The sequence below is a fragment of the Aquarana catesbeiana genome, linkage group LG04, assembly GCF_042186555.1.
Source record: "Aquarana catesbeiana isolate 2022-GZ linkage group LG04, ASM4218655v1, whole genome shotgun sequence".
Lineage (NCBI taxonomy): Eukaryota > Metazoa > Chordata > Amphibia > Anura > Ranidae > Aquarana > Aquarana catesbeiana.
This window is the reverse complement of record NC_133327.1, coordinates 245,144,305-245,288,483: the sequence shown is the minus strand read 5'-3', so window position 1 is coordinate 245,288,483 and position 144,179 is coordinate 245,144,305. Positions and strand designations below refer to the sequence as shown.

The 144,179-nt window shown below is 42.6% G+C and overlaps 1 protein-coding gene across 1 annotated transcript; it reads right to left on the bottom strand.

Annotated features, from left to right (window-relative positions):
• Window positions 1-48,812: 48,812 nt before the first annotated feature.
• Window positions 48,813-127,846, bottom strand: TMEM44 (transmembrane protein 44). Its single transcript, XM_073626349.1, has 10 exons — window positions 127,402-127,846; window positions 114,016-114,142; window positions 111,567-111,660; window positions 105,070-105,233; window positions 86,121-86,207; window positions 84,854-85,024; window positions 81,581-81,736; window positions 79,643-79,744; window positions 74,172-74,339; window positions 48,813-50,650 (listed from the first exon to the last, which is right to left on the bottom strand). Exons 1-10 carry the CDS (start codon window positions 127,554-127,556, stop codon window positions 50,513-50,515), a joined length of 1,362 nt encoding a protein of 453 aa, XP_073482450.1. The 5' UTR covers window positions 127,557-127,846; the 3' UTR covers window positions 48,813-50,512.
• Between the last annotated feature and the right edge of the window lie 16,333 nt (window positions 127,847-144,179).

Here is a 144,179-nt window from a genome sequence, read left to right as displayed (position 1 = left end):
TACGCTGTGGCTTGGGGAACATGAATGCTAATTTGTCTACTAGTGTTCCTCCCTCTCTCTAGGCTCATGTTCCTGTCATCCTCAACCTCAGAACCAACATTTGAATCCAGTAATGGCTGGGCATCATCAAGGATCAAGTGGCTGACGCTGTGGTCAAATAACTCAGCTGACTCCTCAATGGCTGATGTTGGGGCTATGGCAGCAAAAGATGTTGACAAAGAGACAGGTTTATCCACTCTGGCAACTGCAGGGGACTGCACACTTGTCTCTGCTTGCATGACAGAGGATAAGGAGGATGAAAAAGGTTTAGTAAGCCAGTCCACCACCTCCTCTGCATGCTGTGGCTGGATAGCACGGGCAAACTCACTAAACAGAGGAAATTATGCCCTGCCTGAGGACTGACCACCACGTCCACCTTTGCCTGTGGACACATTTGTTGCTGGCCCCCTTACAGTGCCAAGGGAATGTCTGCCTCTCCTTGTTGTCCTCCCAGACATTATTGGGAGGGAGGGGGCGGTGCTTATAAGCAAGTGTAAAGAAGAAGTTGAAAACTGTATGTAGATGCACTTTTATCAATGTAAAGAGGTGTTTGGTGCACTTTCATTTGGAGCACTCACACTACACAGACACACTCCACGGATACACTATAATATACTGGAACATAATGCGCCAAACGTACAGTGATGCACAGAACTATATGGCGTTAAACTGACAGTAACGCACACAGAACTATATGGCGTTAAACTGGCAGTAATGCACAAAACTATATGGCGTTAAACTGGCATTAACGCACACAGAACTATATGGCGTTAAACTGTCAGTAATGCACACAGAACTATATGGTGTTAAACTGGCAGTAACGCACATAAAACTATATGGCGTTAAACTGGCAGTAACACACACAGAACTATATGGCGTTAAACTGGCAGTAAGGCCCCATGTACATGGGACGCTGCTAAACACACGTTCAGAGGCAGTTGGACGCTTTTTTCTTTTTAAATTTCTTTATTTTAGTTGTCATACATACAGAGAAATAAACAGTTTTATGAATCCGTCAATCATATGAGCTCCAACTAATCCATTCAAAATCCAATTAACAGTATTACTCCTATCTTAAATACATCTACAGAAAAAACAATAACTAGTTATTTGAGATAGGATGCTTTTTTCAACTGCCCCTGAACTCATTCAATGTTATCCTATGTGACCATGTACACAGTCTCATTTATTGCCGTTTTTTTGCAGTTGCGTTTAACAGCGTTTCTTTGGAAGCAAAAAAATGGGTTCAGAAGCTGAAGATTTCCACATTTAAAACGCCAAACGTGGCTAAACATGTTACCGGCATTTAGCCGCATTTTCGTTTATAAGTGTTTTTAAAGGTTCCCTATTTTTTTTACATTAAAAATCTCAAAAATTATGGCAAATGATGAAAAACTATTAAAAAACTATTTTAAAAAATTGTAATTGCTTGCAATGATTCATAGACCTTTTATATACCCTAATGAGCCCTTGATCCAATCCAATACACCACTAGCATTGCTGTTATCAGAAGTATAATTGTAATTTGACCTGTATGTTTTTAGATTTGCACAAGCAACTCATGGCAGGTGACGTGGCAAGTGGACAATCCACAACTTGTGGCAGGTGATGTGGCAAATGACAATCCGCAACTTGTGACAGGTGATGTGGCAAATGACAATCCGCAACTTGTGGCAGGTGACGTGGCAAATGACAATACGCAACTTGTGGCAGGTGACGTGGCAAGTGACGTGGCAAGTGGACAATCCACAACTTGTGGCAGGTGATGTGGCAAGTGGACAATCCACAACCTGTGGGAGGTGACGTGACAAGTGGACAATCCACAACTTGTGGCAGGTGACGTGGCAAGTGGACAATCCACAACTTGTGACAGGTGACGTGGTAAGTGGACAATCCACAATTTGTGGCAGGTGACGTGACAAATGACAATCCGCCACTTAAAGGTACACAATTTTTTTGACCTGAAAAAAACAAAAGATTATGGAAAAACATTAAAAAAAATAGTTAAAAATGTTTTAATCATAGACCATATATAGCCCTTGATGCAATGCAATACGCCACTGGCATTGCTGTATCCAAATTATGCTCATTATTGGATCCATTGCAAAAAAAGCACAGAAATAGAGGCAAATACAAGTAGACAACTGCTCTCTTTGCTGCTGCTACTCACTCTGGTAAAAATGTCTGAAATAGTTAACTAACAATGTTTTTTGAGCTTGGGGAGGGTCTTAAATGAGGTGTTCTTAATAAACGCTTCTAGACACAAATGCGGTTAAAAGCGGCATGCAAACGTGGCTAAACAGGCGTTTTAAATGCCGGTTTCAAGGTGTCAAAAAAATTAGTTCAGAGGACTTTGCCTCAGCATCCCATGTACATGGGGCCTAATACAAAACTATATGGTGTTAAACTGGCAGTAACGCACAAAACTATATGACGTTAAACTGGCAGTAACGCATACAGAACTATATGCCGTTAAACTGGCAGTAACACACACAGAACTCTATCTGTATAACCATAACTATATCTATCTGTACGTAGATGCATTTTAATCAATGTATATATATATATATATATATATATATATATATATATATATATATATATATGTTTGGTGCACTTTAATTTGAGAACTCACACTACACAGACACACTCCATGGATACACTATAATATACTGCAATATAATGCACCAAACATACAGTGATGCACAGAACTATATGGCGTTAAACTGGCAGTAACACACACAAAACTGTATGGCGTTAAACTGGCAGTAACACACACAGAACTATATGGCGTTAAACTGGCAGTAACACACACAAAACTTTATGGAGTTAAACTGGCAGTAACGCACACAAAACTATATGGTGTTAAACTGGCATTAACGCACACAGAAGTAAATGGAGATTAAACTGGCAGTAACGCAATCAAAATAGACTGTGTTCAACCGTCACTACACTGATGCTATCTGAACTGTCCCTACTCTAGCTATACACTAATGTAAAGATTACTGACACGGTCTCACTACACTGAAACTATCTGAGCTGTCCCTACTCTACACTAATGTATGTATGAATGACACGGTCTCACTACACTACAGTGAAACTATCTGAGCTGTCCTTACTCTAGCTGCACACTATGCAAAGCTGAATGATGGTCCTCCTTACTACACTCACACTATCCCTAGACTGACACTAAACAAATATTCTACACTGACAATTGAAGCAAAATAACACAGTATAGCACACTAACTAACTGAACAGAGCCCTGTTCTATCTCTCTCCACGCTGAAATCACACTGAAAATGCCTGCCATTAAAAGAATACTTTTAGACTGTGGGGCGGGAATGAGCCATGATTGGATAAAGTCATGATGACAGTGTCCAATCATGACTCTGACAGTGCTCTGTGCCCTGATTGGCTGAAGCTTTCACTGCTTCAGCCAATCAGGGCTTGCAATGCACTGTTCAGCGCCATAATGCATTGTGGTTGGTTCGGGGGCCCAACAAACGGTTGTTCGGCTGTTCGTTGAACGTCCAAACAGTGAAAGTTCGGCTTATGCTTGGCCCGAACTGTTTGCCCATACCTAGTGGCTTGAGGTGCAGGTTCTGAAAATACTGCCTTGGAGGTCCTTTTCTTCAATATAGTGCCTAAGTCCCTGAAATCATTTTGTAGGATGCTCCATTTTCCTCTAACTTTGTTATGGGTACCAATATGTACCAAGACAGCTGGGTCCTCCCCAGCCCCATGCAACAATCTGTCCATCCAATCTGCAATGTCCTGAACCCGAGCGCCTGGTAAACAACATACTGTTCGGAGTTCACAGTCTTTGTGACAGATTGCCCTCTCTGTCCCTCTAATAATTGAATCCCCTCCTCTTTACCGGAGGAGATGTTCCCATGGTTCCCCTGGCATTTTGGTGGAGTCTCAATGTCTGGTATAGTCCCAATGTGCACATCACACTCTACTGGAGTTTGCATATGAGCATCACACTCTGGAGTCTCAATGTGAGTACCACACTCTGCTGGAGTCTGAATGTGAAGGTCACACTCTTCTGGAGTCTGAACGTGAGGGTCACACTCTTCTGGAATCTAAATGTGAGAGTCACATTCTTCTGGAGTCTGAACGTGAGAGTCACATTTTTCTGGAGTCTGAACGTGGGAGTCACACACTCCTGGAGTCTGTACGTGAGGGTCACACATTTCTGGAGTCTGAATGTCAGGGTCATATTCTTCTGGAGTCTGAACGTGAGGGTTATACTCTTCTGGAGTCTGAACGGCCCTCTCTTCTCGAGCCTGAATGGCCCACCCTGCTGGAGCCTGAACAGCCCACTCTTCTGGAGCCTGAATGGCCCTCTCTTCTGGAGCATGAACAGCCCACTGTTCTGGAGCCTGAATGGCCCACCCTTCTGGAGCCTGGTCAGCCCACTCTGCTGGAGCCTCAACAGCCCACTCTTCTGGAGCCTGAAGGGCCCACTCTACTGGAGTCTGAAGGGCCCATCCTTCTGGAGCCTGAATGGCCCACTCTTCTGGAGCCTGAAGGGCCCACCCTTCTGGAGCCTGATAGGCCCACCCTGCTGCAGCCTGAACAGCCCATACTTCTGGAGCCTGAATGGCCCACCCTACTGGAGCCTGAAGGCCCCATCCTTCTGGAGCCTGAACAGCCCACTCTTCTGGAGCCTGAACGGCCCACCCTTCTGGAGCCTGAATGGCCCACCCTAGTGGAGCCTGAACGGCCAACCCTTCTGGAGCCTGAACGGCAGTATCACACTCTGCTGGAGCCTGAATGGCCCACTCTGCTGGAGCCTGAACGGCCCACTCTGTTGATGCCTGAACGGGAGTGTCGCACTCTGCTGGAGCCTGAACTGGGGCGTCACACTCTTCTGGAGCCTGAACAGGGGCGTCGCACTCTACTGAACCCTGAACGGGGGCGTCACACTCTGCTGGAGCCTGAACAGGGGCGACACATTCTACTGGAGCCTGAACAGGGGCGACACACTCTGCTGGAGCCTGAACAGTAATGACGCACTCTGCTGGAGCATGAACGGGGGTTATGCACTCTGCTGGAGCCTGAAGGGCCCACTCTTCTGGAGCCTGAAGGGCCCACTCTACTGGAGCCTGAAGGGCCCACTCTACTGGAGCCTGAAGGGCCCACCCTTTTGGAGCCTGAACGGCCCACTCTTCTGGAGCCTAAATGGCCCACCCTTCTGGAGCCTGATTGGCCCACCCTGCTGGAGCCTGAACAGCCCGCCCTGCTGGAGGCTGAATGGCCAACCCTTCTGGAGCCTGAGCAGCCAACCCTTCTGGAGCCTGAATGGCAGTGTCACACTCTGCTGGAGCCTGAATGCCCCACTCTTCTGGAGCCTGAACGGGAGTGTCACACTCTGCTGGAGCCTGAACGTCCCACTCTGTTGGAGCCTGAACGGGAGTGTCACACTCTGCTGGAGCCTGAACGGCCCACTCTGCAGGAGCCTTAAAGGCCCACTCTGCAGGATCCTTAATGGCCACGCTGCTGGAGCCTGAACAGGAGTGTCGTACTCTGCTGGAACCTGAACGGAAGTGTCGCACTCTGCTGGAGCCTGAATGGGAGTGTCACACTCTGCTGGAGCCTGAACAGGAGTATCGCACTCTGCTGGAGCCTGAACTGGGATGTCGCACTCTACTGAAGCCTGAACGGCGGCGGCGCACTCAGCTGGAGCCTGAACGGGGGCGTCGCACTCTGCTGGAGCCTGAACGGAGTGACACACTCTACTGGAGCCTGAATGGGTGCGACACACTCTGCTGGAGCCTGAACGGGAATGACGCACTCTGCTGGAGCATGAACCTGGGCGACGCACTCTTCTGGAGCCTGAAGGGCCCACCCTTCTTGAGCCTGAATGGCCCACTCTTCTGGAGCCTTACAGGTTTTTATTAAATTTTTTTTATGGGGGTATACTACCGCTTTAACTGTCAAGAATGTCAGTAAATTGTTTACTCTGATAATCAGTGCCCCAATCATCAGTGCCATCTATCAGTGCTCATCAATGCCACCTATTAGTGTCCATCAATGCCGCCTATCAGTGCTCATCAATGCTGCCTATCAGTGCCCATCAGTTCCGCCTACAAGTGCTACCTATTAGTGCTCATTAATGCCACCTATTAGTGCCCATAAATTCTGCCTATCAGCACCACCTATCAGTGCTCATTAATGCCACCTAACAGCGTCTACCAGTGCCACCTATCAGTACTCTTCAATACTGCCCATCAGTGCCATCTATCAGTGTTCCTCAGTGCCCATCAGTGCAGCCTATGAGTTCTGCCTATCAGTGCTCATCAATGCCCATTAGTGCCACCTATCAGTGCCCATCAATGTCACCTATCAGTGCCTCCTATCAGTGCCCATCAATGCCTCCTATCAGTGCTCATCAGTGCCTCCTATCGGTGCCCATCAATGCCTCCTATCAGAGCTCATCTGTGACTCTTATCAGTGCCCATCAGTGCCTCCTATCAGTGCCTCCTAATATTGCTCATCGGTGCCTCCTATCAGTGCCCATCAGTGCCTTCTATCAGTGCCTTCTATCAGTGGCCAACTGCCCATCAGTGTCGTCTGCCTTCTCAGGACAGCACGGCTCTGAGCGGAGAGCGTGTCCCTCAAGGAACAGCAGCACAGAGCCGGCATTGACAGTTCTATCGCCCCCTCCATCTGTCCTCTCTCTCACAGGATGATAGAGGACACAGCTGATCTGCTCTCCCTTCTCCCCCTCCACTCTCCTGCGTGTGTGAGCTTGTTAGCTTCGTACTTGACTGCCCGTGGAGCACACGCAATAGAGGGGAGAGGGAAGAAGGGAGAGCAGATTAGCTGTGTCCTCTGTCATCCTGTGTGAGACAGGACAGATGGAGGGGGAGATAGAACTGTCAATGCTGGCTCTGTGCTGCTGTTTCATGAGAGACACGCTCTTCGCAAAGTGCTGTGCGAATAGCAGCAGGCAGACGTGTAAAGTCGGCATGTTTTCTTTGGATGGAAATGTTGGACCCTGATGTAAGGGGAGGCTCTCTGGGGACCCTGATGTAACGGGGGGCCTCTGGGGACCCTGATGTAAGGTAGGGCTCTCTGGGGACCCTGATGTAAGGTAGGGCTCTCTGGGGACCCTGATGTAAGGGGGGCTCTCTGGGGACCCTGATGTAAGGGGGAGGCTCTCTGGGGACTCCTGATGAAACGAGGGGGGCTCTGGGAAAACTGATGTAAGGGGGGCTCTATGATGTTTTATATATATATATATATATATATATATATATATATAGTATCGCACAAAAGTGAGTACACCCCTCACATTTTTGTAAATATTTTATTATATCTTTTCATGTGACAATACTGAAGAAATGACACTTTGCTACGATGTAAAGTAGTGAGTGTACAGTTTATAAAACAGTGTAAATTTGCTGTCCCCTCAAAATAACTCAGCACACAGCCATTAATGTCTAAACCGCTGGCAACAAAAGTGAGTGCACCCCTAAGTGAAAATGTCCAAATTGGGCACAATTGGCCATTTTCCCTCCCCGGTGTCATGTGACTCGTTAGTGTTACAAGGTCTCAGGTGTGAATGGGGAGCAGGTGTGTTAAATTTGGTGTCATCGCTCTTACTCTCTCATACTGGTCACTGGAAGTTCAACATGGCACTCTCTGAGGATCTGAAAAAAAGAATTGTTTCTCTACATAAAGTTGGCCTAGGCTATAAGAAGATTGCCAATACCCTGAAACTGAGCTGCAGCACGGTGGCCAGGACGATACAGCGGTTTAACAGAACAGGTTCTACTTAGAACAGGCCTGGCCATGGTTGACCAAAGAAGATGAGTGCACATGCTCAGCGTCAAATCCAGAGGTTGTCTTTAGGAAAAAGACATATGAGTGCTGCCAGCATTGCTGCAGAGGTTAAAGGGGTGGGGGTCAGTCTGTCAGTGCTTGGACCATACGCCGCACACTGCATCAAATTGGTATGCATGGCTGTCGTCCCAGAAGGATGCCACTTCTGGGACGACAAGATGATGCACAAGAAAGCCAGCAAACAGTTTGCTGAAGACAAGCAGACTAAGGACATGGATTACTGGAACCATGTGCTGTGGTCTGATGAGACCAAGATGAACTTATTTGGTTTAGATGTGTCAAGTGTATGTGGCGGCAACCAGGTGAGGAGTACAAAGACACGTGTGCCTTGCCTACTGTCAAGCATGGTGGTGGGAGTGTCATGGTCTGGGGCTGCATGAGTGCTGCCAGCACTGCGGAGCTACAGTTCATTGAGGGAACCATGAATGCCAACATGTACTGTGACATACTGAAGCCGAGCATGATTCCCTCCTTTCAGTGACTGGGCAGCAGGGCAGTATTCCAACATGATAATGACCCCAAACACACCTCAAAGATGACCACTGGCTTGCTAGAGAAGCTGAGGGTAAAGCTGATGGACTGGCCAAGCATGTCTTCAGACCTAAACCCTACTGAGCAATGTGAGCATCTGTAGGGCATCCTCAAATGGAAGGTGGAGGAGTGCAAGGTCTCTAACATCCACCAGCTCTGTGACATCATCCTGGAGGAGTATAAGAGGACTCCAGTGGCAACCTGTGAAGCTCTGGTGAACTCCTTGCCCAAGGGGGTTAAGGCAGTGCTGGAAAATAATGGTGGTCACACAAAATATTCACACTTTGGGCCCCAATTTGGACATTTTCCCTTAGAGGTGTACTCACACACATATATATATATATATATATATATATATATATATATATATATATATATATATATACACACACACACACACGTATAATATATACATGTGTATGCCCACCCAAGCACATTACTTTCTTTACTTCGCTGCTATGGGCTCTAGCCCCAGATCTTTTGTAGACCAAACCGCTCAGCGTCTGCTATACCCCTCTGCCAATCCCTCCATTGCCTGCCACTCAACCAACAAATTAAATTCAAGATACTAACAATAACTTACAAAGCCATCCACAACCTGGCCCCCAGCTGCATCACTAAAGTCTCAAAATACCAACCTAATCGTTCTCTTCGCTCCTCCCAAGACCTCCTGCTCTCTAACTCCCTTGTCACCTCATCCCATGCTCGCCTTCAGGACCTCTCCAGAGCCTCTCCCATCCTTTGAAATTCTCTACCCCAATCTGTCAGACTTTCTTCTACTTTGACCACTTTCAGACGATCCTTGAAAACTCAAAATCAATGTCTGAGAGGGAGAGAGTCCCCAGTCAGCTCCTGCGGGTGATTCCTCCCCCCTCCCTCTGCTTGCTGACACTGCATAATGCGAGCGCTCACACAACCACGGCCACCCAATCTGCTCCTTCCCCTGCATCCTCATTGGCAGGGAGAAGAGCGAGTTGCAGGATAGACTCCACCAGGACTCTCAGTTACTGAAAAAACAGACTGATTTCTCCCATCCTTAGGACAGGAGAACCAGCCTGTAAATTCCAAGAGATGCCAGACAGCGCTGTCAATACCAGGGGCAGGACAGCAAGAGGAGGCTGGGGAACCCCACAGTGGCAGAACACCCTGATAGTTCTCCCACTGCTTTGGATCCTTATATTTTCTTGGTATGCTGGTGACATATATATCTTGTTTTCTGCCATCCTGGGGGACCCCAATACAATAGGAAGGGAGCTCACTGCAAAACATGTGAAAGGGCCGTTGTGGGTCGTAGTAAAGGGCCCCAGTATATATTTATATATCTCTATATATCTATATCTATATATCTATAAATCTATGTATATTATATATATATATTATATATAGATATCTATCTATCTATCTATCTATCTATCTATCTATCTATCTATATATATATATATATATATATATATATATGCATTTTATAGTTGCCCCCCTACTTTTGTCCCTGTCCCCCCATGTGCCCCCCCTAAATATTATGAAAGCTGGAGACGCCACTGACTGTCTACCTTCAAGTTATAAAGCGCTGCGTAAACGGTTGGCGCTATATAAATCCTGTATAATAACAATGAATCAAAATTTAAAAAACAGCAACTTTAGTTTGCGCTTTAGTGGAACTCCACACTCAGAAGTGACATGTTATTGGGTACATGGCTTCAGAGTTGCCAAAAGACAAACAAATGTATGAAATGGTGCTATTCTAGGGTGCAATGTTACATGCACCGGTGTAACATTCAAATAGTTCAAAAATTAAATTAAAGTGTCTTGTGCTTAGTTCAAATTCTGCCAATGTGCAGAAATATAATAAGCTCCTACCTAAAGTGACAAATGCTCTGCAAACTGTTGCCTCAGTGTAGCTCATATAAATCAATATCATGCACAAAGAAATAAAAATATATATACAATCTGCAGTGCATTTACTAAAAATGATAAATAAATAAATCCTTTCATAAAGTGACTAGTGCCTTTCAGATTTGTGCCTGAGTGATACTCCTATGCATCAATCTTAACAAACATATGTTATATATACTGTGCTCATAAATAGTCCAAAGTTCATTTTAAAGAGAAAAAGAAAAAAATCATGAAAAAATATATATGAACAAAAAGTGACAGGTGCTCTTCAAATCTGTGCTCAGTGCTTCTTATAGGTGCTCTATAGGTATTGCACTCATCGGAACAATTCACCCCACACAGGGGTATCTCGCTTTAACAGTATCTGCCACTGTGTAGCAAACAAAAGATTTTTTCCACTGTGTCAGCTGTTTGTTTCCGTCCTTGCAGTATAAGGTATACGATTCTCCTTTAACTCTCCCTCTGCATCTCCCACATGTAGAAAAGAGACATCTTCATAGTGTATTACCGTTTAAAAGTTATATTTATTATGCATAAAAGTGGAAACGTACTCACGTTTGGTTCAAGTAAATAGACCTTTAAAATACAGGAGACCGAGACGATTTGCATTCCACGGCTCAAAACCGGAAGCGATGCAAAGACCCTGGAAGCTCCAGCCTACGCGTTTCATCACTAGGACTTCATCTGCAGAGCCGCTCCAGATGACATCCTAGCCGTGGAATGCAAATTGTCCCGGCTTCCTGTATCTTAAAACGCTATTTACTTGAACCAAATGTGAGTACGTTTCCACTTTTATACATAATAAATATAACTTTTAAACGGTTGAAAACAATGGAGATGTCTCTTTTCTACATGTGGAAGATGTGGAGGGAGAGTTAAAGGAGAATCATATACCTTATACCGCAAGTATGGAAACAGCTGACACAGTGGAAAAAATTTGTGTTTTTTCCACTGTGAGTGAGATACCCATACATGGGGTGAATTGTTCCGGTGAGTGTCACAGCTATATTGTCTGACCAGCTGCTTTAGGGGTAAGCGTGACAGAAATGTTAAACATTGTAATGTTTGATAAATAAGACTATCTTTGTTGGATATTGTGAAAATGAGACTATGCCTTACAAACAGAAATGTATTGTTTTCAAAGGATGTCTTATAAATATACAATGTATAATTGCCATTTTTTCTTAAAGTGGAGTTCCACCCAAAAAAAAAAAAAAAAATCATTAATGTGCATGAAAAAAAAAATAAAAAAACATTTGGAGAAATTTTTTTTTTTTACTCACCTCTTTAACCAGTTGCCGACCGCCTTACGACGATATACGTCGGCAGAATGGCACGGGCAGGCAAAGTAACGTACAGGTACGTTACTTGCCTCCCGCGGGCGGGGGGTCCGATTGGACCCCCCCCCGGTGCCCGAGGCGGTCGGCATTTCTCCCCCGGCAATCGGAGTTGAGGGGGAGGCCATCCATTCGTGGCCACCCCCTCGCGATCGATCCCGGCCAATTAAATCATTCCTCTGCCTCTGTAATGTAAGCAGAGGAAGTGATGTCATATCTCCTCGAGCCGGTCTTTTCGTTCCGGTGCCGAGGAGAGAAGACATCAAGTAAGTGCACCAAACACTACACTTTCAGTAGAACACTCTAGGCACACTTTTCACCCCCCCCCCATCACCCCCCGATCACCCCCCTGTACCCCCTGTCACAGTGACACCAATAGCAGTTTTTTTTTTTTTTTGCTTTGGTGTCAGTTTGTGACAGTTATAAGTGGTAGGGCAGTTAGTATTAGCCTCCTTTAGGTCTAGGATACCCCCCCAACCCCCCTTAATAAAGGTTAACCCCTTGATCACCCCCCCGTCGCCAGTGTCACTAAGGATCGTTTTTCTGATCGCTATATTAGTGTCACTGGTGACGCTAGTTAAGGAGGTAAGTATATAGGTTCACCGTCAGTGTTTTATAGCGACAGGGACCCCCATATACTACCTAATATACTACCTACTTAACCCTTTCACCAGCGATCACCGTATAACTGTTGCGGGTGACGCTAGTTAGTTAGTTTGTTTATTATAGTTTTAGGGCACCCACCGTTTATTACCTAATAAAGGTTTAACCCCCTAATTGCCCAGCGGTGATATAAGTTAAGTTTTTAGGGTCAGATAAGGTCTGCGTCGCCCCAGTCAGCGTCAGGTTAGCGCCAGTACCGCTAACACCCACGCACGCAGCATACACCTCCCTTAGTGCTATAGTATCTGAATATCTGAACGGATCAATATCTGATCCGATCGGATCTATACTAGCATCCCCAGCAGTTTAGGGTTCCCATAAACGCAGTGTTAGCGGGATCAGCATAGATACCTGCTAGCACCTGCGTTTTGCCCCTCGGCCCAGCCCTGCCCAGCCCACCCAAGTACAGTATCGATCAATCACTGTCACTTACAAAACACTAAGCACTCATAACTGCAGCATTCGCAGAGTCAGGCCTGATCCCTGCGATCACTAACAGTTTTCGTTGGTAGCGTTTTGATAAAGTCGCTAACAGTCAGGAGCTTTTTTGCCTGTGAGTCTCACTAGTGTACCCCTAAATTTAGAGCCCAAAATGGCAAATCGAAGGTACACTAGTAAAGAGGCCTACACGTTTCTGAGCATGATAGATAGTGAAGAGGAAGTCACTCATCTGTCAGATTCAGGCTCAGAATACGATCCTGTAGAGGACAGCGGCTCCATGACAGATAGCTCTGACGACGGAGTTGTGGTCCCTGCCAAGGTCAGGCGTACCAGACCCCAAACTTCTTCTTCTGTCCTTGAAGTGCAAGAACCGCAGGGCTCTCGTATGGAGCAGAGCAGTACTAGCGCCACTATTCCTTCTGGTGAACTGGCAAGCACCAGCAGCCTAGTACACCCTGGTCATACATCCAGCACTGCAGTAACATTTGGTGACGTGGCGAGCCCCATAAGTGCAGTTCAAGCTGGCGAGGTGGCAAGCACAAGTAGTGTCCCGCTGCCACCAAGAAGACGTACATAGGTCCGTCGTGCCCATAGTGCCCTTCCTGCTGCTTTCGCCAATCCGAATTGGGAACCCACCACTTCTACAGCACCCGTACTTCCCCCATTCACTGGCAAACCCGGCATTCAGGTGGAAACAGTTGATTTTACGCCACTGGATTTTTATTCGCTGTTTTTCACCGAAGATCTCTATAGATCTATTGTGGACCAAAGCAATTTATACGCTGATCAACACATCGCCACTATTCCCCAGTCCTCCCTTGCCGGAGATTGGAGACCAGTTACGGTCTCCGAATTTAAGCTCTTTCTGGGCCTTTCCCTCAACATGGGCATAACTAAAAAGAGTGAGTTGTGGTCATATTGGTCCACTGACCCAATTCACCATATGCCCTTGTTCTCTCCCTCCATGATCAGGGCACAATATGAGCAGATTTTGCGGTTCATGCACTTCAACAACAATGAACTCTGTCGTCCTCGTGGAGACCCTAAATACGATTGGCTCTACAAAATTCGGCCCCTCGTAAACCACTTCAACCAATGTTTTGCAGACTTGTTTACTCCCCATCAAGTAGTTTGCATTGATGAGTCCCTGATTAAGTTTTCTGGCCACTTGTCATTCAAACAGTACCTTCCCAGCAAGCGTGCCAGATACGGGGTCAAGATGTATAAGCTCTGTGACAGGGCCACAGGCTATATATGTCGATTTATGGTTTATGAGGGCAAAGATAGTCACGTAGAGCCGACAAACTGCCCTGACTACATAGGAAGCGCTGACAAGATTGTGTGGGACTTGGTGTCACCCTTATTCGGAAAGGGGTACCACTTGTACGTGGACAATTATTACATGAGCGTGCCACTTTTTAGTCACCTTTTTGATCAACAGATTGGAGCATGTGGCACCGTGCGACCTAATCGCTGGGACTTTCCCCAGCGGCTTGTAGATTCCCGTCTTAGACTGGGGGAGAGAGCCTGCTTGCAGTGTAATAACTTGCTCGCTATGAAGTGGAGGGATAATAAGAATGTTTTCGTTCTTACCTCCCTTCATGCAGACACGACGGTCCAAATTACTACGGCGACTGGTGTTGTGGAGAAACCCCTCTGTGTCCACGAATATAACCAAAATATGGGAGGGGTGGACCTCAACGACCAGTTGTTGGCACCGTACCTAGTTGCCCGTAAGGCCAGACGCTGGTACATGAAAGTGTCTGTTTATTTATTTCAATTGGCTTTGCTGAACGCTCATGTGCTATACAGAGCTTCAGGAGGGACTGGATCCTTCCTTAAATTCCAGGAAGAGATCGTCAGAGCCCTTCTGTTTCCAGACTGTGCTCCACCTCACCTTCCCCAACCAAATGCAGTATACCCGGCTGCATGAGAGGCATTTTCCTTATGTCCTCCCGAGTACCCCTACCCAACGAGCCCCCCAAAGAAGATGTCGTGTCTGCAGCAAGCGCGGATATAGGCGTGATACTCGTTATTATTGTCCCTCCTGTCCTGACAATCCTGGTCTATGCACTGGTGAATGTTTTGAACGCTACCATTCACTAGTTGAGTATTAGTGTAGGGTACAGCACTGCACAGACTAGGACACACTTTCACAGGGTCTCCCAAGATGCCATCGCATTTTGAGAGACCCAAACCTGGTACCAGTTACAAAAGTTAAAGTTACTAAAAAAAGTGTAAAAAATAAAAAAAATTAAAAAAATAAAAAAACACAAAAAAAAAAATAAAAAAAACAAAAATAGTTGTCGTTTTATTGTTCTCTCTCTCTATTCTATCTCTATTGTCCTGCTCTTTTTTACTGTATTCTATTCTGCAATGTTTTATTGTTATTCTGTTTTACCATGTTTGCTTTTCAGATATGCAATTTTTTATACTTTACTGTTTGCTGTGTTTTATTGGTAACCATTTTTTTGTTTTCAGGTACGCCATTCAGCTGCAGAGCGGATTTATTTATCTTGACAGCAACAGCGTTTGCTCCCACGATACATAAAGCCGTGACTCCAGCGCTGTCGGAGGTGATTTCACCACCACAGTTACATACTTCAGCATATATGCCGAAGCGTGGGGGCAGCAGTGGGTGGAGGAGCTATTTGCTCCTGCCTTTTGCGGGAGGATGCCCCCATGCTTTGGCATATATATATTTTAGGCACAGGTTGCGTTAAATGTTTTATTTTTTACTATGTTTTTTTGTATTTGCTTTGCAGGTATGGTAAGTCTAATGCCGCGTACACACGGTCGGACTTTTCGTCTACAAAAGTCCGACAGCCTGTCCGACATACTTCCGACGTACCTTCGGCGGACTTGCGGCAGACTTTCTTACGAACGGACTTGCCTACACACGACCACACAAAAGTACGACAGCCTAGTACGCGGTGACGTACACCAAGTCCGACGAGACTATAAAACGGAAGTTCAATAGCCCGTACGACACCCTTTGGGCTCCTTCTGCTAATCTCGTGTTTATCTCGTGTTAGTAGAAGTTTGGTGAGAGACGATTCGCGCTTGTGAGACTCGTATTTTTCAGTTCGTTTTAACTGTTGTTCAGTCTGTGCTTGTGAGGTTTGTATCTGCTTTTCAGTGCGTTTGGTCAGTTGGCATTGAGAAATCTTTGTTTTATTGGCCGCTCGTTCCTGATTTTCAGGTCGCTCTTCACAGGCCTTGCTGTTCTTCAGTGCGTTCTGTTTAGTGCGTTCTGACCAGCCGACCGTTTTGAAACCATGTTACCTGTACGTACTCGTCGTCGAGCTCGTGCATTGTATGTGCTTGGTGCTGTAGTTTATTCTTCAGCCCAAGACCAGTCCATGAACAGGGCGAGGAGGAGTTCATGGACCAAGAATTGGTTGCTTCAGCGTGACCAGTTCTGTCACATGCCTTTGCTCCGTGAGATCCGTGAGAATAATCCTGAGGATTTCAGGAACTTTCTCCGGATGACGGACCCCGTTTTTGACCGTTTGTTGGCTTTGCTGACCCCCTATATCAGCAGGCAGGATACCTGCATGAGGCAAGCCATCACTCCGGAGCAGAGGCTGGTCGCTACCTTGCGGTATTTGGCCACAGGGAGAAGCCTGCAGGACCTTAAGTTCTCGACAGGCATCTCCCCCCAGGCTCTGGGGATCATTATCCCAGAGACCTGTTCTGCCATCATCCAGGTCCTGCAGAAGGACTATATTAAGGTAAGATATTTTTCTTTTATTAGCATCACATGTTCTTTTATGTAATCTTTGATAATGTAATGTATTTCTTGCTTCAAACACTACTTACCATCATTGCAATATAGTGTGAATGTCCCCTTTTTATCCTCACACATGCTGGATTTTTTTCCTGTTATTTTTTGTCATGCATGTATATTTTCCTTCAATAACCTCCCCAGCATGAAGTGATGGGAACATATCCACCTAGTCTACTCATTTTGAATGTATTTTGTTTGAGTGTATTTAGTGTGCTTATAATTAGCAATTAGCTAGATTTCCCAACCCCCCCCCCACCTAAACTCACTCCAAATAGTGTGCTGCTAATTAGCAATTATCTAGATTTCACAACTCCCCCCCCACCTAAACTCACTCCAAATAGTGTGCTGCTAATTAGCAATTATCTAGATTTCCCAACCCCCCCCCACCTAAACTCACTCCAAATAGTGTGCTGCTAATTAGCAATTATCTAGATTTCCCAACCCCCCCCCCCACCTAAACTCACTCCAAATAGTGTGCTGCTAATTAGCAATTATCTAGATTTCCCACCCCCCCCCCCACCTAAACTCACTCCAAATAGTGTGCTGCTAATTAGCAATTATCTAGATTTCCCAACCCCCCCCCCCACCTAAACTCACTCCAAATAGTGTGCTGCTAATTAGCAATTATCTAGATTTCCCAACCCCCCCCACCTAAACTCACTCAAAATAGTGTGCTGCTAATTAGCAATTATCTAGATTTCCCACCCCCCCCCCACCTAAACTCACTCCAAATAGTGTGCTGCTAATTAGCAATTATCTAGATTTCCCAACCCCCCCCCCCACCTAAACTCACTCCAAATAGTGTGCTGCTAATTAGCAATTATCTAGATTTCACAACCCCCCCCCCACCTAAACTCACTCCAAATAGTGTGCTGCTAATTAGCAATTATCTAGATTTCCCAACCCCCCCCCCCACCTAAACTCACTCCAAATAGTGTGCTGCTAATTAGCAATTATCTAGATTTCCCAACCCCCCCCCCCACCTAAACTCACTCCAAATAGTGTGCTGCTAATTAGCAATTATCTAGATTTCACAACCCCCCCCCCCCACCTAAACTCACTCCAAATAGTGTGCTGCTAATTAGCAATTATCTAGATTTCCCAACCCCCCCCCCCCCACCTAAACTCACTCCAAATAGTGTGCTGCTAATTAGCAATTATCTAGATTTCCCAACCCCCCCCCCACCTAAACTCACTCCAAATAGTGTGCTGCTAATTAGCAATTATCTAGATTTCACAACCCCCCCACCTAAACTCACTCCAAATAGTGTGCTGCTAATTAGCAATTATCTAGATTTCACAACCCCCCCCCCCCCCACCCTCGTAAAAATTAGCTTGAATGTTCTGTGGTGTTGATTTGTCTAAAGCAAATATATGTTGCACTTTGCAAAATGCATGTGCACTCTACAAGTGCATTTGTTCCAGTGCTTTAGTAAATGAGCAGAAGCTCTGCTGATTTCCATCATCAAATCATATGCAAGCCTCAAAGTGTTTTCATTAATTGCCCTTGCATGTGATTGTGTACTCCTTGCAACATGAATGCCTTTTTACATTACCTCATTTACTGTAAGCTGGTTAGCAACTGCACCTGCAGAGTGCGACAACTGCAGTCTTGTAGCCTTTTTAGTCCCTAAATTCCTGCGTGTCCTAAAAGTAATCTTTTTTAGGGATTTCACAACCCCCTAAAATGTAATCAATGTTCCATCAGAGGGGGTGAGCAATCTGATAAGTGTGCCTTTCCATATTAGTTATTCCAGAAGAATTAAATTATTGAATGTTATACTGATGCTGGGGAATAATGTTTTTAATTGTCTAATTTTCTTGCAATGTTAGCTTCCAAATTAATTGATTTTGGTTTTCTTGTTTGATTCCCCAGTTTCCTTCAACGCCACAGGAATGGCAGACTGTGGCATCCCATTTTGCCAGCCGTTGGGACTTTCCCAATTGTGGAGGGGCTATAGATGGGAAACATGTCCACATTGTGCCACCACCCCATTCGGGGTCATACTATTTCAATTATAAAGGGTTCCACGGTATTGTTTTAATGGCGGTGGTGTCGGCACACTATGATTTTTTATATGTGGACGTGGGGAAGAATGGCCGGATGTCGGATGGAGGAGTATTTGCCCAGACGGAGTTCTGCCAGCGTCTCCAGAGTGGTGGCCTGGGATTGCCACCTGATGCGGATAATGTGGAAGGACTCCCCTTTGTCTTCATTGCCGATGAAGCCTTCGCTCTCAGCAAGCACCTCATGAGGCCATTCCCCCAAAGAACCCTCACCCCGGAGAGGAGGGTTTTTAATTTCCGGCTGGCCAGAGCTAGAAGAGTGGTTGAGAATGCGTTTGGAATTCTGGCCAGCCGGTTCCGCCTGTTTCAAACAGCCATTAATTTGGCGGAATACAAACTTAATTTTATAATTTTATCGTGCTGCATTCTGCACAACTTTTTAAACAAACATTCTCAGAATTATATAGGCACAGTTGGGCCTGAGGCCGGACTTATTATAGATGCCAACCTTACGGGCCTGGATACTGTCCGTACTGGCTTGGCCCCCCAAAGTGCCCGTCAAGTTAGACAGCAATATGTTAATTATTTTATGGGTAGGGGGGCCATTGCAATGGGCCAGGATATTTAATTTTTTACAATAAAAAAAATATTGATGAAATCTTGAATTATATTTATTGCTTGCCTTTCTTTTGGGCTTTCTCCTAGGTTATGGTCGAGCAGTTGTAGTGCCAACTGTATTTTCATTTTAAATGTCTAAATAAGCTCCATTGCCACTGTAAACAACTTTTTGACAATTATAACCAAACTGATACTGAGCATTGAAATAACAAACCACACATTTATTTAATTCCTATAAGGAGATGTTTTTATTAATGGTTGTTATGCATTCAGTTCTGCATTTAGTATAAAATGTTCATAGACAAAAATATAATGATATCTTAATAATGTAGAAAAATATAATTATATTTAAATATTTCTACCTAATCCACAAAAAAATATTTTTGGCTTTTTGATTTTCGCAAACAGGCTTTTTTTTTTATTTTTTTTGTTTTTTTGGTTTTTTAAAATCAAGTTTTTTACTTGTTTTGTTTTTTTGAAAATCAAGTTTTTTTTATTTTTTTTGTTTTTTGAAAATCAAGTTTTGTTTTTTTTTGGTTTTTTAAAATCAAGTTTTATTTTTTTTTTGGTTTTTTAAAATCAAGTTTTATTTTTTTTTTTGGGTTTTTTTAAAATCAAGTTTTGTTTTTTTTTTGGTTTTTTGAAAATCAAGTTTTTTATTTTTTTTGGTTTTTTGGTTTTTTAAAATCAAGTTTTTTACTTGTTTTGTTTTTTTGAAAATCAAGTTTTTTTATTTTTTTTGGTTTTTTGAAAATCAAGTTTTTTATTTTTTTTGGTTTTTTGAAAATCAAGTTTTATTTTTTTTTTTTTGGTTTTTTGAAAATCAAGTTTTGTTTTTTTTTTGGTTTTTTAAAATCAAGTTTTTTTATTTTTTTTGTTTTTTTTAAAATCAAGTTTTGTTTTTTTTTTTGGTTTTTTAAAATCAATTTTTATTTTTTTTTTTGGGTTTTTGAGAAAATCAAGTTTTATTTTTTTGTGGATTTTTTATGTATTTTCGAGAAACAGCCCTCCTTTTTTAAATTAGGTTAAACAGCCATTTATGTTCAGCCAAAAAAATAAAGAGAAGGCCCAGAATGGGGTCAGCAAAACAGGAAATGAAGGACATGATTGATGTTTTGGGGTTTCAAAAAGGGCATTTAGATTCGACCCAAAACATCAATCATGTCCTTCATTTCCTGCTGCATACGATCCAGCCGATTACGCATTTCATCCATGTCCTTATTCCAGGCCATTATTTGACCAATTAGCCGTTGGGCACTTTCTGAGGTGAAATAGTCACTTCTTGTACCTAAAATGGAATGAAACCAAAAAATGTCTTTAGAAATATGCACACATACATAGTTTACCTTACCATAATAAAGCTGTTGTCTCAGACACTGACCTGGTGGGGTGCCCATGTAGCATAATTCCTCCACATCCTCGGGGGTGGCGCTGTTGCTTGAATCAAGCACAACAAGATCCCCTAAAATAGAGTAGAAAAATTACATTAAACAAAAGGCAGCCATGCATAGATTACCGTAAGCTGGTGTGTCAGACACTCACCTGGTGGGGTGCCCATGTCGCCCACCTCTCCTTCCTCCACATCCTCAGTGGGGCTTGGGCTGATTTCCCAATCATGTTTGGCTTGGGGTGGACTGTCTTCTTTTTGGCTGAGTGATTTTTCCCCTATGTGAAACAAAAAATTATTAATCTACTTAGCACACAGATATTTTAGTACATAGTAATTTTCCAACATTTGTAGTGAAGTGGTTTGTGTAGAGTTCCTATTTTACCTCAATATTTAAAATTATAAAGACATATCGGATAGATAGATATCTAGATATCAATATCTCAAAATATAGTTAATAATCTTTTGATCTCTCTCTCTCTCTCTCTCTCTATATCTGGAACAAAATCTATAAATATCTAACTAAATGTAAAGAAAAAAAAAAAGATAACTTAAAATATTCAAAAAGAATGTTTTACATTTCTATATCTATCTATCTACCTATCTCTATATTTCTCTCTCTCTATATATTTCTCTCTCTCTCTCTCTCTCTCTCTCTCTCTCTCTCTCTATATATATCTCTATATATATCTCTCTCTATATATCTCTCTCTATATATATCTCTCTATATATATCTCTATATATCTATATATATATATATATCTATATCTATATCTATATCTATATATATATATATCTTTATCTATATATATCTATATATATCTATATCTATATATATCTATATATCTATATCTATCTATATCTATATATCTATATCTATATAATATATATATATATATATATATATATATATAGATAGATCTATCTATAGATATGTAACGAGGTTTATTAAAAGATCGTTTAAAACGATGAACAAAAAATCGTATAGGAAGGAAAAGCACATGGAGCAGTATACAAGGTAATAAACACAAGAGAAAAACACGACAAGTACTTACTTTTTTTAAGAACTTTCCGGATACGTCTGTATTGATCCGGCTCCCTGAGTTTCAGGTCAGACCATCTTTTTCGAAGTTGATCTCTGGAGCGCTGGACCCCAAAAGATGCCTGCAAAGTGTCCACGACCTTCGCCATTATTTTGGCCTTGCGCAAATTTGGCCGTGCGTACGGCCCATACTTCCCATCATAGTCGTCTTTGTGAAGAATGGCCACCATCTCCACCATCTCTTTAAAACTCATATTAGAGGCCTTAAATCTAGGCTTCACAGATTTTGTTGACGTTCCAGCCTCCGGGCTGTCTCCACTACCTGAGGTCGTCAACATGTCAGGTGTCTCCGCCATTATTTACTCCACTACGCGCCGTAACAAAAAATGGGCGGAGAACATGAGTTAAAATCGAACGTAAGGGGCGGGCGACGCAGGCGGAGTTTCACACATGCGTAGTGTATAAAGAGGGGCCTTGCGCACGTGTCGTACGTACGTTCTGTGCGTCGAATTAGGGGGCGGAGAACATGAGTTAATTTCGAACGTCAGGGGCGGGCGACGCAGGCGGAGTTTCACACATGCGTAGTGTGTAAAGAGGGCCCTTGCGCACGTGTCGTACGTACGTTCTGTGCGTCGAATTAGGGGGCGGAGAACATGAGTTAATTTCGAACGTCAGGGGCGGGCGACGCAGGCGGAGTTTCACACATGCGTAGTGTGTAAAGAGGGCCCTTGCGCACGTGTCGTACGTACGTTCTGTGCGTCGAATTAGGGGGCGGAGAACATGAGTTAATTTCGAACGTCAGGGGCGGGCGACGCAGGCGGAGTTTCACACATGCGTAGTGTGTAAAGAGGGCCCTTGCGCACGTGTCGTACGTACGTTCTGTGCGTAGGTGATAGTGGACCAGGACGTTACAAAACGAAGGTAATTTTAGATATATATTTTTTTGGGTTTTATGGTCATGACTTTGTAGCAAGCGGCCTATATGGCTTGATAGATTGATGAGGCCTACATAGGGAGAAGATGATGAGGGGTTAGCAGAAACCTATAATAAAAGTGTTTTTTGTCTTGTGACTTCATCTTTTCCAGATATAATGAATCCCCTATTTAAGGATCCAGAGTTCCTTACAGCTTTTATTTCTAAATATCGAGAGATGAGGAATTTGTGGGAGGTGAAACACCCTCAGTATTATGCAAAGCATGTGAGGAAGTCAACGCTGGAGAGACTTCTGTCCTTTGTCCAGGCGACCATCCCGGAAGCAACAATGGAGACATTGCTCAAGAAAATTGGGGTCTTGAGGAACATGTATAAGAGGGAGCATAAGAAGATCCAGGAATCAAGGAGATCAGGAGCATCAGCAGATGATGTTTATGTACCCAGGCTGTGGTACTACAATCAACTCCGTTTTCTTGATGACCAGAATGAAGCCAGGCCATCACTTTCAACCCTTCCCTCCACCCTTCCCTCCACCCTTCCCTCCACCCCAGCAGAGGCTGATGAGGAGCAAGCTGGGTCTTCCATCCTGGATGAACCAGATATGACCATCTGGAGTCAGGTAAATTATTTTAACAAATATTTACTGTACTAATATTAATGATGTTAACTGGATGTTATAATTGTCTAAAATAATTTTGCACTCAAAATTGTGTATACATATCAATTGACAGTAGTGGCTAAATATGTTTGGCACCTGCTTGAAATAATTAGGGTGTCTGATTAGACTCTTTTATTAAAGAGATGTATTCACATTGAATTTGCTATTCATGAGAAGCAAACTGTGTGTCATTGATGAACCCAAAAAAATATACTAAAACTATTGTCCTTTTTTTATACACAGGATGAGTCCATCCAGGAGGAATGTGGGGAAAGTGGCAGGCAGGAGGAGACCGGGCCCATGGACAGCCTGGAGGAGGCCGGATTCACCATCATCCTGGAGGAGGCTGGGCCCAGTGTCAGGCAGGAGGTGGCTGCTCCCAGTGAGGTGGCTGCTCCCAGTGAGGTGGCTGGGCCAAGTGAGGTGGCTGGGCCAAGTGAGGTGGCTGGGCCCAGTAGGAGCCTGACCGAATCCCAAGTGCCTCCCCTCCACCTTCCCAAAAAAAGGGCCAGGAAGGGGATGGTCACACAGGACGCATCCCTGCGCCTCATGCAAGAGGCCACCCGTTTTTTAAGGAGCCCCCCCGAAGCGGAAGAATCCTATGGCTGCTACTTAGCCAGCAGGCTTCTTCAGATGGATTGGGAGCAGCGCCTCATTTGTGAGCGCCTATTTGGGGAAACAATCCATAAGGGGCTGCAGGGCACGCTAACACAAAACACCCAACTACATGAGGCAGCCCCCCCTCCTCCTCCTCCTCCTCCTCCTCCTCCTCCTCCTCCTCCTGCCACAACTGAAACACCAGAGCCACAGCCTCAAAAGAAGGCTACAGGGAAGGCTGCAGGGCAGCGTGGAGGAAAGGCTGCAGGGAAGAGAAGAAAGTGATGACCTGGGTTCAGTCTGGTCTGACAGAAGACGCAGGCTGTTGGAGGACCACAGTCTGGGGACATCTAGATCATCTGCTGGTGCTGTTGATCTCTGGGATTCTTGGACCAGATTGTGCTCCCTCTTATATGGACTCCGCAAGATCCCAATTTTCTTGTACACTGACTTTTTCCAGCGTTGACTTCCTCTTTATTTTATTTTGACCATGAATAAATGGATCTTTTTTGAGTTTAGCAAAAGACTTTATGTGTTTTCTTTTAAATCATTGATTTTACACACAATATTAAATTAACAAGGGACAACAATCTCATTGAGTTTGGAAAAAACACACCAAAAATACATTACTAATGTTAATAATGTTCAAGTGGTAAGTCTTGAAAATAAAAAAATTTACATAACCAAAAACGGTGCTTTGGGTTAACTTTATCTAAAAACTAAAAAATAATCACTATAAAAAGAAAATAGAATAATGGGTTCTTTGTGGTAACTTTACAAACCTAAAAAAAAAAAAAAAGGGGAAAAAGTATTATTAGTATGGAAACATTGTTTTTAAAATGCATACTATATCATTCATGAGATCAAAGAGAAAAAGAATCCAGAAATCAGTTTGGGAGAACTCTGATTATGAACAGCAAAACACCTTCGTTCTTTAGAGCATTCGTAAAGAAGAAATAAAATGCGCTGCATTCAACGATCACAGATTTTGCAGCGTGATGAATGTGCTACCTACAATACGAACACTAGTTTTACTAGACCGAGTGCTTCCGTTTAGTTTTTGCTTATGAGCATGCGTCGTTTTTTTGTCCGTCGGACTAGCATACAGATGAGCGGACTTCGGGGTCCGTCGTAGTTACGACGTAAAGATTTGAAGCATGTTTCAAATCTAAAGTCCGTCGGATTTGAGGCTAAAAAAGTACGTTGAAAGTCCGGAGAAGCCCACACACGATCGGATTACCAGCCAGCTTTAGTCCGTCAGCGTCCGTGGGACTTTTGTAGACGAAAAGTCCGACCGTGTGTACGCGGCATTACTGTTATACTGTAATGTTACTTTGTTTTATTGTTAACCATCATTTGCTTAGCAGGTACGCCATTCAGTTGCAGCGCGGATTTATTTATCTTGACAGCAACAGCGTTTTCTTCCACGATATATAAAGCCGTGACTCCAGCGCTGTTGGAGGTGATTTCACCACCACAGTTACATACTTCAGCATATATGTCGAAGCGTGAGGGCAGCAGTGGGTGGAGGAGCGATTTGCTCCTACCTTTTGCGGGAAGATGCCCCCATGCTTCGGCATATATATATTTTAGGCACAGGTTGCGTTAAATGTTTTATTTTTTACTATGTTTTTTTTGTATTTGCTTTGCAGGTATGGTAAGTCTTATGCCCCGTACACACGGTTGGATTTTCCGACGGAAAATCAGAGATCGGAGCGTGTTGTCGGACATTCCGACCGTGTGTGGGCTCCATCGGACATTTTCCATCGGATTTTTCGACACACAAAGTTTGAGAGCAGGCTATAAAATTTTCCGACAACAAAATCCGATCGCGTCAATTCCGACAGTGTGTGACCAGTTCCGATGCACAAAGTGCCACGCATGCTCAGAAGAAATTCCGAGACGGAACAGCTTGGTCTGGTAAAATGAGCGTTCGGAATGGATACTGCTGCAATGTTTTAAATAGTTTAATACAGCGCACTCTGTTCATCTTTATAATGTGAGAAGAATGAAGTAGTTTTGCTGCTCATATTCACACAGACTTCTCACAAACTTCTTTCTTTATTCTATATCAGGATTCCCTCAACATATTTTGATTTGTCACATCTGACCAAATTTTTTTTTGGTTGTTTTCATTTTTTTTTTTAATTTTTTCAAGACTGTTTAATTTTTTTTTTTTTGGGTTTGTATTTTTTTCAAGGCTGGTTTTTTTTTTTTTTTGGTATTTACTCCAGAATATTTTTGTGTGTGTTTTGTGTGTCAAGTTACCACAACACCATTGATATCTTGTATTATTTAATCTCAATGAGATTGTTTGGTGTTGGTGTCCCTTGTTAATTTCGCATTGTATATTCTAAATGTACCTGCCTCCTCAACAACAAACTGTCCTTTTTGAAGGAAAACACACATAGGCGAGTATAATTGAAACTAAATTTTCTTTATTGAGGGCTCAGAACCAAACAAAGAGGGAGGCAATGCTGGAGAAACAGCAGAAATTGGTGAAGCCTTTGGCCCCCAGGGCACACATCAATTCTTTTACAGCAAAATTGGTGGCCTGAGGAGTCCATATCTAAGGGAGTGCAGTCTGGTCCAGAAGTCCCAGAGATCCGGAAAGCAGCAGATGACATCTGTGTCCCCAGGCTGTGGTCATACAAGAGCTTGCATCTTTTGCCAGACCAGACTGAACCCAGGGTCATCACTCTCTGGTCTTCCTTACACGCTTCCGTCCACGCTGTGGCTGTGGTGGTGGAGTTGTGGCAGAAGGAGGAGGAGGAGGGGGATGAGCCAACTCACTCAGGTGTGTATTGGGTGTGATTTCGCCACTCACCCCCTTACTTAGGACTTTATACAGAAGGTCCTCACACAGCTTGCGTTGACCCTCCTGCATGGCCTGCAGTTTGGTGGCAGCCATGCAGGCAAAGGCCTCTTCAGGAGTGGGTGTGGCTCTGAGGGACGCAGAAGTCTCTTGAATGAGCCTGAGCGCAGAATCCTGAACGTGACTCCCCTTCCTCGGTCCTTTGTATGGAAGGCGGAGGGGAGGAACCTGCGATTCGGTCAGGCTACGACTGGGCCCAGGCTTCTCCTGGCTGCCACTTAGCCCCGCCTCCTCCTGGCTGCCACTAACCCCCGCTTCCTCCTGGCTGCCACTAACCCCTGCCTCCTCCTGGCTGCCACATTCCACAGCCTCGTCCTGGCTGAGGTCTTCCTGTGTATGAAAAAGGGACATAGTTTTAGTTTTTTATTCATCAATCACACACAATTTTCAGCTCACGATTGTTGCAAATTGAATGTTAACAAATATAACAGACTATCCTTCTGAGCCCAGCATTTTTCATTCTTGTCCCAATTATTTTTGCCACTACTGTCTATTGATATGTAAAACACTTTCTTAAATCAGCAATTAGTGATCAATAATAACATCTAGTAAACATCATTTATTTATTGTCCAGAAATCTGTAGAAGAATGCTATACCTGACTCCATCTGGACTCCTCCTCTTCTTCCTGGCTGGAAGTCCCAGGTTGGACATCGGAAGCCTCAGCTGGGGTGGAAGGAAGAGTGGAAGGAACGGTTGAGAGGGATTCCCTGACTCCAGTCTGGTCTGACAGAAATCGCAGTCTCTCATAGTACCACAGCCTGGGGACATAAATGTCATCTGCTCCAGCTCCGGATCTCTGGGAATCCGTGACCTTCTTGCGCTCCCTAAGATAAGTGCTCCTCAGGCCACCAATTTTGGTTTTTAAATAGGGGATGGTTGCTGTGGGGACCACCGGCTTCACCAACTCCAGCAGTTTCTCCAGCACTGCCTGCCTCTTTTGTTTATGATTATAATGTGGATGTTTCACCTGCCACAGAGAGGGCAGCTCCCTGTACTTGTCTATGAACAGGGGGAGGAAGTTGTGGTCATTGAAGCCATCCATTTTATCTGCAAGACACGACACAAGACAAACCCTAATGTCAGGCAAAACTCTCCTAATCTTGTTACAATATAGGCCTCAATCTAGAAGCAGTATAGGCCCAAGTTTAGATCTTACCTTCGTTATCACGATCGGTGACTCCGATACTCCTTCCTCCGCTCACAGATCGTACGTACTACGCACGCGTGTTACGCTTTATACACACCACGCATGCGTGTAACTCCGCCCGCCCCTGACGTTCTTTCTAGTCTATTCTCCGCCCCTTTTCGTTCGGCGCAGTGGGAGAAGAGCACATGGCGGAGACACAGCAGGTGCGTGCTAATTACAGCAACGAGGAGGAGGAGGAGGAAAGCCCGGAGCCAGAAACGTCCCGATCCAGAAGGAGAAGATTTAAGGCATCAAATATGTCCTTTGGGGAGATGTTGGAGATGGTGGACATCCTGAAGAGGGCCGACTATGAAGGGAAGTATGAACCTTACCCCAACCCCAATGTCAGAAAGGCCAAGATAATGGCGAAAGTGGTCAAGAGTCTGCACCGGAATTTCGGGGTACGATGATCGAAAGATCAGCTCAGTAAGCGGTGGTCGGACCTCAAATTAAGGGAGCATGAGCAGTACAGAAGGATCCGGAGAGTGCTGCAAAAAAGTAAGTAGTTGTGCTGTGTTCCTATTCTTTATGTTTATTACGTTCGTGCTGCTCCATGTGCTTTTATTAACCGTTATCCAGTTTCCAAAGGCAACTTTCATGTTCATGGGCACATTATACATTCGTTCAGCCTAGAAAACACCATTGTTTTGGCCATATACATTTGCCCAACATTTTTTAGGGCCTACTTGTCTGAAATTAATTTGGTTGTGTAGATGTTTGTTACTAGAATGAAATGCAAACTAGATTCTGTGTAAGGAGAGGACACTCAGCAGCTGTTTACACATCTGGACGCTGGAGCACTAGTGTGGGACACAAAAACACCCTTTTTATTAGGGGTTCCCACACAGGTACTCCAGTGTATACTATAGGGGTGTCTCCATCTGTGAAGCTTGTACAAAACAAGTAAAGTATTGAAGCTTGACAAAGGACACTAAAAATTCTACATCTTGGAACTCTGCCAAAATAGACAATTGTACCCCACTTCCAAGCAAAGTTTCATATTTATAGTTCTGCCATCAAATATCTGTGTGCTAAGTATACCATTTTTTTTGAACATAGGGGAGAAAAGACTCGGAGGACACCCCTCATCCGAGGAGAACAGAGACCCCCCACCTCTGGAAGAAGGGGAAATCCACCCAAGACAAGTAGAGCAGGAGGAGGAAGACGTGGTGGAAATTGGCACCACAACAGGTGAGTGTCTGCGACCACAGGCTCAGGTAAGAGATGGATGCCGGCATATTTATAATACATGTTTTTTTTTGGTTTCTATCTTTTTAGGTGATCGTGATGTTGTGGATCCAGATCCTTTCACCTCGGAAAGTGCACAGATCCTGATCGGGGAGATCATGGACTGTAATAGGGACTTGGAAAACATCCAGAAAAACATCAATGATGTTCTTCAAAAAATGAAGTACATCATTGATGTTTTAGGGAGAGTTTAAAACCCCTCCAAATCCCTTCGGTTTTTGGTGTGCTACAAAATTTTTTAATTTTTTGTCAAATTGGAGAAAAGCCAAATTTTGGAGATGCACACAGTGTGTCAACATGTGCTATCTGCCATCACGGGAGATCAATGGATGCGTTTTGGGGGTGCAACCCCTTCCTCAATTATAAAGTAGCTGTGAGGAAGGGGTTGCACCCCCAAAACACGTCCCTTGATCCCCCGTGATGGCAGGTCGCACATGTTGACATTCGTAAATTTGTGTGCATCTTCAAAATTTGGCTTTTCCTGGGGTGACTTCACCCCATCTGAACGCAATATCAAACACAGTTTGTAAATACTCATGTCTGATATTGCCTTCAAGTTCTACCAAATGTGAACTTTGTAAGTTCGAGATTTGTGTCTTTCTTGTTGGTTTTAAACATGCCTGTTTTATCCTAAATGGACATTTCTACTTTTTCTAATGTGACCCCAAAAATTGTTATACAACAAACATGTAGGTTTGTTTTAAAAACCTTTTCTAAATGCACATCTGATTGTGCTGGTATTAAAAAGATTGTTAATCAAGAATGTGTGGATTATTGTCTCAACACTACAACACTTTTGTGGTGCTCTAATTGGTGTTTTCTGTGACAATGGGGGTTATTTCCTAAGTGCACTACAAGTGCAGTTTCAAGTGCACTTGTAGTGCAAAGTGTCTTTGCCTTTAGTAAATAACACCCAACGGTGCTTTGTAAGGTTACACAATCATGCCATTTTCAGGACTCATCACATTTCTGTCAGGGTCTGCTAAAACAAACACAAGCAGTAAATGTCACCAAAGATTTGCTTATTTTTTTTTTTTAATTTGAAAAAGGTTTTACACATTGTCTGGCATATTGATAGCCCCCCTACCCACAAAGAATTCAAGGTATCTTAGCAGACATCACGGGCACTCAGGGGGGGGCAAGCCAGGACGGCCACTTTCAAGCGCCGTCAGGGTTGGTTCATTTTGAATTCTGGCCTCAGGCCCAACTGAGCCAGCATAGTTGGCAGAATGTTGCCGTAAAAAGTTGTGTAGAACACAGCACGCCTGGATAATGTGATTCAGTTTGTACTCCGCCATATGTATGGGTGTAAGAAATAGGCGGAACCGGACATGATTCCAAACGTGTTCTCCACCACTCTTCTGGCTCTGGCCAGCCGGTAATTAAAAACCCTCTGGTCCGGGGTGAGGGTCCTCATCGGGAATGGCCGCATAAGATGGTCCCCCAGCGCAAATGCTTCATCTGCAATGAAGATGAATGGGAGTCTTTCCACATTGTCTTCTGGAGGTGGTAAGTCCAAGCTGCCATTCTGGAGACGCCTGTAGAACTTCGTGTGGGCGATGACTCCACCATCGGACATCCGGCCATTCTTCCCCACGTCCACATACAGAAATTCATAAGTAGCCGACACTACCGCCAACATCACAATACTATTGAACCCCTTATAATTATAATAGTACGACCCCGAGTTGGGTGGTGGGACGATGTGGACGTGTTTCCCATCAATTGCCCCTCCGCAGTTAGGAAAGTACCACCGCTGGGCAAAGTGGGAGGCCACAGTCTGCCATTCCTGTGGTGTGGAAGGAAACTGTGGAGTAAAATAAAATAAAAAATAGCCTTTTTATACATAAACATGGAAAGCAGATTAGACACAAACATTCTTGGCCAACATCAAGATACCATTTATTTATGGGAATTTTTAAAGACCAAAGTATAAGGTACACCTATCAGTTCCCATGGCCTCCCCCCCCCTCATGGGCCATTTATAACATTATAGGGGGGAACTCTTGGACAGGTAACCCTCTCCACTTCATTGAGAGATGAATGCCTATATAATTTGAACAGACCCTCCTTAGTTACACTATTGACTGCCCACTGGACAGGTAAGAAGTGTCATAATACAAAGATATAAATACACATTGTACACATTTTAGTACATTTGGACATTCTGCTATTACCTATCAAGATAATAATAGGATACAAAAACTTGAAACAGTACCATTTGAAAGTATACAGGCAGGCCCTTGCACTACATGCTTTGGGGAATTCATCCATACATCTGACCACAAAAGAGGTGGGTATAGTGTGTATGGGATTGGCAAAGTCAGCAGATAGATGATTGAGGGTAGATAGAGAATTGGTATCAGCTGACTTAGCAGTTGGGGGGAGGGAGGGTTCAAACTGAATTGGGGACCCCCCCAAAAAAAGCCTCTGGCACTCTGCCTCAATTTGAAGCACCAATCACATTTCAAAACATTTTAGGGGTGTTTGGGGTAAAGCACTACTATGGAGCTGATAAAATACATTGTTAAGTGACTACATGAGGTGAATATAGGGCCAGGAGAGCATGCTGGGGAGGTAAGTGAAGGCAAATATGCATGAAGGAGCAAAAAAAAAAAATTACATAAAAATCCAGCATGCATGAGGACAAAGGGGACATTCACAGCATATTACAATCATGGTAATTAGGGAATGAGGAAAGAAATACAATATATTATCAAACATTATATACAATAAAATATGATATTAAAGGATAAAAATCTTACATTAATATACTCCTTCTGCAGGACCTGGATGATGGCAGAACAGGTCTCTGGGATAATGATCCACAGAGCCTGGGGGGAGATGCCTGTCGAGAACTTCAAGTCCTGCAGGCTTCTCCCTGTCACCAAGAACCGCAGGGTGGCGACGAGCCTCTGCTCCGGAGTGATGGCTTGCCTCATGTAGGTATCCTGCCTGCTAATATAGGGGGTCAGCAAAGCCAACAAACGGTGAAATATGGGGTCTGTCATCCTGAGAAAGTTCCTGAAATCATCAGGATTATTCTCAGGGATCTCACGGAGCAAAGGCATGTGACAGAACTGGTCACGCTGAAGCAACCAATTCTTGGTCCATGAACTCCTCCCCACCCTGTTCATGGACTGGACTTGTGTCAAGGTCAGGACCCCAACACCAAGCCCCCGCACAGCACGAACTCTATGAGGAGTACGTATACACAACATGGCTAGAAAACGGTCGGCTGCTCAGAACGAAGTAACAGAAAGCACTGAAGAACAGCAAGGCCTGTGAAGAGCGACCTGAAAAACAGTAACGAACGAACAAGAGCACAATGACAAAGTCACACGTAGCTTGCTTGCACACACTGAAGAGCAGATACAAACCCACAAGCACAAACTGAACAACAGAAAACGATCTGAAAACCACGAGTCTGAAAAATCGTGAATAGTCTCTCACCAAACTTTTACTAACACGAGATTAGCAAAAGGAGCCCAAAGGGTGCTGCACTTGGTTCTGAAATGGCCTTTTCTAGTCTCGTCGTACGTGGTGTACGTCACCGCGTTCTTAGCGAGCAGAAATTCCGACAACTTTGTGCGACCGTGTGTACGCAAAACAAGTTTGAGCCAACATCCGTCGGAAAAAATCCATGGATTTTGTTGTCGGAATGTCCGATCAATGTTCGGTTGTGTGTACGGGGCATAACTGTTATACTGTAATGTTACTTTGTTTTATTGTTAACCATCATTTGCTTAGCAGGTACGCCATTCAGTTGCAGCACGGATTTATTTATCTTGACAGCAACAGCGTTTGCTCCCACGAAAAATAAATCCGTGACTCCAGCGCTGTCGGAGGTGATTTCACCACCACAGTTACATACTTCAGCATATATGCCGAAGCGTGGAGGCAGCAGAGGGCGGAGGAGCGATTTGCTCCTAACGTTTGCGGGAGGATGCCCCATGCTTCGGCATATATATATATATACGGTGCATGTATGCCCATCATTAGAAGTGGGTGGATGAAGGGAGGTATTCTAATGGTGGGCATACCCACCGATCAATATCTTTTTTTCGTTCAGCCCACAGGCTGCATGAAAAAAAAGTTTACAATACATGCCCAACAAGGACCAGCAACGTACTGGTATGTTGCTGGACTTTGAGTGGTTATACCAGAATGATGCCTGCAGGTTTAGGTATCATCTTGGTATCATTCTTTTCATCCAGCGGTCAGCTTTCATATAAAAGCAATCCTAGCGGCTAATTAGCCTCCAGACTGCTTTTACAAGCAGTGGGAGGGAATGCCCCCCCCACCGTCTTCCATGTTTTTCTCTGGCTCTCCTGTCCCAACAGGGAACCTGAGAATGCTGCCGGCGATTCAGCCAGCTGACCATAGAGCTGATCAGAGACCAGAGTGGCTCCAAACATCTCTATGGCCTAAGAAACCGGAAGCTACGAGCATTTCATGACTTAGATTTCGTCGGATGTAAACAGCGCCATTGGGAAATTGGGATCTTGGTGTGGTCAGATGTTCTGAGGGCAGAGGAGAGATCTAGGGTCTAATAGACCCCAGTGTTTTCAAAAAAGAGTACCTGTCACTACCTATTGCTATTATAGGGGATAATTACATTCCCTGAGATAACAATAAAAATTATTTAAAAAAAAAGGTGAAAGGAACAGTTTAAAAATAAGATAAAGAAGCAAAAAAATAATAAAGAGCAATATATCATTTAGTGACAACTTTGTGCAAAAAAAAAAAAACAAATTTGTCACTTTCCTGCAACTTGTGTCAAAATATAAAATATTCCATGGACTCAACATGCCTCTCAGCAAATAGCTTGGGGTGTCTACTTTCCAAAATGGGGTCATTTGGGGGAGTTTGTGCCATCTTGGCATTTTATGGCCTTCAAAACTGTGATAGGTAGTGAGGAGTGAAATAAAAAATTTACGCCCTTAGAAATCCTGAAGGCGGTGCTTGTTTTTCGGGGCCTCATGTGTGGCTAGGCTCCCAAAAAGTCCCACACATGTGGTATCCCCATGCTCAGGAGAAGCAGCTAAATGTATTTTGGGGTGCGATTCCACATATGCCCATGGCCTGTGTGAGCAATATATCATTTAGTAACAACTTTTTGTAATTTTTTTTTTTCATTATTCAATCACGCAAATTCCTTGGGGTGTCTACTTTCCAAATTGGGGTCATTTGGGGGGGGGGGGGGGGGTTTGTACTGCCCTGCCATTTTAGCACCTCAAGAAATGACATAGGCAGTCATAAACTAAAAGATGTGTAAATTCCAGAAAATGTACCCTAGTTTGTAGACACTATAACTTTTGCGCAAACCAATAAATATACGCTTATTGACATTTTTTTTACCAAAGACATGTGGCCGAATACATTTTGGCCTAAATGTATGATTAAAATTGAGTTTATTGGATTTTTTTATAACAAAAAGTAGAAAATATCATTTTTTTTCAACATTTTCGGTCTTTTTACGTTTATAGCGCAAAAAATAAAAACCCCAGAGGTGATCAAATACCATCAAAAGAAAGCTCTATTTGTGGGAAGAAAAGGACGCGAATTTCATTTGGGTACAGCATTGCATGACCGCGCAATTAGCAGTTAAAGCGACGCAGTTCCAAATTGTAAAAAGTGCTCTGGTCAGGAAGGGGGGTAAATCCTTCCGGGGCTGAAGTGGTTAATGCCTGTTGCTAGGGGGTCCCTCGTAATCTGCCTCCTTTGGTGCCTGCCTGGGCTCCAGACGTCACTTCCCTTGGCGCAGAAAGGGAGATCAGCTCTCCCCCCTCCCTCTAGGCCAGTGATGGCAAACCTTGGCACCTAAGATGTTTTGGAACTACATTTCCCATGATGCTCAACTACACTGCAGAGTGCATGAGCATCATGGGAAATGTAGTTCCAAAACATCTGGGGTGTCAAGGTTCGCCATCACTGCTCTAGGCAATCATCTGGGACAAGTGACAGGTTCCAGATGATTGCGCGGCCAGTCACGGCGCACGGTGCGGCTAACGCATGCGCAGTGGATGCCCGGCTGTGAAGCCACAGCCAGGCGCCCACAGTTACAATGCCAGCCCCGCCGAGCGGAGGGGGAGACGAGCAGGGCTTCATTCCCCTGCATCACTGGACCCTGGGACAGGTAAATGTCTGATTATTAAAAGTCAGCAGCTGCAGTATTTGTAGCTGCTGGCTTTAAATTTTTTTTTTTTTAAGCAGAACTCTGCTTTAAAGTAGTATTAAACCCAAACCCGAAAAATTTAATATATTGCAGCTTACCAATCCTTATATGTGATGGCTGCATTAGTTTTTTTTTTTTTTCAGGCTTTTTCCCTCTGTTTGCACCTGGTGATCTGGCCAGTGATACACTTATTGTATTTCCCCCACTTTGGATGACTGAGCACAGAGGCACATTTGGACAGCAGCATTGTCAATCTGGGGGGATGAGAGTTTTATGCCGCGTACACACGACCTGACTTTCCGGCAGAAAAGGTCAGACGCAATCATTCCGTCTGACATTCCGTTCGTGTGGGGGCTTCATCTGACTTTTTCTTTCTAAAATTCTGACGGACTAGAAATAGAACATGTTTCAAATCTTTCCGACGGAATCAGTTCCTATTGGGAAAATCGCTCGTCTGTATGCTAGTCCGACGGACCAAAAACGACGCAAGGGAAGCTATTGGCTACTGGCTATTGAACTTCCTTTTTCTAGTCCCGTTGTACATCATTGCGTTCTAAACAATCAGACTTTGGTGTGATCATGTGTAGGCAAGTCCGTTTCAGCGGAACTCCATCAGAACTCCATCGGAAAGACCGTCGGACTCTATTCTGACGGAAAGTCCTGTCGTGTGTACGCGGCATTAGATGTACAAGGCAGATTTAGATACACTAACGAATTGAAGCCAAACTCCAGCTAACATTTTATAAGCAGTTAAGCCAGTGGTCATCAATCCTGTCCTCAGGGCCCACTAACAGGCCAGGTTTGCAAGATAACTGAAATACATCACAGGTGATATCATTTGCTGCTCAGTGATTGTAGTATTCTAGTCTGCGTCTCCCCAAGGTAATACATAAAACCTGGCCTGTTAGTGGGCCCTGAGGACAGGGTTGATGACCACTGAGTTAAGCAACAGTTTGTTTTTTATTTTTTGGGATAAAGAGTTTACATAAATAAATAAAACTGATAATTGTAAACACCCCTGACAGTGCTAAATGATTGGTCTCAACTCTGTAAATGATACATCTGCAAGAAAGCTTGTTCTTTTGAACAACAACAGACTTTCTGGCCAGATCACCTGGTAAAAATAGAAGAAAGCCAGAAAAAGAAAATGAATGAAGCCATTGAAAACTAAGAATTGGTAAGCTGCAATATAATAAATGTTTGCCTTTGGATTTAATACCACTTTAAATATAAAACAGGGTTAATGTTACCAACCCTACAAAAATCATCACACTATGCAACATATGATATACAACAGTGTAGAAAGAAGAAACAATGGCAACAGATTACTTTGGAGCTTTAGCTACTAATGGTGAGGGTAGCTTAAAAATTTGAAAACTTTCATAATTTTTGTAATTCCTTTCTACATTTTATAAATAAATAAAAAAATGGAAACTTTCATATTTTTATGTATTTATTTACAATAGGGTTACACTTCAGATTTAATGATTGAGCACTTGTGCACAGACTGTAATTTGTGTGATTTGTGCCAAAGCTGTATTATTTAATTTATGAATTTATTATATAATCATGTATTCTTCATTGGCATTACTTTTGCATTCATTGTTCTTAATATATGAAAAAAAACTTGCAAGTTATGTGTTATTGTGACTTGAATGTCCGAGTGCTGTCTCACAACATGCTCTGAATAGGAAAGACAAATGCAGGACTTTGGCAGCTGAGATAACAGCATTGCGTTTCACCAAGATGCATGTCTGCATTAAGTAGATTGTTTGATGTACACCTAATTTATTGTTGAATAAAAGTGCTTGAAATGGTACCAAAGTGGTGCTGTCATTAAAATAATTACTGTACTGTATGTCAGTAACTTGGGTATTGTATTCTCCTAACATTATTGTGCACCTTCATGAAGCAAACAATAAGGATTGTTCTATGGATTTGAATTATTGTTCTAATGAAAAATAAGCAACTTCACATAAGTAAGCTTTTGCTTTTCAGCCCTACTCAGGAACCTAAAGTTCTCCGATGTGTTTTATATGGTTGTATGCACATTGAGAGGGAAACACAGTTATTTTAAGGGTCAGCAAATCCCTGAAGGAAATATTAGAAAACATTTTGTATCAGTCATTTTTGTTTCTGGAGAAAACTATTACTATTAGATTACACAAACCATCACACTTACTAATGCAGGGTTTTATGGCTTCCTTTGGGCAGTCACCAAGAATGACAGCTCCTAATTTGGAACAGTAAACTTTTACCATGAGTAAAAAGACTCTTTATCTGTATGACCATCCAACCTTTCAATATTTGTTAGGTCATTTCATTGTTTTATACATTTCAAAGGCAACTTACAAAAATGCTGAAACATTTCAAGCTAGTGTCATATTTGTTAAATAGGGTCAGCAGTATATCTCTGGTGAAATAAAGCAGATATGACCCCTGCTTTCCTAGTATTCTGTAATGTTGGAATTCAGATAATATCATATTTTATATGAAGATAAGATGGAATTAACCCAAGCCAAGTAATGGGTGAAATGTGAATACGCAGAAATGATATGAGCAAAATTTAAACATGTTTCTGTTTAGATTATAGTGTACCTAAACAATAAAACAAACATTATTTTTTTTTAACATTTTTTTTTTACTATAGATAACGGCACATTTGCACTTCATAGAAAACAGTACATTTTTTTTACTGTTTATTGGGATGAGCGCTGCACACAGCTTGTGTTTTATAGTATTTCTGAGGTTTGTCCTCCCTTTGTGCTAGCTGCTCTCACCTTGCTAGCGCTCACTGTTTTGCACATATCAATAAAACAAGCATGTAATATATTGCTGCTTACCATTCTTTAAATGTGTTGGCTGAATTAGTGTTCACTGTTTTTCAGGCTAAGAACATTTTCAGCAAATACAAAAAATACCTGTTGATCTTGCTTAAAATGCAGTGTCCTTGTCACTTACTGTATGCTTAAAAGAAAGCAAAATTTATATTTATCTTTATTGTATTGATTGCTATTCCTATCAATCTACTATGTAATGTAGATGAACAAACAAAGACATGTTTGAAGGCTTATTTAGACCTGTGTGACAACAATGGCTGTCCCAATAGATAAAGTGGTGAAAAAAAAAGCATAGACACGAAGATACAGAATGTGTTAAGTAGGCCACAGATGGAGTGATTTTCTTTCCTGCAAGAAAATCGCTTGATTCCCCCCATCAACACTGACTGTATTGATGGGGAAATCCTTCCCGCTGCGCTAGCAATAATCAAACAGAAATTCTAACAGGCTGGTTGTGCCCAAGTTGATCAAGCTATAAACTTGGGTACATTCAGCCTGCCCATACATGTTTGAATATTGGCTGGTCAATGCTGAAACGGCTGAGATTCTAACCGCTTTTGGTCGGCTTTATTTGCAGGATTCCTACTTAAAGAAAGAGGCAAGAAGCCTAAAAAAAGAAGAGTAGTAAAGTCACTACATCCAGTTACTAAAGACTGTAAGCTACGGTTTTGGGGAGTTTATTGCATTTATATATAAGAAAATGAAATGGAGAGGATGAAGATGGACATTCCATGTACAGTACAGTTCTGGGACAAGGTCCACTAGTACTCAAGGTAGGAATGCATGACCGGTAAAATGCCATCTCCCTGCACTTCAGCCAGTCAGCCAAGCCACCTACAATCCTCACAAACAGGATCTAGCCCCTGGTCAAAGCACATAGAGCCCGATAACATGTAATTACCATAGCACTGAGCACTGTGGAACCTCAAAGATTTGTGGTCATATGAAAGACACTACTAAATTATTACAGGGGTCCTGATTGTTAGCAGAAGCCACTGAAAGTTTCCCCATGTGAGTGAATATCCTCCCATTTCAAATTAGGAAAGAAGTCATTGCTCTGCAATAGTACTGAGTTGATACAGTCATATGGGAAACCACAGCAGTTGACTCACTTCTAAATGCAATGTACCTGTTTAGAAAACATAAGTAATGTACTCTGTTGCAAGGACCATGTAAAACAGCATACACCAAATTTGCTCCTCTGGCTTGGGACAGTGAGAAAACAGATCAAAATAGATAATACCAGTGGACTGACACTGATCTGAATCCAAGTAATGCAAATCCTTATTAATCCCCATTTAATCTGCAGTCTTGGAGGGCCTGAAAATAATACTGCTATTGTATATTCATTAAAGAGCATCAAGGCTTATAGTCTAGTTTTAATGCCGTCAAGACGGGGGCAAGAAAAGTATAGATGTAACTTTTTTTTTACAGGTACACCTTGGAAATAATAAAAGTTGGGGGGAAGAGGGGATGGGTCCAGACATTAGAAAGGGACCTTGAATTTTAGTCCAAGGTTCAGTTTAAACAACACAGTAAAGTCTCCTGTCTGCTCCTAGACTGTTATTGGACAGTGAAGGAACAAAAAGGAGAAGACTGATAAGGTCAACTCTCTTCTCCTTCCACCTGTCAGCATGCACCTTGTAGAGTGCTGCTGTACAGGAAATTGCAAGCAAAATTAAGTCTAATTCTGGTAATATTAAATGTAATTTAAAGACATTTTATGATTTGTTTCTAAAAGAACATTACGCTGCACTCATTGGCATTTTTATCTGTCTATATCTGCCTGCAGTTAAGATTTACTGTACCAAAATACTGTATGGGCTTCATTGAATGCTTTTGGAATAGGAACCCCCAAGGACATTACTGTAGACCCTCTTGATTATAATTCCCAATTCTTCACTTCTTTTCTTATTCTTAACATCATGCTGTCCTATTCCAAAGTATTTGTGATTACTAGTACTTCAATATTTTATACCATACAACATCTTTTTGTATACCTGTGATTTTGATAACCATAGACATACGATTGCTATTTTCAGCTGGATTAGACAGTGATCTAATGTCTGTGGCTGTTTGCTGATGCGCTTGACCATATTCGGCAAGTAAATACTCAGGTTAGAAAACTTCACCCAGTCTCTGCATTCCCCTAAAAATAATGTAGCTGAAGAGTGATAGGACAGAGCGTGTACACAGGGCAGCCATCAGAAATTCTCTTATACAGCTTTAGGCCTGGGCCCCCCCAGGCCCGACCACCAACATTCCCCAGTGCCCGCCCATTGGTAATCCCACCGAATCCGCCCACTGGCCATCCCACCGAGTCCTTCAGTGCACCCACCTTTATTTTAATACTCTTACAACTTAATATATGAAAATAAATCCAATCCAGCAAAGAAACAGCCCAGTACATTCAGCAAAGAGACAGCCCAATCCAGCAAAGAGACATCCCATATATTCAGCAAAGAGACAGCCCAATTAAGCACACCCTTATATATTCGGCAAAGAGACATCACCAAATATTCAACCAAGAGACAGCCCCATTTTTTCAGCAAAGATTCATCCTCATATATTCAGCAAAAGAGACATCCCAATGCAGCAAAGAGACACCCCAATCCAGGAAAGAGACAGCCCAATCCAGCAAAGAAACATCCGCATATAGCAAAGAGACAGCCCAATCCAGCAAAAAGACAGTCCAATCCAAAAGGGGACAGTCACAAACAGCCCAATCCAATAAACAGAAAGTCACAACGCAGGCCCACATCCAGCAACATTGTCAAAAAAATTACCATTATGATGTCTAACGACTTGTCTCCAGACCAGTTCACAATGAGCACTGAGAAGTCCTGCAGACTACACATAGCGCAGCTCTTCCACACACCTGAGCTGTGACTGGCGTGACACCCAAACCAGCATCTGATCTGCAGTGAAAGGCGGAAAACAGATGATATCACTCCGCCTTCCCCCTGCACCCAGAACTAAGTGAGCTGCATTGGCTCACTCATCAGCTGCCCTGCTTTAGCAATTGCTAATTACTACAGCAGCAACAACTCGGTCTTTGGAAAGGTTGCTGAGCTACAAGACTCTCTGCAGCTTAGGTAACGATCTGCAGACTCTTGATTGATAGACTATTAAGTAAAATAATCTTGCTGCATATAAAGTAGAATTTTAGATTCTTTCCCAGTTCTATAAATCAAATATACTCTTTTGAATTGGACATAAAATGGAAAACCAAAGCTGATGTAAAATATCTCCTAGGTTTAATTCCTGTAAAGTTCAGTGACTGTGTTTTTTTAACTCCAGGGTGTGCTTCAATAACTTGTAATGTTGTACTATTGTTTTGAGAAGGGCTCAATAGACTATCAATTGTTAGACTCAAGATACTACAAAATATTTATCCTATACATACAAATATTTCAAAAAATGTCATAATTTTGAGTATTTTCGCTTATGAATATCACTTGTGTCTAGTATGGGAACATGTACTGTGTACTTTTATCTTCCTTTAAATTCTATTGTCATTTTACAAATGACCATTGACTTTGAACCTCTGATTGAGGTCCACTTAAGCCCATTAGTCAGGACAGACATTCTCATTGTGGTAGATTACTGTGTGAAAATAAATGAAGTCCCCTCACTATCTTATCTTAATGGGAAAAGGCAATACAGGCAAAGAATTTCCTTCTATTGTGTAGTCAAATCTGTCTATTGTCTAGTTTTCCAGATTTCAAGTTGATGTAGGCAATTCATCTTGTGCTTGTAGAGAATCATTGAAATGTCTGTGAGTGGGGTTTCCTAAACATGAATGTATAGCTGTTTAAAGGAAATACCATTATCTTAATAAACCCTTTTTAGCAACTTAATGCATTAATAAAATAAATTGGGGTCTTTTAATTAAAGGAAACCTGAAGTGAGAAAATTATGGAGACCGCCATTACTGACCTTGGTTTAAGAATACCAGTCACCTAGCTGCCTTTGTCTATATTCATATTGAAAATTCAGAGTGATGTTAAAACTCCTGATATTATAATTGTTGAGGTACTAAGAAAGTACTAAAACATTGGAACAGTATAAAAGCCATGAAACTAGCATTGTCAAGAGATGTCAACAATAGAAGCCTTTAATATTCTCCAAGTAAAAGTTTACATTAAAAGGCAAAAATGTGGTGTGCTCGTGGCAGTCTAGGAAGAGAGACCCCACAATATTTTTTGGAATGATATTTATTATTGTTCATTGAAAGGGAAACTATAATAATTTTAGGTCATATATATATATATATATATATATATATATATATATATATATATATATATTATACATTTTTAAACTGCTGTATTATATATTTATATGCTCTATATACAATCTTTGCTCTGCAAATATTAAAGTGATTGTTACCCCAACATTTCATATTTCTGATATGTCTCTGTTGTACTATGTACATGTGTTAAAAGTTACCCTATTCTCTTTGCATTGCTTCTTTTGTGTAAAATACCCAGTGACACTTCCAGTCCCCCCTGCTATCCTATATCAAACTGATCACGCTAGGCAGGAAGCATATCCATCCCAGCATGGTCAGTTTTCTGAAGGATACCCAGCTAGCAGGGTCGGGCAACTGGCTGGGTGCCCCCTTGCTAGGATCTGGCAACTGGCTAGGTGCCCTGTTGACTGGATCCTCAGAGATTGATGAACCTTGATACCTCAAGTCCCTCAAGGCAGTAGGCATCCCAATGCTGGTGATACTTTGGATCAGTACTGAGGTCATTTGACAGCACTGGAACCCTAACAATAGGGTGTCTCATTTAAAACCAAATAGCCTGGTTTCAAGGACTTGTTCTGCACACCAACTGCCACCTAGATCTTTCCGGGGTACTGGTTACCCAACCAGGGTTCCCTAGTGCACCTGAAGACACAGCAGTGACATCTGGGTCATGAAAAGATACAGGTGCCACTCTCCAGAAGATCACTACTACAAGGGCTGTTATGGCAAATGCGGCTACTGGCTACAGAGGTAATGTCCAGACTGCCAGGTTCTTGTGCAACACAAGCAATACACTGCAAAAGGGACTAATGTAAGGCGGCTGTAGGAATCTCGGACCAGACGGGTGACTTATGCCAGACAGGCAATAAACGATGAGACCCAGTGGTATCAGACCTAACAGCTGGTGAGCACTTAACCCTAGTATCAGTGACTGGCAGAGCAGTGGGCACCAGATCATCAGAGGCAGGCCGGGCAGCAGACTCCGAATCATCAGAGGCAGGCTCGGCAGCAGACATTGGATCATCAGAAGTAGGCTGGGCAGCAGATACCAGATCATCAGAGGCAGACTGGGCAGCTGGCATTGGCTCAGGCTGGGCTGGAACAGCAGGCATCGGCTCAGGCTGGGGTGGAACAGCAGACATTGGATCAGGCTGGGCTGGAACAGCAGGTATCGAAACAGGCTGGATTAGAACAGCAGGCATTGGAATCCTGCAAGTGATTTTAGGGCTCTGAGCAGATTGTTCTGTTGGTGGGGGAGTAGTGACAGTACTGAGAAGTGGAGCCGAAAAGGTGGCAGTAGTAGAGGAAGATATCTGAGAGGTTGCCATGGGTAACTGTGCTGTAGAGTGAGCCCTCAGTGGGTTAAATGCAGGGTAAGTGCAGCTAATTGAACCAGGGTACTGATATACAGGTAGTAAGGAATACTTAGTAGCAGCGGTGGTTGCTAAGGGTAATGAAAACAGGGATTCTTGGTGTTTAGAGGCAAATCTGAGTTGATGTGAATCAACGGAGACTGGGGATAGTATCTCTGAACAATCTTGAAGTAGAAGCTGAACAAAGTTCAGTTTACATTTGCTGCCCTGGCTGATCTTTGCTGCCATCTTTAGTGAATGGCGATGCTAATAAATAGCAGTGTTGGAGCACATTTGCGAAGTGGATAGTGTAGGGACAGTGCACTTAGTGCTAGGGAGGTTCCAGTCAAGAAGGGACAGTACAGGGACACTACACCTGGCTCCACCATCTGGGAACCCAAGAGAGTTGGGACAGAGACCTGCCTACTTGGTTATTAAGGCGCCTACACTGCTGTACTGCATGTCAGCCACCCCCTTCATCAGATGCTGTTCTGGTAATGCATGCATCCTACCAAAGTGTCCTCTCAAGTACAAAGACTGTGTTAAAAAACCGCCAACATTGTTAGGAGCTGCTATACCTGGGTTGCCTGTATTATTGAGGCTCTGTAGCCATAATGTTTGGAACTGTAAGTGAGCTCCTTGCCACTGTCCTCCACATGTTAATTGTTACTTCGGCTTTACCAAATAATAATTGTGCCACCTTCCTTGGTCTCTGGATACCTTTACTCCATCTTGGGTAACAATTAACTGGCCTGCCTACAAAATGGCTACTGGGAGACACCTGCTGGTGGCCACTGAAACTAGACTGCTCTGGAAACCACAGTGCTACCAGCAGGTGATCCAAGTCCTGACATCGGGGTCTGACATGGAGAAACTGCAACCATGGTAACCACACAAGTTCAGTTAAAAACCAAGCTGTCCAACAAAAGTAGCAGGTAAAAGGGTGAGACAAACCATTTAACAATGGCAGGGGCACTTTCAATGGCCAGCATTTAGTCATTTACTGTATATAAAACCTTTATGCCAAAAGAAAAACAATTGCTGCTGAAATTACTTAATAAGTGTTAGCTGGAGTTTAGCTTTAAATTTGTTAGTCACTTATGTAAAGTTTATCTAAATATGCTAGTCCATCTAACCTCTCCATTAATTGACAATAATGCTGTTCAATGGTGGCTACGTTGCTTCTCCATAAATACAGTGGAGGAGGGAATGTTGCCACCCTAAGACAGCAGATGTGTTATTGGCCAATCACCAGATAAAAATAAAGCAATATAATGAAGCCATCACATCCAATAATCGGTAGGCTACAATATATAATTTTTTTGATTAATTACGCTTTAATGCTGTCAATATTTTTGAGACTAGGTTTCTACTGGTAGCAGTTAGGCAGTGAAAAAAATATTTTGAACATTGTTGGTGTTCACTAGAAGGTATCTTCTACAGTATATACAGCTGATCAGAGAATTTGCTTAAAAAAAAAAACAAAAACTATAATAAACTAATAAGACAGTATTAAATGGAAGTGGGTAAATCTTTGGACAATTTTATGAGCACACTTTCTGAAGACTACCTTGGACACAAGCCAGATTGGAAAGGATGTAGTAGATCATTGTCAGAGAGATAATGAGAAAGTTTGCTGTAAACAAGCTGTTAAAGTCTGAAGAGGTAAAACACGTCAGTGTTCAGGGAAAGATTCTTGGCTGCGCTGAATGGAAAGCAAAGCGCTGCATAAAAAGCAAAGCGTGCACATCTTGAGGTAAAGTTCAGTCCATGTTGTAAAGCATTGACTGGTGAAGTAGGTTCAGCTAGCAACATAGTTTTAAAAATACTAAAAGAACAAGCTAGACCACTGTTTGAGGCAATCCAATAACCTTTCTTTATTTTTGTATGCATAAAAGATTATGTTTAACAGAAGATTATAAAATGACACTTAATGCATATTTTTATAACTTGGTTTATGTAAAAAGTTTTAAATGCCAATTTTTTTCCATAACTGACTTTGGATCCTCAGTGTCATTGACCAACCCTAACACATGCTGGCTATATTATTAGGTACCAAATAGATGACTTCCCTTTCATGGAAACATAATATAGCATATAGAATTGCTATACAAGCCAAGTTGTAATTTAATGTGCATCTGATGGAATTTTCTGTAAAATTCAATGCGATATGTCAACCTGGAGGTGTTCTGTACACCAACAGTATACAGAAATGTCATTTTCTGCTTGTGTGATTGGCTCACTGATTTTCCTAGAGGCCTGCACTAAGATACAAGTCAAATTTTAGGTATTAGCCAATAAGAAATTTCAGTTTTGGCGAGATACTCCCTTGCAGTTTTTCACATTAGAACCTTGAAAGTGTACCAGCTAATTATAATGAACCAGTCTCTGGTTTATTATTCCGTTCAGTCTGAAAAAGACCTGGTGAAACAAACAGCTATTTCTTCAGAGAAACAAAATGTAGGAATCTGCTACAAAGTTTGTTAAAATCTCTGCAATGTACACCGATCACCCAGAGGGGATTGTTTTTTTCTCAGCAAAAGTGGAGTTACTCTTTAAGTGTCAGGTTATGTCCAACAGAATTCTCCAGATAGCCCAGTTCTTGCAGACATTCACCAGTCGAGTCATTCATAATGTTGAACAATCAAATCACTGGGGAATTGCAAGGCAAATTGATTTTTTGTATAACCCTGCATGAGAGCGTGATTGCAACCCACTATAGGGAATCTCACCACTGAAGTCTCAGAGATGTGGTATATAAGGCTGTTTTATAAAGTTCATACCATCAGTGCCGGCTTGATACTGAAATATCAATCTTAAAGTGGTTCTAAAGGCATTTTCTGCAAGGTAAAAAACCTTCTGTGATCAGGATTTTTATTAAGAAATCTAAGTTTTCTAGCCCTAGCTACCGTGTAGATCTTTTCTACATTATTTTAAAGCTATTACTGCAATATACGTTTTTAAGTATGCAGAGATTACACCTCTTTCCTCCAGGCACAAAGAGTGCCACCTTGAAATTTACAATGACCTTAAAGTGAACAAACAATAATGGGGTACTTTGACTTAGTAGTGGGCTTAAGCACTATGTGGCCATATAGTGTGACCAAATCCCCATATTTTTTGCTTTTTTGCTGAGTATGTTCAGGTGTTTTAACCACTTGCTTACTGGGCACTTAAACCCCCCCTCCTGTCCAGGCCTATTTTCAGCTTTCAACGCTGATGCACTTTGAATGACAATTGCACGGTCATACAACACTGTACCCAAATGAAATTTTTATAATTTTTTTCCCACAAATAGAGATTTCTTTTGGTGGTATTTGATCACCTCTGCGGTTTTTATTTTTTGTTAAAAAAATGTAAAAAGACCAAATTTAAAAAAAAAAAAAAAATTATATTTTGTTATAAAAAATTTAAAACAGGTAATTTTTCTCCTTCATTGATGTACACTGATGAGGCGGCACTGGTGGGCACCGATAGGTGGCAGTGATGGGTGGCAGTGATGGGCACTTATGGGTGGCAATAATGGGCACTGATCGGTTACACTGATAGGCAGCACTGCTAGGTGGCACTGATTGGCACCACTGGTGGGCATTAATAGGTGGTACTTGTGGGCATTGATAGGTGGCACTCATGGGCATTGATAGGTGGCACTGGTGGGCACTGTCAGGTGGCAATGGCAGGTGACACAGATGAGGCATAATTGCCTCTTCCTCTTCAGGACCGATGTCCCTTGTAGATGAGCCGGTGATCGGCTTTTTTCTGTCAGCATGAGGAGAAAAAGAAAACAATTACCGAGCTTTTGTTTACATCATGTGATCAGCTGTCATTGGCTGCTCGGATTGGTGATCACCCGAGTCTCAGTCTCATAGGGAGCGTGCACAGGGGAGGTCATATGACGGCCTCCTGGAAATTCAGGTCCGCGCTGTGGCCGTTATTCGGCTATAGCGCAGATGTCAAGTGGTTAAATAGCCTTGCAGGATTTTGATGTCATTTTAGTATGTGTGCGCTGTAATCTTTTCCTCTTAAAGTGAACAATTCTGCCCCAAGTGTAAAATAGTGATAGTTTTATCAGAACACGATATTTAAACATCAGAATTATACTGAAAAAGAATATTTTGAAGCACACAGCTAACTTCCTTGCCAGTTATTCCTTAGCTAAAACCTGAATTGTACTTATTTTGTTGAATATGTCTAGCACAGAAAGAGGGAACATACCAAACTTGCACACGTCAGTTTCTCAATGTCTCTACTTACATAGCCCAATGTTATTCATAGCTCTATTGAAGAGCCAGTCCTCTCAAAACTGATATAAGGAGATGCAGCTTTAATTTCTTTTGAATTCCAACAGTAATATCACTGCACCTGAGTGTCCAGCAACTATATCTAACCTTTAGGGTGGTGTCTTATGGCGCGTACACACGACTGGACTTTTTGGCATCAAAGGTCTGATGGAACGAATCCATCGGACAATTCGATCGTGTGTGGGCTTCATCGGACCTTTTCTGTTTAAAAATCCGACGGACCTTAGAAATAGAACAAGTTTCAAATCTTTCTGACGGACTCGATTCCTATTGAAAAATCCATTTGTCTGTATGCTAGTCCGACGGACCAAAAACGACGCAAGGGCAGCTATTGGCTACTCGCTATGAACTTCCTTATTCTAGTCCGGTCGTACGTTATCACGTTCGAAATGAACGGACTTTGGTGGCATCATGTGTAAGCAAGTCCGTTTCGTCAGAACTCCGTTGAAAAGTCCTTCGGAGTTCAGTTCGACGAGAAATCCACTCGTGTGTACACTGCATTACTCTCACTGGTGGATATTTAGTTTATTTTCCATATGTAGGCATGTTAAAGAAGTGTGACTTCATTGCTTGGCTCCATAGGAGCTGAGCTGGGAACTTTGGTGCGGAGCTCTTGACCTCAGGGGCTGTGAGAGATATAAGAGCCTAGTAGATCATTGAATCCATCACTCACAACTTTGGACTTAGCACTTTGTTTGGACACTTAAGATAACTTTCACCTGATCTTGAACATAATTTTTTGTATCCTGTTTACTTTATATAATACAAAATGACTAGACACATGTTAGTAAGAAAATGTTTAATTTGAAGCATTGAGATTTGAGCATTGAGATTTGATGAAATGGGGTGAAAGAAACTGTCTGTAACAAAATGACTGAAAGTCACGTCAAAATACAACTTAAAGTGATTTTAGGGACTCTTTTTTTATATGTAGTACATTCATTCAGCAATATCATCTCCCGATGAAGTGAACTAAGATTCATGAAACACGTTGAGAGAGTTATGGAGTGACTGAGTCATCCTGTTTTCATGTCTTTATTGTACATGACCATAGTGACATATTGTATATATACAGTTGCGCTCAAAAGTTAGTCCAAAAAACTATGTAATAATAAATGGCTTCATGTGATTGCTATCCTTAAATAAAAGACAGTTTTTTAGCATGATCAGTCATATTTTCAATAATAATGCCAAAATTTGACAATTTCTGCCAGGGTATGCAAACCTTTGAGCACAACTGTATATTACTCAATGGCTAAACTACCAGGGTTGCAGCAGTCGCACTTGCAACCGGGCCCTGGAGTTCCGCCATTGTGAGGGTGAACCTCCCGCTGTCCGTTCCGCCACTATAGGGGGCCGATAGCCGCTGATTGGAGGCTGAGCGCTGTCACTGCAGACTGCCCTGCCTAACCTCACCACGCATGACTGCAGAGAGAAGCCATGTAGGGAGGCAGAAACTGAAGGACAGACCAGCTGATGACCAATAGAGTTAAGGGGGAGGAGCTCTGCGAGGAGACCCCACGTCAGCAGAGCCATGACTGGAGGCACATGAAGAGATATACTGAGGGAGGGGGACTAGAGTTATGTCTCTCTACACTGTGTTCATCAATAGAAACAACCAGCCCCATGGCTTAGGATGGCAAAGCACTCCTTTCCTCCTCCCTCTCTCTTCCCCAAGCTAAAAGACTGACTGAGGACTGCACTGTCCACTGTTAACTCTTTCCGGTAAAACTGGAAGTTCAGAGAAGCAGCCCTGAGAGATCAGGACCAAGCAGCTGTATTGAAAGTTGTAAACTCCAAATGCTGGGGTAAGAATTTTAAAAAATAGTTTGCAATAATATGTTAATTGTATTGTGCTCATTGTTAAACTAAAAAAGTTTTGGGTTTAATATTACTTTAATGCTCCTGTATAACAAGTCTAATCAAGTCCCAAATCCAGTTACTATGTTCCGCAAAAGCCTCAAAGTAAATAAAAACTTCCTTTACCTACCCTACCTGATTTGGTCAAATCCTCTTTCATTTATATCAAACAACCCCCCACTCCCAGACACTGCAGCTCACAGTGAGTTTCGGCAACATAGGCAGTGCTGTCAATCCAGAAAGCAGTGGACATGACGAAGTATGGCCAGGTGATGATTCACAAGCTACAGGCTTGTAAAAAAAGAAGTGACTATGCTCACCCCTGCAGAATTTTTTTATCCTGTTGTAGTACAAGCAAATTATTCAGTGAGTGATGATTAATTTATATGTGGCAGAAAATAAAGTATAAACTGTCCTGGGTTTTAAAACCTGTTTGAATGTAGTATAAGCTTTACAGTCTTTACATCAAATCATACTTTTTTAAGCCAAGGACAGTGACACATGTGAATGAAAAAATATAATTAGCCCATTGATAAGGTAAGCCAGTATGCTGTTTTCACTTCTGTCTTTGCCGTGGCTGCAGGTTGCGTTTTCTTTTTGCCATTATTGATGTAAAAGTTTTTTTTATCTTGGCCAGAGTGTGGATGTAAACTGCAATTCAGAATTACAACTTGCAACATTTAGAACAGAGCTGTCACTTGGCTGGATACTGGGAAATTCAGAGTCCTTATTCCAATTTTGATCTAAATCTTCAAAGTCCCACTGCAAAAAGAAGAGTATCAGTTTGTGTATTAGGCGATTTGAAATGCTTGTACAAATTATTGCAGATTATCGTCTTTTCACGAACACACACACTGACAATTACCATTACTGATCCTCATATCATGAAATTCACAATTCCCGTAGAATAAAATATTTATCACACATAACATAATCAAATAAATATATAAACTAAGTAATTTACCAAAAATTACAAAATGTAATACCCCAAAGGCAGATTCTTGCAAAAATATGTGTTTTCTTTCAGACTGTATGCATAGAAAATGTTAAAAAAAAATGAAAAGTACAGTTTTGTTAATAAATTTTCATTATATCAATTTTACAAAAATATATATTTATCAAATATTTTAATAGTACTTTAAACATCTATAACCCCAATTCCAAAAAAGTTGGGATGTTGTGTAAAGTCAACCTAAAAACAGGATGCAATGATTTGCAAATCTCATAAACCCATATTTTATTCACAATAGAAAATATCAAATGTTGAAACTGAGAAAATGCACCATTTTAAGAAAAAAAAAAGGAAATTTTGAAATTGATGGCAGCAACATGTCTCAAATAGGTTGGGACAGGGCAACAAAAAGCTGAAGAAGTAATTCGTACTAACAAGGAAGAGCTGGAAGAACATTTTGCAACTAATTAGGTTTATGATCAACAGGTCAGTAATATGGTACCAAATACAAAAAAACATAGAAGTTCATAACATGTAATTCATAGGTTAAAGCAGCACTTAAAGGTAATAGGAATAAACATGAAATAGTGGTGGGGTGCCCTATAAAGGGCAAGTCCAAAAGAAACTTTGGTATTCCTAAGGAATGTTCACATGGTATCTTGTCAAATAGATTATAGGCCTTCACTGCACCACGTGACACCGCTCCCCTCAAAATAAACACTCACCAGAACGATATGATATAACCGTTTTGGTATTTAGATGGATATTTGGCAAGCAGCAAAACCACTTTAAAATCCTTATCGGTAATCATAAAGGGTTAATGCATCTCTTCCAACAGATATGGTCAGTCAACACAGGATTTCCACTTGCTGGCTCATTGCTGGCTCATTAGCTCGTCACATAAGGAAAAAACAATCCTCATAGCGTGAACCTGTTTAAAAGTTTTATTCCCAGCAAAGGCACCCACCTTTAAGATTTACACTTCCAAAATATTGAATATACGCCTATTGAGAAAGATGTAATGATGAAACGTGTCTAGGCGTGACCAGACGGCTTGTTGTACCTATCAGCTGTTACGATCTCCACCCGGGTATCACCACGGACAAGATTTTGGTTATACCATGAGATGCTATTTTATATTCAATGTTTTGTAAGTGTAAATCTTAAAGGTTGGGGTGTCTTTGCTGGGAATAAAACTTTTAAACAGGTTCACGCTATGAGGATTGCTATTACCTTATGTTACGAGCGAATGAGCCAGCAAGTAGAAATCATGTTTTGACTGACCATATCTGTCGGGAGAGATGCATTAACCCTTCATGATTACCGATAAGGATTTTAAGGAAGTGGTTTCGCTACTTGCCAAAAATCCATCTAAATACCAAAGCAGTTATATCATATCGTTCTGTTGAATGTTTATTTTGGGGGGAGCGGTGTCACGTGGTGCGGTGAAGGCCTATCATTTATTTGACAAGATACCATATGAACACTCCACAGGAATACCAAAGTTTCTTTTGGACTTGCCCTTTACACCACTATTGGTGTTTATTCCTATTACCTTTAAGCGCTGCTATAACCTATGAATTACATATTATGAACTTCTAGGGTTTTTTTACTTGAGGTCAGTAATATGATTGGGTATAAAATGAGAGTCAGAGTGTCTCAGAAGTAAAGATGGGAAGAGGTTCACCAATCTGTGAAAAGCTGCGTCTAAAAATTATTGAACAATTTCAGAATAATGTTCCTCAACGTAAAATTGCAAAGACTTTGAATATATCATCATCTATAGTACATAAAATCATCAAAAGATTCTGAGAAACTGGAGAAATCTCTGTGCCAAAACATAATATTGGATGGCACTGCCTTAAAAACAGGCATGATTCTGTGATGGACATCACTGCACGGACTCAGGAATACTTCCAAAAATCATTGCCTGTGTCTTGAGCTACCCAAGCCATATTTGAACATGACCCAAAAAAAACGCTGCCATCTTCTCTGGGCTAAAGCTCATTTAAAATGGTCTGTTGCAAAGGGGAAAACTGTTCTGTGGTCAGATGGATCGAAATTTGACACGTTTGATTACAACTATACACTATCATTGTATTCTGATGGCTGGGAAACCTCCCGCTGCCAGCATACAACAGCACAGCGGGAGGGATTCCTCCATCAACACTGACTGTGTTGATGGGAGAATCAAGCAATTTTCTTTCCTTTAAACCCTGTTTGAAGGAAAGAAAATTGCATAGCATATGGCCTGCCTAAACAGAACTCTTTTCTGGAACCCTCTGGAACTCTTATCTTTTCTGCTCTGCTACTCTGGTTCCCTATTTTAATTTTTCACCAAATTTATACGAGCCACAGTAACGTTCATGACATGTTTAATCTCCCAATCTTTTTTGGTTCTTTTAAGGCCCACTGAAACACTGTTAACTGATATCTGAGACTTAAGGAACGTCTCAGTAAATAATTGATGGTAATCTATGTTTTGCTTTTTGAAGAGGGTGATTCTGTAACAGTTCTGTATCAATTCTCATTAAAAAGTCTTGAATTTTGTGTTATTGTTCTGTACTGCACTGTCCCAATGTTTAAAGTCTGCAATAAAATATTTTTTTTAGATGAAATGATAACTAAACCAAAGAATAGAAATGTAATATATTACAGCTTACCAGTGCTTAGATGTTGTGGCTGCATTTGTTTTCAGGCTAAGGGATTTTTTAGCAAGTACAGAAAATACCTGTTGATTATGCAAAAAATGCAGCGTCCTTGTCACTTCCTGTCAGGTGAACGTACAGCAAAAACAATGTTATCTTCTTCCTATAAACTACTAACCTCCCAATCCCCATGTCCAGCCAAGGCTCCCTCCATAGACTCAGTAAAGTGAATGAGTTTACCCACCCAAGTACAGGGAGTGTATTATTTTACAGGTCTGGCTTACATGTACTGTATATCTTTAAAAATTGAATAAACTATACTTTGCTTTTAAGCCATCCTTTATGATGCATACTAAAATGTGATATGCAATGTTCCTTTTGCAATGTACTTATGTAGAAAATTATGAACTGAGATGACAATAGTAGTTTTAAACTCAAATAGTAATCCTTTACAAAAGTTCTGTCTACATACATTTAGTTTCGTAACATTTCAGACTAGGTCACTAGTCACAAAAGTTAAGTTAATAAATGGAACATTTCCAAAAAGAGATACACAAGTCGTTGAACAAATCTTCAAACATTTCCCACTTAGTATTTCCCCAGGCGTAAACATATCAGGACCCTCAGCTTCACTTCACTTTCCCAAGAAGATTCTCTCTAGGGCTTTTCAATACGATGAATTCTCTTGAGAGCATGCAAGCCTCTGGACCGTGGAAATTGATGGTTTTAGTAAATCAGCAGCATGAAATAAATTGTGATGGGTGACTGGTCTGTGGCTTGGTTTTCCATTTCACAGATGTATTTATGAAGCAAAGGACAGACTTATAGTGTGGTTCTAGCATTTACTCTACATATGATCTCAAAGAAAGTATCATGGTTCATGTGATGTTACATAAGTTTGTGCAATGATAAAAATAAAGTAATAAGTAGTAGTAGTAGTAATGAAGTCTCCTCTTCTACATTGACTATATGAATTGCACTAAAAAAAAATAAAATATTTCCAAAAGAGATAATACATAATTGGAAATGACTTTCACATAAAAATATAAGGATACACCGCTCAACACCAATTTACATTTACAATTTTAACTCTTCAGAAACAGTTAGTTCATCTGATAGAGAAGGTAGGTAAGATCTTGTGTAAATGCAGTAAAACCAAACTGACTGCAATACAGAGCAAATGTCTATATGATAGGAGAGTAATTGCTACCATTAATTGAAGACTAGTCAAGGACTGGCAATCTGACAGCTGGACTGGCCAAATCATGCCTTTGGGAAGCACTGAATTGATTTTAAAATAGTCAATGTGTATAAAAAATGTAACCTACATTTTTCATGTGCAATCTATTTCATAATATATGACCTCTAAGCGCATCTGTATTATGTGCCTTCATATTAATGCTAGCCATACAGCAAATGATTACATACATACCTTTTTAGAACAAGAAAAATTTGCACACTGGAAATCCTTTGTTGTGTAAGAACATGAGGTAACTAAAAATCCAATTTGCGGGTGGAATAATTGTTCAGAGAAAATTCCTATCTCTACATTGTACTGATTGTTTGGACAAAAGGCACTGCAAGATTCATTATCTGCCTACATATAGGAGTTACAGCTATCTATTTATAGCAATCAAGACTCATTACATGCAGAGGATTTACAATAGCCATAGCAGTCCACATGGCCGTTATGGGGCCTGGGGGTTGAAGGGGGCTCCATTAGGGGAAGTTGAAGCATTTTATACGTGAAAAATCTGTGTCCAACCTGTAAGGAAAAAGGTTGAAACTTGCACAAATAAACGCTGGGAAGTTTCAAACTAAAGTATATGTCTTGCAGCCATAAATCTGCTTGAATATAAAGGCACAACGGTAGTGACCAAAGGATCATCGCCTGTCAGGAGCCTGGGCAGGAGACAATAAGCTTACAGCTTCCCATGACCAATAGTGGAGCTGGATGGTATGAGTGAGCTATACTCGATCTGATGCTTGGAAAAACATGATCCCGTTGATCTATCAGGTACTGTTCATAGAAAATCTGTGTGCATGTGAAGGGAACATTTATTCATCACTGTAATATTATGAATTGCAGAGCTCGCTGTTTACATGGATCCTGTACGCCTGTGACATTTCCAATCAAGAAAAGCTGACATCAGATGTACAGGAGCAGACTTCAGAATTGTTGTCCCCAGTCACAGATCTCCCTGTGCGAGTTGCGTAGGAAGGAAAATGTGTTTAGCTGTTATAGGGTTGATTTAGTCCCCTAAGAGCTTCTGCTCATCCTAGCCAGCACTTTACCCTGAATGCAAGGCCCACCTTGTGTACAACACATTTTTCATTTATGTACATATATATTTATATTTATGTTTGGGGCTTGCTCTGATGTCAGGGAGAGGATCTGTGGCCCTCAGGTCTTTTTCCATTCCTGAACTGGGGGGGGGGGTGTCTCTCTTTGGGAGAACCTTTAACAGGTACTTTAAGGACAAACTTCGGCAGGTCCCTACACAGCAGGGTCCACCTGGTCTTGGCCTAAGAAAGCCGGAGTACTTGCCGGTGGGGAGTTTCAGGGATGCAGGTGCTTCCCCTTCTGAGGTTGGTTCTATTCTGTACTTTTTTGTGTGCTGTGATTTCATGGTTCATTTTTTTGTTCACAGGGATTTGACAAGCAAAGCACTGTGGAGCTTAAATTGAAAAAATGAACTCTGCCTAATGCACTCTTTTTCAGGCTGCAAAAAAATCCACAGGGGGGGTTGATTTACTAAAACTGGAGTGTGCAAAATCTGGTGCAGCTCTGCAAAAAAAAAACAATCAGCTTACAGGTTTTATTGTCCAAGCTGAAGTCAGAAGCTGATTGGTTAATATGCACAGCTGCCCGGGATTTTAGACTGTCCAATTTTAGTAAATTAACCCCACAGTGTCTTCTGAACTAAAAACTGACAGCTGTTTGAAGTTTTGCAAAAGAATCCTACAGTGTATGAAGTTTTTATTAAAGTTATAGAGTAATTATGTGCAGAAGTACTAGCAATTATGTCATATTATATAATACTCTGATGGTCATTTTTATTGCTGCTAATAATACTCTTTTTTGCGGCACAGTGGTGTAGTGGGTAGCACTCTTGCCTAGCAGTAAGAAGGGTCACTGGCTCGTATCCCAATCACGACACTACCTGCCTGGAGTTTGCATGTTCTCCCTGTGCCTGCTTAGGTTTCCTCCGGGTACTCAGGTTTCCTCCCACACTACAAAGACATGCTGGTAGGTTAATTGGCTTCTGTCCAAAATTGGCCCTAGTATATGAATGGGGACCTTGGATTGAGGGTAGGGACTGATGTGAGTGTGCAATGTACAGGGTTAGGGACAATTGTAGACACGCACCCACACTCACTCAGGTTGAACTGGATGGACTGGTGTCTTTATTCAACCTTAATAACTATGTAACTATTTAACTATGTAATTTACAACGAGGTCCTGAGATTTTGGATTGCAGACTATGGCGACAGCTCTCTTGCAACCTGTCCTTGATTTAGATATGATTTATCATAAACTGGTGTTAAAAAATAAAAAGCCCTGACAGGTAGACCCTATTGGTCTCTTCTGTCATAACTGCTTCTCCCTGCTTGTCAGCATTAAATGTACATGGAGCTGCAACTCAGCATGCATATACAGCACCACTCAATGCCACAATGATGTGACTCCCTTGTACACGCACAGGTGTGACATCATCACAGCCCAGCCAATCAGGTGGCCGAAGAGTACAAGCCCAAAAGGAAAACCAGGAGAAGAATGAGATGCCTGTGACAGCCAAGAGTACTGACACCACAGGGTTGGAAGGGATCACTTGGCAGGGAAGTCTGCCATAATGTGCTTTTATGCAGTGGATCAATGAGAGTAGGGAGGTGTAGCTGCAGGCATCATTCAGATATCCCCGCTCAAAGTCCATGACGTCATATGACATACCTTGGGCGGGAAGTGGTTATACAAACCTAAAGAAAACAAAGTCTCTTGTGTCTGTATTTTCCAACGCAGGGGTTTCAGCTTCAAAAAGCATTATAAGCAAATAGGTAATGAAAAATACTAAGCCACCTGTCTCCCTTCAGAAGCACCGCTGCTCTCATCTCCCAGACCAAGAGCTCTTCAGGCTCACTAAGTCTTAGCTACAACACATTGCTGCATGGGCCCACTCCTGGCCTCAAGATAGGGTTCTCCTAGCACCCCAGGCTCTCTCACTCTTCCAAGGTTTACAGACCCCCTCCAGTCCCCTGGACTCACTAGTTGCCTCAACTCTTTCAGTCCTACCGACTTGCTCAGCTGTCCCAACATTCCCAGCCCTGTCGGTGAGGAATCTCTTCCACATGGAGTACTGTGTCCAAAGTGGTTCACCTCTCCTGGCTAGACCATACACCCATCTCCAAACAAGGGCCCTGAGCTATGGCCAGCTTCTGGCTTATAAAATATATGCACACCTCTGCACTCACATGGCCTGCAGGTCTCTAGCAAGCGCGGGACAAAAGATTGAAGGCTTCGTCCCACCCAAGACACTTTGAAGCCTTCACGCTCCAGGTCCCGATCCAGGGGAAAAGCCAAAGAACATAGACAAGCCAGTCTCTCCACTCAGAAACAACACTCTGGAATTTTGCACTCTGCGTTAATATGAATACTGTGCATTTTCTACTTATCCTTACACAGTGGCAGGGCCTAGCACTGTCACAAATTATATATATTGTTCCCATGCATTATTTAAAAAACCCTATCCTTTCCCTGGTAAAAACAACAAAAAAGTAGCATTTTATATGTTGAACAAGTTCATTTTGAGGTTTAAGTTTTAATGCCAGGCCTTCAGTGAATCTATTTTGTGCTCAGAGTTATAAAAAAAAATAATAAAAAAAAAAAAAACACACTAAAATTGTCATACCTCAAACAGTCATTTTACATAAGCAGTATCCAGCAATGGTTCACCTCTTTGTAGTCTAGGAAGTTGTCTTCCCTGTTTATCCCTGAGAACATACCAGATTTCCAGAATTTTCTACAAAAGTCTAACAGACTATAAATACTGGGTCAACAACTCACATCAGTTGTAAATTCAGTTAATAGTCAGCTTTGATTGAATGCAGACACTGATTATCCAGTGAGATTTCTTTCAGTGATTTTGAACTTATTTTTGTGTTTCCCAGAAATTCCAGTTCCGCTTTAACCAGTAACACTGGAAGGTCACCCAATAATTTCAGTTTAGAAGTCTAAAAGCTGTTCTTTTCCATTATGGGGACAAGTATGCCTCTGTACCCTTTGGTCACTCGGTACATCTCAAAGAAAGTTATGAGAATTTAGAAATAGTTCTCATAAAGATAAAATATAATGACCATGACTGGGTGATTTGTGGAGACCTTAAATTATTGAAAAGAGCAGCTCTAGGACCTGAAAACGAATGCATATTTTGTGTAAAAATCCTGTCTCTACCCAAAGAAAATACTTCTGCCACCTCTTCATATAAAAAAAACATTTTATTAAGGCATTACACAAAAGTGGAACATTATTTAAATACCTCTGCAAGAAGTTACCAAAAAAGTATTTTTGCCATGTCAAACATTGGAAGACTGCAGTCAGATGAAAAATTCTAGTCTACAGTGACCGAAATTGAAAAAAAGGCCTGGAGTTCCTTTAAAAGCGTGGTTACTAAGGTCCTTGGGAAAAATAAGGACCAAGAATATGCACTAGTTGAAAACATGCTGGGAAAATCTAAACTTTTGGATGCTCAATGAGAGTTAAAATACATTTCTTGAATTCATACTTTTTTCCCAGAAAATCCAAGTGCAGTAATGTCATTCCTTATTTCTGTTACAAGGGATGTTTACATTCCTTATAATAGTAATAAAAGTGATAAAAAAATAATTAAAGGGACAGTGTAAAAAAATAAAAAATAAATTTAAAGCACCCCCCCATCCCTCCATACTTGTGCACAGAAGCGAACACATATGTAAGTCACACACGCATATGTAAACGGTCTTAGAACCACACATGTGAGGTATTGCTGTGAACATTAGAGTGAGAGCAATAATTCTAGCTCTGGACCTCCTCTGTAACTCTAAACAGGCAACCTGTAAAAAATTTTAAAGAGTCGCCTATGGAGATTTAAGTATCGTAGTTTGTCGCCATTACATGAGCGTGCGCAATTTTAAAGCATGACATGTTAAGTGTCTATTTACTTGGTGTAACATCATCTTTCATAGTTTACAAACAAAAATTGGGGTATACAGTTGAGCTCATAAGTTTACATACCCTGGCAAAATTTATGATTTCTTTCCATTTTTCAGGGAATATGAATGATAACACAAAAACTTTTCTTTCACTCATGGTTAGTGTTTGTCTGAAGCCATTTATTATCAATCAACTGTGTTTACTCTTTTTAAATCATAATGGCAACAGAAACTACCCAAATTATCCTGATAAAAAGTTTACATACCCCAGTTCTTAATACCGTGTATTGCCCCCTTTTACATCAATGACAGCTTGAAGTCTTTTGTGGATGAGGCTCTTTATCTTCTCAGATGGTAAAGCTGCCCATTCCTCTCGGCAAAAAACCTCCAGTCCCTGTAAATTCTTGGGCTGCCTTGTGTGAACTGCATGTTTGAGATCTCCCCAGAGTGGCTCTGTGATATTGAGGTCAGGAGACTGAGATGGCCACTCCAGAACCTTCACTTTATTCTGCTGTAGCCAATGACAGGTCGCTTGGCCTTGTGTTCATTGTCCTGTTGGAATGTCCAAGTACGTCCCATGCGCAGCTTCCTGGCTGATGAATGCAAATGTTTCTCCAGTATTTTTTGATAACATACTGCATTCATCTTGCCAACAATTTTGAACAAATTTCCTGTGCCTTTGTAGCTCACACATCCCGAAAACATCAGCGATCCAGCTACGTACCTTTTATCATAGGCCTTGTTGACTCCTCTCCAAATGTAGCGTTTATGGTTGTGGCCAAAAAGCTCAATTTTGGTCTCATCACTCCAAATGACTTTGTGCCAGAAGGTTTGAGGCTTGTCTCTGTGCTGTTTGGTGCATTGTAAGTGGGATACTTTGTGGCATCTGCATAGTAATGGCTTTCTTCTGGCTACTCAACCATGCAGCCCATCTTTCTTCAAGTGCCTCCTTATTTTGCATCTTGAAACAGCCACACCACATGTTTTCAGAGAGTTCTGTATTTCACTTGAAGTTATTTGTGGGTTTTTCTTTGCATCCCGAACAATTTTTCTGGCAGTTGTGGCTGAAATTTCAGTTGGACTACCTGACCGTGGTTTGGTTTCAACACAACCCCTCATTTTCCACTTCTTAATTAGCATTTGAACACTGCTGATTGGCATTCTAAATTAGTTGGATATCTTTTTATATCCGTTTCCTGTTAATACAGTTCAACTACCTTTTCCCACAAACCTTTTGACAATTCTTTTGCTTTCCTCAATGACTCAGAATCCAGAAACATCAGTGCAGCACTGGATGAAAGATGCAAGGATCTGTCAGGAGTCCAGAAACGCATTGGCCTTTTATACACACACACTAATTACAAGCAAACAGATCACAGGTGAGGATGGTTACCTTTAATAGCCATTCAAACCCCTTTATGTCAACTTGTGTGCATGTTATCAGGTCAAAATCACCAGGGTATGTAAACTTTTGATCAGGGTCATTTGGGTAGTTTCTGTTGCCATTATAATTTAAAAAGAGTAAACACAGTTATAATAAATAATAAATAAATTAGTAATAAATGGCTTCAGCCAAACACTAACCATGAGTGAAAGAAATGTTTTTGTGTTATTCATATTCTCTGAAAAATGGCCAAGAAATCATAAATTCTGCCAGGGTATGTAAACTTATGAGCACAACTGTATATTATGTTTTGTTTTTGTAAAATGAATTAACGTGTATTTAAAAAAAAATAGATAAAAAAAACTCTGAGCAAATACTGTGTGACATAAAATATTGCAACAATATATATATATAGATATATACTGTATATCTAGATATATCTATATATATCATATTTATTGGCGTATAACATGCACTTTTCCCCCCTTAAAATAGGGGGAAAATCGTGTGTGTGTGTGTTATACATCGATATAGGGCTGCCTCGGAGGGGAAGGAGGGAACGAGCGCCGCCGAAATACAGAGCCGCGATCTCCTGTGTACTCGGCTCGCAGTCACGCCCAGTCCCGCCTCCTGGGCGGCTCCTATGGCTGACGTCCGGGAATTGGACCGGTGTTATGTCCATCATAGGGGCTGAGGCAAGTGGCGGGACTGGGCGTGACTAAGAGCTGAGCCGAGTACACAGGAGATCCGGCTCTGTCTATTTCGGCAATGACAAGGCTGCAGATGGGCATGGATTAGCCTGCAATTATGGACAAGTCTGCAGATGGGCATGGATTAGCTTGCAATTATGGACAAGGATGCAGATGGGCACAGATTAGCCTGCAATTATGGACAAGGCTGCAGATGGGCACTGATTAGGCTGTAATGATGGGCAAGGATGCAGATGGGCACTGATTAGGCTGAAATAATGGGCAAGGCTGCAGATGGGCACTGACCAGGCTGCAATGATGGGCAAGGCTGCAGATGTGCACTGATTATGCTGCAATGATGGACAAGGCTACAGATGGGCACTGATCAGGTTGCAATGATGGGCAAGGCTGCAGATGGGCACTGATTAGACTGCAATGATGGGCAGGGCTGCTGATGGGCACTGATCAGGCTGCAATGATGGGCAAGGCTGTAGATGGGCACTGATCAGGCTGCAATGATGGGGAAGGCAAGGCTGCAGATGGGCACTGATTAGGCTGCAATGATGGTTGAGGCTGCAATGATGGGCAATGGCGAGGCTGCCGATGGGCACTGATCAGACTGCAATGATGGGCAATGGCGAGGCTGCAGATAGGCACTGATCAGACTGCAGTGATGGGCAATGGTGAGGCTGAAGATGGGCAATGGCAAGGCTGCAGATGGGCACTGATCAGGCTGCAATGATGGGCAATGGCGAGGCTGTAGATGGGCACTGATAAGGCTGCATTGATGGATACTGATGCTTATTTTGCTCCAAAATTCTTTATTTAAAATCTAATTTTTTTCCCTGAAACTTCCCTCTTAAAATGAAAGGTGTGTGTTATACGCCAATAAATACGGTATGTATATATATATATATATATATATATATATATATATATATACACAGTGCCTTGCAAAAATATTCACCCCCTTGGCTTTTTACCTATTTTGTTACATTACAGCCTTTAGTTCAATGTTTCTTTAATCTGAATTATATGTGATGGATCAGAACACAATAGTCCAAGTTGGTGAAGTAAAATTAGAAAAATATATACACTATTTTTCAGAAATAAAAAAACGATAATTGGCATGTGCGTATGTATTCACCCCCTTTGTTATGAAGCCCATAAAAAGCTCTGGTGCAACCAATTACCTTTAGAAGTGACATAATTAGTGAAATGATGTCCACCTGTGTGCATTCCAAGTGTCACATGATCTGTCATTACATATACACACCTTTTTGAAAGGAACCAGAGGCTGCAACACCTAAGCAAGAGGCACCACTAACCAAACACTGCCATGAAGACCAAGGAACTCTCCAAACAAGTAAGGGACAATGTTGTTGAGAAGTACAAGTCAGGGTTAGGTTATAAAAAAAATATCCAAATCTTTGATGATCAAATCTATCATAACCGTATAGAAAGAACATGGCACAACAGCAAACCTGCCAAGAGACGGCCGCACACCAAAACCCACGGACTGGGCAAGTAGGGCATTAATCAGAGAGGCAGCACAGAGACCTAAGGTAATCCTGGAGGATCTGCAGAGTTCCACAGCAGAGACTGGAGTATCTGTATATAGGACCACAATCACCCAAAGAACACCATCCCCACAGTGAAACATGGTGGTGGCAGCATCATGCTGTGGGGATGTTTTTCAGCAGTCGGGACTGGGAAACTGGTCAGATTTGAGGGAAAGATGGATGGTGCTAAATACAGGGATATTCTTGAGCAAAATCTGTACCATTCTGTGTGTGATTTGAGGCTAGGATGGAGTTTCACGTTCCAGCAGGACAATGACCCCAAACACACTGCTAAAGCAACACTTGTTTAAGGGGAAACATGTAAATGTGTTGGAATGGCCTAGTCAAAGCCCAGACCTCAATCCAATAGAAAATCTGTGGTCAGATTTAAAGATTGCTGTTCACAAGCGCAAACCATCCAACTTGAAGGAGCTGGAGCAGTTTTGCAAAAAGGAATGGGCAAAAATCCCAGAGGTAAGATGTGGCAAGCTCATAGAGACTTATCCAAAGTGACTTGGAGCTGTGATAGCCGCAAAAGGTTGCTCTACAAAGTATTGACTTTAGGGGGGTGAATAGTTATGCACATTGACTTTTTCTGTTATTTTGTCCTATTTGTTGTTTGCTTCACAATAATAAAAAAAACATCTTCAAAGTTGTGGGCATGTTCTGTAAATTAAATGATGCAAATCCTCAAACAATCCATGTTAATTCCAGGTTGCGAGGCAACAAAACACAAAAAATGCCAAGGGGGGTGAATACTTTTGCAAGGCACAGTATATATTCTAAGTAATTTTCTAGCAAAAAATACAGATTTAAACTTGTAAACAACAAATGTCAGAAAAGGCCTGGTCGGGATGTAGATAAGCAACAGTTGCAGCTTCACTTGTGAAGGAAAAAGGGACTTTGGCTAACTTTAAGATGAAAATAACCAAGTTTAATAGCTTTTGTAAATATATTCAAAGTTAGCCAAAAAATAGGTGTTATGTAATAATTTGTCATTAGGACTTTCACTTAGTTACATACTACAACATAAATAAGTCAACACAAGTTGTGAAAAAAACTGTACATGGTGGAGCAAGTCTGAGGTCATTTTTGTATTTAGAACCCCATATTGTATAAAATCAGCATACATTTAAAAAAGGATTTAGGACCCTTAGTTTTGCAGACCTGTGTTATGGATAAGCCTGCATTGGCTGCTAAAATCCTCATTCAGAACACAATTATACTAAAAACAAACATGCCATATATCCATCACAGTATCATACTATTGCTATGTGAGTATGAATCTACATGTCCATGGTCAGCCAAAACACCACCCTTCTATGTCTTATAACCAGTACTGAAAATATAGCAAAACCCTTGAATTGGTTTTCACATCTTAACTGTATAAAGCCTATGCACATGCACACTTATTCAGGAGTTCATCGATCACATGGCTGTAAGTTCTTGCCTAAACGACTATTAAATAGATCAGTTTTTAATGGGTAAAAATTGTCATGTTCTTTTTCTCTATGGTATATGTGTATACACATATCCTCAGACGCAGATTTTTGGAGTTTTGGTTATGGATCAGAACACAGTGCACGTACACACCTGTGTACATGTCTCCATTGAAAACAATGCAGCTGCATTCAGATATGCAAAAAAAAAAGCTGCAACTGGGTTTTTTGTTTATGGCCATGGGAATGATGCCTTATAGTCAGGATCTTGTTGACAGAAAGATCCTGAGTAAAATATTCCGTAAACACGTGTATGTATATACACGCATAACATTCTTCTTCATGGTCACTGGTGCAATATATGCATGTATACGTGTGTAAATGTGTATGTATGTAAATTACTACACTCAAATATAAAAATGCATATTTTTGGTTTACAGCTCTGTACCCATCGCTGTATTACTGATCTTTACCTAGCTGTGTGCATTGTTCCATAGAGAACAATGTATGTATATTCAGATCGGTAAAAAACAGTAAAACACCTCTATGTTAGCCTATGTAGCCATACACACATAGGCGTTTACAGGAGTATTTGAACAGGAGGGTTTAAAGGTGGGAAAAAAAATGAGTGTTCTGAGAGGAGCAGAAAAAATGCACATAAACGCATCTAACATGTATAATCACATGCTCTCAAATGTATTCTACTGCCCAGAATAAATTAATATTAGCCGGTAGAATGCATTTACACTGAAACACCATACGCACATAAGCACCCATAAATTATATTTTAACATTGGGAGGTGTTTTTTCTGCCAAATTCTGACAAAAAATGCCACTTAATTTCATAAGCCTGTGTGCATTAGGCCTAATGAATATGATGTTTTCTTTGTGCGTAAATTTCATTTTGTATGTTTATAAATGATCCATCTAAAGAACATTCCAGATATCCCCCAAGATGTGTAGCTATACAATGCTAAAGTTTCTACAAAGATAATTTTATTTCTGCTGTCGGCCTTATGTTCTTATGAATAGCTGTCATTTGCGTTTGAAGAGATATCACAAGATTTTCCATCAAGATGTCAAAATGTTTTGTAACTTTTCACATAAGAACACAAATAGCTCTTTAGATGCCACATTCCTGAATAAATTCATTAATGTACTGTGATTGCACTCCACGCTTCCATTCTTACCATATATTTACTGTATATCCTCTGGGGAATTATCAATGGTTACTTCTCCATGGTATATTTCTTTGGAAAAAAGGGGGAAATTAAAGTATATCTATAGCCAAATTCTTTCTCTTTTCTTGTGTCGCACCTTCCTAGGTAGGTTGCTAGGATGATAGGCCAATTTAATTCTTTTTTTGATCCTCTGTAATCATTGAAGCAGCTATTGATTTCTAGATCTCACAGGCTGCAGGTTTAATTGCTTCCCCCGGCATTCTGGAGGCTTCCAGAACATACAGGGCTGGGAAAGTCAAATGGGAAGACTGAATATTCATTGTGCTGCAGTGAATCCCTGGGAAAATGTACCCAGTGGTACATAAATAGTCTGGGGTCTGGAGCAGCCCTTTCTTGTCCTGCTGGAGAAGTTTCCAGTTTTAGAGGCTGCTGCCCCTTTCCGGCAGTCCTGCTGAAGTCTGCTCACATTGTCATCAAGGTCCCAGCTACAGCAGGTCTATATTTATTTTTTTTTCCCAGAAGGTAGCAGGCCTATTTTTAATTACTTCTAGAGCTAAGGATTTGGGTCTAGAGAACCCATTGAGGAGTGCCTGGTGGGAGCTGGGAGGTCTTCAGCTGCCATGGGAAATTGTGAGAACTGATCCAAGCTCAAGAATCTAGTGTACTGTTCTACTTTGGTTTAAAGTCTGTTCAAATAATTTGCAAATATTGCAGTGTTTCCTCCTGCTACAAGTCAGCACATACCACCCCACCCCAACCCCTCTCCTGTTAATAAATTTTCAAACAAGCAATAAATCATAAAAATAAAATTCCATACACTGTTTAACCACTTCCCTACCGTAGGACGTCCATGGACATCCTTAGGTTGAAGTGGTTATACCAGCAGCTACAGGCATCATCTCTGCATCTTTTTTTTTCTGCAAGCAATTCCTTTTTTTGTAAAAGCCATTCTGCTAATTAGATGCTGGATGGCCTTTATAAGCAGCAGGAGGGGACATCCCCCCTTCCTCCCTCTGCCCACTGAAGCCTCTCTGGGCTCTCCTGTGTGATCAGAGAGCCCAGGATCTGATTTGGCGCTCCTGTAGGGTTACCACAGATGGCCCCTGGCCATCTCTATGCTCCTGTGAGGCTGGAGGCGACGTCATGACATCACTTCCAGTTTTGGCAGATGTAAACACTGCCGTTTTTTTTCCTCTAGAAAGCTGAGATCAATGTTTTTCATTTTCCTTTTGATCTCATGCTTTCCAGAGTATAAGAGATATTCGGACCCCAGATCTCTCCATAAAGGTGACCCGGCATGCGTTATTTCTATCACAAGGGATGTTTCCATTTTTCCATCCAAGTGATCAAAAAAATAAATAAATTAAAGGGACAGTGGAAAAAAATAAAATAAATAATGATTAAAAAAAAGTAAAGCGCCCCTGTCCCCTCGTGGTCTCACACAGAAACGACCGCATATATGTAGGTCATGCCAGCATATGTAAACAGTGTTCAACCACACATGTGAACTGTCGCCGCAAACATTCTCCTCTAGGGCCTCTGCTTAAAAATATATATAATGTTGGGACTTCTGAGTAATTTTCTAGCAAAAAAAAAAATGCTTTTTACATGTAGAAGAGAAATGCCTGATTTGGCCTGGTAGGGAAGCAGTTAATGGAGCCAGAGTGAATGGACTGTTGCCTGTGTGAATGGAAGCCGCTGCACTGTTTGGGGAAGAACCCATTAAAATCAGCGCTTCCTACAGGGGTAGCGCTACACCTGTATCAGTGATAATTATAAAATATTTGCTTTCTCGTGGTCAACAGGACAAATGGAAATGGTGACCTCTCCTCGGCACTGACATAAAAAAAAAGTTTGGGGCTTTACCTAACACTTAATGTCCAACTTTTGGCTTCCACTGGCTGTAATTTATGGATTTACTGTTTGAATACTCGCTTGTTTTTAAGTCTTTAGGCTGGTCATGTGATGCTACAGGGTCCTCTTCATATCTTCTATGGGCTAAGAAGTCCTGATGCAGAGAATTGTGCTGAGGTGATGATGTCAGTAGTGCTGTCTGCACCAGTACACTGTGAATGAAGAGTGTGCGGTAATGCCCCCTGGGGGGGGGGGGGGCTGCATTGTCCTGCGCTTACAGTATGTGCTCAATCTGCCGGGTTGGGAGACACTGGTCTCAGAGCTCGAAGAATGAGAAAAACTTGTGGCAAAGAAGAGGTACTGTGGAGGACAGCTCTGGATTACGTTTTGTAACACTGGCTGGGGGACCTTTGGGTATTCTACATTACTTACAATGCAGCAGGTGATGTGTAATGCCCCATACACACGGTCAGATTTTCCGACGGAAAATGTGTGATAGGACCTTGTTGTCGGAAATTCCGACCGTGTGTAGGCTCCATCACACATTTTCCATCGGATTTTCTGACACACAAAGTTTGAGAGCAGGCTATAAAATTTTCCGACAACAAAATCCGTTGTCGGAATTTCTGATCGTGTGTACACAAATCCGACGCACAAAGTGCCACGCATGCTCAGAATAAATAAAGAGATGAAAGCTATTGGCTACTGCCCCGTTTATAGTCCCGACGTACGTGTTTTACGTCACCGCGTTCAGAATGTTCGGGTTTTCCGACAACTTTGTGTGACCGTGTGTATGCAAGACAAGTTTGAGCCAACATCCGTCGGAAAAAATCCTAGGATTTTGTTGTCGGAATGTCCGATCAATGTCCGACCGTGTGTACGGGGCATTATTCTCTCACTTTTCCACATAATAGCAGTAGTGGAAAAGGTAGATGGTTGAGGGAAGAAAGAACTTGATAAAATGACATGGAGGAGAACCAATACCAAAGCCGATATGAACATGGGGTGGACATACTGGCTTTTTCAATATAACAGTCCAGAGTGCAGAGTTGAAATGTAAATTGCAGCAAGCATTTAGAGTGAAGGGCAAAGGTCTGCCTCAAGAGAAACAGGGGGAGTCACAGTAACCCAGATAGCAAGGATAACTTGCCACAAATTTGTGTAAGTGTTGAATTGTATGTCTGTTAACTTGCTGCACATTTTCACTGGCAAGTTGTACACTTGCAGATCACTTGAAGCAGAAGTTCTAGTTGACACTTTTCCAATTTGTAGCAAATTTGCGTGGCAAGTCTCTAGCAAGAGCAAAGTTGCAGTGGTGAATCTACAGAAAGCCACAGTGCCCCCTGTGGTAGGATGACTATTGCACAACATAACTGAACCAGTGCTTGCAGCAAACTTGCAGAATGTTTGCAAAGAAAGTTAATCTGGAGTTGTGCAATGCGGACTTGCTGCAATTGTGCAACAAACTTGTGATGCCTCATGCCTGGCAAGTCTAGCAAAAGCTTAGCAAATCATTTTCAAACTTGCAGCATAATTGCTTGCTATCTGGGAAGCAGGGATAGTGACTCTAAAAAAGTATATGCCAAGGGGCCGGTTGTAAAGTTGTACACACTCTTAGATCACATTATGTATCACTGGATCCTTGTTGAGGCCAAGGTTGAAGATCCAGTAGCTTCGCATTTGCAGAGCCTCTGGTGTCTTCTTCCTGCATCTAGATCTCCCCCAATGGCCTCAATAACGAACACCCTAAGGCCAGAAGGGTCCCCACAATGTACTTCTTTAAAGTGTCGAGGAATAGAGTATCTTTCTTTTTTATTAGTGATCCCACATTTATGTTCCCCAATGCTTACTCTAAGAGGCGAGATGTACGGCCCACATATAGGTGGCCACATTGGCAAATGATACCAAATATAACAGAGGCAGTCCTGTAATTGATGAACTGTTTAATTGGATGGATTTGACCATCTTTCCCTGTAACGGTCACTTTCCGATGCCACAAAGGTACACGTGCCACAGTTCCTGACACACACTTATAACTGCTTTTGATCTAATAAGGATATCCATTGGTTGTTTGTCTCATTTGTAGCTCTATTGTGTTTTTTTCACTCTACTAGGGGCTACAAGACTTCTTAAGTCACATGGTTTTGCAAATGCAGACCAGCTCACTTTCATCAAAGTGACACTAAACTCTGGTTTAAAAAACTTATATTCAACTATGTATTCTTTTGAAAAATTACCTTCTATTGCTCTCAGCCTCCTCTAAATTTCCTTATCGTAAGTACAAAAATGTAATTTTTTTCTTCTTTTAAGATTTGTTTTGCTAACATTAAACATTCATTATTTTACATTTGAATTATCTCCACTGTGATTAACTTAACCTTTGATATTTTTCTCAAATCCTCCTTGCATGATGGAAAATTATGCAATATCCTTGCATTCTGTGCTATATTTACTATAGGAATGGCCCAGCCATGCCCATTGGATTTGAACATGGAAGGAAATTAATTTAAAGTATGATTGGTGAGAAATTAGAGACTGGGACCATACATTTATATGGCAGTAGAAAAGGTAATGTCAACATTACAAAGGGCAGATATAGAGACTAGTGATGGGCAAATCTGCCTGGGGTTCGATTCACCAAAAGTTTAGGCAATCTTATTCAACATCCTGCGAACTTGAACTTCTGGCTATTTTTAGGGCTAATAAGCAAACTACTGTCTAAAAAAGGTACGGGAAGCTGGGCACTGCCATGGGGGTCCTGTATTAATGCACAACACATAAACAAACATCCTTTAAATTACATACTTGGGGATGCACTACAACAGAAATTATGTGGTACTATGAGTGCCATGGCAAATTGTTGCTGTGCCCAAACTGTGGTAAAAGTGGGAAGGGTTTAAAGGGGTATGGTTGTCAAGTGGAAGCAATGCTAGGAGACCAGAGGTCAGGTGTAAGTAGATATTTTATCCATCACCAGTAGATTAGGGATTGCTCCAGTCCTAAGGTTCCTTGTCCCTGCTGGCGTAGTCTGACCCCTACTCCCCAGAATGTCTTCTGCTAAAAGGCTGTACAGTGTAAACATTACACTGCACAGTGCTTCAGCCACCCTAAAATGGCACTGCTGTACTCCATAGCCAAAAGCCAGAAAAGGAAAGGTGGCGTACCTGTCGAGTACTGCTGTACATGTGCAATTCGCTATAGTGTCCGTTGTGAGTTGGTCAAGGTATCTTTGGAGTTTGGTGTGCAAAATGCACAGCCCCATGGTCAGGGACATTCCAGGGACACCCATTTCCTAGGGGGAAACTGGGACAAGTGGTAAACCTAATGTATGCTGACCACTAATGTAATTATTATTCTCTGCTGATTATCAAAAATATATTGTTAGTCTCTGCTAATCATTATCACTGGCGAAAGTATCAGTCTCTGCTGACCATGAATATAATTGGTAATCTCTGCTGACCACCAATGTAATTATTGATCTCTGCTGACCACCAATGACTTTATTCATTTCTACTGGCCATATAAGGAATGATTAGTCTCTGCTGATCACCAGTGTATATATTCTCTGCTGACTACCCAGATAGCAAGCAATTGTGCTGCAAGTTTGAAAATGATTTGCTAAACTATTGCTAGACTTGCCAGGCTTCACAAGTCTGTTGCACAATTGCAGCAAGTCCGCATTGCATGACTCCAGATCAACTTTCTTTGCAAACATTCTGCCATTCTGTTGCAAGTTCTGGTTCAGTTATGTTGTGCAATAGTCATCCCACCACAGGGGGGCACTGTGGCTGAATTTTCATGCTGTAGAGTTGCAGAGCTCTTGCTGTAGACTCACCGCTGCAATTTTGCTCTTGCTAGAGACTTGCCACACAAATTTGTTACAAATTGGAAAAGTGTCAACTAGAACTTGTGCTTCAAGTGCTCTGCAAGTGTACAACTTGCCAGTAAAAATGTGCAGCAAGTTAACAGACTTACAATTCAACACTGCCACAAATGTGTGGCAAGTTATCCTTGCTATCTGGGTACTAGGTGGACTAGTGTCTTTTCTGAACTATGTAACCAGTGTAGTTATTAATCTCGGCTGTCCATCAATGTACATATTTCTTTTAGCTGACCATCTATGAAATAATCAATCTCTGCTGATCACCAGTGAAATTATCGATCTCTGTTAATCAATAATGTAATAATAAATCTTTGCTGCTTACCGCTGTAATTATCACTTTCTGCTGAGCATCAATGAAATTAATGAACTGCACTGACTTTTGACTAAAAGTGTAATTATGTTTGCAAACTACCACTGCAAGCATTTAAAAAAAAATGCTTTCTTGGAATGTAGCTATCCTTACACTGCAAGTGTTAAATACCCATTTAGGTTTAGGGTATGCAAAAAGCACTTTTACTTACCTGAACCTTAGCTCTTGTGGGCTCTATCTAGGCTCCTAGACTGGTCCCTGTACCCTCTTCTGCCTTACAATCTGTTCTAAGGCTCTCTGACATCACAAATACAATACAATACAATTTCTGGTACCCCAAACCTAAATGAACATTTAACCCTTGTGCAAGGGCAATGGAGGATTTTCGTTTTCCTTGGAGATCAGCTTTAAGTGGCACTGAGCACAGATCTCTCTGGCCACCGGTGTAATTATTAAATTCAATCAATAGATTATTGAAAAGACCCAAAAAACACTTCTCATATTTAAATCTCCTCGGAACAAAGACAACACACAGAACAGCTTGTTTTCTGTCCAATCTACCTAAAAGATAAAATATAGACTGCTTCAGCTAGGTCCTAGGAGATATTTGTGTGTCAGAATAAGGAGGAAAATTTTGAAGTTTTCCACTGTGAATTATATATCCTAGTAAAACATGTTCAAATACTGTACGTTTGATTTAAAGCATTCATTTTAAGATTTGTATTTTCTTAGGCCTCTTGCACACTGCTGCGTAAAAACTCAAGACTTTTTTTACTGATCTAAATGCAGCCAATTTTTTTCGATGTGCCTGTACACATAGATGTGTAAACATGTGCTCCGTATAGAAAAGTAAAGAAAAACATGGAGATCTGCATTATCGGTCAGTATATTACTGCAAGTGCATACACACATAAAATGTTAATTGGGGAGGTTAGAATTGCATTCTGGGAGCTAAAATTAATTTTACTTGTGTTTGTGCAAATATATGAAAATACACGCCAAATTTTGGCCAGGAATACTGATGCTCAAATATCAGAAAAAAGGAAACCCCCCTTGCTTGGGACTTTAAAGGCAACAACAGCACAAGTATGGATTAAAAAGTATTTATTATTACACATAAAATTTGATCATACAAACATGTAATGATCAGTTAAAAACGTACAATAACAAAAGACAGAAGAACAAACGAAAAACATAACAAAATTACATAGCAAGCATAGAATAGTATCGTAAACACTCTCCGATTATTAGAAAAATCTCCAGTACCCGACACGTTTCTGGTTCAAGCCCTTCGTAAGGGATATTGGATAGCAGAATATGTAATCATAAATTTGTCAAAAGGTAAGCAGAAGCTGATTTGAAGGAGTATATTCTACAATGCGAACAAAAAGAGTTGGTGAAACACTGCAGGAGATGGCAGTAGCGGGAGAGATGGATGTGAGACGCTGATGAGAGGCTATATTGAGGCTTTGGATAGCGTCACTTAACAATCATCAGATTAAAAACTGTGTTACCATCTCCCTTGCTGCATTCCGCATACCACTTTGATCTGTGACCAACCAGTTTATGGAGGGCTCCCATTTGATACTGGTTGACTCCGTGGGGCAGTGTCAGTAGGCTTCCAGCGATGCCACCTTCTGCAGTGTTTCACCAACTCTTTTTGTTTGCACAGTAGAATATACTCCTTCAAATCAGCTTCTGCTTACCTTTCGCAAAATTTATGATTACATATTCTCCTATCCAATACCCCTGACGAAGGTCTTGAACCAGAAACGCGTCGGGTACCAGAGATTTTTCAATAATCGGAGAGTATTTACAATACTATTCTATGCTTGCTATGTGATTTTGTTATGTTTTTTGTTTGTTCTTCTGTATTTTGTTATGGTATGTTTTTAACTGATCATTACATGTTTGTATGATCAAATTTTATGTGTAATAATAAATACTTTTTAATCCATACTTGTTTCCTTTTTTCCTATATACAAAGGATGTGACAACAACACACCAGTCTCTGACATGGTGAAAACTCATATATATATAAATGCTCAAATATAAGTACCGTGTGCAAGTAACCTTTTCTCTCTCCATACTTACAATGAGTATTGCTACAGCAAACAACACATGCATTACTGGTCTCAGCATGGTTAGATGAGCTCTGGCCAGTTCTAGAACTCAGAGAGATAGAAAGTACATACCTCCAAATCCGTTGTTTTAGAGGACCTGTCAGAAGAGCTGGAAGAGTAGTGTGTAATACGAGTGGGCGGATACAGCGGCAAGTCAAGGTAACAGAGTGGTTCCTTATTATAAATGGTCCCAGGATTGGTCTGGCCATCTCCCGGCAATCTCACTGCTCCAACTCCATCCTAAATATTTAAGAATGTTCAAGTTAAATGTTTCTTTGGACAGAGAGAATATTAGTAGCATATTATCAGCCGGGCATAGAGACTTGGTGTCACATCTGGGAAAAAACTAAAACACAAAAACACATGAACTACCGTAAGTTTTTGTGAGCTCTGGACACATGAATGGTAACTGAAACAGATCATGATCAGAACTGACAACAATATACCATGAAAGGAGATGTAGCATGAGGCTTGGCTAAAATGAGGTGTAGAATAAGAATGATACTAAGGGGTGCAGTATCAGAAACTCTGTGCACAAGGTACACAAAAGTCTTCAATGGCTAGAAAAGTTTTATTATTTACTTTTGTATAAAACATTAGTAAACAGAATGGTGGTCAGAAGAAATTACATATGGCATGCTGTAGTTACAGTATACACTGTTTTTTCTTCTTTTCAGTTTCACATAAAGGGGATCTATAGCTAATGACAAACAGCCATAATGCTACAAATAAAACCCAGTAGAAAGGGATACCAAATTTTCCACTTTTGTAAATTCCAATATTTTTCACGTGCTCAGCCTCCTATTGTATGACATATGCTGAGGCAAAGCTTACATGGTGGAAGAATGACCCCATGATTTCAGGCATAGCTGCTTGATCTCACTTCAATGGGACTGACTGGCTTCTAAAGTAGTAATGAAGAAGCAATGAATATATGGAGGTTGCAGATGCACATCATCACTGGACATGAATCCTCTACCAAGCAGGGGATGTCAGCGCATGAGGAGGCAAGCCAAAGATTACACCCACAATTAAAGGTAAGTGACAATAGAATGTGAAAAGGGGGCGCATCATGAACCCACTTTCTTGGGACGACGGCCACCCAGCCCTGTTTGTTTAAATGGTTAATTGTATGAATTTTTATGTTAATGGTGGTGGGAGTACTGTCCATTTAAATATGTTAAGGAAGGTATCCAGGTCGAATCCAATGGGATTTCAGGGAATGTTCTGGAGTTTCCCTTGGGAGGTGATAAAAGGGCTGCAGAGGGTCTCTTCTTTCTCTTGCAGTGGCCAGGACTATGAGTGAAAGAGCTCCCTCCCTCCCCAGGGAACAGAATACCTGTGGAAGATGGAAGACCTTGTCCGTGTTTTTATGGAGCAGATGGAGAGCCACGGAGGGTGAAGCTTGGCTGCACCGCTGCTTGGCTGTAGCTGAAGCTGAAGCTGAAGAGGAGAGTCAGAATGTCAGCGTCAAACGGGCGGCACAGGAGGAGCAGCAGCTACAGTGTGCACCAGTGAGAGTGCAGCCTTCCCCTAGGAGAAGAACGAGGCGGAGCATGCCTCCTGAGCGACTGTTGGCGAGGGGAGGAGAAGAGGATTATTCTCGCCAAGCAGGAGGAGACGAAGAGGACAGCGTGGGGGAGGTGCCCAGAAGACGGTCGGGACAGAAGAGTCACCTGCAGCACGGAGAGGCGGTGGGCATTCAAGACAGCGGGCGGAGCGGCTGGAGGGAATGGGCCGCCTGCCTCAGCAAGCGGCAGCTCTCCCACAGCTGTCAGCTCCGCACAGTGACCTGGTCCCAGGTGCACTTTTCAGCAGTGTGCAGCTGGGTCAACATGCTCCTGCAGGGTCGTCGTTACCAGCTGGGCAGGGTGAGTTGTCCTGGCAAAATGTGTTGCCTGATATTATGGGATATCTGTCCAGTATTGCTACTGCTCTTTCTGCTGCTGGCATTTCTGCCCCTGCTATTTTTCCTGTCTCTCTGGCAGCATTCACATCTGGGTCTGCCTCTGCCTTTGCCTCTGTTTCTTCAGTCACTGCTCCTGTGTCACTGGGTCAGCTAGGAAGTGCAGAAGATACACACTGATAGGCAAGGGGAGGATAGACAGGAAGAGGATAAGCACAGGCCTATACCACGCTCTTTTAACAATTGGTTACAAGCGTTTTGTGTTTTTGCCAGCGTGTTAGTGGAGAAGCATCCTAATTTGAGTGGGGGTCTTTTTCAACACCTAGATCACATGTTGGAGTCCTATAAAAGCTTTGGAGGTCTTGGCTGGTACTCCTATGATGAGTCCTTCCGCCAGAAGCTGGCTGTTCAATCATCCCTAACATGGGGGATGAAAGACGTAGGCCTATGGCTAAATTTGATCCTTCCGCAGAAAGTGAATACGGCTAATGAGAACCCTGTTAACCCTGTCAGCTCAGTTTATCGCAGGGGTTGTACTTTTACATTTAATGAGAGTCAATGTCGTTTTAATGCCGCATGTAAATACAGACATGAATGCTCCTTCTGTGCGGGACTACATCCAGTGGTGAGGTGTTTTAAAAAGACTGCAGTAGCAGGGTCCCAGCCACAGCGGGATATTTTTCCCAAAAGCCTGCACACCAGTGAGGCTGGAAAATATGCGCCCCTGGCTGGACCTCTACCCAAACAGGGAGAAAGCACTTTTGCTTCTTGAAGGATTTTCAGTTGGTTTTCCTCTTTCGTCCTAAGGGGTGTACTATTGTAGATAATTTAAAGTCGGTTCAACGGTTTCTGGACGTGGTGCAGGAGAAGGTTTTTAAGGAGATTACGGAGGGTCACATGGCAGGTCCTTTTCGATCTCCGCCATTCAAAGATTTCCGTATCTCTCTGCTAGGTGTGGCTCCTAAGAGGGAACCAAATACCTTCTGGTTAACCCAACATCTCTCTTTCCCAAAAGGGGGATTGTTGAATGACGACAATGATGAAGCTCTGTGTTTGGTCGATTATGGGACTTTTAAAGAGGCGCCCATTAAAGTTAAGTTGTGCAGCCGGAGGGCCTTGCTGGCTAAAGGCAACATCAAGTGAGCTTTCAGGCTTTTGCCAATCTCCCCATCAGCTTTCAGTTAGTTAGGATTTTATTTTGAAGATCATTATTTTTTTGACAAATGCCTCCCTATGGGATGTTCTTTGTCCTGTACGTACTTCGAGACGTTTTCCACTTTTTTGCATTGGGTTATGCTTTTTGAATCCAGGCAGGACTCAATAGTGCATCACCTAGACAATTTATGCGTCCGGCAAAGTCTAAAACCGACCAATTGGGACGTGGGGTATTGGTAACTCTACCTGCTTGTAGTGACCTTTCGGTATGCCCCGTGGAGGTGGTGGCAGGTTTCTTAGCCGCTCGTCCGGTCGGGTCGTGCCAGTTTTTCATTCATTTAGATCTGTCTCCTCTCACCAAGTATCAATTTTCATATGTCCCGAAGAGCTGTCTGGAGCATGTGGGTTTACATAATTTTAAGTTATGTAATGCTGCAGAGAGGGGTTTGCCGGCCGAGGCCATAATGAGTATGGATAGATGGAGGTCCAATTGTTTTAAAAGATATATCAGACCTAACCTTTCCCTTTGATTTCTTAGGTTTTCAGCATTGCGTATGGATTCTGGGCCACTCATAGATATACTGGGCAAGTAAGCGTGCGGCTCAGCGCAAGTACCCGGAATCCTTCGCTCTGTCCTGGAGGGTTGTGAGAGGTCTGAAGTGGTGCCAACTTTATTTTCTGTTGTCTCAACTATATCAGAATTGGCTGCCACCCTCGATACTGATAATCCATCTGGGAGGTAATGACTTGGGTAACACTCGTACTTTGGATCTTTTGTTCATGATAAAGAGAGATCTGTACCGCTTTCACCTGACCTCCCCTGATACAACCGTTGTGTTTTCAGAGATAGTTCCCGCTTGGCTTGGCTGTCTTCCCCACTGCACAGAGTGATGGAAAAAATGAGGAACGGGGTCAATCAGGCTATGGCTAAGCCGCTGTTAGGGGGCTTTGCGTACCGGCACGTGGATCTGTAAGGGGGATCCCAGGGCTCTATAGGCAAGACCGGGTCCACCTTTCGGATGTAGGTGCCGATATTTTCAATCTAGGGCTGCAAAGCACCATTGAAATGGCCGCGTATGTGGGGTAGGCCGGGCTTGTTTCACAAGTCCGGCTGGTGGGGACGTGTTTTTTGGTGAATAAAGTTTAAGCTGCCCGAGTTCTGAAAACAGGGCAAAAGCCTGCTATGATTTTATTTCATCCAAAGTTTGGATTAACATATGTTGTGGTTATGAAATTGTAAACCAATAAAGTGTGGCCATTTTCTGCCAAACATGGTTTGTTTGTGTTATTTTACCATATGGTTGCATTGGGGGGAATAAGGTGGGGGGCGGGTGTGGCCTGCTGTCCCATGTAAAAAGGGGCACATCATTTGAGCCCACTTTCTTGGGACAGCGGCCACCCAGCCCTGTTTGTTTAAATGGTTAATTGTATGAATGTTTATGTTAATGGTGGTGGGAGTACTGTCCCTTTAAATATATTAAGGAAGGTATCCAGGTCGGATCCAATGGGATTTCAGGGAATGTTCTGGAGTTTCCCTTAGGAGGTGATAAAAGGGCTGCAGAGGGTCTCTTCTTCCTCTTGCAGTGGCCTGTCGCGAGCATTTTGAGTGGTTGGGTCACCCTGGAATCCGGGGGGGGGGGGTGTTTTTTGGTGAATAAAGTTTAAGCTGCCCGAGTTCTGAAAATTGGGCAAAAGCCTGCTAAGATTTTATTTCATTCAAAGTTTGCATTAATGGACTATATGTTGTGGTTATGAAATTGGAAACCAATAAAGTGCCACAGCCATTTTCTGCCAAAAATGGTTTGTTTGTGTTATTATACTATATGGTGGTATCGGGGGAGTAAGGTGGGGGGGATAAGGTGGGGGGGGATAAGGTGGGGGGCGGGTGTGGCCTGCGGTTCCATGCAATGCTAGCTATTTTTTCTTATGCCGCGTACACACGAGTGGATTTTCCGACAGAAAGGGTCAGATGGGAACTTTTCATCGTATTTTCCGACCGTGTGTATGCCTCATCGGACTTTTTCTGTTGAAAATTCAGACGGACTTAGATAGAGAACATGTTCTATATTTTTCCGACAGAACAAATTACTATCGGAAAAAACACTCGTCTGTATGCTGTTCCAACGTACCAAAAACAAAGCATACTCTGAAGCAAGTATGAGACGGATGCTATTGGCTACTGGCTATTGAACTTCCGTTTTCTAGTCCCGTCGTACGTGTTGTACGTCACCGCGTTCTGGATGGTCGGAATTTGGTGTGACCGTGTGTATGCAAGACAGCTTGAGCGGAATTCCGTCGGAACTCCGTCAGAAAAACCTTCAGCGTTTATTCGGATGGCAAAACCGGTCGTGTGTACAGGGCATTCGTTTTAGTTTGCATTGAAGTTTTCCTTCAGAATTCAGGATTAGGCCCTTGACCCATTATTTATTTTTTTTAAATATCTGCATAGATTTTTGCCATGCCATACTAGTTTACAACATACCTCTTGCACCTGCTGAATGCGGAGCTCCATGTAATGTCCCAAAGATGGTCCTGTGTTAAGACTTCTATTAGGAAGCATATTTAATGGAGTCCAATGTAGGCTCTAAAAATATAAAAGGATAAACATAAAGCGATGGATGAAAATGAATGCAAGACACGTAGGCTCTGACTGTATTAGTATAGAGTACAAAGCAAAAAGGATGCTTAAGGGCTTCTTTAGATCTTAGAAGTAATAACCCCCCCCCCACCCACCCTCTCATAAATTTTGGGGGACTTATTGGCTTTTCCTACTGATAGTATACTGTGTACCAGAGTTAAAGTGTAACATCTAAAAAACAAATACACAATTAAAATACATACTGGGGGTGATTTACTCAAACTGGAGAGTGCAACATTTTCTGCAGCTCTAAATAGGAACCAATCAGCTTCCGGGTTTTTTTGTCAAAATGTAATTGAACAAGCTGAAGTTAGAAGCTGACTGGCCACCATGCACAGCTGCACCAGATTTTGCACTCTCCAGTTTTAGTAAATCAACCTCACTGTATACTCGCCAGCCACTTTTTTAGGTACACCTTGCTAGTACCGGGTTGGACCCCCTTTTGCCTTCAGAACTGTCTTAATTCTTCGTGGCATAGATTCAACAAGGTGTTGAAAACATTCCTCATTTTTGTTCATATTGGCATAATAGCATCACGTAGTTGCTGCAGATTTGTCAGCTGCACATCCTAATGTGAATCTCCCGTTCCACCACATCCCAGAGGTGCTCTATCGGATTGAGATCTGGATTGTGGAGGCCATTAGAGTACAGTGAATTCATTGTCATGTTCCAGAATCCAGTGGTGAGATGATTTGAGCTTTGTGACAATTGGTGCATTATCATGCTGGAAGTAGCCATCAGAAGATGGGTACACTGTAGTCATAAAGGGATGGACATGGTCAGCAACAATACTCGGGTAGGCCGTGCCATTTAAACAATGACCACCACCAGCCTGAACCGTTGATACAAGGCAGGATGGATCCATGCTTTCATGTTGTTTACACCAAATTCTGACCCTACCATCTGAATGTCGCAGCTGAAATCGAGACGCATCAGAGCAGGCAACATTTTTCTAATCTTCTATTTTCCAATTTTGGTGAGCCTGTGTGAATTGTAGCCTCAGTTTCCTGTTCTTAACTGACAGGAGTGGCACCTGGTCTGGTTTTCTGCAGCTGTAGCCCATCTGCTTCAATGTTCAAAGTGTTGTGCATTCAGAGATGGAATTCTGCATACCTTGGTTGTAACGAGTGGTTATTTGAGTTACTGTTGCCTTTCTGTAATCTCCAACCAGTCTGCTCATTCTCCTCTGACATCAACAAGGCATGTTAGTCCACATAACTGTCACTCACTGGATATTTTCTCTTTTTCGGACCATTCTCTGTAAACTCTAGAGATGGTTGTGCGTGAAAATACCAGGAGATCAGCAGTTTTTGAAATACTCAGACCAGCCCATCTGGCACCAACAACCATGTCACATTCAAAGTCACTTAAATCCCATTTCTTCCCCATTCTGATGCTTGGTTTGAACTTCAGCAAGTTGTCTTCACCCCGTCTAGATGCCTAAATGCGGACTATAAATCCCAATTACTGCCATGGACAAATTGGTAGCAGTGATCCAGCACATAGAAAAAGGTGAACCCTGGAATAGGAGAGTGATCCTCCTAGCTGTGTAGTGTGACCGAATTAAGTAGATCATAACAAAGCTATACAGAATTACAATTTTTTTAAATGGCAAAATAGTACACAATCAACTTTTTTGTTTAGCTGTTTGCATAGAGTTTCACAAAAGCAGTTGCAAAAGCAGTCTCCTATATTACATAGACAGGAGGCTTTATAATAAATGTAAAATATTACTTGTAGATAATTGTTCATCACATGTGTACTTTCACACAAACAACAAACCTCTTTGTCTATATTTCTGAGGCCTCTGGGTGCTCCAGGTTTAGATTCTTCTATATGTGCCAGCAGTTTACAGCTCTCGTCATCCAGTGTGACATCCATCACAGGACCCATATGCTGTAACAGCTTATTTTTCATCATACAGGAAAGGAACATTAGCTGCAGATGTCAGACTGTTAAGGAATGTAAAGACTAAAGAGTTCTTTAAATATCAACAGAAAAGTGGAATAGTTTCTAGTCCTAGAAAGTCCTCTCAAAAGAAGCTGAATACTTATTACGATAAAGATACCCGTTTTGTTTTTATGAAATAGGATTTTAAATTGCTACCCATTGCCTTTGTAGCTTTGGCTAATTTAGATCAAACAAGCTCATATTAGCCAACACATTTTCAGCATAAACAGCTAGGCTTAGACTTTATGAAAGATGGCAATAAAGACAATACTCTGGCTTCCAAAGTGAAATTTTGTTTAATCGACTAATGAAATATTACCGTGATGATAGACAAAAAAAGCACAAAATAAATACATTTCAGATTACCACTTCTTATGCTGCATACACACGGTTGGAATTTCCATCAAACAAAGTGTGATGGGAGCTTTAGGTCGGATATTCTGACCGTGTGTATGCTCCATCCAACTTTTTCTGTCTGAAATTCCGCCAACAAAACATTGAGAGCTGGTTCTCTATTTTTCCGACGGAAAAAGTTCTTGACAGAAATTCCTCGGAAACAATTTGATGCATGCTCAGAAGCATTGAACTTAATTTTCTCAGCTCGTTGTAGTGTTGTACGTCACTGTGTTCTTGAAGGTCGAAAGTTCAGAGAACTTCTGTGTGACCGTGTGTATGCAAGGCAAGCTTGAGCGGAATTCCGTCGGAAAAAACATCCAAGATTTTTCTTGGACGGAAATTCCGCTCGTGTGTACAGGGCATTAGACATGATAGATGCAGTAGTTTTATTTTTTTTCTTTATTTTCATCTGGTGATCCAGCCAGTAAATCTGTTATTTTTTCCCTTCCTTTAATACGTCAAGATGTGCAACAAAAGTGTCAGAGTGCAAACCATTTTTGTGTATCTGCTTAAAAAGTGTTAGCTGGAGTTAGACTTTAATGTTTAAGTCACTTATGTAAAGTCCATCTAAGTCTAAAATCTATCTAATACAACCCTCCCCACACAATGCTGCTGTCCAAGGGTATCTCTGTTGCTCCTGTAGCACCCCCCTCAAGAAACCGCATGTAAACTGGGATCCTCCACCATGCACAGCCAGGCACACAAAATTTTATTGAGGGTAATAACTTGGATAGGGATGGCCATTTGACTTCAATAACTTCAGGGACAGCTTCCTATAAACAGTCTCTATATACAGCTCCTCTTCTTCCTCCAGCACACACTTGCTTGCAGAACCCAGCTGGATCACTGTGAAGATCTGACATGCTCTCAGTCAGTTTGCAGGTGATAGCTCATTACAGGCAGGAACCCGAGGCCCCTTGTGGCAAGAATTTCAGTGTCCAGCTTGTATTTCTCATGTGGCTACCGATCCCAGCACCATTTGGCATTCATGGTTCCCTCAATGAACTGTAGCTCTCCAGTGCTGGCAGCACTCATGCACCTCTTCAGGCACTACCAACCTGCCTGGCTGCAGCTGCCCCTTTCACTAGCCCTCCAGACTAACTTCTCTCCACAGTCCTTCAGACACTCACCAGCCCACCTGGCTGACTCTCAGGAGACCTCCCAGACATGCTGACCTGATCCTGCTGTCCTTTATTCTTGCTCTCGTGCCTCCAGGAAGGGCTTCCTGCATGTGTTTTGGCAGGATCCTTCCAGCACCGAGCCCCGGCCCAAGGTCACCCCCCTAGACCAGGGGGCACCCTCAAGCCTCCACAGCACTTCATCTTCTACCCGACTGCCCCTGCTTGCATAACTCATGCCTATTTATAAGGTGGCCTGCCCCCTGCCAGCCCTTTACTGGGGATTGGCTAAGGTCCTCATAAATATTCCAAGCAGTTTCTCCTAACCTCCACCCATTATGTCCAGAACATTCTTCAATAACCTAGAAAACAGGGGGAGGCACCAGAGAGGCTGCTAGGATGAGTCATCCAGCCCTGAGTCACTGAACCCTGATCCAGCTTCATAACTCAGGCTTAGCCCTGAGCTAAAATTCATACTAACAACTATACTAACAACTCTACTCTAACAATACTAGCACACTAAAGGGTGCTACACTCCTTGATAAATAGAGGAGGCACCTTGGACATGAAGTGTATAATTGGTCAGATCACCAGGTAAAAATAAAGGAAAAAATAATAAAAACATCCATTTTACTATTTCAAAAACCATTTAACACCAACAGAAATGCTTGAAATGGTCAGTTTTTATTCATGTATGTAAAACTTATCTAACACTATCCAATTGCCAGACTGAAAATGTTGCTGTCCAAAAGGTACATTGCTCCTCCAGTCAATTAACAGCCACCCTAAGACAGGAAGTAGGGACCACCAGATGTAAAATAAAGGTAAAAAAAAGTCTAAAAAAAGAAAACAAATGAAGCCCCCACATTTAGGGATTGTAAACTGCAATATACCGTATTTATCGGCGTATAACAGGCACTTTTTTCCCCTGGGGGATCAGGGGGAAATCGCATGTGCGTGTTATACGCCGATCCCTGCTGCCTCGGAGTGGAAGGAGGGGACAAGCGCCACTAGATTACACACAGCCGCGATCTCCTGTGTATCCGGCGCTGTCACACAGTCCCGCCCCCCTGGCCCAGCATTGGACCACTGTTCTGTCCATCATATAAGCTGGGTAGGACTGTGAGTAATACACAGGAGATTGCGGATCTGTGTAATCCAGCACTGGTGCGACTGCAATCATCAGCAAAGGTGAGTCTGCAGATGGATACTAAACAGGCTGCAATGATGGGCATGCTAGAGGATGCAGATGGGCATGTTAGAGGCTGCAGATGGGCACATTAGAGGCTGCAGATGGGCATGTTAGAGGCTGCAGATGGGCACTAAACAGGCTGCAATAATGGGCATATTAGAGGCTGCAGATGGGCACTAACCCTTATTTTAAAATTTAAGGTTTTTATCTGAAACTTCCATCTTAAAGTTAAGGTGCATGTTATACGCCAATAAATACGGTATATATTTTTTCTTTTTGGTTTTAATACAGGTTTAAGTATTTTCAGTGTTCAAAAGTCATAATCCTGCAGCTCCATAGTCCTAATGGTCCGAGTTTATTTAAAGCCAAAAATAAAGCTAAGTAGTTGATAAAGGATACAGCAACATCCAGAGCAGCAGTGCCCATTGAGATAAGGAACCAAGGAATTGCTCTCACAAAGTACTCCTGATGTCGGTCATGTGACATGATGGCAGCCGCATACATAATGCTTGCCAAAGCAGAGAAGAGGACAGCCCAGACCTGAATTACTGGGAACACCATTCCTTTACACTGCAAATGATTATAACAGCTAAGTAAACCAACAGAGGGCCAAAGTGCAAATAATTAAAATAGTTCTTGTTCTGCAGAGTGTACAGAGTAGTAGCACTTTCACACTTGGAGCCCTTTCACACTGTCAGCGCCCAGGTGTCCCTGGTAAAGCGACACTAGTTTTAGCTGCGCAACACTGTAGTTTTTGCAGTGCTTTTCAGGTGCTAACAGGGCGCTTTTAACCCCCGCTAGCGGCCGAATAAAGGGTTAAAATCACCCGCAAAGCGCCGCTGCCGGGATGCTTTGCAGGCGCTTCGGCGGCGCTGCCCATTGATCCCATTGAAAAGAAGCTGCTTGCAGGACTTTTTTTTGACGTCTTGCCAGCGCAGCACCCCAGTGTGAAAGCCCTTTAGGCTTTTTTCAGGCGCTGTACAGGTGCTATTTTTAGTGCTAAAGCACCTGAAAAACGCCTCCAGTGTGAAAGAGGTCTTAGAAACTAGGCATTAGCTTGAGTGTGTTTGGATCCTAGTCCAAACCCACCTGAGCAATCCTGCCAAAAAGCTGTCATCTGTGGCCAGGGCATTACCTGTCCAACAGCCACACATATACAAGGGGTATGTATACATGCAGCTGAGGGCTGGAAATGCCTCTGCTGCTTACGATTGGCCCAGTACAGTGACAACTTCTAGCAGGCTTACTAAGGTGGGTTTGGACTAGGATCCAAACATACCTGAGCTCATCGCTAATAGAAACCAATCAGGTAACTTCATTCTATTAACTTTGGGTAAGCTTAAGGCCATACAGGGTACTACATTTCTTTGCTACCGAGAAAATGTCCTACTGGCAGTATCCTCAACTGTAACACATTGAAATGTGCTGCCATAATAATGGGCAACAAGTAATTAAATCTCTCAGCAGCAAAGGAAATTAAATGCCAATGTAGCCCTAAATGACATAAGGAATAATAAGGAATATCAGTCCTATAGGACTAACAGCAGACATGTAGCCATTCAATAATTGGGTGCTAAGAAACAAAATTAGGAACAAAAAGGTCTTCCCTTGTTTTAACAAATAACTGCAGTTAAGGACACAGAGACATATTCTGTTATTCTCTTACCACTTTTGTAATGACAGGTACTCGAACTGTCCAGGACACCAGGACTGCAATGATCCCCAGAGTAAATCCTACAACATCTATACGTTCCTGAAAAAAAAGAAATGTACTCTGTGGCACAATTGATTTTGTAGAAATAGAGACTTGCTTCACATGTTTAGCTGTGCAACAGAGAAATGTTAAACCTTAGCAATATCTAAGATTACATTGCTTTCGCATAAATGTATAGCTATGTATCGAAGGGGAAAAATGTTTTTTTTTTCCATGATACAACTCTTCTCCTAAATATATCAGGCTAAGGATTTATAGTTGCATCACTTTTTTTTAGAATCAAGACATCTCATATGGCAAAAGCACCTGAAGACTAGGGATGGTCCCGATGTTCGAGTCAAAGGTAACATTGGGTGTTCGCCCGTTTGGTGAATACCAAACATTATGGGGCGTTCGTGGCAAATTCGAGCGCCACAGAACGCCCCATAATGCACTGCGAGATCGCAGTGCATTGATGTCTGATGATTGGCCAAAGCATGCACCTGACCTGCATGCTTTGGCCAATCACAGCGCGCTCTGCTGTGAGAGTCATGATTGGCCAAACGCAGGGTGCCTTTAGCCAATCGTGGCTCAGGGGGCTAAGTCCAGGCCCCACACTATATAAGGCTGCTTACACGGCGGCCGTATATAGTGTTATGAATGAGAGAACATTAGCTAGAGGCAGGTTAGTTAGTGGCGTGCAGGCAGTTTAGTGTATATATATATATATAGATATATATCTATATCTATATATATATATATATAGATATAGATATATATCTATATATATATATATATATATATATATATATAGATATATATCTATATATATCTATATATATATATATATATATATATATATATATATATATATATATATATATATATATATACACACACACACACACACACACACACACACACACACATATACAGTGCAGTCAGTGTACAGTATATAATAGTGTATTGCAGTGGTTAAGGGGAACCCTATGACAGAATTAAGAAAAAAAAAGGCATAGGTTCCCCATCCCCAGTCCATACCAGACCTTTTGGGCCGGGTATAGATTTTAAGGGAAACTCCACGCCAAAATTAAAAAAAAAAAAACAGTTTGGGGTCCCCCCCAAAATCCATACCAGGCTCTTTGGGTATGGCATAGATTTTAAGGGGAACTCAATGCCAAAATTAAAAAAAAAATTGGCATGGGGTCCCCCCAAAAGCCATACCAGTCCCTTATCCGAGCAAGCAGCCTGGCAAACCAGGATAGGGAGGGTGAATGGGCACCTCCCCGAACCATACCAGGCCGCTTACCCTCAACATATGATGGGGAAAAGGGCCTCGTCCCCAGAACCCTGTCCTGGTCCCGGTGGTTGTGGGGGTCTGCGGGTGGGGGGCTTATCGGAATCTGGAAGCCCCCTTTAACAAGAGGGCCCCCAGATCCCCGCCATGTGGATGGGTAGGACTACATTGTACCTAGGGCTGCAACTAACGATTATTTTCATAATCGATTAGTTGGCCGATTATTGTTTCGATTAATCGATTAATAACGTTAAAAAAAATGTGGCGTATAATTTAGTTAATATGTAAAGTTTTTTATCTAGGAAATTTATTCTTAAATATCTCTATGCAGCGGTAAATATAAATAACCAACTATATGGTTAGGGAGCAAAATATGTAATCCACTCTAAGAATAACAGGCAGAAGAGATATACTGTATATACTATTAGAGGAGATATACTGTATAAACTGTTAGAGAAGAGATATACTGTCCATACTAATAAAGGGTTAATCTGATAAATATTATCAGACTCAGAGATCAAATGTCTTCCTTCAAAAAAAATTTAATTTTAAGAACGTTTGTTCGATTTTCTAATCGTTAGTGGGGTCAAACCACAGTGACGGGAAAATTTGGAAAACTTCTTGGTCAAAGGAATTATCAGACAGTGTATGTGGTTTTCGTTCAGAAATTACATTCATTTTAAAAACAGAATGTTAAAAACAAGTGAAAATTTCAAACGACATTCTTTCATTCAGCGAATATACAAAGATTTTTCTTCTGAATATTCTCGTCTGATAATGGATCCGTGTGGCCAGAATAATGCCGCGTACACACGGTCGGACTTTCCGGCATACTTGGTCCGGCGGACCAGAGTGTGCCGGACAATCCGCCTGTGTGTGGGCGCCGGCGGACTTTTCCGGCGGACTTTTTCCCAAAAGCCCGCCGGACCTAGATTTGAAGAAAGTTTTAAATCTTTCCGCCGGACTCAGTTTCGGGCGGAAAGTCCGCTCGTGTGTGTGCTGGTCCGACGGAAAGCCCGCTCGTGTGTATGCTGGTCCGACGGACCAGATACGACACGAGGGCAGGGTATTGCATCTCGCGCTCGCTGCAATAGGAAAAACAAATTTTCCTATTGCGGCGAGCGCGGGGCATACCAGGCCCTTAGGTCTGGTATGGATTATAAAGGGAACCCCCTACGCCGAAAAAACGGCGTGGGGTCCCCCCTAAAATCCATACCAGACCCCGATCCGAGCACGCAGCCTGGCCGGTCAGGAAAGGGGGTGGGGACGAGCGAGCGCCCCCCCCTCCTGAACCGTACTAGGCCACATGCCCTCAACATGGGGGGTGGGTGCTTTGGGGGAGGGGGGCCGCCCTGCGGGCCCCCCCCACCCCAAAGCACCTTGTCCCCATGTTGATGAGGACAAGGGCCTCTTCCCGACAACCCTGGCCGTTGGTTGTCGGGGTCTTATCGGAATCTGGGAGCCCCCTTTAATAAGGGGGCCCCCAGATCCCGGCCCCCCACCCTATGTGAATGAGTATGGGGTACATGGTACCCCTACCCATTCACCTAGGGAAAAAGTGTAAGTAATAAAACACACTACACAGGTTTTTAAAATATTTTATTAAACAGCTCCGGGGGGGGATCTTCCTCCGGCTTCGGGGGTCTTCTTCCGGCTTCGGGGGTCCCTCCGCTTCATCTTCTCCCGGCGTCCGGTTGGTTCTTCTCCGCTCTCTTCTCTCCAGTTCTTCGGCCGGCTCCTCTGCTGTCTTCAGGTAGCTCTCTTGCCAGCAGAGGTCCGGACTTCTTGTCTTCTTCTCTTCTCCAGATGTTGACACGACGCTCTCTCCGGCTGGACTGCTCTCCGAGGGCTGCGTTGTGACTTATATAGGCGGAGACCCCGCCCCCTTTTGATGTCACAGTCCCTGGGCATGCTGGGACTGTGACGTTTTAGGGGGCGTGGTCACTGGGTGATGTTGACCACGCCCCCTAAAACGTCACAGTCCCAGCATGCCCAGGGACTGTGACATCAAAAGGGGGCGGGGTCTCCGCCTATATAAGTCACAACGCAGCCCTCGGAGAGCAGTCCAGCCGGAGAGAGCGTCGTGTCAACATCTGGAGAAGAGAAGAAGACAAGAAGTCCGGACCTCTGCTGGCAAGAGAGCTACCTGAAGACAGCAGAGGAGCCGGCCGAAGAACTGGAGAGAAGAGAGCGGAGAAGAACCAACCGGACGCCGGGAGAAGATGAAGCGGAGGGACCCCCAAAGCCGGAAGAAGACCCCCGAAGCCGGAGGAAGATCCCCCCCCCGGAGCTGTTTAATAAAATATTTTAAAAACCTGTGTAGTGTGTTTTATTACTTACACTTTTTCCCTAGGTGAATGGGTAGGGGTACCATGTACCCCATACTCATTCACATAGGGTGGGGGGCCGGGATCTGGGGGCCCCCTTATTAAAGGGGGCTCCCAGATTCCGATAAGACCCCGACAACCAACGGCCAGGGTTGTCGGGAAGAGGCCCTTGTCCTCATCAACATGGGGGCAAGGTGCTTTGGGGTGGGGGGGGCCCGCAGGGCGGCCCCCCTCCCCCAAAGCACCCACCCCCCATGTTGAGGGCATGTGGCCTGGTACGGTTCAGGAGGGGGGGGGCGCCCGCTCGTCCCCACCCCCCTTCCTGACCGGCCAGGCTGCGTGCTCGGATCGGGGTCTGGTATGGATTTTAGGGGGGACCCCACGCCGTTTTTTCGGTGTAGGGGGTTCCCTTTATAATCCATACCAGACCTAAGGGCCCGGTATGCCCCGCGACGGGGCTCGCAAGGTGTCAATCTCGCCGATAAAAGCGGCAAGATTGACATCCTTTTCTAGTCCCGTCGCACCTGAGTCACGTTCAAAATGAACGGACTTGTCCGTGTGTGGGCAAGTCCGTTCATTCTGAAAGTCCGCCGGAACTCCGGCGAAAGTCCGTCGGAAAGACGGGCGGACTTAGCCCGCCGGAAAGTCCGGGCGTGTGTGGGCAAGTCCGTCCGTTTTAAAGTCCGGCGCACCTGGCGGACAAAGTCCGTCGGAAAGTGTGCCGGACCAAGTAGGATAGAAAGTCCGACCGTGTGTACGCGGCATAAGGCTCGCTACACACCTAGGCAGTTTGCTTTTGATCTGTTTCTGCAGTGCTTTTTGCTGTGCGTTTTGATTTTTGCACACGTGATTTTGCAGCGATTTGCGTTTTTGCATTTTTTTGGAGCTAATTTGTTGTTGGGCAGATTAAAAAACACAAATTGCTGCAAAAACGCATTAAATGCTTTTCTGCAGCTTCTCCATTGAAGTATATTGAACCAAAAAGCACAGTTTTTGCGTTAAAAAAAAAAAGGTCCCTGACCCTTTCCAAATACGCAGCGGCTGAAAAAAGCATAGATGTGAACGTGTCCCATAGGAGACCATGAACTGCAGTGCACTTCTGCAAAAAAGCACCAAAAAACACACAGATGTGAACCAGGTCTAAGACGTTTAGTAACATAATGGGGTTAAAAAAACTAAAATTAGCCCTTTATAGTACAAAAAAAAAAAAAAAAAAAAAAAAAAAAAAAAAAGCAGATAATCACTACCGTAAGGGGTTCGTTTTTTTACTGTAGAACTGTGAAAGTAATATTTACAGTAGTGATTATTTGCTCTTTTTGTACTATAAAGGGCTCGTTTTAGGTTTTTTTTTTAACCCCATTATGTTACTGGCTGATTAATCGATTATGAAAATAGTAATCAATTAATTTCATAATCGATTAGTTGTTGATTAATCGATTCGTTATTTCAGCCCTAATTGTACCCCTACCCATTCACCCAAAAAAGTGTCAAAAGGTACAAACCACAATAGCCAATTCCTTTAAAAAAAAGAAAAAAAAAAAAGTGTCCCGCAATGTCCATCCATCTTCAATCACGCCTCCCAACGGACCCGAAAAATGATGATGTAAGCGAGTGACCCACCCCTTCTGACGCCATGTGCCGTCGAAGGGAGGCAGGGTAATCTGGTTACGTCAGCGGGTGGCCCCGCCCTTGCCTATATAACAGCTGTCACAGCGAAAAGACAGCAGTCGCCGGGAGGCCTCTCACGGAGGCAGGGTTTTTTTGTTTTGTTTTTTTCTATTTTTCGGGTCTGTCGGGTGGCGTGATTGAAGATGGATGGACATCGCGGGACACTTTTTTTTTTTTTCTTTTTTAATAAAGGAATTGTCAAAAACTATGTATTGTGGTTTTACTTTTTGACACTTTTTTGGGTGAATGGGTAGCGGTACAATGTACCCCATATCCATTCACATGGGGGAGCCGGATCTGGGGGCCCCCTTGTTAAAGGGGGCTTCCAGATTCCGATAAGCCCCCCGCCCGCAGACCCCCACAACCAATGGCCAGGGTTGTGGGGACGAGGCCCTTGTCCCCATCAACATGAGGACGAGGTACTTTGGGGGGGGACCCCAAAGCACCCTCCCCATGTTGAGAGCAAGCGGCCTGGTATAAAGTAAATAATGATCAGCGCAGCTTGATGATATATATAAAATATTAACAATAAAGAATAAATGATGTGCAAAATCGCTAATTGCGATTATGCAAATTGCTAATGATGCTGTGCAAAATAACTGAAGCAACAGTAGCCCTATGTTCAGTGTAGATGAATACTAAAATGCCTATGTTGTAACTGTGCAAAACTGCATAATGATGCTGTGTAAAAATCGCTAAACAGTGCTGAACAAACCAATCTGAATGCCAATAGCCCTATGTTCAGGGTACATAAACATAGAATGACTGTTGCAACTGTGCAAAAACGCATGATGCCGCTATGTAAAATCCCTGAGTATATGCTAATTAGATAAGTTGCAGCTAGATCCAAAGTGTGTAAACGCACTTAAATGGTATAAAGTAAATAATGATCAGCGCACACTTTGGATCTAGCTGCAACTTATCTGATTAGCATATACTCAGCAATTTTACATAGCAGCATCATGCGTTTTTGCACAGTTGCAACATAGTCATTCTCTGTCGGAATTCCATCGGAGAAACCTTCAGAGCTCGTGTGTACGCGGCTTTAGTCAAATGTATGACAAACTTAGGTACACATAAAAGTTTCTTGTGAAGTATACTTTCTCAAGCCTGTCTACCCAGATTATTACAGGAAATTGTACAAGTTGGGTTTTCAAACTACAGAGCCTGAGAAAGGCAATGAGTGGAAAATTCAGATGGTAAAATTCAGGTGGTAACTAAAAGGCAAAAGCTAAAAGAAATTGTAAAAAGGTGTAAAACCAGGATGGGAAAGGATCAGGGGGCTGGAGAAGCAGAGTAAGAGATAGAGCGAAAGATCTGGGCAACCAGGCGCCTGGTGGAGTTCCCCTTTAATCTCGGTTGATCTACCCAGCATCATCACAGTTCCCGGCCTGAAGTTCTGCCTCAATCACCAAGCCCATAACTTCTGCCACAAGCTCTGCAGCCAACATCTACAGGCACTCGTGTTCCTCCTGTCCCTTGGCACCCTCTGTCTCACTCTCAGTGGGGCCCAGGCTGGAGATACAAGGGAGGCCGACCTCATCATTTCAGGCTCCTACCAGGTACGTGACAGTTTCTGTAATATTATTGTGCCAAATACCTTTGTTACAGCGCCGCTTGGCGCTCAGCTGACCTCTCGCTGCTCTCCTCCTCTTCTCCTAGCTCTCAGCGGGGATATGTCAGCCCCTCCCTCTGCAGTGCATCAGAGCAGGGAAGAGAGCTCCGACGGGTCACGTAAGCGCCCGGCAGCGTTGTAACGAAGGTATTTGGCACAATTATATTACAGAAACACACACATTGCACATTATATAATACTGTAATAGAGTGGATTATAGGAATTTACAACCACTTTAACTTATAATGCTAATGACTCCTGAGCTGACAGGCTCAGTGGAAAAGAAGACAGGGGGCACAGGAACTGGCAAATACACATTACATGATAAGACCTACCCTGAAAATAAGCCCTACTGTGTCTTTTGTTGCCAAAATAAATACAAGACCCAGTCTTATTTTCGGGAAAACACGGTATCTTTTGCAAGTCTTTTGTTTGTCCACAGTTAACAATGCTCCTGCAAGGGGATATGCTAATGACAAAGAACCCAAAGAAAAGCAAAAAGTACATATAAGATTCAACCTTTGGAGTGCACTCCTTTTCAAATTTTGGATTGCTGTGAGTTTAGTTTAAAACATTACCTGACCCAGTCAGTTTTGGACCTCTGTGTTGGACCTCTGTGTGGGCCTTATAAGGGTCCTATACATTACCGTATACAGGAGTTGGTATACCCTGATCCAGAATTTCTTATGCCGCGTACACACGACTGGACTTTACGGCATACTTTGCCCGGCGGACTTTTCGACGGACTTTACGACGGACTTTCGGAATGAACGGACTTGCCTACACACGATCAACCAAAGTCCAACGGATTTGTACATGATGACGTACGACCGGACTAAAACAAGGAAGTTCACAGCCAGTAGCCAATAGCTGCCCCAGCGTCGGTTTTTGTCCGTCGGACTAGCATACAGACGAGCGGACTTTTCAACCGGACTCGAGTCCGTCGGATAGATTTGAAACATGTTTCAAATCTAAGTCCGTCCAACTTTTGAAAAAAAAAAGTCCGCTGGAGCCCACACACGATCGAATTGTCCGACGGACTCCGGTATGCTGGACCAAGTATGCCGGAAAGTCCGCTCATGTGTACGCGGCATTAGCCTTAGGACATTTCCACCATATGTGTAAAAATGATCTGCCTGACAACCCTGAAAACAATGTGATGGGTATGTGGGGAATGAAAGGGCTATTTCAAAGGGAGCTAGTACTAGCGTAAAAGAAGTTTATAATTTGCCCCAAATGTTCCAACATGGGCTCAGCTTTTGACTGTATCTATCAAATTTGAACCACTGGAAGTAAATTGAAAGGGATCTCTGAAAATCCAGTTCCCATTTAACTACATAAGTGGGTGATATTTTATGCATATTTTCCAACAGTAGGGTGTATATAAAAGAAACAAGGCCCAAGCTCTGTAGGTCCACTGAAATTTATCTCTGAAAGTACATATGCAAGGTTAAATCTTGTTGGGGAGGTATAAAGCAAAAGAGAAAGCATTGATTTGGGAGGTACTGGAAAACTGCTCTAGGGCAAAAAAAATGTTTAGATTGCAATTTCTCAAAGGGTATCACCTGAGCCTGTTAAAAATGTTTTATAAGCAGTTTTGGTGACACCAGGGTGCAACTACAGTATCTGTGGATTCCCGGTGGAAACAGCAGATTTGCCTTAGTTGTCATGAGTGTTTTATGTGAAAATATCAGGCGATCCCATATCTGTAAGGTGTGTCTGGTCACCAGGCAAGAAAAAGGTGCGTGTGATTAGCAACAGATATTGGGGAAGTTAGATATGCCTCCAAAGAGACCCAAAAGAGGTGTTCTTTGTGTTGGATGACAACCAGTACCAGGATATCTTGTGATTTCAGGCAGTACAGGTTCTGCTTTGCTACTCTATGGGAAGACCGCTTCCATTAACCACTTCAGCCCCGGAAGAATTTACCCCCTTCCTGACCAAAGCACTTTTTGCGATACGGCACTGAGTCGCTTTAACTGACGATTGCGCAGTCGTGCGACATTGCACCCAAACAAAATCTACATCCTTTTTTTCTCACAAATAAAGCTTTCTTTTGGTGGTATTTGATCACCTCTGCGTTTTTTATTTTTTGCGCTATAAACAAAAAAAGAGCGACAATTTTGAAAAAAAAAGCAATATTTTTTACTTTTTGCTATAAAAAATATCCCCAAAAAATATATAAAAAAATGTTTTTTCCTCAGTTTAGGCCGATATGTATTCTTCTACATATTTTTGGTAAAAAAAAAATTGCAATAAGCGTATATTGATTGGTTTACGCAAAAGTTATAGCGCCTACAAAATAGGGGATGGATTTATGGCATTTTTATTATTAATTTTTTGTATTAGTAATGGCGGCGATCTGCAGTTTTTATCAAGACTGCGACATTGCGGCGGACACATCGGACACTTTTGACACTATTTTGGGACCAGTGACATTTTTACAGCGATCAGTGCTATAAAAATGCACTGATTACTGTGTAGATGACACTGGCAGGGAAGGGGTTAAACACTAGGGGGCGATCAAGGGGTTAAGTGTGTCCTAGGGAGTGATTCTAACTTTGGGGAGGATGGGCTCACTACAACATGACAGAGATCACTGCTCCTGACGACAGGGAGCAGTAGATCTCTGTCATGTTGCTAGGCAGAACAGGGAAATGCCTTGTTTACATAGGCATCTCCCCGTTCTGCCACTCCGTATTACAATCGCGGGCTCCCGGTGGACATCGAGTCCGCAGGACCCGCTGGCACGCCCACGGAGTACACGGCGCGTGCACCCACTAATGACCGCGTCTTAAAGGGGATGTACAGGTACGCCCATTTGCCCAGCCATGCCATTGTGCCGACGTACATCGTCGTGCGCTGGTCGGCAAGCGGTTAAACTGGAGGAGTCACTTCTGTAACTTGCAGAACCAAAAGGTTGAGATGGTTACTGGCAGTACACTAGCATAATAGAGATATTTTAGCTACAAGGAAATTTTGTCCTCCGTAAACCTCTGTAACCATGAAAGATTGTGTTTATCCCAGGCAGTTAACAAAGAGTACAGGTGTGTGAATAATTTGGAAAAGTTTGCTTGGTATAATATATCATAAGAGGCAGTTAAACACATACTCAAATACTGAAATGCAAAGAGATGGCAGGTGAAATCAAAGCAGGGTTGCTGGGAATCCAGAACTCCTGGCATTATAGACATCTACAAGACTTTCAATTTTTTTGTGTTAACTTGCAATCTTGACAGGCCTCCGAAATATAAAAGAAAGGTCATTAGGTTTGGGAGGGAAATGATCATTTTAGACAAACACAGGAAGGTGTCATTTGTACAAAGGCAGTGTTTATGGTGAAAACCTACTAACTTTATATCATAACTAGCTCGATTCAGATGAATGGCCTAAGTCGGGGGTTCCATGGCCAAAGCAAACAGTTGTGACAATGGGCATCCTTGTCTTGCTCCTCTGGCTATGGTAAATGTACTTTATCAAAAGCCTGAATACTAAATATAAGCCAAAGGAGAAAAATAGAAAGCTTTGACACATTGCATAATAAGGGCCCAAACTCCGCTGTTTTAGGCATATAATATTGTTTTAAGGTAGAGATACCAGTTATCAAATATGTACTTTTACTTTTTTCATAAATTGGTCTTTGTACGTGTTCTTGTCTTGTTTTTGGATCTTATATTGTAAGCTACACTGGGGTATTGGCAGTCCATGATGTGAATGGTTCTTTAAACTCTGTGCAGCAATGCACTATAAATTATTGACTGTTTTTTTAGAGTATAACAGGTGCCAACTGCAGTAGAATAAGAATAAGTACTATGAATCCCATGTTAAAACCAATGTTGGCAGCAAATTGGATGTTTCAAACTTTATTGTAAATGCACTTTCTTGTAGTGCATTTTACAATGGTATTTCTTCAGGGTGAAAAATAATAAAGGAAAAGCTGGACTCACATGCCTGCACTGCTTTCCTTAGGTAGCAGTACCGTTTCAGTAAATGGAAACATAAAATGGGTACAGATTGACCTATGTACCCGTATTTATCAGCGTATAACACGCACAGCCATATAACACGCACCTTCATTTTAAGAGGGAAGTTTCAGGAAAAAAACTTACATTTTAAATAAAGAACTTTGAAGCAAAATTAGGGTCAGAGCTCATCAATGCAGCCTCACCAGTGCCCATCTGTAGCCACTAAATTGCCCAACAATGCATCCTGCCCAGTGCCCATCTGCAGCCATTAAATTGCCCAAAAATGCAGCCTGCTCAGTGCCCATCTGCAGCCATTAAATTGCCTAACAATGCAGCCTGTTCAGTGCCCATCTGCAGCCTCACCTTTCCCATCATTGCAGCCTTGCCAGTGTTGGATTACACAGTGTTGGATTATCCCTGCTGTCTCCGAGGGAAGAGGAGGAGTGAGCGCCGCTGAATTACACAAGGCCACGATCTCCAGTGCACCCGGCGCTCTGGAAAAAGAAGGGGGGATTCTGGAAATGTTGTGGAGGTTAAGGTGGCAAAATTTAGCAAGTGATTGGATGTGGGGCCTGAAGGAGAGGTCAGAATCTAGGATTTCACTTAGCACCCTGGCATGTGTGGAGGGACTAATTATTATGCTATTAATCTCATCTGTAAAGTCATGAGGGGAGGAGATTGGGAAGGATAAAATATTACAAGTTCAGTTTTAAACAGATTAAGTTTAAAGAAATGGTGTAACATCCATACTGATATGCTTCTCAGTAAATTTGAAATGCATGAGGAGATTTAGGGGGTGAGCTGGGGAGTAGAAAGGTAGGCCTGGGTGTTGTTGGTGTAGAGGTGCTATTGGAAGCCATGGGAGGTTATCAGCTGGCCCAGGAAGAGGTAGAATAGCGGCAATAGGAGGAGCCCAAGAACAGAGCATCAGGGTAACCCAACAGAAAAAGGAAAAGGAGCAAAAGAGATAGAGTTGTAGGTGACAACAAAGATGCAATGAGATAGTTAGGAGAAACACCAGAAAAGAGCAGAGTTGCGGAGGCCAAGGTAGTGGAGTTTATTGACAAGCAGGGGAAGGTCAACTGTGTCAAGGGCGGCAGAGAGGTCTAATGCCCCATACACACGGTCGGATTTTCCGACGGAAAATGTGTGATAGGACCTTGTTGTCGGAAATTCCGACCATGTGTGGGCTCCATCACACATTTTCCATCGGAATTTCCGACACAGTTTGAGAGCAGGATATAAAATTTTCCGACAACAAAATCCGTTGTCGGAAATTCCGATCGTGTATACACAAATCCGACGCACAAAGTGCCATGCATGCTCAGAATAAATAAAGAGATGAAAGCTATTGGCCACTGCCCCGTTTATAGTCCCGACGTACGTGTTTTACATCACCGCGTTTAGAACGATCGGATTTACCGACAACTTTGTGTGACCGTGTGTATGCAAGACAAGTTTGAGCCAACATCCGTAGGAAAAAATCCATGGATTTTGTTGTTGGAATGTCCGAACAAAGTCCGACCGTGTGACGGGGCTTTAGAGTATGAGTATGGAGTAATTAGCATTGGTTTTAGCAGTAAGTAGGTCATTAGTGAGTTTTAGTAGGGAAGTTTAAGTGGAATGTTGTGGGGGGAAGCCAGACTGGAGTGGGTTGGCAAAATGATTGTGGACAAAGCGTTCAAGACATTTAGTAGCAAACAAGAGCAGAGAAATGGGTCTTAAGTTGTTCAAACAGGTAGGGTCCTGTGGTTTTTAAGTATGGGGGTAACCAGTGCATGTTTTATAGGGGAGGGAAAGGTGGTGGTGAAATGGGAGATATTAAAGGCTTGGGTTAGAGAGTATGGAATAGAACAGCAAGGGGGCCATAGCAGTTGTGAGAGGACAGTTATGATTTGACCCATGATCACATGACCTATAATTATAAATAGTGATGTTAATCTGCTTTGTGGCATTAAAGCTCAATTAAAGTCTTGATTTAATACTGTAATTCAGCCAGGCTGCATACACAGTAATAAACATGCTGCTCTTTGGGGGTTTCTTTAGCTGCTTAGCACTGCAGCAAGAGTTAAAAGAAGTATTACCAAAGCTTATTTGGCTATACTTCTATTCTAGGTCACCCAGAATCAGCTGTCATTGGGCTAACATCCACTGTCGGCTGACGTCACAGAGGAGCTGCCAGGCTCTGGAATATTGTCTGCATCCTCCCAGATGACCGATTGACAGCAGGCTCCAGCTTTGTGCATGGCTGAGAGTCTAAGCCAGCTGCGCCTGCCCCCTCCTTAGCCCAGCGCTCCAGTGAGCGCTGGAAGGGCAAAGCAGAGAGTGGTGACTGACAGAGCTGACTGAGAACATAGCAATCAGTGGTCTCGGGGCTTAGAGTCGGTAGGAGACACATGCTGCTGCAGCATCACACCGATGCTGCAGCAGGATGGTAAGTATGTGTGTTTGTTTATAAACTCCAAACTTCTAGTTTAAAATACCCTGTCTTGGCAAAATTAAGGAAAATTTGACCACAGCTCTGACACAGAACACAGCAGTTTGGCTATCCATCGGTCTGACCCCACCTCTGAACAATCCTTCAATCAATAGCGCTTCTCAGGGAGCGAGAGGGCTGTTGATTTGAACCATGTACATCGACGATAATACAGAAGGTATGTGGGACCATCTGTGTGGACTGCCTTTTTCTTTGCAACCTAGCAGCCAACTTGGAAAATCCATCATTGGCTAGGGATGAGCCGATGTTCGACTCGAACGTAAGTTCGAGTCGAACATCGGGTGTTCGCCTGTTCGCCGAATAGCGAACAATTTGGGGTGTTCGCGGCAAATTCAAAAGCCACGGAACACCCTTTAAAAGTCTATGGGAGAAATCTAAAGTGCTAATTTTAAAGGCTTATATGCATGGTATTGTCATAAAAAGTGTTTGGGGACCTGGGTCCTGCCCCAGGGGACATGCATCAATGCAAAAAAATGGCTGTTTTTTCACGAGCAGTGATTTTAATAATGCTTAAAGTGAAACAATAAAAGTGAAATATTCCTTTAAATTTCGTACCTGGGGGGTGTCTATAGTATGCCTGTAAAGTGGCGCATTTTTCCCATGTTTAGAACAGTCCCTGCACAAAATGACACTTCTAAAGGAAAAAAGTCATTTAAAACTACTTGCAGCTATAATGAATTGTTGGGTCTCGGCAATACAGATAAAAGTCATTGAAAAAAACAGCATGGGATCCCCCCAGTCCATTACCAGGCCCTTTGGGTCTGGTATTAATATTAAGGGGAACCCCAAACCAAAATTTAAAAAAAAAAAAATTGCTTGGGGGTCCCCCCAAATTCCATACCAGGCCCTTCAGGTCTGGTTTGGATATTGAGGGGAACCCTGTGCCAATTATTTTTTTTTAAATGGCGTAGGGGTCCCCCTCAAAATCCATACCAGACCTGGGTCTGGTATAGATTTTAAGGGGAACACCGCGCCAACATTTTTTTAAAAATGGCGTGGGGGTCCCCCCAAAAATCCATACCAGACCCTTATCCGAGCACGCAACCTGGCAGGCTGCAGGAAAAGAGGGGGGACGAGAGAGCGCCCCCCTCCCGAACCGTACCAGGCCACATGCCCTCAACATGGGGAGGGTGCTTTGGGATAGCCCCCCAAAACACCTTACCCCCATGTTGATGGGGACAAGGGCCTCATCCCCACAACCCTTCCCCGGTGGTTGAGGGGGTCTGTGGACCCCCAGATCCCGCCCCCCTGTTTGAAATGGTAACGGGTACATTGTACCCATACCATTTCACAAAAAAATGTCAAAAGTTTAAAAAAAAAAAAAACACAAGACACACCTTGGGACAAGTAAAAAAAAAATAAAAATGTCCCACAAAGTCCATTCATCATCTTCTATGGCTCCGCCGACGGACCGAAAAATAAAATAAAAAAGACCTGCCTCCATGGGAGGCACCCACCATATGACGCTTCATCGCTGATGACAGGTTTTTTTAACTGAAGGCGGGGCCATGCGGTGACATACCTGGGTGACCCCGCCCCCCTCTGACACATGGGGAGTTCCCAATGGCTTCCCCGTGGCATCACCATGTGGCCCCGCCCTCAGTTATGAAAGAACTGTCATCGGCGCTGAAGCGTCATATGGCGGGTGCCTCCCATGGAGGCGGATCTTTTTTATTTTATTTTTCGGTCCATCGGCGGAGTCCACATAATGGACTTCGTGGGACATTTTTATCTTTTTTTTAAATTTTTTAATAAAGGACTTGTCCCAAGGTGATTCCGATAAGCCCCCCGCCTGCAGACCCCCACAACCACCGGGCAAGGGTTGTGGGGATGAGGCCCTTGTCCCCATCAACATGGGGACAAGGTGCTTTGGGGGCTACCCCAAAGCGCCCTCCCCATGTTGAGGGCATGTGGCCTGGTACAGTTCAGGAGGGGGGGCACTCTCTCACCCCCCCTCTTTTCCTGCGGCCTGCCAGGTTAAGTGCTCAGATAAGGGTCTGGTATGGATTTTTGGGGGGACCCCTACGCCATTTAAAAAAAAATGGCGCAGGGTTCCCCTTAATATCCATACCAGACCTGAAGGGCCTGGTATGGAAATTGGGGGGACCCCCACGCAATTTTTTTTTTTTTATTTTGGTTTGGGGTTCCCCTTAATATTTATACCAGACCCAAAGGGCCTGGTAATGGACTGGGGGGATCCCATGCCGTTTATTTCAATGACTTTTATCTGTATTGCCGGGACCCGACAATTCATTACAGCCGCGAGTAGTTTTAAATGACTTTTTTTCCTTTAGAAATGTCATTTTGTGCAGGGACTGTTCTAAACACGGGAAAAATGCGCCACTTTACAGGCATACTATAGACACCCCCCAGGTACGAAATTTAACCACTTCAATACCAGGCACTTAGACACCTTCCCGTCCAGGCCAATTTTCAGCTTTCAGCACTGTCGCAATTTGAATGACAATTGCGCGGTCATGCTACACTGTACCCAAACAAATTTTTTATCATTTTGTTCCCACAAATAGAGCTTTCTTTTGGTGGTATTTGATCACCTCTGCGGTTTTTATTTTTTGCGCAACAAATAAAAAAACACCGAAAATTTTGAAAAAAAACAAGTTTTTCTTTGTTTCTGTTAAAAATTTTTGTAAATAAGTACGTTTTCTCCTTCAATGACGGGCACTGATATGGCTGCACTGACGGCCAATGATACGGCGGCACTGATGGACACCGATGAGGTGGCACCAATGAGGTGGCACTGATGAGGTGGCACTGACGGGCACTGATGATGGGCACTGATAGGTGGCACTGGTATGCGGCACTGATGGGCACTCATAGGTGGCACCGATGGGCACTCATAGGCGGCACCGATGGGCACTCATAGGCGGCACTGATGGGCACTCGTAGGTGGCACTGATGGGCACTCGTAGGTGGCACTGATGTGTGGCACTGATGGGCACTGATAAGTGGGCACTGATGGGAACTGATGGGCACAGATGGGCACTGACAGGTGGCACCGATGGGCAATGACAGGTGGCACCGATGGGCAGTGACAGGTGGCACCGATGGGCAGTGACAGGTGGCACTGATAAAACATATTGGGGGCATTGCTGGGCAGATCTGTAACATAATGGTGCCAATCAGTGCCCATTTGTGGGCACTGATTGGCAAAGATTGGGCACATGTGGATGGCCATGGGGTACATACCTGGCCATCCACATGTTGCCCCTTCCCTGGTGGTCCTAGTGGCGATCCCTGGTGGTCCAGTGTGGTGATCTGAGGGGGGGCTGCGCTGATAAACAATCAGCACAGACCCCCCTGTCAGGAGAACCGCCGATCGGCTCTCCTCTACTCGCGTCTGTCAGACGCGAGTGAGGAAAAGCCGATCAACGGCTCTTCCCATTGACAGCGTGATCAACCGTGATTGGACACGGTTGATCACGTGGTAAAGAGCCTCCGCCGGAGGCTATTTACCAAGATCGGTGGGGCGGTGTGTCAGTCTGACACACCGCTCCACCGATCGCCGCAATGCGCGCCCCCGGGGGCGTGCGGCGGCATGTTATCCTGCTGGACGTCATATGACGCCCAGTCAGGATAACGGAACCACTTCCCGGACGTCAATCCGCTATAGGGCGGGCGGGAAGTGGTTAAAGGAATATCTCATGTTTATTGTTTCACTTTAAGCATCATAAAAATCACTGCTCCCAAAAAAAAACGGCCATTTTTAAAACTTTTTTTGCATTGATACATGTCCCCTGGGGCAGGACCTGGGTCCCCAAACACTTTTTATGACAATAACTTGCATATTAACGCTTAAATTTAGCACTTTTGATTTTTCACATTCGTGTCCCATAGACTTTAACGGTGTTCACGCGTTGGAACAAATTTTTTGCCTGTTCGCATGTTCTGCTGCGAACCGAACCAGGGGGTGCTCGACTCATCCCTATCATTGGCACTCTACAGAAACCCGTCTAAAAGCAATATATATACATATATATATATATATATATATATATATATATATATATATATATATATATATATATATATATATATATATATATATATATATAGCCATATTAATTACTGTTTTAAATATTTCAGAAATGTCAGCTGTAAATTGATGCTGTGTATGAAATGCCATGCCAAAATCTGTGTAACCCCTTCCTGCCCATACTGTATCCCTTATCAGCATTAGCAGCATCATGCTGGGGAATACATTAATGAATGTCTTTCCTTGAAAGTCAACAGCCGCTTCTTTCACAACTGGCTCTTACAGCTAAAGTCCCCACTAAAGATTGGGAGCAGTAGTGGTTCCTAAATATGAGATCACAGGCTAAAAGGTTCACTGACAAAATAAACAGGCAAACCTTGAAGGACAACTTCAAGCTTAATATTGTAACTGTCAAATACAATTACAGAATTAAATCAATACTATACTGTATATAATAAATTAGGTACAAATGAACTGAAAAAACGGGGTTTATTAAAATAGCGTACAATATAAAATTCCTATATGTCCCTAAAAAATTAGGTATGCAGATAAGTAGTTGAGCTGTTGTTAAGTTAGCTAACACATAACGACTCTACTAAATTCTGCCTAGGCATCTAGGCAATAATTAACTCTGGTAACAAAAGGGTAACAAAGAGGGGCAACAACAAATCAGAAATTATATTTTAATGATCTTAGGCTACCTTTCAGCTTTGGTTTTGCGCTGCAAAACTGATATCAATTCTACAGCACTCTGTTATTACTGATCTGAAGATAAATATTCCACATCCAGGTTAATGTATTAGTACCACTAAAAAGAATAACAAGAGAGCAGTGTTTTGGAAGGAGAAGGAATGAACGTACTGTTCATTAAATACTGCTGACAGCTGCTGTAACTAATAGGTAAAAGGTATTTCTCAAAAATGAAGAGCATCCTGTTTTAGATTTCTAGTTCATAATTAAAAGATTCCTGCAAGCCTTTCTTCAGAGAATAAGACCTATGAGTAACATGCATTACTGAAACATTAGCTTAATCTCTTTCCTGCGTTCACAGTACTGAAACTAAACAATGTTTGGTGCACATTTTCTGGGTAAACGTAATATTATCCAGACAAGAGTATTAGGCAGAAACAAAATATACTGACTTGTAGCCTTTGATACTTTCCCATACATGATTTTATTAGAAAAGCAAATTCCAGGAGCTGGAAACTTCATCCAAACTGTAGATCATCCATAGCTGATCTCATCAGTTACAACACACACACCAACCAGACGTGCCTTCATACAGTCTAAAAAACTATCCTAACAAGGGTTTCAGATAGGTATAGGGTCATGTCTTTTTTATTCTCTGGTCATTTGTCTTCTCTTTCATGTGTTCCTCTCTTTATCCTTCTCTCACAACTTTCCTACTACCAACCCAAGTTTCCCTCTGGTCTCCATGAACACTCTACTTGGGCTATACCTTGACGTAGTATGGTTCTCACCATTTGCTTAATGTCCTTGCGGTTCACTGACTGTCTACCCATTGCATGACCTCCCTTGAAAAGAATTGGGTCATTTACCTGCAGTACACTCCCAAGCAGCTTTCTTTGAGGACCATGAGATACTTCAGGAAGTAGTGGGGCTTTTACATATAGAGAGTAGTACCCCAAACTTATCATCACACAGTATGTAAGGGCAGATAGGACTGGTTTGCGGTGCCTTTTTCTTCTGGAAGGCTGATGACCTATAAAAAATAAAAAAAAACAAGAATATTTTATTACGTCATAAATATAAAATGACATATGTAATTTATATATTATAATATATACGTTTATATTTCCTTTTTAAAAATAAATGTTCTGTTCTGCTTTTTTGAGGCTGGGTTCACACTATCTCCGCATGCGGCTCACAGCAGGGGTCCGGTGCATCCCCGTTCACTGTTTCAGGTCCGGTTTCAGCCCAAATTTTTTGCTGAATTTGGACCTGAAATGGACCAAAAGATGCACAGGGCTCCTGTGCAAATTCGCACTGGAGCCACAGCGGAGATATGTGAACCGGCTCCATAGAGCCAGTCAAAATCTCCTGCTATTGCGAATCAGATGCGGAGAAACCGCATCCAATTTGCAATAGTGTGAACCCAACCTGAATGGTGAGCGTATTTTATATGGCAGCCCCCATGAGATTCCAGTGGCCCCACTTTAAATGTTTGTTGGCTGTTGAGTTGTGTTTTTTTGATCGCCCTTGTTTCCTGTATTGTATATTTTGGTAAACCAGCTAAATTATAAATGTAATTGTTGTCTATTTATTTGAAGTGTATGTACACCCTAGCAATAAACTTATTTGCTCCTGTTTGATCTGTTAAATATACCATTGAAAATGTTTCAATATTTTTATTTGAGTGCAAAAATAGATGGAGTGGAGCTGAATGGCTAGAATACATTAATTTCCTGGTCGTCCTCCCGTCAGCACACTATGGGTTAACTGTTCCTCATTAACCCTCAGGACCACCTTCTTCCAGCATTATAAATCCCTGTCCTCCCCCCTCGTGTTTTTTTCCATTGGTTGCCAGACCACCGGACTGAATTCAAGCTTACACCCCCCTACCGAACCTTTCCCCCCAGGTTGAGCATCTCCTGGGATTGGAGGGTCCAGAATGGATAGAAGTAAAGCCTCTTATGACACTGGACGCCTTGTGCCAGGCTGTGGACATTTGTTGTCTAAACAAATACTGTGGCGAGCTGAAGAGGATTTTACCTGCATCTTCCCCTCTGGAGCCTAGGTCACTGCCGAATTACCTCACGGGGGGGCTTAGCGGGAGGAGCCGTGCGTTGCTGGGGTAACCAGCACACCATAAAGCCAGGCGCCAATCGCAGTGTGTTGCAGAGGATTCCGGTAGGTGATTTCACGGTCCTTCTGCCCAAACTTTTTTTAAATGACTTATGTGCTTCTTACACTCTCCTCTTGCTCTTCCTTTCCAGCCAGGTTTGGCTGAATTGTTTGCTGTTACTACCATCGGCCTCTCTGTCATCCTGCACTTCTCAGCTTGTTTGCTGCAGGTAAGATGGCCGACGATTTAAAAGGGTAGGACACAAAAAAAAATTTTCCTTTTAAAAAGGGAAGGGAAGAGGATAGTTACTAGGATGCGTCTATTGTTTAACTTATTGTTCTCTCGTTCATCTGTAGCCTTGAGCTAGCCACAACAGGCAGGGAGATCTGCGGAAAACGGAGGGATCGATCTCCTAGTGGTCCAAGCTGCAGTAGATTCTCAGCGGTAGAACCACTACAGTCCGGTAGACTGGCAGAGGGCTTATGCTGGGCGTGCGCAGCACCAGCTATTGCCGGGAAACTTCTATGTGCCGAATGCATAAAAGATGTGGCCACGGATAAGGAAGCAGAAGCCCAGAGGGTTAAGGATTATATACAGGAGGCAGTGACCGAAAGTATGCAGCTAGCCTCCAGCGCATCCTGCTCTAAAGAGGAGCCTAGACCAGGCACCTCCACTGATCAAAGGCAAAGATCATCAAGGATCTGTGAGACCTTATCAGGTTCCTCATCAGAGACAGAGGATATGCCCGAGCATTTGTTCGACTATCGTCTGATTGAGCCATATGTTACGGCCATAAAGGAGGCCATAGAATGGGATCAGGACTCAAAACCTCCAGAGAAGGTTAAGAGATTTTTTCCTAATTTAAGGACAAGGACCATCCTTCCCATTTACGGAAGAAATCCGGGAAGTGATAGAGGATGAATGGGAGAAGCCAGAGAGAAAGGCGAAAATCCAAAATGGCTTTAGTAAACTCTATCCCTTTAACCCATCAGATGCCTCTTTTTGGGAATCGGCACCAGGGATAGATGCAGCCCTACACGCCTTGCACGGCATGTCTCCCTCCTGATGGAGGATTCCACAACATTTAGAGATCCAATGGATAGAAAGACAGAAGTTTATCTTAAAAGAATTTATGCTGTTGCAGGAGCAGCCTCTCGCCCATCCATAGCCCTATCATCAATTTCAAGAGCCCTAAAAGTCTGGGTTTCAAATGTGGAAACAGCACTGCGGGCTGGAGTGGAATCAGCTAAAGTTATTGATGCACTGGAGGAACTCAACCTGACTGCAGCCTTTTTGGCCGAATTGTTGATGATCTGGTAAGATTAATGGCGAGAGTGATGGCACACGCAGTGACCGCAAAGAGGGCGTTATGGCTCAGACATTGGACTGCAGATGCGGCATCTAAACAGGCGTTATGCAATCTTCCATACAATGGTAAGATGTTGTTCAGAAAGACCCTGGAGGAGGCAATCAAGCAGGAAAGTCAGGCCCGTTACCTCAGACCTCTAAAAAAAGACAGCAATCTTTTCGGTCGAGTCAGTTTGATTCCAGAAGGGGCCGCGAGGCCAGGTCATATAAACCAGGCCAGGAATACAACAGATCGCAATGGAGGGGTACACAGAGCTCTTTTCTGCACAAAGTGAAGTCGACTGCAGGACAGGCGACCAAAACGTCTGAAAAGTCTTTTTTAATGGTCAATCCGTCCAAACCCTCCAGGTTGGCAAGATACTGGAGGGAATGGACAGCAAATGTGAAGAACTGCTGGACCCGACAGACAGTCAAACATGGATAGAAGATAAAATTTCAAAAGGCAACCTCCAAACATCTTTGTTCAAACTCATTATCCACAGGATCCGAAGAAACGCAAGTGCCTGCAGGAATACGTTGCCAAATTATCTCGGAAACAAGCAATTATGTCAGTGCCACAGGAGTGCCAGGGGAAGGGAGTATATTCTCCAATATTCCTAGTACCCAAAGCATTTGGAGAGCTCAGACCAATGCTGGACTTGAGGTCCCTAAATCTTTTCTTCATGCCCAAAAGATTCAAGATGGAATCAATATATACAATAACATCAGTAGTTCAACAATGAGATTGGCTAATCTCGATCGACTTGGCAGATGCCTACTTACATGTCCCAATCTACAAACATCATCAAAGGTACCTCAGATTCTCAATAGAGGAAAGACATTATCAATTCAGATGTCTGCCCTTCGGCATCAACACAGCTCCCAGGGTTTTCTCCAAGATCCTTTTGGAAACTATAGCATTTATCCGATTGCAGGGAATAAAGATTTTTCATTATTTAGACGACATTCTTGTCGTAGCACGTTCAAGCAAACAGCTGACACTACAACGCGACAAGGTGATAGCGATCCTGTCCAACTTTGGATGGCTAATAAACAGTCAGAAGAGCAATCTCATTCCTTCCCAACGGATGGAGTATTTAGGCATGGTGTTCGACATGCAGTCAGGCGGGATTCTCCTACCACATCGCAAAGTAGCCGAACTAAAAGTCTGTGTCTACAGGGTAATGGAGGCTCCGACACTGTCAGAAAGAGACTGCATGAAAATGTTGGGGATGTTCACCGCAGCTCTCCCGGCGTTACCTTGGGCAAGATTCCATATGAGAGCTTTCCAGATGTCCTTCCTGGGACAATAGGACGACCGGTCACTGGACCAGAAGATCTGGGTACCGGGATGAATCCAACAGAGTCTGAACTAGTGGACCTTGCAAGAAACCCTGTCCCGGGGCATGCCTCTCAGCCCGGGAGACTGGATTGTAATTACTTCGGATGCCAGTCTCCAGGACTGGGGGGCTCACTGCCTCGGCAAGCAGGTTCAAGGCAAGTGGAGCATGATGGAAACCAGACACTCCAATGTACTGGAGCTTCAAATAGCATACATGGCCCTGATGGCATTCAAGGGGATGATTCAGGGAGCTCTAGTCAAGCTTTGGTTGCCATACGGCGGTAGTATATATCACCCAACAAGGGGGAACCAGGAGTCTGGCATTACTCCAGGTGGCAACCAAAATTCTTCACTGGGCCGAGACTCATGTGGAAGATTTAACAGCAGTGTACATTCCAGGCAGTCAAAACCAGATAGCGGACCGCCTGAGCTGGAGATTTCCCAGCCAAGGAGAATGGGCAATTGGCAGTCGCTATATTCAACCAATTATCGCCAGATGGGGGACACCCAGTGTAAACCTTATGGCCACACCAGGGAATGCTTAAGTACCAGAAGGTTCGGGTACAACGGGGCAATAGCCCAAGACGCCTTTTCGATCTTGTGGCGGTTTCCCTTAGTGTACCTGTTTCCTCCAATCCCATTAATCATGAGGACCTTACTGAAGATCGAGAAGGAAGAGGTGCATGCCATCTTAATTGTACCCATCTGGCCCAGGAGGCCATGGTTTCCACTGCTCCTGCAGATGGCATCAGCCCCACCAGTACACCTCCCCTTCAGGAGTGATCTGTTACAGCAGGAGCAATGGATGCACCCCAACACGCAGAGATTGCGGCTGATGGCCTGGCTGTTGAATCGGCACGACTGCAGGCACAGAGCCTCTCAGAGGAAGTAATTGCTACCTTACTAGGGGCAAGGAAGTCTACAACAAATACCACATATTTCAGGATCTGGAGGAGATTTGTGGACTTTGCATTACAGCATAATTTCTCCCCATTAACTCTGGGTATCGTAAATATTTTGGAATTTCTACAGACAGCACTAACTATAGGCTTGGCATACAACTCGATTAAAGTCCAAGTGTCAGCCCTGTCCTGCTTCACCGGACATAGATGGGCTAAGGAACCTTTGATAAAACAATTCCTCAGAGCCGCAATAAGAGTATGGCCACCAAGGAAGAACTTCTTCCCAACTTGGGACTTGGGCATGGTCCTAAAAGCACTGTTGCAGCCCCTATTTAGTCCGGCGGACTCATGCACACTGGGGTCTCTGACAATCAAGCTGGTCTTCTTGATGGCCATTACAACGGCCAGAAGGGTAACGGAATTAGCAGCCTTATCCTGTGAAGAACCATTCTGCATTATTTATCCGGAAAGAGTGATCCTGAGACCCTCTTCAGCTCTAGCCTCTAAGGTAGTATCAAGTTTTCATGAACTAGGAATCAGTGTTACCTTGCTACACAACCTCCAGAGCAGGCGAACCAGTTAGATTTGAGACCTCTGGATATGGTCGGCTTGTTATCAACATATCTTCAGAGGGCACAACAGATATGCAAATCGAATAGTTTGTTCATCCCAAGAAGGGGGAGGCAGCACCATCAAGGGTCTTATCCACCTGGATCACAAGGACTATCTCCTTGGCATACGAGCAACAGGGCCTTGCTCCTCCGCAGACTATACGGGCTCATTCTACAAGAGCGATGGCAGCTTCTTGGGCGTCCGTAGCAAAGATCCAGGTGGAAGACATATGCAGGAATGCTAGCTGGAGCTCCTGTGAGACTTTTGCTCGGCGCTACAAACTAGATGTAGTTGCCGCTAGCTCTTCGACGTTTGGAGCGGCAGTAGTTTTGACGCCTTTGATCAGTTAGTTAATTAAAAATGTGGTTAAACATTGAATTATAAGTCTTTGTCGTTTCTTTCCCACCCTATATTGACTTTGGTATATACCATAGTGTGCTGACAGGAAGACGACCATGAAAACGAAAAATTGTTATCAATACTCACCGTATCAATACTCACGTCAGCACAACTTTGCTTCCCTCCCTAGGTGGCCCGTCGCCGCTACAAAAGAACACGAGGGAGAGGGGAGGGGGAGGGGAAGACAGGGATTTATAACACTGGAAGAAGGTGGTCCTGAGGGTTAATGAGGAACAGTTAACCCATAGTGTGTATTGATATCAATTTTCCGTTATTCTGACCAGCAGAATGAGATAAACACCATATGCCTGTAAACACACATAAACAAGCTTACTTACACACCAAAACTAGCATTTTGTATGCTAGACTTTTCTGCCAGCAGAAATATCCAGTGCAGATAGGAGTTTTTTTAATACGCCTGTGTGCATGTAGCCCAACAATCAATCTGCAGAGAATATAGCCTAAGAACATTCGATTTTGCCGCACTCACACAGAACAAATTTACATGCAGCGTTCAGGAACAAACAGCTATTTGAATATTTTATAAGCAGACTCCTAAGTGTTCACATCACATTTAAGTTGAGTACAAGTTAGTGACAGAATGGTATTATTATTATTATTGGGCTTTAGATAAAATGTATTACATACTTGCTCTCACTCTGTAGCTGGACGTGCATACTGGAAACACAGTTAGTATAAAGTTTATAACATCTGATAATGCCATATAAGCTCCAGTGATGACCTGTCAAAGGGTCAAAAATAAAAAAAAAGTATTACAACCTAACGTTAAACATTAAAAGAATGCTTATATAAAAAAGCTAAATATTTAAATTGTTTACAAATGTATAGAAAGAACAAATGATATACTGTAAATTTTCCAATACAGGGAGGTAGACAATTTCCCTTTGTACTTTTATAAATACGCAAATGTTATGCGCAATGGTTTTCCTTCATAAGAAGCCAGTGTTAATCAGTCCAAACATGATACGCCTCCCACAATACACAATATTTATATATTTAAAACAGCAAAAGTGAGATTTGAATTCCCTAAATTCTTTTACATTTACTTAAATCTAGTAGGGATGAGTGGCGTGATTTCAGCTTAATACATTTTGTATAATATTACAGGATTGTGGCGATGCAGAAATCTCAGATTTGTTCATTGAGTGGTTTGGTGAAAAAAAAAAAAGATTTTCTTTTTTGAATAAGAAGATGTGTGTCTCTATAGTGGCATATTAAAAGTAATGTATTTTTTTCATTTAGTGTTTTTTTGTTTTTGTGTTTTTCCTTTTTTTATGTACTGTCACACCGCACACCAACAGTTCCAAGTGTAATGTGAGAAGCGGCCTCAGCCTATACTTCTCCTACTCACAAGTTTCACCCGCCTCACTGGTGCTTCGTAAAGTCACCTCTTAGACACCTCTATGACTCAGCCCCGGTAGGCAGGATGAAACATATCAGGGGGCATGGTTATTTGGAGCCTACATTATTATTTATATGCTCTAAGGATTGTCAAACTGCAATATATTTTTGCTTTGGGGTTTAGGTGCGTTTTAAATAAAACAGGTTCCACATGCTTCATCCCTAAGGAGGTTCTAATCATTGGCACTTAATTTGGAATACCGGATTCTAATTTCATAAATTTTAAGTCATGGTAAATGTAAGGGTGTACTTACTTTTTTTTTTCTGTGTGACAATGTATGTTTATTAACCTGAGCAACAAGGCACTTTCTCCTGGGGATGCATAGAGCTTACCTGGCCATATTCAATCTCACCTTGAGTGTGCAGCTAAATAACTTTTCTAAGAGAAGAGGGAAGGGTGTTTTAAGCACTGGGGAAGAAGGGAGTATGGAGGTAGTGGTGTTTTACATGTTGGGGGAGTTTGATCACTTGGGAGGTCAAGATCTGGAGCAGTGGGAACAGGATTAAAGCACAGGACCTTGATTATTATCCTATACCCCGGCCCAGATATGCCAATCTATGCCACTACCTGGCAATCAGTGCTGAATGAAGAGTGTAATGCTAGAGACAAGCTATTACAGCATCAGTATTTGAACCATGCATGTACTCATGCTTAAGGGAAGAAAAAAAAAAATAAGGAAAGTTTTTTTTAATGTGTCTGTGCAAGACATGTGAACTGCAGTAGGTACAGTCAGACAATAAGAAGCCCTTTCAGCTGATATTAAAGTGGAAGTTCAGTCAAAACCTATCCAATGCTAAACCTACTCAGCCACATTCTAAACCTAATCTATCCAGCCCTGTAAAGAAGAGATTGCTTGATGGGACTGGTGGAGAATCTTGCCAATACCACTGCTGGCAGGATGTTAATTGGCTTCATAGCTTCATAACTCTTGTTGACTTGAGTTTGGGCTGGAGGATAGGGGGGACGGGATTTCAATATTGCTACTTTGAATATATCCTAACGAGATAAGGGGACTTGATACTTTTGCACTATTTACTCGGATTTGACTAGAGCAAGAGGCAACATGCACCTATGTATTAGCCAGCACATTCTCCTGGTTTTGGTTTGTTGTATTGTTTTTGTTTCAGGAAGGCCCACTCCTGCGTGAGCCGGGCCACATGGGTATGTTATGTCTGACTTATGTCACAAACAATAAAAGAGAATTACTTACCTGTTCTGCAGCCTTGCTGGTCCGGTTCCATGCTGAGCTATCAGCGGCGGCTTCAGGGTGTGGGAATGTGCAGGTAAAGCAGCCGACAACGGAAGCCCCATAGCAACTCTATGGTTGACGTCACTTCCCAGACATTGTCGGCTTTCTCTCTCTACAAAGCACCTGCCACTGGAGACTGGATTGGATAGGTTCGGCTTCAGAAAAGGTAAGTATAGCGTTTTTTTCTTTACAAGTTTTGATAGGTTAGGATTACATTGTGGCAGAGAGTTGGTTTACCAACTCTCAACTTTAAGACTAACGTCAACTTTAAGACTAACTACTATAGATTCTATTGCTTTAGCATTACTGTGTAGAAGAGTAATACAGTTATTTGAAGCAAAAAAAAAAAAAAAAAAATTTAGCACTCAGGAGGTATAATAAAATTATTTATAGTGTAAAAATAATGTATGTTTTCATGCACATACCTGTATTGTGAGCTGCTTTGCCAAAAGAGATCCAATTGCATTACACATGGAACCAAAAAAGCTATAAATATTCCAAAATATTGATTCCTCATGCCTGGATTTTCTTTTGCATTGTAAGTAGAAATGCCTGAAATCAAATGAAATTATGAAATAAATTAAATAAAACTATGTAATTAAGGGTTGTTGAATAAAACCCTACACCATTAGAACTCCCCCAACCCACTCCATAAAGTGACACTAAACAATATGCTTAGACTTTATTCACAATGGCACTGCTGGGTTTAGCATCTCTAAATGCAGAAGTGGTCTGCATTAATAATAAAAGCTACTTTTTTGCTCCCAGATCAGTTTTTTCCTGCATTTAGATGTTCCCGCTTTAACCACTTGACCTCCAGACCTTTTTCTGACACTTTTATTTACATGTAAAAATCAGTATATTTTGCTAGAAAAGCAGTTAGAACCCTCAAATATATATATATATATATATATATATATATATATATATATATATATATATATATATATATATATATATATATATATATATATATTTATATTTTTTTTTTTTTTTTTTTTTTTTGTATATATTTTTTTTTTAAGTTTAATTCTTTATTCAAAATTTTTCTTTTTTTAACAAAGCATATAAACAATAATAAGAAGAGGAATAAAACTGTATTAGAATAGGGAACAAATCTAACCGACAGCCCTGATCAAATAAATCAGCAGCAACACATATTAAATTCAGATACGGGTTAATACACCACCCTAGTGGAAATTCATGACTAAATCAAATCAAGATTATAGAACCACAAGGTGTAATTAGTATATAATTATTAAAACTACTATTAACCTGAAATGCATTACTTTCATATCACTGCTTAAATTCTTCCTTTATTATATTCTACGTTCCTTACCCAATAATGTCTTATTAGACAAAATGCGTCAGAATGGGCTCTGCTGATGCCATTGCGTCATATTTTATACCAAGCTCTATTTTATCTTCACAAATGTCAAAATGTGTTCCTTTTATACAATAAATACCCTTTTTCCTTAATGGAATTACACTATATGGCACTTTTCCTTCTTTCCTTATAACTACATCAAATGGGAGAGATCATCCATCTGGCTCTCCGTCTCAATCCTTTTGGAGGGCTATCCTTTTGGAGTGTCATTGTGAGGGACCACTGGAGTTTATACCCCTAATGCCGCGTATACACGACCGGACTTTACGGCATACTTTGCCCGGCGGACTTTTCGACGGACTTTACGAATGAACGGACTTGCCTACACATGATCAACCAAAGTCCGACGGATTCGTACGTGATGACGTACGACCGGACTAAAACAAGGAAGTTTACAGCCGGTAGCCAATAGCTGCCCTAGCGTAGTTTTTTGTCCGTCGGACTAGCATACAGACGAGCGGACTTTTCGACCGGACTGGAGTCCGTCGGATAGATTTGAAACATGTTTCAAATCTAAGTCCGTCAAAATTTTGAGAAAACAAAGTCCGCTGGAGCCCACACACGATCGAATTGTCAGACGAAATCCGGTACGCTGGACCAAGTATGCCATAAAGTCCGATCGTGTGTACGCGGCATAACCGGAGGTCGTGTGTGTTGAGGCCGTTATCTCCTGGTGTGTCACACCACAAGTCTGATTGACTCATTAGGCATTTGCCTGTTTGAGTTCAATCCTTCCAGTAAGCCTTTTACTTACTGGTGGTGGATCGTCTATCGGCAAATTTTCTGCACAATTCTACATTTGAAGTCACAATAAAGTTTTGCCCATCCATTTATAGACTCTGAATTACTTTTGGATTTTTGCTTCATTGTCATTACGTTCAATTATTTCATTTTACCCACTTGACTGTGTATATGTTAGAGATATGCCACTCTAATGCCCGTACACACGGTCGGACATTTAACGGACATTCCGACAACAAAATCCATGGATTTTTTCCGACGGATGTTGGCTCAAACTTGTCTTGCATACACACGGTCACACAAAGTTGTCGGAAAATCCGATCGTTCTGAACGCTGTGACGTAAAACACATAGGTTGGGACTATAATTGGGGCAGTAGCCAATAGCTTTCATCTCTTAATTTATTCTGAGCATGCCTGGCACTTTGTCCGTCGGATTTGTCTACACATGATCAGAATTTAAAGGATCGGATTTTGTTGTCGGAAAATTTTATAGCATGCTCTCAAACTTTGTGTGTTGGAAATTCCGATGGAAAAAGTCAGATGGAGCCCACACACGGTCGGAATTTCCGACAACAAGCTCCGATCGCACATATTCCGTCGGAAAGTCCGACCGTGTGTACAGGGCATAAGTATTAAATTGAGTGCCATATCCCTTTAAGGTTTGTTTTCGCCAATTACCCTTGTATATTGTGTACATTTAATTTGTATGCAATCACATTTATCCCATCATGGGTTTTTTCACCATCCAAGGGGTTCACAAAATACAGTGTACACCTTGCACAAATATTCAGTCTTGGTTTATTCTAAGACAGTATATTAGCGCTGCACTTATTTATAACTTTTTCACTTTGCAATTGATCCTTTGCTGTGCCGGCTCCTATCTAACAACTTAAAGAGACAGCGCGGTATAATTGTTTTGTTTTTATCTTTCTTACCTACTTTAAGATAAAATAAACCTTCTCCTGACCCCAACACTTAGGTTTCTGGAAGAAAAATCTACTAAAGAAAAAGAAGAACTACAAAATCAATCAAAAAACCCCCCAAACTATAAGGAGTATAAAGAACTAAGGAACTTCACGGCGTCCAACACCCCCCCTCCCCCCCAGGATTCCCCCATCGAACCAGGCCTACCCTTGTAGATCGTAATTTCCTAAACTAAATAGGAAAGCAATCAGTATACTGGGATGTACAAGTAAAGGTAGTCCATGGCCGCCAAGTCTCCCGAAATTCATCCTCTCTTCCATTGAGAGACGCACTCATGTTTTCCATTGTCCTAATTTCATCTATTCTAGAGAACCAATATTTCAAAGATGGTATGATAGTGGACTTCCACAAGTCAGGGGTACATGCCCAGACAGAATTCAGCATGTGCACTATTAACGACTTTTTATAGTCGAAGAAGGGGCAACGCATTTAGGTGCAAGAGATATCCCAAAGGGTCCGAACCAAGGTCAACTGATGTCAGTTGTTTATTCATGTTCCCCACTGTTCTTGAAAGTGACTTGCTATAGAAGATCTGTATATTTTTTTTAACCACTTGCCGGCCGCCTCACGCAGATATACTGAATATGGCACGGGCAGGCAAAGTAACGTATGGGTACGTTACTTGCCTTCCGCGGGCGGGGGGTCCGATTGGACCCCCCCCGGTGCCCGAGGCGGTCGGCTTCTGTCCGGGAGCGATCAGAGGTGAGGGGGAGGCCATCCATTCGTGGCCACCCCCTCACGATCGCTCCCAGCCAATGACATTCTTCCTCTGCTGCTGTAATGTAAACAGCGGCAGAGGAAGTGATGTCATCTCTCTTTGAGCCGGTCTTTTCGTTCCGGCGTCGAGGAGAGAAGACATCAAGTAAGTGCACCAAACACTACACTAACAGTAGAACACACTAGGCACACATTTCACCCCCCATCACCCCCCGATCACCCCCCTGTACCCCCTGTCACAGTGACACCAATAGCAATTTTTTTTTTTTTTGCATTGGTGTCAGTTTGTGACAGTTATAAGTGGTAGGGCAGTTATTATTAGCCCCCTTTAGGTCTAGGATACCCCCCTAACCCCCCCTAATAAAGGTTAACCCCTTGATCACCCCCCGTCACCAGTGTCACTAAGCGATCGTTTTTCTGATCGCTGTATTAGTGACACAGGTGACGCTAGTTAGGGAGGTAAGTATATAGGTTCACCGTCAGTGTTTTATAGCGACAGGGACCCCCATATACTACCTAATAAATGTTTTAAGCCCCTGATTGCCCCCTAGTTAACCCTTTCACCAGTGATCACCATATAACTGTTACGGGTGACGCTGGTTAGTTAGTTTGTTTTTTTATAGTTTCAGGGCACCCGCCGTTTATTACCTAATAAAGGTTTAACCCATGCAACACCCACGCACGCACCATACACCTCCCTTAGTGCTATAGTATCTGAACGGATCAATATCTGATCCGATCAGATCTATACTAGCATCCCCAGCAGTTTAGGGTTCCCATAAACACAGTGTTAGCGGGATCAGCCCAGATACCTGCTAGCACCTGCGTTTTGCCCCTCGGCCCAGCCCTGCCCAGCCCACCCAAGTGAAGTATCGATCGATCACTGTCACTTACAAAACACTAAACATACATAACTGCAGCGTTCGCAGAGTCAGGCCTGATCCCTGCAATCGCTAACAGTTTTTGTTGGTAGCGTTTTGATACAGTCGCTAACAGTCAGGAGCTTTTTTGCCTTTGAGTCTCACTAGTGTACCACTAAATTTAGAGCCCAAAATGGCAAATCGAAGGTACACTAGTGAAGAGGCCTACACGTTTCTGAGCATGACAGATAGTGAAGAGGAAGTCACTCATCTGTCAGATTCAGGCTCAGAATACGATCCTAGAGGACAGTGGCTCCATGACAGATAGCTCTGACGACGGAGTTGTGGTCCCTGCTAAGGTCATGCGTACCAGACCCCAATCTTCTTCTTCTGTCCTTGAAGTGCAAGAACCGCAGGGCTCTCGTATGGAGCAGAGAAGTACTAGTGCCGCTATTCCTTCTGGTGAACTGGCAAGCACCAGCGGCCTTGTACACCCTGGTCGTACATCCAGCACTGCAGTAACACTTGGTGACGTGGCGAGTCCTATAAGTGCAGTTCAAGCTGGCGAGGTGGCAAGCACAAGTAGTGTCCCGCTGCCACCAAGAAGACAAACACAGGCCCGTCGTGCCCATAGTGCCCTTCCTGCTGCATTCGTCAATCCGAATTGGGAACCCACCACTTCTGCAGCACCCATACTTCCCCCATTCACTGGCCAACCCGGCATTCATGTGGAAACAGTTGATTTTACGCCAGTTGGATTTTTATTCGCTGTTTTTCACCGAAGATCTCTATAGATCTATTGTGGACCAAAGCAATTTATATGCTGGTCAACACATCGCCACTATTCCCCAGTCCTCCCTTGCCAGAGATTGGAAACCAATTACGGTCTCTGAATTTAAGCGCTTATTGGGCCTTTCCCTCAACGTGGGCATAACTAAAAAGAGTGAGTTTCGGTCATATTGGTCCACTGACCCAATTCACCATATGCCCTTGTTCTCTGCCTCCATGACCAGGGCACAATACGAGCAGATTTTGCGGTTCATGCACTTCAACAACAATGCACTCTGTTGTCCTCGTGGAGACCCTGAATATGATCGGCTCTACAAAATTTGGCCCCTCGTAACTCACTTCAACCAACGTTTTGCAGACTTGTTTACTCCCCATCAAGTTGTCTGCGTTGATGAGTCCCTGATTAAGTTTTCTGGCCGCTTGTCATTCAAACAGTACCTTCCCAGCAAGCGTGCCAGATACGGGGTCAAGATGTATAAGCTCCGTGACAGGGCCACAGGCTATACATGTAGTTTTATGGTTTACGAGGGCAAAGATAGTCACGTAGAGCCGACAAACTGCCCTGACTACATAGGAAGCGCTGGCAAGATAGTGTGGGACTTGGTGTCACCCTTATTCGGAAAGGGGTACCACTTGTACGTAGACAATTATTACACAAGCGTGCCACTTTTTAGTCACCTTTTTGATCAACAGATTGGAGCATGTGGCACCGTGCGACCTAATCACCGGGGCTTTCCCCAGCGGCTTGTAGATTCCCATCTTAGGCTGGGGGAGAGAGCCTGCTTCAAGTGTAATAACTTGCTCGCTATGAAGTAGAGGGATAATAAGAATGTTTTCGTTCTTACCTCCCTTCATGCAGACACGACGGTCCAAATTACTACGGCGACTGGTGTTGTGGAGAAACCCCTCTGTGTCCACGAATATAACCAAAATATGGGAGGGGTGGACCTCAACAACCAGTTGTTGGTGCCGTACCTAATTGCCCATAAGGCCAGACTCTGGTACAAGAAAGTGTCTGTTTATTGATTTCAATTGGCTTTGCTGAACGCTCATGTGCTATACAGAGCTTCAGGACGGACTGGATCCTTCCTTAAATTCCAGGAAGAGATCGTCAGAGCCCTTCTGTATCCAGACGGTGCTCCACCTCACCTTCCCCAACCAAGCCGGCTGCATGAGAGGCTTTTTCCTTATGTCCTCCCGAGTACCCCTACCCAAGGAGCCCCCCAAAGAAGATGTCGTGTCCCTCCTGTCCTGACAATCCTGGTCTATGCATTGGTGAATGTTTAGAACGCTACCATTCACTAGTTGAGTATTAGCGTAGGGTACAGCACTGCACAGACTAGGCACACTAACACAGGGTCTCCCAAGATGCCATCACATTTTGAGAGACCCGAACCTGGTACCAGTTACAAAAGTTATAGTTGCAAAAAAAAAAATGTAAAAAAAACAAAAAAAAAAGTAAAAAAAATAAAAACACAAAAAAATATAAAATAAAAAAAACAAAAATAGTTGTCGTTTTATTGTTCTCTCTCTCTCTAGTCTCTCTCTATTGTTCTTCTCTTTTTTACTGTATTCCATTCTGCAATGTTTTATTGTTATTATGTTTTACCATGTCTGCTTTTCAGATATGCAATTTTTTTTATACTTTACTGTTTACTGTGCTTTATTGGTAACAATTTTTTTGTTTTCAGGTATGCCATTCAGCTGCAGAGCGTATTTATTTATCTTGACAGCAACAGTGTTTGCTCCCACGATACATAAAGCTGTGACTCTAGCGCTGTCGGAGGTGATTTTATCACCACAGTTACATACTTCAGCATATATGCCGAAGCGTGGGGGCAGCAGAGGGTGGAGGAGCGATTTGCTCCTAACTTTTGCGGGAGGATGCCCCCATGCTTTGGCATATATATACGGTGCATGTATGCCCATCATTAGAAGTGGGTGGATGAAGGGAGGTATTCTAATGGTGGGCATACCCACCGATCAATCTCTTTTCGTTCACAGGCTGCATGAAGAAAAAGTTTACAATATATGCCCAACAAGGACCAGCAACGTACTGGTATATTGCTGGACTTTGCGTGGTTATACCAGAATGATGCCTGCAGGTTTAGGTATCATCTTGGTATCATTCTTTTCAGCCAGCGGTCAGCTTTCATGTAAAAGCAATCCTAGCGGCTAATTAGCCTCTAGACTGCTTTTACAAGCAGTGGGAGGGAATGCCCCCCCCCCGTCTTCCATGTTTTTCTCTGGCTCTCCTGTCCCAACAGGGAACCTGAGAATGCAGCCGGTGATTCAGCCAGCTGACCATAGAGCTGATCAGAGACCAGAGTGGCTCCAAACATCTCTATGGCCTAAGAAACCGGAAGCTATGAGCATTTCATGACTTAGATTTCGCCGGATGTAAACAGCGCCATTGGGAAATTGGGAAAGCATTTTATCACACCGATCTTGGTGTGGTCAGATGTTTTGAGGGCAGAGGAGAGATCTAGGGTCTAATGGACCCCAATTTTTTCAAAAAAGAATACCTGTCACTACCTATTGCTATCATAGGGGAAATTTACATTCCCTGAGATAACAATAAAAATGAAAGGAACAGTTTAAAAATAAGATAAAAAAGCAAAAAAAAAAGCACCAGCACCCGTCCCCCCTCTGCTCTCGCGCAAAGTCGAACGCAAGCGTTGGTCTGGCGTCAAATGTAAACAGCAATTGCACCATGCATGTGAGGTATCACCGCGAAGGTCAGATCGAGGGCAGTAATTTTAGCAGTAGACCTCCTCTGTAAATCTAAAGTGGTAACCTGTAAATGCTTTTAAAGGCTTTAAAAAATGTATTTAGTTTGTCGCCACTGCACTGTTTGTGCGCAATTTTAAAGCATGTCATGTTTGGTATCCATGTACTCGGCCTAAGATCATCTTTTTTATTTCATCAAACATTTGGGCAATATAGTGTGTTTTCGTGCATTAAAATTCAAAAAAGTGTGTTTTTTCCCAAAAAAATGCATTTGAAAAATCGCTGCGCAAATACTGTGTGAAAAAAAAAATGAAACACCCACCATTTTAATCTGTAGGGCATTTCCTTTAAAAAATATATAATGTTTGGGGGTTCAAAGTAATTTTCTTGCAAAAAAAAATACATTTTTCATGTAAACAAAAAGTGTCAGAAAGGGCTTTGTCTTCAAGTGGTTAGAAGAGTGGGTGATGTGTGACATAAGCTTCTAAATGTTGTGCATAAAATGCCAGGACAGTTCAAACCCCCCCCAAATGACCCCATTTTGGAAAGTAGACACCCCAAGCTATTTGCTGAGAGGCATGTCGAGTCCATGGAATATTTTATATTGTGACACAAGTTGCGATAAAAAGACAATTTTTTTTTTTGCACAAAGTTGTCACTAAATGATATATTGCTCAAACATGCCATGGGAATATGTGAAATTACACCCCAAAATACATTCTGTTGCTTCTCATGAGTACGGGGATACCACATGTGTGGGACTTTTTGGGAGCCGTATCCGCGTACGGGACCCCGAAAACCAAGCACCGCCTTCAGGCTTTCTAAGGGCGTAAATTTTTGATTTCACTCTTCACTGCCTACCACAGTTTCGGAGGCCATGGAATGCGCAGGTGGCACAACCCCCCCCCCCCCCCCCAAATGACCTTAATTTGGAAAGTAGACACCCCAAGCTATTTGCCGAGAGGTATAGTGAGTATTTTGCAGACCTCACTTTTTGTCACAAAGTTTTGAAAATTTAAAAAAGAAAAAAAAATTTTTTTCTTGTCTTTCTTCATTTTCAAAAACAAATGAGAGCTGCGAAATACTCACCATGCCTCTCAGCAAATAGCTTGGGGTGTCTACTTTCCAAAATGGGGTCATTTGGGGGGGGTTTGTGCCATGTTGGCATTTTATGGCCTTCAAAACTGTGATAGGTAGTGAGGAGTGAAATCAAAAATTTACGCCCTTAGAAATCCTGAAGGCGGTGCTTGGTTTTCGGGGCCCCGTACACGGCTAGGCTCCCAAAAAGTCCCACACATGTGGTATCCCCATACTCAGGAGAAGCAGCTAAATTTATTTTGGGGTGCAATTCCATATATGCCCATGGCCTGTGTGAGAAATATATCATTTAGTGACAACTTTTTTGTAAATTTTTTTTTTTTGTCATTATTCAATCACTTGGGACAAAAAAAATTAATATTCACTGGGCTCAACATGCCTCTCAGCAATTTCCTTGGGGTGTCTACTTTCCAAAATGGGGTCATTTGGGGGGGGGGGGGTTTGTACTGCCCTGCCATTTTAGCACCTCAAGAAATGACATAGGCAGTCATAAACTAAAAGCTGTGTAAATTCCAGAAAATGTACCCTAGTTTGTAGACACTATAACTTTTCCGCAAACCAATAAATATACGCTTATTGACATTTTTTACCAAAGACATGTGGCTGAATACATTTTGGCCTAAATGTATGACTAAAATTGAGTTTATTGGATTTTTTTTATAACAAAAAGTAGAAAATTTTCTGTCTTTTTCTGTTTATAGCGCAAAAAATAAAAATCACAGAGGTGATCAAATACCATCAAAAGAAAGCTCTATTTGTGGGATGAAAAGGACGCAAATTTCGTTTGGGTACAGCATTGCATGACCGCGCAATTAGCAGTTAAAGTGACGCAGTGCCAAATTGTAAAAAGTGCTCTGGTCAGGAAGGGGGGTAAATCCTTCCGGGGCTGAAGTGGTTAAAGCAGAGGCCCTAGAGAATGAAATGGTGGGATTTGCAATTTTATGTCAAACGCTATTTGCGCAGTAGTTTTTCAAATGCAACTTTTTGGGAAAAATTTACTTTTTTACATTTTATTGCTAACATTTTAAACACAACACATAACCCATTTTTTTTTAAATATAAGAAATGATGTTACACTTAGTAAACAAATACCAAACATGTCAAGCTTTAAAAATTGCGCACGCCTGTGCAATGACGACAATTGGCATACATTTTACTATCCATAGGCAAAGCTTTACAGGTTACCACTTTAGATTTACAGAGGGAATCTAGTGCTAGAATTACTGCCCATGATCTGATGTTTGTGGTGATACCTCACATGTGTGGGACTATCGCTGTTTGCGTGCATGCAGGGCGCACGACGTGCATGTTCACTTTGTGCGTAATCACGGGGGGGGGTGACACTATTAATAAAAATCTAGATGACTTTTATTGCTGTCATAAGGAATGTAAACATCCTTGTGACAGCAATAGGCATGTGACAGGTACTCTTTATGGAGAGATCTGGGGTGTATAAGACCCAAGATCTGTGTTTTTTAAAAACGGCGCTGTCTACCATCGGGTAAACTGGAAGTGATGTCAAGTCATCACTTTCGGGTTACCATAGTGAAGAGCCAGTTAAAGCCGATCCCGCCCGGTTGCTTGGATCTCCCGGTGAGATGGGAGAGCCCAAGCAAGCCGTGAAAGGCAGCAGGAGGGGAGGGGACGGGGGGGGACCCACTGCTTGAAAAAGCAATCCAGTGGCCTTTTAGTTGCATCAGTGGATTCTTGCGGCTGGAATGACCGGAGCACGTGAATAGTGACAACCATTCAGCCTACATAAACCAAATGACAGCATTTGCCACTGTTTGCATGTAGCTGCACACCATGGGGTTACCCGCGGTTAGGGATGGATATCAGAGCCTGGATGCAGGCAGCTGTGGTTAGGCCCAGATATCTGCAGGTAACCCCAAGGTGTGCAGCTACATACAAACAGTGGTGCCTGGAGTCAGTCGGTTTATGTAGGCTGAGTGACCACTGCTATTTGCATGCTCTAGTCCAGTTTTTCTCGACCTTTTTTCAGTCAAGGCACCCTTTAAAATTATGCACAATCTCTAGGCACCCCATTCTAAAATGAAAGACCCCTTTCACACTGAAGGTGGTTTTCAGGCATTTTAATGCTAGAAATAATGCCTGTAAAGCGCCTGAAAACCACCTCACATGCCGCCCGAATGTGAAAGCCCGAGTGCTTTCATGCTGGGGCGGTGCACTTGCGGGAGGTTACAAAAAGTCCTGCAAGCAGCATCTTTGGGGAGGTTTGGGAGTGCTGTATACAGTGCTCCTAAACCGCCCCTGCCCATTGGAATGAATGGGCAGCGTTTCCGAAGCGTCTGAAAAGCGCTTCGGAAGCACTGCAACACGGGCGGTTTTAATCCTTTCTTTAGCCTCTAGCAGGGGTTAAAAGCGCCCCCGCTAGCGTCCGAAAAGCACCGCTGAAACGAGCAGCACTTTACCACCAACGTGGTACCACCTTCCTTATCAATTTATGACATAATTTATTAGAATCCCAGCAGCTGGCCCACATGGTGCCCAAGGTGGTTTAGTGCTGTGGCTTTGTGTAACAAAAAAAATGCAGGCCACCATGCTGACCATTGCTTTTGGGCAATTTAAGGAAATGTTTTGCATTTTGTCAAGGCACCCCTAAAGAGCCCAGAAGGCACCCCCCCCCCCCAAAAAAAAAGGCTGCTCTAGTCATTTCAGCCACAAGAATCCACTTATACTTGTTGCTGGAATCTGATGGTTTATAAACACATATACTTTGGTTTGACAATGCCAGTGTCTTCAAAAATAATTCATATACATCCACCATTTAAAGCGGATTTTAACCCAAAAGTGGAACTTCCGCTTTAAGGACTTCTGACCTCTTGACATGCCACATTTGGCATGTAATTTTTTTTTTTTGGGGGGGGGGGGGGTCGGGTACCTAGTTTTGACAGGTACCCAGCTCCCACGGCACCGAGCAGAAGTTCTCCTATCCCCCTCCCTCCCTGCCATCTTCTGGCACGTCACAGATCCCAGAAGATTGCCCAGCCATTCAGAACGCACAGCGCGACTCGCGCATTCTCAGTGCACACCTGGCTGTGAAGCCGCAAGCTGTCACAACCGGGTGCCCGCACTTGCAATGTCCATGCCGCGGAGAGGAGAAGGAGAGAAGCGAGGCTTCGGGCGCCCTCATCGCTGAACCGTGGGACAGGTGAGTCTGTTTATTAAGTCAGCAGCTACACTTTTTGTAGCTGCTGACTTTTAATAAACACAGAAATTAGTGGAACTCTGCTTTAATGGCCCTATAATCTATTTTTAATTGTTTCCTAATGTGTTTTTATGTCCCCCTTTAACCGCCTCTATGAGCTCCTGAACCCCCCCCCCCCCCCCACTTCCGTTTGTTTGTTTACAATGAGTATTGCACATTAAGGCCCGTACACACGATACGAAAATCAGAAGAAAAATTTTGTACGACGAATGATCTGCCGATAGTACAGTGCTTTCAACAGCCGAATCCAGTCTTTCGTCAGACAAAAGCTGGAAGTGCAGACTATAAAATTTTTGTCGGATGTGAACTCAACGTCTGATTTTCATACAAAAAAAAAAAATCTTAAGAGCAAGACTTTCAACATGAGACTCGCATGCAACAAAAAATGAAGGAACGGTCTTCCGAGAATCTGATCGTGTGTACTGCTCCATGCACACTACACATCCCATAGTCGTTACAGCAAATGAATTCGGAGGGGAGTGAGAGTATCAGAAGTTACTTTTTTTTATATTATTTAAAAAAAGGGAAGAAAAGCTGCAATTTCATTAAGAAACAGAGATAGAATTGCTACACAAGCAATATCAGGATTCAGTTATCTACAGAACAAAGGCAGGTACAGGCTTGGAATAACATTTGCCACAATGATTGCAATTTCTGAAGGATTTAGGCTTTTACTTTAAAGTAAAGTCCCAGTTTTGTTTCTAATAAAGGAAGCATTTAATAACATCATAAGCTTCTACCTAGAGAAAAAGCTGAAAAGTGACATTTTTTAAATGATAGCACGTTTGTCTTTTTTGCTATTGCTTCTATCAAGGAAATCAGCTTTTGGCAGCAGCAGAGAGAAGGTAGTAAAAGCCAGAAGCCTTATTCAGATTACACCTGTGTGATGTCGATCAGCTTTTACAGCTTTATGACAACAAGTATTTGCTCAGCAGTGTGGGCCAAAAGTACTCCAGGACATGGTCACACACCTTACCCCTTTGCTACCAATACTTCATTTACCACTGACGGCGTTAACCAGTTTTAGTTACTAAGAGATTTAAACCATTGTTATAATGTCTCTCCCTCTCTTTTTTTTTTTTTAACAGAGAGTAACGCCTGTCTTAGTTAAAGTGAATGCATTACAAATGTAAGAAAAAAAAAGTTACTATGAAATGTTTAAATCTCGTACTCGCAAAGACTAACAAAGATTTGCTAATGACAAAAGCCAGGCTAAGCAGTCATTCATTGTTAAAGCACAGGAACATTAATGCTAAATGAGTAAAAGAGCATTACAGAGAAAATGACGTAAACCAGAACAAGCAGGACAGCAGCCACAAACCAAACGACACACAGATTTTTTCTTCTGCGAAGCAGGTGATCAGGTAATCCAAATTCCACAGTCCGGTGTCACGATCTTCCTGCCCGGTGGCATTTCTGACCCCATCCATATGTGTAAGGGTTCTGTACCAAATGACCGGTCACCTTGGAGATGGGCCACAGAGCATCCTGACTGCAGGTCTCTTGTAGGGTCAGTAGGACAGTATACTGCTATCAGCACAATACCTGGCTGGCTGATAAGCGCACTGCAAATGTGTTGGCCCTCTAAACAAGGATGTGTCACATTTTCTACAGTCTATGTGCAGTGAACACTAGCTGTGTCTGTTTCCTGCTCTACAATGCGTGTAACGTGTACATTGAATGTTCTCTGAAGAACTGAACTAGATACACAATCACACCTTACTGCTTCAGGCTACAAGCCCTGCCCAGAAACCCTGGTCAAGCAGGAAGTCTGTCTAAACCTGTGCTACTTTACTTGATTCCACCTTCCCCGCCTATCACAAAAAGACGTGTACTGAAAAAAAATCAGGTAAGAAAAGAAAAAACAGGTATAAGCTCTCTGTTCTACCAAGCAACTGGTATGTTTAACCACTTCAATACCAGGCACTTCCCCCCTTCCTGCCCTGGACAAGTTTTAGCTTTCAGCGCTGTCACACTTTGAATGACAATTGAGCAGTCATGCAACACTGTACCCAAATGAAATTTTTATCATTTCTTTGCACAAATAGAGCTTTCTTTTGGTGGTATTTGATCACCTCTGCAGTTTTTAATTTTTGCTCTATAAACGAAAAAAGACCGTCAATTTTGAAACAAAAAACCTGATGGGCACTGATAGGCGGCACTGATAGGCAGCACTGGTCGCACTGATGGCACTGATAGGCAGCACTGATGAGGAGCTACTGACAGGCATTACTGAGCGGCACTGATTGGCACTTTGATGGGGCACTGGCAGGCATTACTGATGGGGCACTGATTGGCACTCTTTTGGGCACTGATTGGCACTGTTGTGGGTACTGATGGGCACTGACAGGCGTTTATAGAGGGGGACAGGCTGGCAGGTGAGGGGCACTGATTGGCAGCTGATTGGCACCTTTTGATGAGGGCTGTGCTGATAATCAATGTGCTGATTATCAGCACAGACCCCCCCTCTGACAGGGAGAGCCGCCGATTGGCTCTCCCTGTCAGCGTGGACCAAGGCTTCATACCACGATCGGAGTTGTGGTGTGTTAGACTGACACACAGCACCTCCGATCACAGGCGCACGCCGGCTCTGTTATCCTAATCACGTTATATGGCGTCCGGTCAGGATAACATAACCACATCTTGCTATACGGTGGGTGGCAAGTGGTTAAACAATCACCTTGAAAAACAACCCATTCAGTATAAAATAGAAGTGAAAGGCAAAACATTTATGTATAGATATAAAAATACATTATAAATACCTTTTTTCCCTTTTTTTATAAATGATCACATTCCCTCTGTTCTCAGCTGCATAAGAGCTGGGGGAAGGAGAAGCAGCAGCACTGAGCTTCCCAATGAATGGCTGTGCAGCGGGGGGGTTGGTGTCAGGACAAGTCTGATAATTAGAGGAGAGTACACTGAGTTCCCAGCATAGAGAACTGACCATGCTGTGCTCCCTTGCTTAGTGTGGTCAGTTTTAATAGGAAAGCAAAGGGACTAGTAGGAACACCAGAGTTTTCACACAAAGCAAGCAATACAAAGAGAACAGGATACTTTCTCATACAAGTACAAACGCTTTAAACTTTAAAATGCCAAAAGTTGTATAATTCTTTATAAGAACATCCTAACGAAAAAAAGCGAACTGTACGGAAACATGTAAATTACCATTGCTCACCTCTTCTTCTAAAAATGAGAGTTGCCTGGGTGTCATACTGATCCAATGGTTTCAGTAATTTGGGGTCACTAACTAGAAGCATGCATGCATGCAGATAATGAGTTCTGACTTTTTAGGAGTGGGCCAGCAATGGCAGCTTGCATAAAGAGTGTACTTTAACTTCCCTGGCAGTATGATTATGTCAGATTTTTGCGTCTCAAAAGTGGTATATTGTTTTGCATGGAAATTTGGCATTTTATATTGTAGGCCTGTAATTCTTAGCAAAAACACACTTAAATCTGTCCAAACAAGAGTCTAATAGACATATTATTCTAATTCACTATCGCTGTTTTCTAGCTGGTCTAAAACCACTTTTGACGTAAAGGGACACTTTTTGGATGCCATGGACGTTCTCAAGTTTCCAGGCAGAAAGAACAGTATATATAATATAAAACTGCATGCAGGGCACTGGACAAAGCATTAGGGACAAAAGGGATGTGAAATGATTTAACACAGTAATGTAATCTGTAAGACAGACAGACAGACAGTATGTGTTTTGTTTTTTTCACTTTTTGAATATGCGTTGCGACGCCCGCAGGGAACAGAGCCTGGCACATTGATAGATCGAGCGGAGTACACAGCCCGCGAACACAGCGGGAGGACATCGCAGGATCCTGGGGACAAGGTAAGTACAAGGAAAAGGAGGGTAAACCTGTTTCAAGGCCCCCCCTTTTCTATGGGATCGTGACAGGAGCAGTTTCAAGGCACCCCCCTGCTGATTTGAAAAGCAGCGGGCAGTCTGTGAAGGGTCAGTTACGCCAGTTAGAACAGGAAAATTCTGGAATAAGGCTCCATTTCAGGATAGGTCAGAATAGGTCATATGTCCTCATGGAAGGTTCCAGAATATTGGGAGGTCAGTATATAAGGGACCCCCGCTCTAGGTCCCTGGCCAGTCGTCAGAGGGAAAACCATCCAGTGGAGCTCTGAGCTTTAATACTAAGCTTAAGAGCTATAATACTGAGCCTGCCGGAATTCCCTTTGGGCGACATGAAAACCCTTCTGAGGCAACTTTTAGAACGGGCAGCAGCCGAGAAGGGAGACAACTGGATATTGCAGTGCCTTGCCCTACTGTCGGATCAAGACCTCGCTGTTGAAGACTCCGTAGCCACCGTGGAAATAACCGAGGACACGACCGAGGAAGCCTATATCATGAATGAGGATGCTGGCTCAGAAGTGGAATTTCCGCTTCCAGGACAAGAAAGCAACGTCATCTCAGAAGGTAGGGCCAGCGTTCGAAGGTTGGGAAAGAGGTGGCGTGTCAGAAGCCAGAGATTCTTTCCATCTTCGCCCAACAGCATGTGATCGATGGGGGCGGAGCCGGTTCAGCACAATAAGCGGTGGACAGGAAGAGAAGGAGCGGAGGGCAGAGCACAGAGGAGCAGTCTCCACGGCTGCCTAGCAACAAGGAGCCATATCTTTGGCAACGAGCGACGACCAACGCTTCCTGGGCCAATTTGGTCAGGACAGCAGAATGTGGAACTGGTGACCCCTAGCGTCTCAGTATTATCCACACAGCACAGCAATGGAGCGACAGGACAAAACATTCGGGTGCTGGGTTCTCCACAGCAGCTGGATACAGTAGAAAATTTGTCATCTACACTTACTGGTGAGCCTCAGCAGTTGAAAATTTTATTTGATATATCTACATCTCTGTCAAAGTTAGTTAATGAATTTCATTCAAAACCAGTTACATAGTTACATAGTTAGTCAGGTTGAAAAAAGACACAAGTCCATCTAGTTCAACCATAAAAAAAATAAAATTAAAAATATCATACAATCCCATATACCCAATTCTAGACCCACAGTTGATCCAGAGGAAGGCGAGAACCCCCCAGAAAAACAGAATCCAATGTGCTACAGCAGGGGAAAAAATTCCTTCCTGATACCAGAGAGGCAATCGGATTTTCCCTGGATCAACTTTACCTATAAATGTTAGTACCCAGTTATATTATGTACATTTAGGAAAGAATTCAGGCCCTTCTTAAAGAAATCAACTGAGCTGGCCAAAATCACCTCTGGAGGGAGTCTATTCCACATTTTCACAGCTCTTACAGTGAAGAAACCTTTCCGTATTTGGAGATAAAATCTCTTTTCCTCTAAACATAATGAGTGTCCTCAGTGTTGACCGTAAAGTCAGTGTTGACCCCTTATATATGTATACATATTGATCATATCCCCCTTAATCTCCTCTTCTCAAGAGTGAATACATTCAGTTCCTCTAATCTTTCCTCATAGCTGAATTCCTCCATGCCTCTTATTAGTTTGGTTGCCCTTCTCTGCACTTTCTCCAGTTCCCCGGTATTCTTTTTGAGAACTGTGCCCAAAACTGAACTGCATATTCCAGATGAGGTCTTACTAATGATTTGTACAGGGGCAAAATTGTATCTTTCTCTCTTGAGTCCATACCTCTCTTAATATAAGAAAGGACTTTGCTCGCTTTAGAAACTGCATCTTGGCATTGCATGCCATTATTGAGCTTATGATCTACCAAAGCCCTCAGATCCTTCTCCACTATGGATCCCCCCCTGTTGTACTCCCCCTAGTATGTATGATGCATGCATATTCTTAGCCCCCAAGTGCATAACTTTACATTTATCAACATTAAACCTCATCTGCCACATAGTCGCCCAATTAGACCATGCATTGAGGTCGGCTTGTAAATTGGAGACATCATGTAAGGATGTTATTCCACTGCATAGCTTAGTGTCATCTACAAAGACAGAAATGTTACTTTTAATCCCAGACCCAATATCATTTATAAAGATATTAAAAAGTAAGGGTCCCAGCACTGAACCTTGGGGTACACCACTGATAACATTAGACCATTCAGAGTAAGAATCATTAACCACTATTCTCTGAATTCTATCTTTTAGCCAGTTTTCTATCTATTTACAAACTGATATTTCCAAGCCTGTAGACTTTACCTTACATATGAGGCGTGTGTGGAGAACTATGTCAAACGCTTTTGCAAAATCCAAGTATACCACGTCCACCGCCACCCCTCTGTCCAAGGTTTTACTTACCTCCTCATAAAAATAAATCAGGGGGCGTGGCCTGACCTGGCATGAAGATGGCTGCTTAGTTCTACAGCTCCTGCTATCACACGACCTGCAATAAGATTAACGGAGGTTCAAACGACCAATACCCTGGACAAAAACATGGGGACTGCTTCCCGGAACACTTCGACCTCACGGTCCCGCTCACCGAGGGAGCATCCGGAACAATGTTGGACACAATATCCCAGAAATGTTCCGGACGGGCAGAGGAAACATGGCGTCCTCCCGCCACAGAAACTCACAGGCCGCAGCGTCCTCACAGCAAGGAGCGCCACCTTTCGTTCTCCCCATCAGCTCGCCGATCGGGATTTCTTCAGAGGAACAACCCCACCATCATCTGACTATCAACGACCTGCGGATGATAGCCGCGGATATAAAGGACACCCTTTCAGCCGCAATATCAGAACTACGCATAGACATCCGCGCCCTGTCTGACAGGGTTTCGGCGACGGAACAAATGGTTGAACACCAGGAGCTACAATTGCGCAAAACGACCCGCCACGTTGATACTCATACACTTCAGATGAGAGACATGCAGAGACACCTCGAAGATCTCGACAATCGGGGCAGACGACATAATTTGAGGATCAGGTGGCTCCCTGAGTCAATTGAGGGAGACCAGATGACACCTTCCGTAATCAGCCTGTTCAATGGTATTCTACACAGACCCCTCCAGACACATATAGAATTTGAAAGGATTCACTGTGCACTGAGGCCAAAAGGAAGGGATACAGACCCACCCAGGGATATTATTTGCTGCCTGACCGACTTCAAGATCAAAGAAGACATCCTTAGACAGGCCAGAAGCATCCCACAAATAGTGCATGAAGGGAAGACTGTCCAAATATTTCAAGATCTCTCAGGCATAACCCTTCAACACCGAAGGGACCTGAAACCCTTGCTGGACACCCTTCGCGCTAAAGGCATCACATACAAGTGGAAGTTCCCTTTTTGCCTGGCTGCTACCTCCCAGGGCCGCACAGCACTCCTAAAGGTGCCTGAAGATCTTCCTTTCTTTTGCGATGCCTTAAACATCCCTACAGTGGAGGTACTTAATTGGTACGCGGACTTTCGCCGCTCAGCCGTACGAAGAGAACACCAACCTGAAGAACCTATGGAAGCGTTGACCTCTGGACACAGGAGGAGAAGATCACCCTCTACTTCGGCGCATCATGGTGCCCACCGTACCCACCACCGTAACTTCAGAGCAACCGACTCACCCACCTCGAGGAGAGCCAGACGGGATCGCTGAAGTTCCAGGGAGGTACTCGGTTACACAGTACACTAGCATTTCGATCGCGCTGTGATCAGCTCTCCTATCCCCCTACTGAGGTTATATTTCTTTTTTTTTATGTTGATGTTGCTTTTTATGGCTCACACGTTTTTGACTTTCTTACCACTGATAACAATCAATAACCTGTGAAAGGTCTAGGTGGAATATGTGTACTTGGAATAATTTCATTAATAAGATCAGTGCTAGTCCTCGGATGCCCTTCTCCTAACATTAGAGTTTTTGCACATGAGCTGCAAACTACAATCCCCATGATGCTTTCCACTCTGATACCGGAACTACGTGCCTAATCTTATAAACAACGCTGACGTCCCTCTGTCCTCTCACAGTCAGCCATTATTGAATCCTTCGCTTCCAAACCAAAGGACGGTTTATGCATTACGAGCCACAATGCTTCCCAGCCTACATGTCCGATTCACCTAAGGCTCAGCCACACATCCGGGACACTAAGAAACTAGGTTGATGCACGAACCCCTCGCAACCTCCATTTCAGATTGATCCCGCATTGGATACCCGTCTGCCCCATTACACTACGAAGTTTCACGCGCCGACCGAATCACCCTGGATGGAACAAGGAACTATCTACTGATGGTTTCAGAGTATGAACACTTACCACTTGCTCAGACATGGATGCAAGTAGCTTCTCAGTTTCTTGCAGCTGCTATGATCAGAGGGCTGTCTGATGACTCTTCTACACTGGAGACACTGATACCGCTGATACCGCTGAAACTAACATCAGCGTTGGCTCAGGACCCCATGAGGTATTTGCAACCCCTCACACATACTTATGGCTGGATGCAACAATCCCAATCGAACTCTCCGGTACTAATGTATCATAGCATCTCGACTTAAATGGTCTGTCCAGCTAAAGAACTGCAGGGGAAAGGGGAATATAAAACAAAAAAGGGGTGCACTATATTTTTGTCATTACTCCTGCGCAAGATTCTGCAATAGGCCTTCTGGCACAGGTACTTTTACTTTTCCAGGTTATACTGCCACGTGAATTCTTATTTCACAGTAGGTTTACTCATACAGCGATATTCTACTAAATGTTTATTACTGTTTGTTATAGCAAGTTTGAATGCTCAGGTCATAGAATTTATAATCATTCTTTTCGCTAAATGATCTGCATGAAACTTTGGTCTTCGCACTCTGAAGTCTCCGCTATAACCTCATGAAGGCACAGAGGCGACTCCAGCAGTCCGATTCTCACATACTCAGAGATCAAACTTAAGGCTTACATTCATGTTGCCCACATATGAGAGAGTAGTTATTGGGGTTCTGGGTATTTTATCTTACCCACATTTTTTATTTTCGGATCGATTTACCCCAGCCTCGCACACATGACCTGCAGGCTCCTAACCCACTCCTGCTTAGCTACAGGCATCTCGGTACACATTTTTACCAAAAATGCACACTCCTCCTATCATTCCTATCCATGGTCGAGAGATAGCAGGACACCCACATACTACACACTTCCACCAGCTCTCTCGTGTCAGGTTTACACCAACCCCCACACAGTAATGGTGTAGTGTTCCAGCCCGTTTATCACGGGCTGCGCGCTGCTCCTGCACTGTAAAACACCGATTCTTTGTACAAATTGAGACAACGGGATAGACGATTATCCCTGCTGCCTCCTCAATTGTTCTTTGGAGCTCTACATGCCACAATACAAGTTGCACACATTAATAATAGAGCACCTGTACTCTGTCCCTAATCCCTCTGCCCGGTTCTTTCCCTAATCCCGACGGAGGTCATGGACCCCAAACACGCATCAACAGATAAGACACAATAATACACTTCACTCAAGCTCAGCTCTATAAATATACGCGGCCTAAACACGCCCGAAAAAAGATCCCTCCTACTTTCCTCGTTGCTTAAATCCAAAACCCATCTTGCACTTATCCAGGAAACACATTTTAGGACAGACGCAATCCCCAAACTGAAAGACAAACAATTCCCGACGATATACCACGCGACCAATAATGAAGCTAAATCAAAAGGGGTTTGCATTCTCATATCTAAGAACTGTCCAATCAATGTAACTGATATCCAAAGAGACCCCCAAGGAAGATTCATATTCATAAAAGGTACATTACATGAGAAACAAATCACAATAGCTAACCTTTATGCTCCAAATACGCAACAGGTCACCTTTTTTCGCACCACACTTCAACTACTCATGACCTTCAGCTCAGGTACCCTAATAGTCGGGGGAGACTTTAACGTCCCTTTAAACCCCTCTCTCGATACCTCCAATGGTCACTCTTCTCTCACGTACAGAGCCCTTCATGCTATTAAAACACAATTCAGTGACCTACTAGTGCACGATACCTGGCGCACAATGCACCCTAATGGTAAGGACTTTACCTTTTTTTCCCCACCGCACTCTAAATATTCACGCATTGATTAACTCTTTCTATCCCAAGGCGATCTACCTTTCCTCCAGAAAACAACTATTGAACCAATGGTTCTATTGGACCACAACCCCATAACCATGACCCTACACATGCCCAATGCGAGGGTACTTCCTCACATATGGCGCTTGGTTAACTCCCTACTCACTGATACAGAAGTCTCGAACACTATTTCCCAACACCTTAACAATTACTTCTCGGAAAATGGATTAGGCGACACCTCTCCAGAAGTAATCTGGGCTGCACATAAGTGCGTTATCAGAGGTACATTCATTTCTATGGCGGCACAACGAAACAAACTCAAAAAAGCTAAACTAGAGGAACTGACTAAACGCATCTCCAAGTTGGAACAAAAACACAAAGAATCCTTAGCCTCAGAAGCTTTAACGGCACTGACACAAGCTAGAAATGAACTTTTAGAGGAGTTACACAAAAAAATTAAACGTAAATATACATTACAACAAAAATGCTTTTATGAGTTTGGCAATAAGTCCGGGCGGCTTTTAGCTAGAGCTCTACAGGCTAAAAAAGCGGCTCATACTATACACACAATCAAAGACCCCACTGGTAAAACCTTTGTCTCTTCAGAAGATATCGCAAAACAATTTGTACACTACTTCACAGACTTATACAACTTACGCACCCCTCAAACGCCCAACACCCTGGAAGAAAGACAGTCGGCAATTAAAACGTTCCTAGCCCGATATGCCCCCACCCCCCTCACAACAGAAGATTCCGCAACATTAGACTCTCCATTGACAAACAAATGAAACCAGGCAAAAGTCCAGGTCCAGACGGACTTACGGTCGGTTACTACAAATCCTTTCCAGAAATACTTATACCCCATCTTGTCAAAGCATTTAATAGCCTCACACCTTCAAGTATAGCCTCCAAAGACGTATTGGAAGCACACATCACCCTTATCCCTAAACCGGGTAAAGATGCTACCGTGGTCTCCAACTACCGTCCAATCTCCCTACTAAATGTAGATGTCAAAATGTACACTAAAGTGATCGCCAACCGTCTACTACCGCTAATCCCTAAATTAGTATCTACGGAGCAGGTAGGTTTTGTTCCCAGAAGGGAAGCCCGAGACAACACGACCAAAGCTTTAGATATTCACCACTGGTTAACCACCTCTAAAACGCGCGGCTTTTTCCTTTCCTTGGATGCGGAGAAGGCGTTTGACAGGGTAGCATGGGACTTTATGGAAGCAACCTTGCACTCTATAGGCTTACCACAACAATTAATCCAAATGATTATGGCTTTATTTTCATCACCTACAGCTAAGATAAGAGTGAATGGTCGCCTGTCGGACGCCTTCTCCGTATCCAATGGTACACGTCAGGGATGCCCCTTATCCCTTCTAATTTTTATACTTACTATGGAACCTTTCCTCCGTAAACTTAGAGAAAATCCAAACATCAAAGGTTTGGACATTAATCACAAACAATTTAAATGTAGCGGCTTATGCGGACGATATCCTACTCTTCCTCACAGATCCGATTACTACCATCCCCAACCTTCTAAAGGACTTTGCGATCTTCAAATCCCTTACCAGCCTACAAATAAACTTCTCTAAATCCAAAGCCCTTAACATCTCTTTACCAACTGATATAGTCACACAGTGCAAACAAAACTTTCCGATTAGCTGAGAACCCCACGCAATCACATACCTAGGCATTAAAATACCCTCCAAACTGACCGATATCTATAGACTAAACTTTCTACCCATCCTGCAAACCATCCAAACTGACCTACAAAAGTGGACTACAGGACCGTTTTCATGGTTTGGTATAACGGCTATCCTGAAAATGAATGTAGTACCCAGACTGCTTTATCTATTCCAAACCATCCCCATACAACTTCCTATATCCTTCTTTTCTACATACAAAAGGTTATGTAGGAATTTTATCTGGTCATCTAAACAAACCTAGGCTAAATTGGAATAGACTGACAACTCCCAAATTATAGGGGGGACTACACATACCAGATGTACAAAAATATTACTGGGTATGCCATCTTTCCAGAATTGTCCACTGGCATGTTCACAGCACAGACAAAGATTGGGTGCATATCGAAAACGCTTCACCCCGATCCCGATAAAACTTTTACCTTGGATTAATCAAAAAAAATTACCAAAAGAAACAACACTACATCCACTCATCAACTCCACACTAAAGAACTTCAAAGCGGCATGCAAACCGCTCTGGCTGACACCCACACCTGGTCCCATGACACCTCTGGAAGATAACCCAGACTTCGAACCAGGAGTATACTTACACTACCCTACGATAGACCCAAACAGACCCCGACTCAAACTACAACAATTGTTCCATCAAGGAACTCTCATGACGTACCAGGCCATGAGTTGCAAATTCCCAGACTACCACATATCTTTCTACAAATATTTACAGATACGTCACTTCACTCACAGCCTAAAGTCCAAAGCAGACCTACATAGGGAACTCACACCTTTTGAACTCTTATGCAACAGTACAGAACCCCAAAGACACCTTATCTCATCCATATACACGCTCCTATTTTCAGCTCAGGAAATTAAAAAAGATAACTTAGTTAGAAAATGGGAACATGAACTAAATATAGACCTCACCGCCGAAGATTGGAAACACGTTCACAACCATATACATAAAGGTTCGCTCAATATATCAACACAGGAAAACAGATATAAAATCTTTACTAAATGGTATAGGACCCCCGACAAAATTCATAAATTCCATCCAAACCTATCTCCACATTGTTGGCGTTGCAATGCCACAAAAGGTACACCACTTCACATATGGTGGTAATGCCCTCTCATCCAACCCTATTGGACTGAAATTAATCGCTTAATTACTCAGATAACGACATACACCCCTGACTTCAATCCTGCCCAATACCTACTCCATCACACCTCACTTCCACAACATTCATACAAGAAATCCTTGGTCCTACATCTCATTAACGCGGCAACTTTATGTATCCCTATACAATGGAGAAGCACATCTCCCCCTACTGTCTTGGGATGGATTCAGAGGGTTGATAGATTGGCGGAAATGGAAAATCTCATCCATCAATCTTCCGACACACCATCGAAATACAAAAATATCTGGGCATGTTGGTCTCATTTTAAATCATCTCAAGCGTCAAACATTTCAACAGGTTCTTCTCATGCTGATCCAGACGATAGCACGAGAACACAAATACCTGAATAAATACATAAATAAGTATACAAAATGCCATGACCTCCCGTCTCCCTTCCCCCATTCCTTTCCCTGTTTCCTCAACACTATAATCCCTTCAACCTAAGAGGTACTCCTGAGGCCATTTAAAGACACTAAATGTCACCCCAGAAACCTTAATAATCTACATAGCCAGAACCGACATGCTCCAGAATTGCCCTTCTTTATACTCCCCCCACTGGGCACAGATAGTACCCTATAGGGGTGCCCAGAGGCAGGGATAAAGCTGTTACGGTCGGTAAAGATTCAAACCTCACACAGACCCAGTTGTAATCCTTCTGTTATAGAAACCAACGACTCATTTTTCTTGATAAACTATCATTGCCAGAATACTTCAAATGGTTTACTCTGCAGTTTTCATTCAAGACGTACGAATTAACCCTCTTCCTATTTCTGTAATGACAAGCAATGATTATATCCATGGTTTTTGATACTGGGTCATATTCGGTACAATTTTGTCCATTAAGGTTAAACTGTAAACTTTGTTTATTGTTACTCTGTAATATATGCCACTGTTTCACATTTTGTAAATCTGTGAAAATTCAATAAAAAATATTAAAAAAAAAAAAAAAAAAGAAATCAGGTTTGTTTGACAACTTCTGTCTGTCATGAATCCATCCTGTCTGTTGCTTAAAATATTTTTTTCCAGCAAGAACTCATCTATGTGGTCTTTTATTAAACCTTCTAGTATCTTCCCAACTATAGAAGTTAAACTAACAGGTCTATAGTTACTTGGTAAAGACTTTGTTCCCTTTTTAAACATAGGCACCATATTGGCCCTACGCCAATCCAGTGGTACCATTCCCGTCATTAATGAGTCCCTAGAAATTAGATACAATGGCTTTGAAATTACAGAGCTCAATTCTTTTAGGATCCGTGGGTGGATGCCATTTGGTCCAGGTGCTTTATCCACCTTTTGAGCCATTGTAGATCATTTGGGGCTGTGTCACTACCACCCCCATTATGGACATGAGCTCCCCCATGCTCCTTTGTATACACAGAGCTGAAGAATGTATTTAATAAATTTGCCTTCTCTTTGTCCCCAGTCACCCACTCAAGATTATTTTGTAAAGGGTCTACGTGCTCAGACCTGACCTTGTTACTATTAATATATTTGAAGAATTTTTGGGGGTGTGTCCTTCTATCTTTTTCCAATCTGTCATTCATTTTGAGTTTTTGCGTCCTTGATTTCCTTTTTACATATTCTGTTATATTCTTTGTAACATTTAAACGACACTAGTGTTCCTTCATTTTTATATTTTTTAAAAGCTCTTTTCTTATTGTTTATAGCTTTTTTAACTTTAGTAATAAGCTCTGCATGGTTTGAGATTACCAGGTCCAACAGAGCATCATTCCTAGTTGGGGCCTCAATAAACTGGACCATAAAATTGTCCTGTATTAGGTTTATATATTTTTGCCCTTTAACTGTCCCAGCAGTGTCATTACTCCAGTCAATTTCTGGGTAGTTAAAATCCCCCATTATTATCATAGTCCCAGCCCTTGCTGCCCTTTCCATCTGTGCAAGGAGCTGAGTCTCCACTTCCTCATTAACATTGAGTGGTCTATAACAACTCCAATGATTAACTTTGAACTACGCACATCTATATGAAGTTCCACCCATAATGCTTCAGACTCATCACACTCTCCATCAACTAACTTTGAGATCACTTCTCACATAGAGACAGACCCCGCCACCTTTCCTTTTTACCCTGTCTCTGCGAAAGAGTGCATAGCCAGGAATATTAATAGCCCAGTCGTGTGAGGAATGAAGCCAAGTTTCAGCAATACCGATTACATCATAGCTCTCCTCATGCACCAGCGCTTCTAACTCACCTATTTTGCTTGGCAGACTTCTGGCATTGGTGAACAAACACTTTAGTGCATTATTACATTTTGCTCTGGTGTTTTTCATATCTTGTTTAGTAGTACAAATGGTGCTAGAATTTCCAATGGTTGTTTGCAACATGGGAACTTTGTCACCTGCCATAACCCTCCCCCCATCTATCCCCAGTCCACTCTCCATTAATGTCTGACACTTAACTGACCTGTCTGCTCGATGGAATTCTAATTCACCCTCTAGTACAGTTAATGTCTCTGCAGATACCAGCGGGTCTTATGATTCGTCTGCATTAGTTTGGTCAGCCACTCCAGACTCTAATATTGTATCTTTGTCACAGCCCACTAATTTATCTAATATAGTAAAAGACCCAGTGGTGCATGTTAATACAAATATTGTACAGGAGTCTTGTATTAAAGAAACAATTGCATGTGTTCTATCTCCTTTAGGTTTCCATCTTCCGGTAAGTATTAAAGAAAAAATTTGGAAAAATCACTTTGTGGATGTAATAACACTCTTGCCTTCAGCAAGAGAGTTTGTTACAAAATTAGAAAGAAAAGATGACAAAGCAGAGGACGAAAAACGTAAACCAGTGGCAAAAACTTTTGCCAACTGGTTACAGGGTTTTTGTATATACGTTAGCATGTTGTGCGAAAGGTATCCAGAAAAAAGTTCTGGTATCTTTCAGCATATAGATATTATACAAGAAGCGTATGAAAATTTTGGAGGTATATCTATGATGAAGCATTCCGTCAGAAATTGTCAGTTTCTAGTTTACAGTGGGGTTCCAAAGACATTGGACTCTGGCTTAATCTTTTCTTACCGCAAAGACAGACTTTTACAAGAGCTCCTAGTAATATTTCCAACACTGGTTCCTCAGTTTCTTATAAAGAAGGCATTTGTTTCGCTTTCAACGGCAGTCAGTGTCGTTGAAACGCTAATTGCAAATATAAACATGAATGCGCTTTGTGTACTTGCTCTCATCCGGTTTCTAAGTGTTTTAGAAAAATTGCTATTAATAATAACCACCAGCCTCAACGGGAGTTTTTTCTCAAAAGCTACCACCCCAGTGAATTTAACAAACATTCTTCCTTGGCTCCATCGCTATCCAAACCGCAAGATGGCAACACTATTAATTAAAGTTTTTTCAGGTTTATTACTTCCGCCTTTTGTTGAAACAGGTTGTAGTATGGTTAATAATCTGAAATCTGTTTCTGAACACCTGCAGGTGGTTTCACAAAAGTTAGATAAAGAAATGGAAGGCAGGATTTCAGGTCCTTTCGATTTTCTGCCGTTTCTGAATTTTCGTTTATCTCCCTTAGGTTTAGTTCCTAAAAAAGAACCAAATTCATATTGGTTAATACATCACTTTTCTTTCCCTCAGGGTTCGTCTTTAAATGATCAGATAGATGATACACTCTCTTCAGCCAATTATACATCCTTTGATTGTGCGATACGGAAAATTAGATTGTTAGGCAGCAATGCTTTGTTAGCAAAAGCTGACATTAAGGCAGCTTTTAGATTGCTGCCTATACATCCTAGTTGTTTTAATTCGTTAGGTTTCCAATTCAATAACAAATTTTATTTTGATAGATGTCTCCCTATGGGATGTTTCCTTTCTTGTTTTTATTTCAAATCCTTTTCCACTTATTTGGAATGGGTGGTGACGGTGGAGACAGGTTCCTCTTTTTTGATGCATTACCTCAATGATTTCCTTTTTATGGGGTCAGCACAATCTACACAATGTATTTCTCTTTTATAGATTTTCTCTGCGGTTTGTAAAAGATTCGAAGTACCTTTGGCTGAAGAAAAGACAGTTTGGCCTACTACGTGTTTGGAATTTTTAGGCATTACAATAGACACAGTTGAAAGGGAATTTAGGCTCCCTATAGAAAAGGTTGATAGGATTACACTATTACTGGTCTCTTTAATAAGAAAAAAGAAAATATTGTTAAAAGAAATTTAAACGTTATTAGGTCTTTTTAGCATTCGCTATGAGGGTATTGTCTATTGGTAGAATTTTTTCCAGAAGACTTTATTTATCCATTTTAGGTTTAAATAACCCTTTTCACATACCTATTGACCACTAATCTGAAAGAAGTTAGTATGTTTGAATTTCTTGATTCATTTCAAAGGCAAAGCTTTCTGGCAAGAAGAATTTATATTGGATAGTGAATTTTGTTTATTCACTGATTCAGCATGATCAGTTGGTTTTGGAGCTATTTGGAATATACATTGGTGTTCTACTTCATGGCCAAATGATTAGGTAAGCAGAGGTTTTTGCAATAATATTGTGTTGCTTGAACTGTTTCCATTAATAGTAGCTATTGAAATTTGGGTTAAGCAGTTTGCAAATAAGAGACTCTTAGTACAGATAACAGGGGTGTCTTACTTGCGGCTAATTGCCTTTCATATAAATCACAGGCGGTTATTTCTCTGCTTCGTTACTTGGTATATAAATGTCTTTGTTTAAATATATGGGTCAAGGCAAAATATATTCCAGGTAAGGAGAATACTTTCATTCAAAGATGGAACAGTTCTTTTCCCTGCTGCCCACAGTGGACCCCAATAGAACCCCCTGCCCTCAGCATCTATGGAACATCATCTAGTTCATGGATATATAAAAAATTCCTTAGCTCCTGCGTCATGGGTGGGTTATAAATCTGCTTGGTTGATATGGTTACAATTTTTGAATGCTAATCATTTGGACATGTTTGCTTGTTCTAAAAATATAGTTTTGCTATTTTTGGAATTTATGATGACAAAAAATGATTCATGGTCCCATATTCACAAAACATTCTCTGGGATCTTTTTTTTCAAAAAATGCATCATTTAACATCTTGTTTGAGTTTCTTTACAGTTCGACAAGCATTAAAAGGTTACCGGAAACAACATTTTTTACCGGATGGCAGAAGTCCTATTACTTCTAAAATATTTACTTCTTTATGTATGATTACTAGGTCAATTTGTTTTTCATGTTATGAGGCAATATTGTT

Coding starts and splice junctions, on each gene's coding strand:
- TMEM44 (XM_073626349.1), bottom strand. CDS start 127,556: ATGGATGGGGTCAGAAATGCCACCGGGCAGGAAGATCGTGACACCGGA. Junction 86,208..105,069: donor TGCTTGGGAGTGTACTGCAG/GTAAATGACCCA, acceptor CTTTTTTTTCAG/GAACGTATAGATGTTGTAGG. Junction 81,737..84,853: donor CTGCTGCTCTGGATGTTGCT/GTATCCTTTATC, acceptor TGACATCTGCAG/CTAATGTTCCTTTCCTGTAT.